At 38.5% G+C, this 144179-nt stretch overlaps 1 protein-coding gene across 1 annotated transcript; it reads left to right on the top strand.

Moving 5' to 3' along the window:
- Positions 1 to 36284: 36284 nt before the first annotated feature.
- TPPP (tubulin polymerization promoting protein) lies at positions 36285 to 93974 on the top strand. Its single transcript, XM_061346309.1, has 4 exons — positions 36285 to 36489; positions 51290 to 51604; positions 78248 to 78401; positions 85233 to 93974. Exons 2-4 carry the CDS (start codon positions 51294 to 51296, stop codon positions 85425 to 85427), a joined length of 660 nt encoding a protein of 219 aa, XP_061202293.1. The 5' UTR covers positions 36285 to 36489; positions 51290 to 51293; the 3' UTR covers positions 85428 to 93974.
- Positions 93975 to 144179: the final 50205 nt, after the last annotated feature.

The raw sequence follows: 144179 nt of genomic DNA, 5'->3' as shown, positions 1-144179 counted from the left end.
AGAGAAATGTCAGTCTTTGAATCAGTAAAAGAGGCTTCTTTTTTTTCTTTTTTTTTTTTTTTTAAATCATGAGTCTTTCAGGTATTGGAAAAATAATATGCTAGGAAGAAAGCATCTCTACATGAATTTAAAAAGTGTTTTTCCCTGTGCACACTTTCACTGACTATAGCCCAGCTAGTAGTGCAGGAAAGAAATGAACTCTAAACAGCTGTTGTGCCATTACTTGACTTCAGGTGAGATGTTGTGTTGCTCACCAAGAATCTGCAAGAAACCAGGGCAGGGTGATGTTCTTCCTCCACATACCTGATAAGGAAACTAATATACAAACCAAATCTGCAGCATCTCCATGACTACCCATCATGATTGTCCTGGTTTGGCTGGGATAGAGTTAATTTTCTTCCTAGTAGCTGGTGCAATGCTGTGTTCTGGCTTTAGTCTGAGAACAATGCTGATAACACACTGATGTTTTAGTTGTTGCTAAGTAACACGTAACTCTGATCAAGGACTTTTCAGTCTCCCATGCACTGGCAGGAGGGGGGCACAAGAAGTCAGGAGAAAGCAGAGTCAGGACACCTGACCCAAACTAGCCAAAGGGCTATTCCATACCCACAGCACATCATGCGCAGTATAGAAACTAGGGAAAGTTATTGGAAGGGACTGATGGCTGCTTGGGTTGGGCTAGTTCTGCATCACTGCTATGGTGTGTTATTTTTTTCAATCGGGTTCTCCATTCCCCCCCCCCTTTTAGTTTTATATCTCCTTGTTTCATTATCCCTTTTCATTATGATTAGTAGTATTATGTTGTACTTTAATTATTAAGCTGTTCTTACCTCAGCTCATGGATTTTCCTTTTTTTCCCCCCAGTTCCTCTCCCCGTCCTGCTGAGGAAGTGAGTGGCAGCTTGGGTTAAACCACAACATAGGTCCAGGTCTCTACTCACAGAGATCCAGGTATCCTGGGCTGCCATTATGTAATTGAAATGTATTCAGTGCTGCTTTTCAGCAGTAATATATGATACTCTTTATACTTTGGGTCACAACAAATTTGAAAAGACTGGAGACTATTTTTGCAGGGAAAAAAACCCTGGAAGCAGCCCTATGAAAAGCAGAATGACCATCTCTCTATTTGCTTATGAGGCATTCTGTCCATTACAGGATTAAACATCAGTGAATCTGTAATGGATTTATGAACTCACACTAATTTTATTTTTTAGAAGTGTCAACTTGGATAACATGAACCACCTTGTAATCTGATTGCTCGTTGTTTGGTAATCCGATACATTACAGAGCATGGCCTGAAGTTCTGCATTATGTTCAAATGAGACTCTTGTACATGGAAGAGGAAGAAAGGTTTAACAGCATAATGAGAAAGAAAACACTGATAGGCGGCGGTATTTCATCCGCTTTTTAATGTTCAAAACATAGATAGTTGCTAGGAAATGCTAGGGTGTCAATGGTGCACTCCTATGACAGCACCGTAATTCTTGTTGAAACAGAGGTTGACTAGTCAGCACAGCTGCAGGTCTTATGCCTAACTTTCTTTGCAATGTGTGTAAGGAGACAGTCTATTAATTGTGTCCCTTCTTTTTTGAAAAAGACAGAAAAGTTTAACATACACTGGAAGAAAAGCAGGATGCTGATGAATACAATGTCTTTGAGTAATTAACAGCCTTGCTGAAACTCCGATGTGCCTGCAGTCCTGTATTTTCAATCATGTGCATCCCCTGGTATTATCATTTGAGGACTTGTGCTTTAAACATGTCGTGTCCCACAACCATTTGATTAGTCGTTATGTTGGGAAGAGCCACAGTTACAATACCATGTATCAAGTAGGCTATGCTTTATAAGTTCTAGTGAAAGAAGGTGAGACCTGGACAGGCTGGAGAGTTGGGCGGGGAATAACTTGATGAAATATAACAAGGGAAAGTGTAGAGTCCTGCATCTGGGCAGGAACAACCCCAGGTTCCAGTATAGGTTGGGGAACAACCTGTTAGAGAGCAGTGTAGGGGAGAGGGACCTGGGGGTCCTGGTGGATGACAGGGTGACCATGAGCCGACACTGTGACCTTGTGGCCAAGAAGGCCAATGGCATCCTGGGGTGTATTAGAAGGGGGGTGGTTAGTTGGTCGAGAGAGGTCCTCCTTCCCCTCTACTCTGCCCTGGTGAGACCGCATCTGGAATATTGTGTCCAGTTCTGGGCCCCTCAGTTTAAGAAGGACAGGGACCTGCTGGAGAGAGTCCAGCGCAGGGCAACTAAGATGATTAAGGGAGTGGAGCATCTCCCTTATGAGGAAAGACTGAGGGAGCTGGGTCTCTATAGTTTGGAGAAGAGGAGATTAAGGGGTGACCTTATTAGTGTATATAAATATATAAAGGGGGAGTGTCACGAGGATGGAGCCAGGCTCTTCTCAGTGGCAAACAATGATAGGACAAGGGGCAATGGGTACAAACTGGAACACAAGAGGTTCCACTTAAACTTGAGAAGAAACTTCTTCTCAGTGAGGGTGACAGAACACTGGAACAGGCTGCCCAGGGAGGTTGTGGAATCTCCTTCTTTGGAGACATTCAAAACCCGCCTGGACACGTTCCTGTGTAACCTTATCTAGGTGTTCCTGTTCCTGCAGGGGGATTGGACTAGATGATCTTTTGAGGTCCCTTCCAATCTCTAACATACCCTGTGATACTGTGTGATACTGTGTGATATATTAATGTCTGCTTTGTATTGAAAATGTCAGACAAATCTATAATTACGATGGATGTGAATGACTTGGGTGTGAAACATGTTAGTACAAGTACAGTTGAATTCACAGTGCAGGAGAGATCTAGGAAAAGACGACTAAGACCTGTAAACCCAGTAGCATGCTGCATTTCTTGCTCAGGAATTCTTGAAAGAGATGGCACATAAGGTTGTCCATTCATAAGTCTTCCCATTTTGCTCTCTGTATGGAGGAGGAGATAAGTCTGAGCTAGGAAGATGAAGAATCCTACTAACTGTTGCGAAGCCTGATTTTTATGGCATTTTAAAAATACCGATTTTTACACACCAAAGCAGTAAAATGTAGTAAGAGGGTTTGATTCTAACACTAATAAAAGTATAAAAGGAAATGCAGCCAAAACAGGCATTTGTTACCTATTTGACAATGTGTTTTTATGTTCTAGATGACAAGGATTTAAAAATAAGAAATATTGAAAATCATTTTTTCTTCTTTAAATTTTTGCCTTTTTTTAAGGCAAAGTCCTAAAACTGCTGGACTTCTGCATTGTTCCTTTATGAATGAGATTTTTTTCACCAGCTTAGTTGCTGTTCTGTTTCTGATGAAGAATAACTTTGCCTAAACATAATAGGAAATAATTGCATTTGGGCACACAATGAGACTTCCTGGACTGCTGAAGAAAACACACCTTCCCATTGTCCTTTTGTTGTGTCAGCGAGCAGTCATTCTCTTCAAAGTATTGGTAATTGCTGTCATGGTAACAAAACAAAACCATGGTGTGGCAGCTATTTTCAGCATTGCACATGTGATGTCTCATCTGACTGTAAAACATGAAAGTTTTTAACCAGGATAAGAGGTGTCCTCCAGTTTAAACCTGGTATAGGTAAATAATATTTTCTGAATGATGGCCCACGTGTGGGCTTTATTTGAAGTATTTTTTGTTCCGTTGGGGTTCTTTTAGGCAGATGGGTAGCAGGTTAATTTTTAGAGGTGGGATGGGAGTGACAGCCCAACCAGTGCAAAGAAATCAACTTGCTCCTCATAGCACTAGTCCTGAACACTTCTGCAACTAACTGTGTGGGGCTGGCACTGAAATTCTGAGGGCTCTGGCAATAACCAATGTAGCCCTTGTGTTCTTCAGCACAAAACAAAGCAATAAACTAATACAGGAGTTTCATGGAAAGTGGTGGTCACACTGCAACATCTGGAAAAATGGATCCTCAGATGACTGTAACAAAACAGCCAAGAAACAGTGGGAAGGAAGATGAGATAACCTGATGTGGAGATAACTTTCTGAAGAATGGGGGCAAACTATGAATGAAGATTTGGACAACTTCTGTGTGTGATCTTTTTCTTGGGCTTCTGCAATATAAATTTAATGTTAATATGCCTTCCCTTCCCCCTCCCCCCCAAGACAATGACTGGTAAGACTTAAAACAATCACCTTGTAGCATCCAATCCTGAGGAAGGCAGTTCATATACTTACAGGCATTAGAGAATGTTTCATTGTAAATTATTGCCTTAGGATGTAATTCTACTGCGTTGGGGAAGACAGTGGAACTTGAGGTTCTTTTTAGACTAAAGATTTATTTCCTGTTCTGAGGAAGGCATGCTGACCTTGTCATGTTTGGATTTGATTCAAGGGAGGAGGCTTCAAAGAGGTGAAAGAAAGGAGATTGTAATAGGGTTTGACTAGTTCCTAATGCTTTATTAGATTTTAATTCACACCATTCTGTGGCATGCTCAGGCTACATAAGTTCTGAGGAAACACAGAGCATAATTCTATGTACCAACACAACCAAAAAGACCACAGGTTCATTCCTATCTCCAATCCTTTCTCTATTTCTCCAAAGACAAAACCAGCAAAGCTCCAATGACTGCATTTTCCACTATAGCTCTACTTGGATTTTAAAACTGTTGAGATCTAGCTTGGTTTTGTTTAAAGCTCTAGCATTACTTCACTGGACAAAGCATTCATATCTATGCTACCTTGAGGACTCAAAGGGCATAACTTCAGCACATGATTTACTGTCAGTTGTAGCTCCATGTGCATGTTGAAGTGGCTGCAGTGCCACCTCTGCAACCCTTTAACTTTGCTGCAAATACTGCAGCAACAGCAGTTTGTGTCTTTTGCAGTTATCCCAACTCTGCTTTTTACGAGAGCAAAGCATTACATGATGAAATCGCCCACTTGCAGCACTGTGTGCAGTTCTGGTGTCCTCAGCATAAAAAGGACATGGATCTGTTGGAACAAGTCCAGAGGAGGGCCACGAGAATGATCAGGGGACTGGAGCACCTCCTGTATGAAGATAGGCTGAGAAAGTTGGGGCTGTTCAGCCTGGAGAAGAGAAGGCTGCGTGGAGACCTCATAGCAGCCTTCCAGTAGCTGAAGGGGGCATATAGGGATGCTGGGGAGGGACTCTTCATTAGGGACTATAGTGACAGTACAAGAGGTGATGGGTTGAAACTGAGACAGGGGAAGTTCAGGTTAGATATAAGGAAGAAGTTCTTTCCTGTTAGGGTGGTGAGGCACTTCAATGGGTTGTCCAGGGAAGCTGTGAATGCTCCATCCCTGGCAGTGTTCAAGGCCAGGTTGGACAAAGCCTTGGGTGACATGGTTTAGTGTGAGGTGTCCCTGCCCATGGCAGGGGAGTTGGAACTTGATGATCTTAAGGTCCTTTCCAACCGTAACCACTCTGTAATATTTATCTTTCAGTCAATAATTATTAAAAAAAAATCTGAAAAAATGTTTTTTGCCTTCATAATATTGGAATACATTCTTGCCAATTGAGAGGGAAAGGTACAAAACGAACACAGGTTTTCCACAGGATGAATATTAGCTATGCTACCTGATATTTTTCCTCTTCCTTTATGATACTGAAGCTCTTACCAATAAAACAAACTTTTTAAGTCATATGATAAAAAACTGTTAGAAGAGGTACATACTCGATCACAGTTTGTTTTCCTTTGAGTGACAATTTGTTAAAATACTCGATGCCTTCTTAACTCGTTACACAAGTCACTGGTCTACTTTTTCTTCATCACCTTACTTTCTCACCTTGCTGCTACAATTGATCCAGTGATGCAAAATGTGCTAAAAAAACCTTGAATAATCCTGCTCCAGTCTTTGACAGACATAAACATATGCATGTCATCCAGGATCAACATTGTTATCTCTGAAAAGTTGATGTGTAAATCATTACATTAAGGAAACAAACAGGTTCTGGCTTTTAGGGACAGGGGTTGTGGTTTTCAGACTGTGTGTGTGTGTGTGTGTGTGTGTGTGTGTGTTTTAGTGGCTTGGCCATAGTAAGAAGAATTGCTATTTGTTGCTATGTGTACTGGCATTTACTAGAATTTATAAACTCGTTCTTTATACGAGAGACACGGTATTCTGCTTTTTAATGTTTAGATGTGAGTTTCTTAAAATAATCTTGCACTTTCAAGGAACAAAATCGATTAAAGCATGTTTTTATCAGTGTTATGCATCCTATGACCTTTAAAGTCTGCTACACTGTGTCTGAATGTGCCTTTTTCTGTTTGCCTTGAAACTTAGTCAAATTTAGTAATATTTTTGTCATACTTGTTAAACTAAAGCCATATTCCAAAGTATTACCTGCATTGAGTATATTTTTCACCTTCCTATAGTTACTAGAGAGTATCTTTGCTAACTTCCTTCCCTGTATTGTAAGGACTTAAGTGAGTGCCTGCTGCTTACTTTACCTGTTGCTACTACTTTGATTTCTGTTTGGTTTAGAATAATGTTAACTCATTGTTGGGGTTTGGAATTAACTGTTCTGAAAATCAGGTACTACATAACTGACTTTGAAGCATGAAAAAAAGTGATCTGGTGGAATTGCTTCTTTCCAGGTGGATTCTGAATTCCAAACATTGTCTTTTATCCCTGTAGTCCTTGAAATGGGAATAGGCTTTGTATTTCTAATCCAGTGTGGTTGCCTGTTTACTCTGCTGAGCAAAGCTCAGTACCTTGTGAAAACACATGGACTAGCTCAGCCCATGCTGGGTTTGCATTCCAGGAGTTCACAGTCATACTACCCGAGTCTTGTACATACCCTGTCAAGAAAGATAGTGAGGTTTACTTAACAAGGTATGAAATACATTGAACAGGTATGCGTTATGATGTACCTCATTCACTAATTGAGCATTTTTGTTGCACTACACAAATATTTGTTCTATCTTATTTTCTGGAAGATATATGAGAATATAATAATGCTAATAATACTAATATTGCTACTAATAGTCATAGTTTTGGAGGTGTGCAAATCTTCAAGTATAATTTCTTTAAATGTCTTTCGATCTTATCTTTAATATGGTTGCAGAAGAAATACCAAGTTCAAACTTCTAAGTTTAGGTAAGCCAAGGTTTGAATGGAGGTAATATAACAAAGCTGAAACTGACTGCTGGTACTTTCATGTGCATATTTGGTTTATGTAACAAAACATTTGAAAATATTCTATATTCTATTCTGTTACTGTGCATGCTATCAGATCTAAAAATTTCACATGGAACAGATGAGAGGTGATGGGCACAAGTTACTCCTGGGGAGATTCTGACTGGACACAAAAAGAAAATGTTTCACAATGAGAAAAATCAGTTACTGGAATAATCTCTCAGGGAAGTGATGAATTCCCCAACATTGGACACCGTTAACATTCAGAGGGACAGGGTTCTGGGACATCTTGTCTAGGTCATGCTTTGCCTAGAGAAGTTGGACCAGATAATCTTTTTCCAAGCTGGTAGTCTATGATTCTTATCTTCTGGTCATTGAACTGCAATGTGAAACCTGTCTCATTGAACTCGTGCAATACAGGTTAAACTGCTTTTTGACATAAAACACACGAAAACTTGTAATATCATTCCTGATGAATGAAATTACAGCATAATTTTTGGAGGATTAACATTTCATTGCTTCTTTTAAAACAAAGTTAAAATCCTCTGAGTCATGACAATGAATGAATTAATGGGCTAATTTGTATCCACTGTCTTTCTTAACCAGTAATATGTAGCTTCAGTTTTAAATTATTTGCACCTTTAGGTTGGTTTTTTTGATTTGGTTTGTGGGGGTTTTTTAAAGGGTGTTTCCTTTGTTTTAGGGCTTGGCTGATTTTAATAAAACATAAATATTTATAGTGGCCTTTGAATTGTTAACTGACTCAAACAATATCTTAGCAACTGAGATAACATAGGAGAGTATCTCTAATATACTGTTCTTACACACTGCTTTGCTTCCAGAAATGCTGGGAAAGGCTTCAGAACAAATACCTCCCTAGCCCATTCTGGTGTACAGGGCCTACAACACTGTTGAAATTTACTGCTAAACAAACTGGCTAACAGTGACCTATGATGCTTTTCAGGAATATTCCTGTTGTAATTCAGCATGGTCTTGTAACCTGATTTAAAAATTAATCACTAAAGTTATAGCATTGTGGCTGTGGTGAATACAGAAATGTCTGTTGGTATTTGTACCAAACCATAATGCTTAGACATGATTTTCCATCAGTCTAAGTTGGCATATCATCGTGTACTTCTTGTTACCTGAAGCTCTGCAGAGGTCTGTGTAGGGGTGAATCTTATGTCAGTATTTGTAACACGTCCATGTACTTCAGACAAAGAATAATGCAAATATGTTGCAATAATTCCCCATTTTAAAGTTATTCTTTTGCTTCTCTTTGTGTTTTGTTTTTTGTTTGAGGGAGGGATTGTTAGTTTGGTTGGTTGGTTTGTGGGTTTTTTTTAAGAAACGAGATATGGCTATAATTTCCATTGATGCTTTTTGAATTGATGGAAAAAATATAGCCATTCTATCTTCGCATGGTGTGGTTTAAGCCCAGTTGGCAAGTCAGCCACGCAGCCCTCGCTCACTCCCCCCACTTCCTCCCCCTGCTCCTGGAGGGATGGAAAGGAGAATCGAAAGAATGTAACTCCCACGGGTTGAGATAAGAGTAGTCCAGTAACTAAGGTATAACACAAACCACTGCTGATGCCACCAATAATAATAATAATGATAAGGGAAATAACAAGGGAAGAGAATACAACCGATCACCACCCACTGATTGATACCCAGCCTGATCGAGCAGTGCTCTATCCCTTCCCCTTCCGGGTAACTGCCCCCAGTTCTACATCCTGGGCATGCCGTGCTGTGGTATGGAATACCTCTTTGGCTAGTTTGGGTCAGGTGTCCTCTCTCTGCTTCCTCCCGGCTTCCCCTCTTCCCTGGCAGAGCGTGGGAATCAGAAAGTCCTTGGTCAGCGTAAACATCACTGAGCAGCAACTGAAAATATCAGTGTTATCAGCACTGTTCCCAGGCTGAAGGTGAAAACCACAGCACTGCACCAGCTACTAAGAAGGAAAAAACTGACTGCTACTGCTGAACCCAGAACAAATGGCTTACAGATTGACCAGATGAACACATTTTATTTTTTAATTACAAAAAACAGGAGAGCTTTTTAAAATTTTTCTAATAAAGAAACTCTTATACCCAAGAGGTATCTTGATAAGCTTGAGTTGTGTTTTCTTAGAGTATTCTCTGTGAATCACCCTTAGAAATTAAATATCATCTGCAGTAACTTAAAACAGCTTTGCACTGTTACGTACTCAGTCAATCTCTATTGCACTAAAAAAGTGCAGGAGTTGTAAAATCTTCAGCAAATGTAAAAAAAAAAAGGGCAAAAAAGCAAACAAAAAACCAAACAAGCCCAAACTATTATGGTAACACAGAGATTTCTCATTTGTAATATACAGTTCTGCTAGATAATCTGCAACATCTCTCTTTTTCTGAATGGTATGATGGATTATTGTTTTCTACAAAACAGTTGCTAGGATAATTCTGACAGTAAGCCATCAGAACAATGTTATGGCTAGTAATACAGTCGAATTGTAAGTACGGTAGAATTGTGACTAATACAATGCTTGGAGGAAAGCATTTTTTTTCCTCTCAAGGAGTGGGTTGGTTCTTTCAAAGCCAGGCTGTAGCACTAATTATGTTAGCTGCTCTACCCACTTATGAAGTGGAGTCAAGGATGGGAATACTGTGAAACATGACAAAAATTTGCTAGTGTCTGACCTTTTTGCACCTGATAGTATTTAATTATAGATCATAGAATCATAGAATAGTTAGGGTTGGAAAGGACCTTAAGATCATCAAGTTCCAACCCCCCTGCCATGGGCAGGGACACCTCGCTCTAAACCATATAACCCAAAGCCTCGTCCAACCTGGCCTTGAACACTGCCAGGGATGGAGCATTCACAACCTCCCTGGGCAACCCATTCCAGTGCCTCACCACCCTAACAGGAAGGACTTTCCTCCTTATATTCCATCTAAACTTCCCCTGTTTAAGTTTTAACCCGTTACCCCTTGTCCTATCACTACAGTCCCTAGTCTTGTCTGTCTTCCTGGGGTTTTTCTAGAGGCCCATCTTTGGGCTTTTACAACTGTTAAGCAGCTTCATGTTACTGTCCTTAGCTGGCACAGCTGGTATTCTGAACATTTGAAAGTCAAAAAGACTAGTGTGGGTTCTTAACTAGATTTCAATTCATGCACTGCAGCTCCAGTTCAGAAACTGTCAGTGTTCTGGTAAGTATAACAATTTTTTTCTCTTGTTGGCATGTTTAATATTTCTTGATCCTACAAATTTTATCAGTTAGTGTCTCTTGAGAGTATAACCACTGCAGTGCAGATCATGGTGGTTGCAGTAATGCAAATAGACAAATGTTCAGTTCTCCATCTGCAGACCAGAGCCCCTAATTCATTATTAGAAAACCAACAAAGGTTGTTGTGTCTTTCAAAGGCCTTTGCTTACCTACATGTCATAAAGTTGCTACATGTCATAAAGTTGCATTGCCTATGAAAATAGTTTAGTTATTACTAAATGGGGACCACTCCTCACTCAAAAAATAATACTATAGTGATTTCTATGTAAAAGTATTTTCCACCTAGAAATGCAAACTTCACAGTTTCACAAAAAGTGTATGTATGAAGCAGAGGAAATCCTTTGACTGGTGGGAGAAAAGTTTATAGGATATTTTGACCTCACCATTTCTTATATCTTCATTGGGAATACATAAAGAAAAAATGGAGTATGAGTTCTTGTAGAATGGCAGTTTCACTGCCAAAGAGACAAGATGAACCAGTCTGGTAAATTTCTCATGAGAGAACTTCTTGTCCTCATAGCCACTTTGTTACAGGGGGAACACTTCCCTACACTTCCCTAGTCCTGCTGGCCACATTATTTCCGATAGAAGCTCGGATGATGTTGGCCTTCTTGGCCACCTGGGCACACTGCTGGCTCATTTTGACCTGTTGACCAACACCCCCAAGTCCTTTTCCACCAAGCAACTTTCCAACCACTCTTCCTGAAGCCTGTAGCAGTTTGCCTTATTGAACCTTATACTGTCAGCCACAGCCCATCAGTCCAGCCTGTCCACATCCTCTGTAGATCCTTCCTACCCTCAAGCAAAACAACACTCCCGCCCACCTTGGTGTCTTCTGCAAATTTACTGAGGGTACACTCAATCCCATCATCCAGATTACTGATAAAGATATTAAACAGAGCTGTCCCAGCACTGAGCCCTAGGGAACACCACTTGTGACTGGCTTCTGACTGGATTTAACTCCGTTCACCACAACTCTTTGGGTCTGACCATCCACATTTTTTTACCCAGCAAGGAATATGCCAGTCCAAGTCATAAGCAGCTAGTTTCTCCAGAAGAATGCTGTGGGGAAAAGGTGTCAATGGCTTTACTAAAGTCTGGATAAACAACATTCACAGGCTTTTTCTTACCCACTAAGTGGGTTATCTGGTCATAGAAGGAAATTAAGTTAGTCAAGCATGACCTACATTTCATAAACCCTTGCTGACTGAGCCTCAACATTCCATTGTCCTGTACACACCATGTGATGGCACTCGAGATGATCTGCTACATGAGTTTTTCTGGCAGCAAGGTCAGACTGATAGCCCTGTAGTACCCTGGATGCTAATTCCAGCCATCTTTGTAGATGAGCATCACATTTGCTAACCTCGTACTGCTGGTAAATTATGGAAAGTGGCTTGGCAAGCACTTCTGCCAGCTCCCTCAGTACCTCTGGGTGGATCCCATCCAGCCCCAGAGACTTGCGTGTATCCAAGTTCCTAACGTATAGAGCTACCCCACTGTCTCCTTCCTTGCCTATCCCTTCTGAAGAGTTTCTACCCATCCATTGCAGCACTCAAACTGTGTGAATCAACCCACCATCTTTCCACGATAGCAACTCTGTCATAGTGTTCCTGCTGCACAATGGCTTCCAGCTTCCCATGGGTTTGTTGCCCATGCTGCGGGCACTGGGGTAGAAGCACTTCAGTTGGGCTATTGATCCTGACACCTTTTTTAGGGGAGAAGCCCTCATTCCTGTGTGACTGTTCTCAGACTCTTCTGTGGTTTCTAGCACATCAATAACCCTTGTGTCTTTGCTGCCCCATGGATCTCTGTCCTGTGCCTCCACTGAGATGGCAGGTACAATTTACCGTGTGCAAGGAATTGTTGCTATTTTTATGAAATAAAAAATAAAAAATTCTTTGCCATTTAACTTCTTTGCTTTTAGGAAACTTGAAAGTGTTCTCACACTGTGAGGAGGGAGAGCTAGAAATAGCATGTCCCAGCTATTTGTAGAATAAAGTTTTAGAAGGCCATGTTAAACTGGTGCATTTCTGACCTTGGTGCATTTATACTCACTCCATTAAGGCTCTTGTCAAGCTTGGATATCTGTGTTGACATGATTCCTTTGTATGCATAACATTATTTTCTTTGGAATTTAATATTCAGCATAAATTTGTTACTGCTGTTTCAAAAGAAGAAGCTGTCACAGTTACATCTTTGGACTAGGCAATATGAGATGGAGTAGCAAGTACTGTAGGAGAGATGCACTTGTATATGATACATCCTTGTATATCACATTTATTGCTAAAGTGTATTTATGGTAGCTAAACAGAAAAAAAAATACCCATTTCTCTGTCCAAAGGGTACTATATATATTGTTTTGTTATGTTGTTATGTTACGTTTCAGTAACATAAGTAATGCTGTGTCCCGTTTCAGGCTCCACAGTAAATGCGAGATATGCACTTACTGGAGCAATTCTAGCACAGGATGTCAAGTATGATGAGGGGATTGGAGCATCTCTCATAGAAGAGAGGCTGAGAGAGCTGGAACTCTTCAGCCTGGAGAAGAGGAAGCTCAGGAGTGATCTCATCTGTGTGTGCAAGTATCTGACAGGAGCGAGTTAAGAAGAGAAATAAAATTCTTCAACCTACAGATCTATATCTTGAAAACTGCAGCTGTAGGCTGTCATATATTGGCCTTCTTTCCCATGTCATTTTGCTGCTCTTCTGCCAGATCTCTTTAGTTATATTCTCAGCAATTACTCTCTTCAGAGCTTTTTTTGTTATTTTAATCTTTTCCTTGTTTACTTTTAAAACTTCTTAAAGAACTCTGAAACCCTATGGTTTTGTGTACTCCAAATGAGGAAAAAATATTCTATTGAAAAATATGCAACAAAATGTATTTTAGACAAGGTATATGGGGAAACTGAAGAACCATTGATTGTGTGTTCGCAAAATAGAGAATTTCACTGGCTATTAGATTCTAGGATTTGACATCAAGTTCTGCTTTGATAACAAACAGAATCATATTAATTGAATTTATTCAATTCCTGACCTATGAACATGAAGAAAAGCGTCAGTTTAGACCATGCTTATTTTTTTAAAGTGGGAGGTGCAGAGAGAGGATGAAGAGGAAGATATAAAATAACTTACTCAACATGAGGCTCATACATGTTGACTCTCACACACTGGTATAAAAAGTCAGCTTAGCTTTTTTTTTTCCTTTAAACTATTGCTACAGGAAAAACTCACAGAGCATGGAGAAAAAATCAATCTGTATTTTTTCTTTCCTTAAACTGATGCAGCGTTTTGAAACTAACCTAGTAGGAAACATGTGCATGATCTCATAATAACTTCATAATCATTGCACAAAACAATAAAGCAATGAATATTTTTAATAAGACTACAAACCTTAATTGCTCTGAGGTTTTGGGGTTTTTTTTTCCGTTGCTATCGTGATTCTCAGAAAACTCTGAATCAACAACTGAAGTAACTTCCTGCCATGGAAGCAATCAAAAAATCAGAACAAAAGCCTCCTACAGGCTGGACATGATGTCCTGGATTGTTAACATTCAGCATTTTTGTGTTAGTGAATTAGCAACCTTTCCTTGTTCTAGTGCCTAGATTGTTTCATCTTCTTGTCCAAGGGTGAGAGAGCAGGGGAGTGTATTTTCTGTGTTAAAAATCAGGCTTGAAACTGTCAAGCTATGCCTGTATCCTTAGTTAAATACCCTCTATAAAAGGTTAGAGGAACATTGAAAATCATCTGGGTATTAGCATAAATGTTAGAAAAACGTAAATTCATCTTCAGAGAATTTGAAGCTAGACATGTCATTCACTATTTTAAGTCACACTAGTCTGCTGGGTTTTCCCCCCCTGGTGCTGTGGTACTGCAGTGGTCTAACACAGGTGGCTGCCTTGATGCAGAACACTGGAGTTTTGTGGGCAGCAATGCTTGGGAAGATGGTTGCCTAAGTAATTGTAGAGCAGTGGCAAAAGGGCAAGATGTAAAATCTATACCAAAAAAGAAGCATTCTTGCATCCAGACAAAAGAGTGAGAAAAAACTCAGAAAAGTGTATTCATAATTCAGATTATGATTCATGTTACAGTTCATAGGGGGAAAAAAAAAAAAAAAAGAAAATAAAGAAGAGGAAGAAAAAAAAGGTATAATCTCTGGTTTTCCAGAAAGATTTCAACAGCCTTTCCATGACCCTTTCAGTCTAAAGAAATCATTTTATACCACAGAAAATCAAAGAGATGGTGTTGTTTGACCATGGCAGGCAATTGAACTGCAAAAGAATTTTCCAAAACACTGTGCTTAGAATCTGTAGTGGCTGTTTCATATGTATGTGTACCAGACAAGAGTATTCTAACAAATCAAAATCGTTCTGATTTTGATATTGCTCCTACTCAGATGCTGAGAAGACCCATCCTGTTTGGTCTTTATTCTGCTCCTAGATATGGGCAAGTGTTTGAAATTTCCTTTGTTAAAATCAAGGAATCTTTCACACTTTTCATGTTTCATTTCTCTTTTTTCTGAAAGTGAAATTGTGTGCTTTTTCTTTTTTTTCCTACCTTGTCCAGGACACACCGAATTGAACAATTATTTAAAAATGAGAAATAAATAACTGCAAAGAGTTTTCCATACACTGTCAAAATACTGGCATACCAGATGCTGAGCTCTATACTTTCTTGTTGGTATTGAAAAATGCGTATCTTTTTAACCTGTGGAATTGTAACAGGTTCTGCTGCTTCAAACACGATTGTGTTTGAAGCAGCAGGTGAATTCGCTTCTGTCAAGATCTTTGATTCAAGATTAAAATCTCTATGTGGGAAAAATTATTAATTCTGGAAACCACAGGCATAGTATTCGGTAAATGCTCTTTGATCCAGAATATGTTTTTTTAACATTGAAGCTGCAGTGGGTGCTTGTATAGGTATTTCCTGAGGAAAGATAGTTGTACCTTCCTTTCATAGCCTTCATTCCTGTTTACAGTTGTTTCGTTCACCTAGAAATTTCATGTGGCCTGTAGGGAGGGGGGCGTTGTTGCCCCTGCATGTTACAGATGCCTATGTAAAGGAGTGGCTAAACTTGTCTCTGCAACCTGGGTTGCTGCAAGAGATAAGAACTGTCTTGTCCTTCTCCATATTTGGCTGGAGGATATTGTGGTATATCGTGGGCGTGTTCATACACACACACCTAAAATGAATGCCTTTTATCCCACACTAAAATGAAAAGTATACTTCAATCATTGATTACCTAAGAGTAAGAGCTTTGAGCAGGTAATAAATACACTTTTAAATTAATGCATTTCATTAATTAACAATTTGAATACTAAGAAGGCCTGGCTGGCTAGGGAACAAGTAGTCCACTTCCCTAAAACCCTTAAGTCTGGCAGCTACTTCCTGCTCTGCTGATGAACGAGAATCATAAACTTTGCTGATCTTTAGATCACAGTCTTGAGAATAAATGAAGAGTTTAATCAGAGTAAACATAAACTACTTTGTAAGAATGTTTGTTAAAGTACTTAAAACTTGCAAATCCAAAATTCTTATGGAGGCATCAGGCAACTTTGAGAGTATCCTGTAGTTCAGTCTGCCTTTTGTCCTGCTCCTTTTTCTGCTGCATGTATTTATGGTGAAGGAACCAAGGAGATCAATTTTTTATATTATGAGAATAAAAACTGGGTTTCTCTGCTTGACTTTAAGTACCTGAAGAGCCATTTCAGCCTCACGTGAGCATCATTAAAATCTTGCATAAAACAGAGTGATCATGTGGCTCTTTATTTCCTTGATAGGAATTAGAAGGGAGACGTTCTTTTCATGGTGATGAAAAATTGGTAGGAGTAGAGGCAGATGGTTTTGTTTGCATGTTTGTAATAGGGATTTTTGTGTGATCCATTTCATCTTTAGCTTGGGAAATAACTGCTCTGGGAATAAAGAAATGGATATGCACCTAGGTCCCCCACCACATTAAAGGCTGTTGTCTGCAGACAGACTGCCACCAAATGAACAGCTGAGCTCGCTATGTTGATGTCCCTAAAATATGAGTTGTTAGTGGTCACTGTCCTTTGACTGTCCAGTTGTTTGCATGAAGTGATGTTGTTTTGAAATTTCTGTCGGGTTCTGCAACACTTTACCTGTCATCAGTCACTTTTGCCACAGACCTGGACAAAAACTGCTGGCTCAGTGGGATGGGGTGGACCAAGTAGTTACTTCAGTGACAAAGAGCTGGAGATACCTAAGAATAAGGTTCTTTTGCAGGGTCTTTCCTTTAGGTTTCATTCCTTGATGTTGAACTGCCTTTCTAAAGCTGGCAGTAAAATCTGCAAGGGGCTGGCAGCCCCGATCAGCCCTAGTGAAATACTATTTTAAGGAACAAATAGTGCAGAAGTCACTTGTACACTTTGGCACTAGTAAAGCCCAGAGAATTTGTCAGCAGGTTACAGGCAGTAAAAGACTGCTTTGAGCACTCTCAGTTCAAGCCACTTTTATTGGGTTAAGGAGGATAATTAATTTCTTCACTATTTAGATGTCTAGATATTTGCACAATTATTACATGACTAATATCTTGTAATAGCTTCAAGATTGTAAGTGTGAAATGTACTTTCTATGTTGCCCTGGTTTTTGTAGTCTTTGTATCTGTTTTGGCAGGGCTTTCTGCCAAGGTCTAAGTGGCTGGAATATTCATTGAATGGAAAATTGCTGATAATTTGTTTAATTATGCAACTGTTTTTGTAAACACCTGTGATAATTGGCTAACTGTAGCACTTCAGGTAGTATCTGCTGAGGTTCAGTCCAGTTTACACTGGAAAAACCAACCAACTGAACAAACCAGTGTAACCTTCTTTGTATCCCAATGACTTTTTCCTTTAATTACTTTTATAGGAATTCCCAATGTCTTCCTTTTCAACACTGGACAAAGAATAAAATTTTGTTTGATGAGGTTTTTTTCATTCATTTCTTTTTATTGTTTGATGTTTTTTCCCCCAGGTAATGTGTACCTCAGGGTAAACCCCTGAGTCAGATTTGTTAGTGCAAGGTGTGGATTTCTGGCAGTATTTCAAGTAAATACATCATGGAATCATCTGTTCACTGTTCAACTGATAGCACCCATATTTCCCACAAACCAAGAAGCAAATAAGCACTTTTACAGAATTTTGGTGAAAAATTCTGAGATGCAGTAGATATTGGGTTTAAAGGCTGGTTTTTGGTTTTAGCTATTCTCAGGATTCTTTTCTTGGCATGCATACTTGCCCTTCAGAAATATTGCCTGCAAACTAGATTAAAGCAGAACGGTTTCTCAAAAAATGGCACTGAAATGCGGATTTTATCATTCCAGAAGGAGTTAGTGGAGTTTAAACTACAGCTCCCCATTGAACAGCTGAGTTAAGGTGTGTTCAGCAGTGTGAAGGTATGTATCACATGGATGGCAACTGTTAGAGTTTATTTCTTATTCATAGGGAAAGGTGCTTGTCAGGTGTAGGACTGTACAGCACAATTGGCAAATTGAAGAATACAATGTTAAATAAAAAAATGAATATATGTTATTTTCAGTTGTGATCTTTATCAATACTTGTTTAGATAAAGACTCATCAGAGAAGATCCAGTTACTTGATATGAATAGTTCTCATACTCTTCAGATGGAGTCTGCAAGGAGCATTTACCTGAACATTTTTCTTAGCATTATTAAAATTAGCCTTTGCCCAGTACCCTCATAGGTATGGGCAAGGTGCTTAGAAGGAATAATTATTTATCTAGAGGATGAAGTAAAATTAGTGAGCCAGCAAATATTTCAGGAATTGTCCAAGGGAGATCAGAAAATAAAGAAACAGTTGCTTGTGGGTTTGGTTTATGCTTTGGTATTTTTTAATGAACTGTTTATTGTTGCACTGTATTGTGATCTATTGAGATCACGGTGTTTCTATACACCTGGCCTTTTTGCTTACTTAGTAGAAATGTTAATTTTCTCTTGCATACATGCATTCTGTCTCTCACAAAGCACTGCTGGCGATACTTGTACATCCAAGATACCAGTCTGACCATCTTTTATGCTGAGTGGCTAGGGTTAGCAGTGTCTGGAAGTGGATTGTTGTGGGTTGTATTTAAAGTGAACGATGATTTCTCTACTATGATTAAAAAAAAAAAAAAAAAAAGCTAACCAGCTAACCGTCTATTTGTGCTTTGTGCGTTCTCAATACAAAGCAAAGAAGAATTCTTTTTTAAAGGCCTTGTAAAAGCATTAGGCTCTCTTCTGCACCAACCCCTGAATGGCTTATCCTTCACTTACTCAATTGTTTGGGTTATGTTTACTAGTCATTATTGACCTCTTTGTTAACATGGCTACTGCTGAGATCATTCCTCATCCAACAGAGATAAGGCCTTGTGTTCTGTTGCATCGTTACAGGGCAGATCTCCAAGTCCAAATTGTTCATCTATATTTGAAATAATTTGTCTTTTGAGCTTTGTAATGAGACTTGTTTACTGGGGGGAGGGAAGGAGAGAATCCCTGTAAATGAATGCAGTCATCTCATTGTAAAAACAGTAATTCAGGGAAATAATAAGGTGAATGTGTTTTCCAGCTGCTGTTTGTAGATCCCAGTTGCTAGGGTGCTTGATATCACAGAGCATAACGATGTCACATGGTTACGGTTTGCATATCTTTGCTTTTCTTGACAACGAGGTTAAAGACTATACCCTGAGCACTTATCTGATCAGAACTGTCTCAGAAAATTAATGCAAAGAGAAAAAAAATCTTATGCAGCCCATATAACCATAAGAATGTTGGATCTCATTAAGAACTGTTATACCTGTGAATGGCTCATTTGAGGGGTAGACATGAAAATCTACCTTGCTTACATTCCTTTTATTGACTGTAATTAAGGAAACATGTCGTTCCATAAGATAACTTTCTGCTGTAGGCACAATGTCTTTGCAGGACAGAGAAGCTTTTACTCTTTAGAATAAGGCTGGCTGCTTGCTTCTTGCATTGAAAGAAACAGCCATGTAACCATGTAGTCACTGGACAACCAGATCACACATCTCATTGCCCTCATCTGTGCTTGTAGATTGTAGCAGGCTGCTCCCTTCTCAATTAAATCAAACAGCTAGTGCCCTAGGAGTTCACAAAGAAAGCAAGCAAGAGTTTATTCTTGCAAAATCCCTATGCTCTGTGCTTGAAACAAGACTAAAATAAATTAACACAACAAAAAAGAAGCTACCAAAATGCTCTTTCAGGCTTTTATTTTCCTCTACTTGGTAATTATGATCCCAAGTCTTCAGTGTTAAATCTTGTTTGTTCATGATCTGAATCAATCCTTTCCTGAACTCATCAGTCTAGCTGTTGGCTGTATTCTAAGCTATGCAGCTGCTTAGGTGCATTTGACGTGCTGTACTTTCTTTTTCTACCAGCAGTCAGGACCAGAACAGCTCACAGGGCTCTAAGTTCCCCAAGAAATTTAACTGCTGTGAATCCATTGGTTTGTTAGAACCAGTCAGTGTAGTGACCTGCACAGTACTTGAAATCTTGAAGTGACAAGATTGTGACTTTTAAAAAACTGAGAAATATACATGCAATAGAACTTTTAAAAATAAGATAGATAGGATATTTTGGTTAAAAATGCTTCAGTGTGTTTCTCAATTTTTCATTGCATTAATACATTAGCATTAAGATAAAGAATCTTCATCAATAAATTAACCTTCTTAAGAAGTTGATTCTGACAAACACCTTGCAGTTACCTTACCAAGGCTCCTCTGTTCTGGGAAGTACATTGCTCCCAGATTTCTGGTTTGTGATAAAGAAATCTCAGGATTATTTTGGTTTTTATGTGAGCAGTAAGTGTTCTAGAAATGGCTGTTAAGAAGCATTTGATTGGTACACCTCCTTTTGGCTGTGCTTTCTCTTTTCCTGCTTATGTCCGAACATGAGGGCAGGAATGAAAAATCAGGATGCAACTGGTCACTTACTTTCAGGAAGTGACTTTCTTCACTTGAGTTAAGGTACCTAAGCTGTTCCATATGGTCAGTATAAAAGGCAGCTAGTATGAAACTGTTAATAAAGTTTGTAGTTGTGAATCTCTCATACTGAGCACATTTGTTTTAGAGAGCACAACTGATCTGTATTCATTTATCTATTCCATTTGCTTAGGGAGCTGAACTATTTAAAAAGAAGAATTACAAGAATTACATACTAGAGTCATAATCTGAATGACCAAACAGCATGGTCCCCATTTCAGCAGGGACTTGAACAGAAAGCTGTTTAATGGACAAGTACAGGGTCTAACTTCCACTGCTATCAGTAAGTCTCCTGTTTTAGATACACACAAAACATCTGTAAATGAGCTTCAAACATTCATGTTGCTGTGTAACAATTATAACCATATTGCAATATGAAGGTAAACTAAAAATGTTAATGACCAGTGTAAAGGAGGCAGAATATTAGTCCAGAAGAATCATTGTCTGCTTTGACAGGAATTAATTGAAGAGTATCAAAGAACACCAAACTACCAGAGAGATGCTCTAACCACCCCTAATGTTCCAATATTCATGATTCTTTAAAATTACTCTTCTGAAAAAGTAGAGGTTGAAAGAATCACCATCAGAAACCAAGCAGTTCTGCAAGAAGGGTACTGAAGATTTAGGTTCCTACACTTTCCTTAAAATCCTTAGCCTAAAAAATGGTCCAATTCCTTATGAGCAGTCATGTCAATCATGTGGTAACAAAGGTGTTAAGTTACTAAGTTCAATTCCAAAAGAGCTCCTGTCTGTACAGATGTGGCTAAAAATACCTGATGTTACCACTGCCTAGTCTTATCACAAATTTGTTATCAGGAACTAACTAAATCCTAGATGTGAGAGAATCCATATCTGTCCCTGAAGGCTCATGGGTGCCAACATGAGAGTTCTGTGAAATTCTCCAGTTTGTCAGTCAGATTTTCTCTTCCCATGCCTGTAACTATATTTTTCTTCCTTGTTTTGTTGTTCATAACATTTTTTCTGTCTACAAAGGTTCACAGAAATGCTGGATCTCTGGAGATTAACTAGTCTGACCACCTTGGTCAGCTGGAGGTTACCAGGTTATCCTGAGATTTGAAACCTTCCAGGGGTAGAGATCCCAAACCTCTTCAGCAAACCCTTCCAGGGCTACACAACCCTCCCAAAGGGATGCTTGTCCTGATGTTTTTCCTAACTTCCAGCAAGAAAATGATAAAACAAGGACTGTGTACTTCACCTTGGAACAAATTCAGAGCTCTAAAATAGCATGTAAAAAAAGCAAGATATCGTTCTTCAAATTATATCCAAATATTTAAAGGTGAAGAAGTGGGATTTATGTCACACCAACATTTATCCAACTAAATAATGTGAGAATTTGCACCAGGTTGAAAAGTGAGTGTATCACATAAATTTTGCTGGTTTTTTTTGAGGTAAAAATCTGGCAATCCTGAAAATGGAAACTCATTTCTCCTGCCCCCTACCTGCTGCCTTTTTTTAAACGATTTTCCAGACATTCATGGCCATCCTTATAGGGCTGGTTGGGAAGAGCATGCAGACTTCTGTTAGAATTACTTTATTATTAACATCCACTGATAAAGGGATGCTCTCTAAGGAACTGTATACATCACCTGCAAGCTTCCAAAGCTCTAAAGTGCTTAACTGAAGAAATATCATGCAAAGCCATACTCATATTTTTCCACATGTGAGATACTTCTTGCCTCCCCTGCCTCCCCTTTTTACTTAAAATCTCACACTGCCTTTGACAGGAGTGTTACAAATTTGTGCCATGCTGTACATTCTTTTTCTTATAAATGACAGAAAAACTTCATTGCACTCTTGTCAAACCCCTTCAAATCATTATGTGGGAGAAAAGCGTTGCCTTCTTTTTTCCATTCATTGTCCTTGTTAATTGTTTTCAGTTGGGGGTTTGGTTGGGGATTTTTTTTAATATTTTAGTCTAAAATTGGTTCTGCAAGGAAGTACAAAATATGCATTTGTATGTTTATTCTATTCCTGAACATTAGTATGCTGAGGGCATGATGAAGCAGATTATATTGTCTGCTTTGTTGCCTTGGGAAGGACTCAGGCTGTCACAGACTGGCAGCTGAGCAGTTTGTGGAACAGCAGCTTTATAGTATGATGTAATGTGCTTTAGAATCACTTCTAAATTGAGTCAAAAGAAAAGAATTTAATTGATCACAGTGTTCCTTTGAGAGGATTTTTTTTCCTGCCTGTCAGGGTGCTGCAGTAGATAAGATGAGAAGGTGAATTTGGTCATACAAACTAGGCAGGCTTTGGCCTCATGTAAATGCAGTTCTTCCTTGTTGCTACCCAGGGGGGTTTATGCACTTAAAAGAGAAGTACATTTGAAACAGATCAAAGACATTTAGGTTCCTTGTTCAAGTTTAACTGTGAAGGTGCTGTAAGTAGTACCATGCAAGAATTGCCTGGGATTCCCCATCCGGTCCTATTCACTAGAATTGTCAGGCATGTACTCCTGGCCAGCAGGGAATTCTGTAGGCATCACTGCTGTCTTTTGATCACTGTTTAGGATTCTCCGTAGGTGAAATTTCATCCTGACCTTCATTGTGAGTTTTCCACTGTTTGACAAAGTACTAGTTGTAATTATATATAACTTTATAAGTGTCATTTTTTTATTTCACTAATCTCCTTTGGGGACCCCCAATCTGAATACAAAACTTTAAGAACATTTTAAGAATGTTTTGACTTCTTGTGTTTGTGGCTAAGTTTGTTTCAGTTCTAGGAATACGAACTTTTGCATCCCAGGTCCTGAATATAAAAATGTATAGACAACTTTCCAAATGATATGGTTTCCCAGAGAAATTAGTAAAAGTGAGAGTAGGTAAACCCTGCAAAAAGTTCCACAGGGAAGTCTGTCTTTGGAGATAGCAGAGAACTTGACTGAATGAAACACTGAGTAATGAGTTTAGCTCTGCTTTTGCTGTAAGTGTGCAATGGCATGACCTCAAGAAGTCCTTTTCAGTCAGTAAAAGTTGTTTTACAATTGATCTGAATACACCCCACAATGTTTCTCAAGGGACATTTACTTTATATGATTAGCAACAAAGCTTTTAGCAGACTTCTCAACGGACCTCTGAGAAAGTTACCATTTAAAGGTGCAAATAATTGAAATAGGCTAGTACGGATTGCAAACTGAGCCAGTGGTGAAAAATAATTTCTTTGCTCAGAAGTCTTTTTTAGTTTTCAAAACGTTTTCTGGTTTGTAAGAGAGCCAGTGATCTGATTGTATTTATTTTAAATCTTTTTAATTTTCCTACCAGTTCTAATGAGTGTGGGCATATGAAATGAAATAATGGAATTTTATATTCTTAATAATTCCATTCGGTAATTAGTAGCAGTTCTTATCAGTCTTGTACCAGTTGAGTTATATGCTCCATTTGATCTTGCACAATATCACCATGTCCTATTTTGTATCTTTTTAACATTCTGATTAAGGTGTTTATTTTAAATAGCTTTCATGGAAATGAAAGATATATTTGGGGAGATTTCCTTTTAAATATTATCCTTATTACTGTATTCCAGTGCATGTCTTCTGTTGCTTAATAAAGTTATGTATTTATTTTACTAACAAGCTTTCTGAACAAATTAGACACAGTAAGAACCCGTACCATGGGAAACACATGTTTCAGCTTTCCTGTGGCTTATTGTTAATGTTTGGGTTTCTTTTAGTCTTTAATACCACCTGAAATGCATAAGCACTTGAAAAAACTGTTTTCCATTTTTTTTTATGTTATCAATATTGTGTGTGTGAGTTGGGATTATAGCTGGAGAAGTTTAATTTATCTTCGTTGACCAGCACAGCTTTTGTTAGCGACATTCCCACAAACATGCATAGAATGTTTGGGCCTTTGTGTATGTATACTATATAATCCGAGAGGAAGAACAATTTATGACATGTAATTCTGAGAAGATACAAGTGAAAAGGCATGTATCCAAACAATTACTTAGTGGCTGGAACTATTTGACGATATTTATGATCTGTTTGTTTGCTGTTAGTGATATTCCCAAACAAAATGTAATATGTATCAAAACTGAGTACAGATTTTCAGTCCAGTACCTTTAAACAACCTATCCAAACACATTCATTCACCTTACCATTTACGCATTAGTTCTTTTCAGATTTTAAAGTCTATCTTCAAGGTACAGGTTTTGATATTCCGCAGTCTGTTCTAGATGCAGTGGTTCTTTTGCTGGCAGTATTTATAATTGTCTTGGGTTTTGGTATTTAATAAAATAAAAAAAAAGCAAGCAGAATAAATTTTAACTTTTCAAATTTAATTAGAATTCAAATATAATTATTTCCTTAATACAACTTTCCATAATTTTCGTATTTAGCCTTGTGGAAAAATTGACTGTTTAAAAAAAAGGCTGTAACAAATAATTAAAAGAACTAGATGAAGAAAGTAAAAACTCAAAGCTTTGTACCAGTTTTAATTTATACTACTCTGCTGAAGGATTTGAAGGATACCCATACAAAAATAGAAAGAGGAAAATGCAATAATTTAGTTTCTTCAAAGCAACTGAATTTCTTGGAGACTGTACAAAGTATTGCTGTTTTCTATGCTCAGAACTGGCTGATCTAGATCTGAGAATTTTTCCATAGATTTTGGCTGTTTTGAATCAGTGTTTGGTTTTAATCTGTAATGGTTAACTGAGTGGGCAGAGACATATAGGATATGCATATGAAATTCTGTGCAAAATGACCAAGAGCTTTTGAGGATCTCTCTCATAGTGGCTTATGTAAGGCAACTGCACCATCAGGTTTGTTCTAGACACATGCAAAACAGTCTCTTGCTTAGCAAATTACCAGGATTATGAGGCTAAATCTATTTTTGTCTGCTACAAATAGAATGTAATATTATTTCTCAAAATGTGCAATTTAGCCTCTAAACATTTCTTCATTTCCTCACCACCTTTTTCTTTTATGACTTCTTTATTTGCTTGTTATTCTTCATTTGCAAGAAGTTCTGTGTGCTCTTTGCTGGGTGAAGATTTTTAATTTCCTGTGTAGGGTCTTTGCTTTACAAGAATGAATTGGGTCGGAAACAGTAAGCGGCAGACTATCCCCTTTTGTCATATGCTCGCATCTAATGTCATATGTAAATATCTAATGGAAGAACCTGCATTTAATTGTGATATAAAGAAAAACATAACCTACTGCACATGTGTGGACTGCTAAAGAAATCAAAAGGAGAGAATTAGCTAATCTTGTATTATTAATTAAAAAAAAAATCTTATTTTCACGTTCTTACTCTTTCTTTTATGGGACTGTGCCCAAAAGATGTGGGCTCTATTTCCCATTCAATTTTATGATTGTGAAGAAGTTAACATGTGCTTTAGTTGTAATAAGCAGCAACCATAAACTGTACAGTGCTTTTCAGTAGCTTGTAACTGCAATAATTTGGACTGAAATCTTGCATGAGACGTATTTCAGCCACTAATAAAAATCCTTCACAGGGAGAACCTGGCAAAAGAATTTGGCTCTTCCACGTTTAAAGAAGAGAGGATCACTTGCCCATGTTACACATTTTATAGGTTTTTGCCTTTGGAAGACTGCATTCATCAGTACTTTGCTGTCTGGGAAAATGGAAAAGGGGAAGTTTCCAGATACTAGAATAATATGTTTTGTTCATGCTAGAAGGCAATGCCCAGTGATGAGGTATCTGTTTCTACATGTTCAGAAGACTTGCTAAAGCTTGAAACCTAACACTGGAAGACATTAATGTACTACAGGGGCTTAACTGGCTTCCCTCTGGTGGCTTGAAATCCTGACGTGCTAATTGCCAGCATATGGAGACTTATCAGTTACCCCTCCTCTCTTTTCATTGGCACCTTGGTGCTGTAGGACAGGGAAGTTTAATTGACTTGAATACAGAGATGAAACTAGTAGAAAGTCAATGCAACCTGGGAAGAACTTAAGGTTTCAGAGATCGCTTACAGTTTTTCTGCAGTGTGATGGGTTATGTATGTATAGACTTCTCTTTTGATTCAGGGGTCAGAACCAAACTCCTAATAGCATGAAGGAACATGAAAGTGTAGATTAGTAAATTGCTGCCAGCACAGTCCTGTAATCTTTGGTGCTGAGGTTGGGTGGTGACAGAGGCAGGGGCATTCATTTAGGGGAAGAGAAAGGGAATTCTACAAGAAAGCAAGTGTTCTCACCAATAGCTAGGTCCTAAAACTAGCCTTTGCAGATTATCAGTATTTTTTTGAATGGGCAATTTTAAACAAAGCTGTTTTGCTCTTCACCCCTTCTTGTGTCACTGTACCTACTTAATAGATGCTAGCAGAAGAACAGTAACTTAAATTCGACTGTTCAGATATTCTTGGCTACATATGGTTCCCTCCACTGAGCATGACTGTCAAGGTTTTGGTAACGGTAGGGCTGCAGGGGTGGCCCGTGTAGGAGGAGGTCAGGCATGGCTGAAATAACACACAGAGAGGAGATCCAAGGGGAGGTATGACTCAAAAGGTCCTGTGACTGCTGGAGGAGCCCACGCTGGTGCATCTAAGAAACAAGTACCAGTAAAAGAAAATGAGAATGACAGTGCACTGACCCCAGCCTCCCACTCCAATTGTCCTAAACAGTGGGACTGAATGTAACTTGCAACAAGGAGGCTAGAGACCAGATACGTGTCTGGAAGGAAGCTGAGGTGTTCTTGCTGTTTGTCTTATTTATGGACAGAATGAGCTGTGGAAGAAGTCTAATGTAAACACCTGAAGACAAGGATATTTTGAGCAGCTTCACCAAAGTTTGATAGACGATATGTCTGTGCCTTTTACTGTGAAAAGATCATTCTTCACCTCCATTGAATAGCAAAAAGGATTCTTGTATTAGCTTGCATTATTGACCAGCAAATGCTCTGATTTTACTCTAGTTGACTGTTTTCTTCATATTTTGTGATTGTTTGGATTTTGTTTGTAATAGATGAAGGCCTAAACTAAGAGCAGGATTCAGCTACTCAAATAAGCACTAGGTGGCCAAATATGACATTAGACCTAAATCAATAACACAGAATATGAGAACCCTTATTGTATTTGGCCCTTTGCTTTTTGTCATGTTGAACATATGCTCCCTAAGCAGTACAGAATAGATTCAGTTTTGCTTTCTTTTATTTGGGGGGGGGGGGGGTTAAGTGACTTTTTATGGCTTTATTTCATAACAGTACATGAGAAAGTAAGGGTATTGTAAATCAAATGCTAATTCTTTTCATGTTAGTAGTAAAACTCTTAGTTTTAGTGGAGCTAGAACTTCACATGTTGATTCTAGGCTGAATTACAGTAAGTCCACATGTGGTACCAGCATATATTCACACTGATGGGATGAGGCCTGACAAAGCTCTGTTTAACACTGCTAGAAAAGGAAGTATCACAACCAGAGACTGATGGATAGGCTTCTCGTATTGTCTACCCAAGAAAAAAGATGACATGTGGTACCTGCTTGGATAACAATCAGTTTTAACACAAACCTACATATCACTTTGTTTCCTAATCGATGAACACTTGTTAACAGTAGCCTGCTATAAATTGTTATAGTAAAAGGATTCTTACTTTTACACAAAAAAAATATTGTGGGATTTAGTGCCAGGCACAGTTTAGTGACAGGCACATTTGAGCTGAACAAATGGGTGAGGTTAAGAAATGCTTCATATATTTTCACATCTGCTGACACAAAATAACTTCAGCTAAACTGAACAAGAGTACCCAGCTTCTCAAATTGTCACAGTTAATTGCTGTGAGTACCTAAAGGGCTGCTTCTGTTTTGTGGGTAGCCTTGGTAAGTCTTTTATCTTTTATTTTGACTTTCCCAGTGCTCCCTGAAACATTTGAGAATGTAGGTCACCAGAGGCAGAACAGTGTTGAAAAAGTCTTGCACTAATGAATAATCTTGGTGTAGCCATTCCCACACAAATGACATCAGATTTGTTTACTGTCTTAACTGCAATGCTGAATCTTTGGTATTAGACTCCACAGATGCCTACCCTCTCTGCAGTTCTGAGGTTCACTTCCTGGTCATTTCTGCTCCTGCCAAAAAGAAAAGTGAGATTTATATCTCCTCCTAAGAGTATTTTAGATCTCTGAATAAATGCTGAGTGTCCTGGGTTTAGCAGTGGCAGTCATTTTTCTCTTTCTTGGTAGCTGGTGCAGGGCTGTGTTTTGACTTTCAGCTGGGAACAGAGCTGAAAAACAATGATGTTTTGGTTTGGCCAAGGACTTTGTGGGCCTCATGCTCTGCCAGGGAGGAGGGGAGCCGGGAGGAAGCAGGGACAGGACACCTGACCCAAACTGACCAAAGAGGTATTCCATACCACAGCACGTCATGCCCAGGGGGGAACTGGGAGTTAGCCGGAAGGACTGGGTGGACTGCAGGGTTGGAGGAGGTATGGGTTGGTGCTTGATTGGGCTGGGGGGGCAAGTTATCGGTCACCTGGTGATGGGGTGTTGTATTCTCTTCCCTTGTTATTTCCTTTATCATTACTATTGTTGGTGGTAGCAGTAGTGATTTGTGTTATACCTTAGTTACTAAACTGTTCTTATCTCAACCCATGGGAGTTGCATTTCTTTTTGATTCTCCTCTCCGTTCCCCCAGGAGTAGGGGGAGGGCAAGTAGGGGGGGAGTGGGTAACAAGCTGTCTGTCTGTGGGTTAAACCACGACACTGAGCTAACAAAGATAGAGTGAAGTTGGGACTATATATGGTAAATTGAATAAACTACCAAAAAGGGACAACAAAACGTTTTTCAACAATCAACTGAGGGAAAAAGAAATCAGAAAACTAGTAAAGCTGCAGCAACTATTTTAGTCTTTGTCTATTGTATGAAATCATAGAGAGCATAGGTATTTGGAAGTGTTTCAGTGCAGTTGGCTTTTGAACATGCCATATTTAACTATAAAGTAAGCGACTGTAACTACAAGGTCACTTCACATAGAGCTAAGACATTCAGTGAATGAAGGACCTGCCTTAAAAAGGTTTTTCATTTGGTTTGTTTGTGTTTTGTTTTTTTTTTTTAAAAGAACTGCCTCTTTTCATAACTTTCACATCACTGGGTTTTTTCCTTTTCAGTAATGGCTTTGTGCTACAGTATATCTACGCTTCTCATACATCCTTTAGTGCAAAATGGATTATCCTCAAATTACATCTGCAAAACAGATGCAGAGGGAGATTATGCATATTGCTAGCTACTCAAAGGAAAGCCTGTACGGAACACACTACTGATAATCTACTACAGTACTGGAAACACTACTACACTTTCCTGAATCTCGATCCAAATTATTGGATCTACTGCAAAATTGTATCCTATTCTAAAGCTGTCCTGCATTGTCCTACTTTCTGTTCTTTTTCAGTTTTTGGTAGGGGGTTGGGAAGAGAATATAATATGGATTAGAACAGCATTCCACTTGAAAGAAAGAGCATGTGATAAGGGACTTTCAAAAAGGGCTTGTGTGCAACAAAGTAGAGTGAGTGAGATAGGCTGGTTTTAACTGTATAGCTTCTCAAGCATTATGTGCTGTGATTCAGGCTCAAGTTTTCATTAACTTTCTTTTTTTTTTGGGGTGGGAGCTTTGGGAAATGAAAATAAATAATGAATTTAGTCATGGTCAGAAATTTGCCCTGTACTGTTAGTGAGATGAAATAATTTCATTGATACATGTGCACGTCTCCTGAACTCTGGCCTTCATATTTGCATTATTTTATTATTAATTTATATTTCAGTAAAATTGATGTATGGCATCAATTCCATAAAAATAATGGGATTAGTTTTTATTCAAAGTTACAGAACATCACATTGCAAAATACAGAACATCTTAAGTGAAACTTCCTGTGCATGAGAATGGCCCTTTATGCTTGTTTGTCTACTTGAAATTCTGCCACATTGTTTAGACAATTAAATATTCCTTGAAATTTTATACATGAAAAATGTATTTGTACTGCTAGTGGGGATCTGGGAGGTAGCTAGTTTTGCCCTCCTGTGTCTGAGAGTATACACATAGCTCTACAGAAATCAACTATGTGTAACATAGTATAACGTATTGACTGTTGCATGTAAATACACAAATGATAATATATTTATGACTATAATTTGGAAAATTGTGCTTGGTTTTCACCAGATGAAAGACTGGAGTAGATTTGATTGATTTTTCTTTCTATTCCAAGAAGTGGTTAAAAAAAGCAACAACAGAAAAAGCCCTATTTTTCTAAATGGAGTGACTAGATGACATTTAAAAATTATTCCATCATTTTGATGAAAGTTTCAACTAAATTAATACTCAATTCACACAAATATTCTGATTAAAACTTATCATGTATGAAAGTCACAAGTGAACTAAAGTTGGCTTTTATATTAATAATGCAGTCTTGGTGGAACATTTTCCTACCAAGGCCAGATGACTTGAAAAAATCTTTCATTTACTGTTTAATAGTTCTGTCTCAAGATATGATATAACTGCTGATTCACTGAACACCCATTGTTCATGTAATCTATCATTAAGTCAGTGTTGCATCTCATCTGTCTCAGTCTGGCAACTGATGCTGGCCAGTTTTCCACCTCTGGTGCAACTGGCCTCGTGTATTAGCAAAAGAGACGCCTAAGCAGCAAAGAGTTGCCTATCTTGTAGAGAACTAGAGAAGGAAAGAAAAAAAAATATTAAATAACAAAACCTTTGAACAGAATGAAAATGAGGATAAACATTATAGGCATAACAGGGATGGGCAGTAAGTGTAGGAACTTGAAAAGGAGCCTTATCAATTGAAGGAAGCAGATCTGCATCCCTCCCAGAAGACTTTGTCTTGAACTGAAAGACGAACTGGCATGTTAGCTGATGGGGTGAATGAAATAGGGAAATCTGTACAGTTTTATTTTGAATGGATCTATGTACTTCTCATAGTGTTAATTAAAATCAGTAACACTCTGGAATTCAGCAGGAAATCTGTTTGTGCTTTTCTTATTGTCAAGCTCTGAAAGGAAAAACCAGGGCAAGTTTTCCTAGTCTGTTGCCATCAGCCCAGAGGCAAGAAAGTTCATCCTTAGGCTTGTAGGAATTTTACATTCTGAAAGTCCCTGCAGGACTCAGGGTATGGACAATGCCTACACTCTGCTCCATTTCTGGATTCTAAGGAAACATATTTCTGCTGCAGTGGCTTGGGAATCTCTAACAAGAGTGTTTCAGAGAGAATGACATTTGATCAATCATATTTTCAAATGTTTCTCTAGAAGACCAAAAAGGCATTTAAAATGCTAGGTCACACTGACAAATCATCAGCTTCAGGTCACATGTGAACTTACACAGTGGCCTGTGCCTAGAAGAGAAGACAGTATCCTTCAGCCACAGCTACAGCCTACAAACACAGCTGTACTATCCTCCTGGGGAAATGCAGCTAATCTTAGGATAAGATAGTGAGATATTAAAGGTCATGGTCAAGGGTCTTTTCTTCCTGTGAGTAAATGGACTTCCAGAGGAGATCGAGCTAATCAAGGGTTGGACTGCTCCCTGCTCTGTTCTGTACCAGAGCACTATTATCGTATCAATGTAAAACTGAGCAGATTATTTTCTGGACTGAGAAAAAAATAATTCATTGTGCAGGGATAAAAGGAGGCTTCTGGGAGCTCTAGGGAATTAATTGTAAGAGCGTAATTGTACTATGTAAAGTAAGTGTATTGAGTGCTGCAGAAATCCACAGCATAGATGCACGTTGGTATTCACATTATTTTATTTCTCAAACAAATGTCCCAGGCACACATAGCACTCCATGATAGCATTCTTGAGTTAAAAATGAAAATAAATGCAGACAAAGAACTGCCCAATCTCCTGCCTCAAAATATGGAAGGAGCTAATTTGCACACAGGATTACAATGAACCCAAAGTTTCATTACTTTATTAATGCAGTGTGTTAATATGATGTGTTGATCTTGGCTAGCTGCCAGGTGCCCTCCAAGCCACTCTATCACTCCCTTTATTCAACAGGAGGTAAGACAAAAGGCTCAAGGTTCAAGACAAGGACAGGGAGATCACTCAGCAACAACCGTCACGGGCAAAATAGACTCAACTTGGGCAAATGAATTTATTACCATGAAACAACGTAGGGTAGTAAGAAATAAGAACAAACCTAAAAAACCCTTCCCTCCACCTCTTCTTTTTCCTGGGCTCAACTTACTTCTGACTTCTCTACCTCCTCCCCCAGTGCAGTGCAGGTGGATGGGGAACGGGGGTTCAGGTCAATTCATAATTTTTTATCTCTGCTGCTCCTTTTTCCTCACACTCTTCCCCTGCTCCAGTGTGGACTCCTTCCTATAGGAGACGGTCCTGGGTCCTTGCCATGGGCTGCAGTTCTTCATTAACTGTGCCAGCATGGGTCTTTTCCACAGGGGGCAGTCCTTCAGGAACAGACTCCTCCAGCATGGGTTCCCTGGGTCACAGGTCCTGTCAGAAAACCTACTCCAGTGTGGGCTCCTCTCCACAGGGTCGTAAGTCCTGCCAGGAGCCTGCTCCAGTGAAGGATCACAGCTTCCTTCAGAGACCATCTGCCTGCACCAGTGTGGGGTCCTCCACAGGCTACAGGGTTGATATCTGCTCCACCATGGACCTCCATGTGCTTCAGGGGGATGACATGCATCACCATGGTCTTCACAGGCTGCAGGGAAATCTCTGCTCTGGAACATGAAGCAGCTCCTCCTTCTCTTTTTTTCATAGACATGGGTGTCTGCAGAGTTGTCTGCCTCACATTTTCTCATTCTACTCTTTCTTCTGGCTGTTGCTGTTGTACACCATTCCCCCCCCTTCTTAAATATGCTGCCACAGCATGCTACCACAGGATTCAGCTTTGGCCAGTGTTGGGTCTCTCCTGGAGCCAGCTGGAACTGGCTCTGTCTGATATGGGGGCAGCTTCTGGGATCTTCTCACAGAAGATTCTGTAGACCGTCTGCTACCAAAACCTTGCCACGTAAACCCAATAACAACCCTAAAATGGGTTTTTGTGATTTTATACTACAGTTGTAGTAAAATCAGTTTGGGAGTTGTAAAATACAATAATCTTGAAAAACAAACATCAGTTGAAAAATGACATAAAGAAACTAACCTTTTTTTTCTTATCCCAACTGTTTTTTCTTATCCCCACCCTGGCCCTTGGAGGGTGAGCTACCTGGCAGACTGTGAAACCAAGGATGGAATGAAGGCCAGCAATGATTAGATTGGCAGAACACAATTGCCGTGAGTTACCCTGGATTTCTTTTTGTGACTTATTTGTGTTTACTAAAACTGGATGCTGGAATATTGTCAACAGTATTCAGGACTGGGAACTAAATTAATAAGTTTAGTTAAATTAAATTGCTAAATTAAACCTCTAAATCCCTCTCTATTTGAAGACAGGGGCTCTTAAAAGTGTGACCAGAAATAACGTGTTGCTATTTGGAAAAAAAGTCATCTCCACACACTAAATGTAGCACAGAGTAACAATGGCAAGCAGTGGAACCTCCATTCTTATGGGGAACTCAGAGAAACAGATTCTATGCCCCAGTGCCCCTCAGGACTCTCACAAAAGAGAACTTAGGGCCATTGTCTGTTCCTTTCTCTGTTTTTGGTTTGTATTTTTTTAAGGAAGACAAATTGTGAAATTTGTCTGAATTCCATCATAAAATCAAATTTGGAAAATTCCCATTCTCCATGCTTTTTTTGCTTAAATTGATCGCCTGGATTCTGGCAGAAAATTCTATTAGGGAAACAGAAAATTCCATTCTGAACTGTGTGGGGTGGCGGAAGGAATTGACAATAATATAGGACTAACTCCATAATAAATATTAGGAGAATAGTCTCCAATGGGTTATTTACCATGCCTTGTTTTATGTTAATCTATATTGCATTCATTTTTGCCTTTAAAACTACGCTCCAATTTAAAACTCCCTGTCTTAACCTAGCTTTCAGCTGTACAGTAGGGATTCTTTTTAAGATTAAGCCAGCTCAGGCTTCATAAAAGGTAGGCTTCCTGTGTGCGCATTCTGAATGAAAAAACTTTGAAACAAAATACAAGATTTTGGGTTGTGCTCTCAAGAGATATCACAAGTGCATCTGCCATACTCTACCACAAAACCTTCATCAGTAGCGCAGCCAAATTCAGCCCTAACACGCAGGGGCCTTAAAGCATTTATGACATTCTGGGGCATTTCAATAACTGCCTTAAGACAGAAGCATAGAATCATAGAACAGTTAGGGTTAGAAAGGACCTTAAGATCATCAAGTTCCCACCCCCCTGCCATGGGCAGGGACACCTCACACTAAACCATATCACCCAAGGCTCTGTCCAACCTGGCCTTGAACATTGCCAGGGATAGAGCACTCACAACCTCCCTGGGCAACCTATTCCAGTGCCTCACCACCCTCACAGGAAAGAACTTCCTCCTTATATCTTATCTAAATTTCCCCTGTTTAAGTTTGAACCCATTACCCCTTGTCCTATCACTACAGTCCCTAATGAAGAGTCCCTCCCCAGCATCTTATAGGCCCCCTTCAGATACTGGAAGGCTGCTATGAGGTCTCCATGCAGCCTTCTCTTCTCCAGGCTGAACAGCCCCAACTTTCTCAGCCTTTCTTCATATGGGAGGTGCTCCAGCCCCCTGATCATCCTCATGGCCCTCCTCTGGACTTGTTCCAACAGTTCCATGTCCTTTTTATGTTGAGGACACCAGAACTGCACACAGTACTCCAAGTGAGGTCTCACAAGAGCAGAGTAGAGGAGCAGGATCACCGCCTTCGACCTGGTGGTCAAGCTCCTTTTGGTGCAGCCCAGGATACGGTTGGCTTTCTGGGCTGCAAGCGCACACTGAAGCCAGCTCATGTTCAGTTTCTCACTGATCAACACCCCAAGTCCTTCTCACAGGGCTGCTCTGAATCTCTTCTCTGCCCAACCTGTAGCTGTGCCTGATATTGCTCCAACCCAGGTGTAGGACCTTGCACTTGTCATGGTTAAACTTCATAAGGTTGGCATCAGCCCACCTCACAAGATACTGAAATAAGAGTTTATAAAGTAGGTTTATAATAGTTTATGAACTATTGTTGTGCATCTTAAGGCAAGTATATGACTATTTAAAACAGTTAGCCATGTATCTATCTTGTATCTGGAAAATTGAGACTCCACTGCACATTAACTGGACCATTTTGCTACTCTTCCTCATCTCTGCAGGTAGATACTTTTGATTCCAGCACAGCAGCTCTCATGTTATGGTCCACCACGTTCTGCTGGTCATTAGAGACTGGTTATAAATTCATGAATAGGAATGCAAAACAGCTTGTCACATTTCTGCTGATTCCTGAAGTGTTTCTGCGCTCTCAGATTTTGAATAGCATTGCTGCAGATTAGGTTAGTGGCTGCACCTCCCCGCTGTGCCAATCCTAGGCTTGCTCCGAGACAATTGGCAAGCTCAGGGAACACGAGGCTTTATGGAACGCCTACTGCACTGCACGGCCCAGTCTTTCGCATGATTTTTATTTACTTTATGTCAACAACCACAGCCGAGCAGCAATCTGGACCCAAACCTGCCACAGCCTGAGAGGATACAGAGGACTGTCGCGCCACTTGGTCTCTGCTTCTCTCTCGGGAAGGGGCAACGGGATGCTCGACACGGCAGAAGCTGCTGGACCTGGCGCAGCGGGGGTAGGGGAGCCGCTACCCAGCCCCTCGTCGCCTCCAGCTCCTGGCGACGGGAACTATGAAGGAACCAGCGCCTCCCGGTTTCCCCTGCACCTGCCCTTGCCCACTTGCAGCCGAGCACCGGGCAGCGAGAGGGAGGAGAGGGCAGCGGCGCCGCCAGCCGTAACCAACCATTTAAGGCAGCAAAGGCAGCAGCTACCCCTGCGCTAATTCATTACCTCAGGTTCTGCGGGGGGCGGGAGCGACCGCCCGCAGACAGCCCGCCCGGCCTATGGGGGCGAGCGGCGGAAGGGCGGGCAGGCGGTGCCGGGCTCTCGCCAATGCCTGGGCAGCGGGGGCGGTGCCTGCCGGAGCCACCGCGCCGGCTTCACACGGGCAGCCGATAGCCGCGGAGCCTGGGCAAGCGTCAGGTTGGGCTGGCGGGACCTGCCACCCCTCGAGAGCCGGTGGTAAGCGGGCACCTCCTGCCGGGCGGGCAAGGGGAGACTCTCTTTTTGGGGTGTGTGTGAGGTGTATGTGCTTCTCTTGCTCTCTCTCTCCTCTTCAGCACGCTGGTTGATTGATTTCTGTTAGGTTAGCGAAGACGCAAGAGGAGGGTGCTGGCACGTTGGCGGAGCTGCCCCGAGCTGGCGGCCCCCGGTGGCGCGGCGCTACTGGCGGCTCCCTACCGTTCACCGCCTTCACAGCTCAGAGGGGCGCAGGGCGCCCTGCCCTGCTGCGCGCTGCAGTTATGTAACGTCCGCGGGGGGCTGCGGGCACGGCAGCGGCGGCAGCTTCCCCGCATCAGCCTTAACCCCCTCGCTGCCTCCTCTCATTCGTCTGCATCCCTCCCGCGGGAGACCCGGGGAAGGAATCGGCGGGGAGAAGGGCTCGGTGTGAAGCTGCAGTCCTGTGACTGCTCATCGGGATGGGCCTCGGCAGGCGCATCTCTCCGCCATCCGGGACGGGATGCGCGGCCGCGACTTCTGCGGGGCGAGAGGAGGCTGTTTGACGGGAGCTGTTCGATCCGAACGTGGATAGGCGATGCTGGTAGCTGGCAAGCCCGGTCTCTGCCTGCGGGCGGCTCCCGGAGGAGCTGCGGGAAAGATCCACCTTGCGCGCACACGTTCTGCTGTTAGCTGTTGTTGAGAGACGACAAACCCTCAACCGCTGCAGCTGCTGCTTGTCGTGCAGAGCAGGCGGTCCCCTTTTGTGGAGATTGATGGGTAAAGACGACTTGTCTTTTATTTTTTTTCACTTTTTAATGCCCAGATGTTGGCTGAAGGGGCTTTGTCTCTGCCAGCCGCTCCTCTATGGCGTTCTCCAAGGAAACCAGCATCAGATGAGGGCGATTGTTGATGGACTGCAGTGTAACATCCGCACGTAGAAAAGCCGAGTGCAATACTCCAGGGTGAAAAGCAGGATGAGACAGAATCCTGTGAATTAATCTGCGACCGCGGCTAGCTAGCCTGAAAACAAATACACACGCATACACAAATAAGCAGCGGTTGCACGTATTTCTTCAGTTCTGGGTAAAAGTACCTGGTGAAATCCTTCCACGGGTAAGGTGTTGAACACACATGTGAAGTGTGTGTCTTAAACATCAGTAGCGTTTAATCTTGCAATAGATGCTGACAGGCAATTTCCCTATTCGTGTTTGCTGGGTCCACAGGGGAAATTCTCTATTTTATAGAGAATTGCATAACGGCTTATGTTTATTTAAAAAGAAAAGGAGGGGCAAAACCAACCCCCAGCCTGAAATGAAACACGTGATAGGAGACTGTTTTCACTGACTGGGACTTCATGCTGCTTTGTCAACCAGTATCATTAAATAGCATGCTTTAGAAAGTTGGCAAGCATTAGCATGATAATGTAACATTAAAATTATTTCTTTTATTCCTCTAGTGGTGTGAAAACTTAGGGGGAAATGGAGAAATACCATACACTTTCATAGTCTCAAGCTTAAAATAGCATGACTGTTTATTGAGTGTATATAATTATTTATTTTTAAGCTGTTGATGGACATTTTTCTGATCCTTTAGTGGTGAGGCACTTCTTTTTCATATTATGTTTTTTTACAGGCCCAACTCAATCTCACCCTTCCCAAATCTAAAATAAAATGCTGTTTTGTATACTTTTTTACATCTCTGGGGCATGGCCATATTCCTTTAAATAGTCTCTATCATCTGTAACTGCTGAAGTGTATGCCCAGTATTAAATCATAGTACAGTGTAATGCTTAGACAGCATGCCATGCAAGGATCAAATTGCAGATAAAGTTCACATAGGAATCTCCTGCAGTGCTTGCACTTGACCCTCATAAATGTAAGAAAAGATGTTTATAAATGGAAATACACATCCAGCAGGTAGTTCTTTCTGTGCCAAATTTAAGCTGTGGATTGGCTGTGGTGCAGAATAATGTATTTAATTTTTATAGTAGATACATTCAGCTGTATGATAGAGGTTAATTTTTGTACCTTGAGCTTAATGGGGGGGGGGGGGAAGGCTTTAAAGGAAAAAAAGGCTCTTTAAAGGAGGGGGGCTAGGTAATTATGTCAGTTTATGTTTAGTGGATTTAGTGTATTCTGATTGTAGAGAGAGACAATTAATTACACTTCATATATCTCAGCATGCTTTAGAGAAGAAACCAAACAATGTTTAAACTTGCTCCAGATTATAAAATAAAATGTAAATTAAAATAATATCATATTTTTCTTGCTTTGCATACATTGATTATGTAAGTCTTCAGTGTGAGAGTGTGACTGTATTCACAAGCCTGTATCACTGTATGAAGAAAAACTTACAACAAGAACAGTCTTTCCTGTGGTATCATCACTCAATGATGTCATGTCGTTTCTATTTGTACATGCATACTGCTTGCAGCAATGAAATGAACTCTTTCCAGCAAGCAACAAACTGGGATTTTTTTCTTCCTCCAAAACCCATTTTTATGCCATGTGTAACTGAAATCAAACACAGATATTGAAGTTTTACCCCTAGGGTTTTCTCTGCCTTGCTGGCATGACTGGCATGGGCATAAGTGCTTCTAGGTGCCTCTGTCAGTTGAGAAGAAATATTTTGCTTACTGTTTGTATTGCCATGGTGTCTGGGAGCTGTGATCAGGGACCTTAACTAGCATGTTAGGTGCAATATAACCATGGAACAAGATTTTGGGCCTGGACCCCAAAGTGTTATGGACCAAAATAAAAAACAAGACACTGTAAATGGTACAAAAAAGAGCAAATGTAGCTGTTAGAAAGCATACAATGGTATGTGTGTGCATTATCCAGCTATGTATTTTATCTTTCTTGTATGTTAGACCAAAGGGAATTGTAGAACCTCATGTAAGACTTGCACAGTTCTCTGAGGGAAGTTCTGGTATCAAAGGATACTCTTGGGACCTGGGACCTGTGAATAATGGTTTGATTTTGGGGGATTTTGTTTAACTTGACTAAATGCTGCAAGTTGAAATAAAAAAACCCCAAACCCTACACTGACCCAATATGAAATATTTTATCTTCAGGCTACTTAGTTTTTAATATTCTTTAAATTTCAGGTATTTTTTTTAATTTTTGAGACTGAGCTTTTATTTCAAGATCAAAGTGTTGTACAGGAAAAATCACATTGTTTTGCCTTTTCCCCACTGTTTCCTATAAGCTGCTTCAGCTCTTTATTTGCTTCAACAAAAAGTACTTAGGAACAAACACACCTTCAGCAGAAAGAAAGTTTTTAGTGAGTGTTATCACCCTGCCTATCCCAAATTGCCCATACATAAAAGTACTGCAAGGATTTCCCATTGCAGTGTAGTCTGGTTATTTGAATACTTGGAAATAGTAGTGAAAGTAGCTGTGCACTGAGTGAATATTATTGGTAATATACACCAATAAAAAAATTGTCATTTAATAACAGGGCTTGTACATGTGGTACAGGACAAGTACACATAGCCTGTTTAGGTTTCAGGACACGTTTTCTGACTGGGTATTTATCTGAAGTGCTGACTGAGCAGAAAAGAATGATTTTGTGCTGGTCATTTTTCTTGGCTCACAGTGATACATCCATCAAAAACAGATGGGAAGGTTTTCTATATTGTTGTTATGTGTAGTGGGTGGGCAATTCAGTTTGCTTCTGCTAAAGGGGAATCTTAACTGTGTCAGGACTCAAAGACTGATGTGGAGATTAGGTTCTTACTCTTGCCAGTTGTCTTCAGGCTCCCTTTTTCTTTTCCTCCTTATCTTCCCCTGCCTCATATTGACCTGAGTGTGTGAGATGAACTTACCTTGTCCTGGATAGAAAACCAAGAGCTAGAAACCAAGAATATACAGAGCAAAGCTTCAGTGCATTATGTGGCAGATGAAAGGACAAAAATAAATATTAAGTTCAACTGTTTTAAATAGTGTTACGAAGTTAATTATTTCCCAGCTTGGCTAAACTCAAGAGTATGCTTGTTTGTTAGTGTTCATATAGTGGAGCAATCATCAAAATGAGCATGGGGAAAGTTTAAAAAAAAAAAAAAAAGATAATTGATAATTAAGGATGTAACAGTTTTAGCTTGGATCTCTGAGGGATGCAGTCCTAGTTCAAAGAGGTTCTTAAATGCACATTTGAGGTTCCTATTGGGAACAGTTCTATTGGGTCAGTGCTAAGGCAACTCTTGCAGTGGAAATTCAAATGCTTAGAGGTCTTGCTCACAAAAACATTTTTTTATTGTTGGTGACTCTGCTTATTTTTAAATTAAAACCAAATCTGTATCTGCCTGTCTCATCCAATTTCACTATCAGAAACCATGGCCATTACTCAAACAGTTCATCCTACAGGACCTCATAGGTGTGAAAGAATTTATTGATTTAGAAAGGGAAGGACTCTCCTATTTTGTACTGAGCTATGGATAGTTTAAAAAAAATGTACTTAAAGATGAATTTATTTTTTGAGGTTCAGACAAAACTGAAGCAGCAGACTTGTAAGTCCATAAGGGATCTTCAGACAATCTAATCTGACTCATGTACTTGTTACTTTTAACTATTTATCTGAGATGAGTAATGTACATTTGATAGAAGTCTGCTAGAGATGGCAGCGTATCTTCCGTGTTAAATGGAGCCTAATGTGCAGATGTCAGGATATGAAATATTTTCAGCTATTCTTATTAGTGTTTCCAATGGTTGATTGTCTCTCCCTAAGAAAGTCTTATTTCTAATTTATATTGGCATAGCCTGAATTTTCAGCTGTTGAGTTTTTTGATATCTTTGACAGTAAAGAGACATTTTGTATGTGATGCAGTTTCTCTGCAAAGGTATTTGGATACCTCACTGAAGTGACTTCAATCACCTGACAAATTCCACTGGTGGAATTCTGTCTTTTACAGTAAAACATCTTGTCTCATGACTTTGTAGCTGTCATACCATATGTAATTCTTTGCTTGGAGGTGATGCTGAGTAACTATTAAATCGTACAGTGCTTTCAAGACCTTGTGTATGTGATACAGTGGTATTATAGTATATTGCAGAGCTAGATAAGAGTGAGTTAGTTAGATAGTTTTTGTGTAGTTTCAAGTATTATCAGGTGAACATGCATCTTTTAAAAGAAAAAAGTTCTAACAGGTCAATTGCTGATAAATGTGTGTGTGACTGTATAGGTGCTTTGTTTATGCATATGTGAAGAAGTGATATTTTATGAAGTGGTTCTTTGGAATGGAAGAATGTAATTTACTAAGAACTAAATTTTGTATGTAAGTGATATTGTAGCGGTAACTATGTAGATGGGTAACAATTGTTTTTGGAAATAGAATGGTAACAGTCATTTGTCAGCAGTCAATTATCTCTGTGCTAGATAATGTGCTTTCTAAGGTTGTTCCTTTAAAGGCATATATAACTTCACAGTCTGACATACTGTGTTGCTAAGGAGGAACATTGGAGTACTTGAGTAACCACCTTTTTGTTACTCTGTGTGTGTGTGTCCTGCAAAAGGTCTTAATGTGGCTGTATGAAATAATCAGCCTTGTCCATAGATCCATGTATATTGTTAAGAGAACTCAAGGTTTAACGGTGCAGTTCCTCATAAAGCCTGTGAAAGGATTTAATTTTCTTTAAAGGTGGGTTTGAATGCAGATGGAGATGTGTTAGCTTTGCTTGGTCTGCAGTATTCCCTGCTCATTTTCCTTCTGTGCTATATGATAGGGAAAATGGGTGGCTCTCATTCACTTGAACATCAGATGTGCAGAAATATACCCAGAGCAGAACTCAGAAGAGAAATGCCTTAATTCTGATTCCTACAGATAGCTGTGAAGGAAGCTTAAGGGAAGCTTTAAGAGCATTGTCTAAAGCACTGCGTTTTATTAGGAGAATGTTGCATTTCTCCAGCTGTTTATCCCTTCCTTCAGCTTGGATGTTTATGTGAAAATGTGGGATAAAGATTCCATCTGCTGTACTTTGTCTCTGCTGTTTTTATTTGGCATAAATTATTACAGACAGAAAATAAATGAGAATTCATTTTAACCGTGGTTCTGTAATATTTTTAAAACAAGGGAAAGATAGATCAAGTACTAAAGTAAAACAGATGCAGTCAGAGAAATTCAAATGCCTTACACAAATTGATAATGTTATGAATCCATTTCACTCATAAAAATAGCATCTCTTGTCCTCATTGAAAATTTCTGCTGGAGGGTCTTGAGAAATTTTAGATGGCAGTTATTTGTGGTGCAGTGGATAAGTTTTACCAACTGTACATAAACAGATTCTGATAAGAATTACAGCTTAAGCACTTGTGTGATTACCAACACTTGATGTGCAGGAAGGAGTAGCAGGAGAATGGAAGGTAAGAACAGGTAACAACATAAAACTACTAGGTTATGTGACTGCGGTCAGAATTCTTTGTAGTATGCCATTTCTCTAAAAGCCAATGACCTTTTAGGTTCAAGACCCTAAGAAACATCTTTAGGAAGGCTGGAAGTTTAGCTAGGTTGAGGAGCTGAGAACATGAGTGTGGAGAGGTTGAGGCTGATAACACTTACAGGAGAATGGTGCAGAAATAGGAAGCTTATAGTGAGGTTAAACCAGAATGTTAACAACATTGTTCTTCAGATCTTTATGTGTTAACAGACTTACATTGACTTGCTGGCTGTGTTAACTGCATTGCAAAGGGTCCACTATCTTTCTACTTTCCCCCTACTTTATTTCTAGTTCTCAATAAAATCAATGGATTCCTGAATACTATTTTCTTGAGCATTCATTGAAATGTATGATGTGATCACATGCATGACAGATGCTGTCTTACTGAATGTAGAATCTTTTTCTTTTCTTGGCCAACTAAATACATGTATGGATGGTTTTGCTGATTAATCTGTTGTATTTTCCCTCTTTTGGAAGATGAGGATGTGAAGAAGACCAGTTGGATAAAATTCGTCCACAAACTAGGGATTTTTTTGGTCTGAATACCTGTTACAAAGAGCAAGAGTGTTGCAAAGCCTATATATTCATACTTGTCTTGAGGACTAGCAAAAATTGAATAGAATGCTTGAAAGATTATGTTTTTATACCTGCTGGTGACATTTTGCAGGTGTTAGAACAGTATCTTTGCTTATTAATCTAGGGTTTGTGCTGTGGATTACCTTCCCTTCTCACTTAACAGATCATGGAGACAAAACGTGCAACAGAATTGCTGGGTGGCAAGAAGGCTGCAGAAAGACTGTCTGGGGAATCTCTGTTTTGGTTTATATCTTGGTAGATATTTAGGGTACATTTAAGGGTACCATCTCCACTCTGCCTTTTGGCCAAAGCCCTATGATGTGACTGTAAGCAAAGCAGGACCTTGCACTTTACATAAAAACAGCAGCAAAAGGATTTGCAGAACAAAAGTAAATTGAGGACAGAACTTGTAGATTTTTGCGGCTTATTCGTGTGAGACATATCATCAATCTTAGCAGTTGCCTGAACTGAGGTCTGCTTGATGCTTGAATGCTTTCTGCCATTAAATAGCCTGCATTGAAAGTTTTCCTTAGTTCAGAGGACTTTTGACCTCATTTTACCCAATTCTTGGTTAGTAAATATTTTAAAGAACAAATGGTTTCAAAATAAGTTGCCTTTCCTATTAACTGGATTATATCTGATGCTGTAATAAGTAACTGGTGTTCTAGTCTTTTGTACTGTCTTAGACAAATACTCATTTCCATGGCAGTTAATGCTGCAAGACTTCCATTAAAAACTGTTTTTGTAATACTTCCTGCAAATGAAAGCAATTCAACTTATACTGGGACAGAATATTCCTAGTGTGCTAGGAGCAAGCTGGACAAAACAAATAAGAAAGTACATGGCAGAGCCCAAAAAGATAGGTAGTCACACCTTTGGTAGTTTCCTGTTGACTTATTTTGTTGTTGTGGGAAAAGCATTTTTTAGTATGGTGATCATAAACTGCGTTTATACAGTTGCAGTTAGTGAGACTATGCTTGTATTTCCTTCATAGAGTCAGAGAATGCTGGTTCTTCAGAGCATTCCATGCAATCCTCTACCTACTATCTGTGGCCTGATAATTAAAGCAGTGTAGAGTATGGGTCCTATGGTCATCATTATGGTCTGAACTCCGGCAGCAGGACAGACATTTTTCTTTATCCCTCTGCTTTGGTTCTTTGGTTCCCCTGTCTGTGACATGGCAGTGATGATAACTTCTGTTACAAATACAAGCTGTCTATACTTGCTGAGCAGATTAGCCATGCATTAGTTCTCAGGTACAGGGCAGGTGTAGTGAAGTCTGACCATCAAGGTTACATGCATATTCTGTAGAGTTGCATAAGCTTCTAAAATTGCTGGCAAAAGTACTCTTGAGTTTTAGTAAGGTTTCAGGTCTTCCTCGCTGGTGCTGAGAGATGGGTTATTTCAAAGAGCAGTTCTCCCAAATCTAAAACAAAGCCACACCAGATTTCCTGCAGTATGCTGACACCTGGAAAGGATGTGGGTAAGTGAAAGAGTGTAAATGAATATAAATCTTTAAGTAGAGCTGACAGTTGGTCAGTACTGAGTCTTTGTGCTTATTTAATGTGTTCCTGGTATTCATGCAGCTATACGAAATTGGCAACTGAAATTCACAGAAACAGTAACTGCGTATCCCCTCAGTCTTGGAAGAATCCACGTTAATACGCAACTTTATCTAGAGGAGTTCTCCCAGCTATCTGTCTGCAGATGAGTATGTATTGTAATCTCTGGCTGGAAGGAAGTTTATATGAGAAGACTTTTTCTAATGGGTTAGGCATGTGCTGAGAGCACGGATCTGCACTTTCAGTCTATTTTAGCATGAATTAGTCATGACCTCAGTTAGTTTGATCCCTAGCTTAATCTGTCTGTATAGATATCTCTGTATAATGTGCTGTATATTTACCTATTGTAGAGTGAGAGAAGGCATGAGAACTGTTGAGGTTTTTTTAATGATACCAAAGCAGTATTACATGACACGGACTATAGCAGTTCATAGCACACCACCTAGTTGTCTAAATAATCTGTTGGTTTCTGAAACGCCCTTTTTTGTGACAATTGTCTTTTCACAAAGCCTTCTGAACTCTAGCATCTGCTTATACCCTTTTCTTAATGTCTTACATGGCTGCTTTTGGTGATGTGGACCTGCTAGGTTGGAGTCAGCAGTAGATACAGAGGATGGGATTGACTGCTATATTCCTGCCTTCATTCCCTCTGCTGGCTCTGGAAAGGTAGTGTTATCTGAGTGCAAGTTAGACTTTGGGGATGGTGATGAAAGGCACTTCTTTGGTTATCTGTAACTGTTACAGTCTACATCTACACAGCCCATACTTTTGAACAGTGTCTTAATTTTGATTTAAGAATTTTAGAATTGGCATTTTAGTGTAGCCACTTTTTTGTCACTTCTGCATACCACCCTACTGTGGCCTCTCCCCAGATTACTGCTAATCTTCTAGCAGAAGCTAGCAAACATGTAATCCCTTTGTCCAGGGAAAAATGGGTGAGACTCAAAATTGCGTTTGATCTTGAATTCTTGGCAAACAAGTTATTCTTTATTTCTCTTTGAGAGATCATTTCTTCAACATGACATGATCTCCTTCCTCATCAATAATCACTAAAAAAAGTTAAAGGAGCTGACCCCATTAAACATTTTATTTCATATCCTGTGTTGTGTAATTCTTTACCTTCTAATACAGTATATTAATGTACATATTCTCTTCGGAGTGTGTTCTTTCAGTGTTAAGAAACAAATTTTAAGATGAGACTAAGTCAATATTTTCATAAACCAGATAGCTTTTTAGTAAATCCATGCTGTCAGGTGGGATTTTAAGAAGTAAATTGTAATTATGGTTCATCAAGACAAGGAGCATCCATGACAATTTTTGGCAACCAGTGTGGGTTTGAGCTCATAATTTGAAACCACAAGTTGCTTTTTACCACACATTTCTGCTGTGATGTGCATAGTTGAGTTATGGGTGACATGGAATTAGGCAAAGCAAAGTACTGACCCTGGCTAAAGAAACATTTTTCTTCAGAAGATACTTAAATTTAGGCATGTTGGTTTTTTTTAATTTCAGATGAGACAGTGGAATAGGTGTTTTTATAGTTTGTAAATTGTGCAATTGTTGATTCTTTCAAGGATATTCACACTGACTATAGCCTCTTGACAGAATTGCTGAGAGCAAGAAGGTGTTATACCTGAAAATGTCTTGGAAGGTTTATTTGGCACAAGATAAAATTGCAAAATGGTAAGAGATACTTAGCAGATCTCCACCTTCTTTTGTCTTGTTACTTGCTTACAGGTGTAACTGGTTTTTGATATTCTATACAGCTTTTTGCTGATGTGTGCCCTTCCTCATTCTCCCTCTTGCCAGTTAGAGTTATCCTAGAAAATTTCTGATTCTAGTTTCGAGCTCCAGTGAATTTGAAATGGTGTAAGCTTGGAAGAGAGTTCTGCTTTTGGAAGTCAAGCTTCCTTGAAGATGAATCATAGATCTTAATGGCTAGGGATATTAAGGATAACAGGAAGGGATTCTACAGGTACATAGCAAATAACAGACTAGGGAGAACGTAGGCCCTCTCAGGAAGCTCCTGGGTGAACTGGCTACACAGGATTTGGAGAAGGCTGAGGTTCTGAATAACTTCTTTGCCTCGGTCTTCTCTAGCAAAGGCTCTGACCGCACCACCCAAGTCTTGGAAGGCAGACGCAGGGACTGTGAGAATGAAGACCTTGGGCCCACTGTAGGAGAGGATCTGGTCTGAGACTATCTTAAAAACCTGAAAGTGCACAAGTCCATGGGACCTAATGAGATCCATCTGCGGGTCCTGAAGGAGCTGGCAAATGAAGTTGCTAAGCCACTGGCCATCATATTTGAAAAATCATGGCAGTCAGGTGAAGTTCCCGACGACTGGAAAAAGGGAAATATAACCCCCATTTTCAAGAAGGGGAAAATGGATGACCCGGGGAATTACAGACCAGTCAGTCTCACCTCTGTGCCTGGCAAAATCTTGGAGCAGATTCTCCTGGAAGGCATGTTAAGGCACATGAAAATCAACAAGGTGCTTGGTGACAGCCAGCATGGCTTCACTAAGGGGAAATCCTGCCTTGACCAATTTGGTGGCCTTTTATGATGGGGCTACAGAACTGATGGACAGAGGTAAAGCAATTGATGTCATCTACCTGGATTTGTGTAAAGCGTTTGACACTGTCCCACACGACATCCTTGTCTCTAAATTGGAGAGACATCAATTTGATGAATGGACCACTCGATGGATAAAGAACTGGCTGGATGGCCTCACACGAAGAGTTGTGGTCAATGGCTCAATGTCCAGCTGGACACCAGTAACGAGTGGTGTCCCTCAGGTATCGGTGTTGGGACTGGTCTTGTTCAACATCTTTGTCGCTGACATAGACAGTGGGATGGAGTGCGCCCTCAGCGAGTTTGCCGATGACACCAAGCTGTGTGGTTCAGTTGATATGCTGGAGGGAAGGAATGCCATCCAGAGGGACCTTGACACGCTTGTGAGGTGGGCTGATGCCAACCTCATGAAGTTTAACCATGCCAAGTACAAGGTCCTACTCCTGGGTTGGAGCAATCCCAGACACAGCTACAGGCTGGGCAGAGAAGAGATTCAGAGCAGCCCTGTGGAGAAGGATTTGGGGGGTGCTGGGCAATGAGAAAATGAACATAAGCTGGCAGTGTGCACTTGCAGCCCAGAAAGCCAACCGTATCCTGGGCTGCATCAAAAGGAGCTTGACCAGCAGGTCGAAGCAGGTGATCCTGCCCCTCTACTCTGCTCTTGTGAGACCTCACTTGGAGTATTGTGTGCAATTCTGGTGTCCTCAACATAAAAAGGACATGGATCTGTTGGAACAAGTCCAGAGGAGGGCCACGAGAATGATCAGGGGACTGGAGCACCTCCCATATGAAGATAGGCTGAGAAAGTTGGGGCTGTTCAGCCTGGAGAAGAGAAGGCTGCATGGAGACCTCATAGCAGCCTTCCAGTATCTGAAGGGGGCCTATAAGATCCTGGGGATGGACTCTTCATTAGGGACTGTAGTGATAGGACAAGCGGTAATGGGTTCAAACTTAAACCAGGGAAGTTTAGATTGGATATAAGGAGGAAATTCTTTCCTGTGAGGGTGGTGAGGCACTGGAATAGGTTTGCCTAGGGAGGTTGTGAATGCTCCATCCTTGGCAGTGTTCAAGGCCAGGTTGGACGACGCCTTGAGTGATACGGTTTAGTGTGAGGTGTCCCTGCCCATGGCAGGGGGTTTGGAACTTGATGATCTTAAGTTCCTTTCCAACCCTAACTATTCTATGATTCTATGATAATGTAATCCTCTTTTGCATAGATTGTGTCATCAGTGTTTTTGTTTTCTTCCTATTTTCTCTCACCATTGTTGTGGTAGAAAATAATGTGGGTAGCTGGATGAATTGGACAGTTTAGACCAATCTATTTTGGAAAAAAACCCTATACATCTCTAGTACTTGGACCTTACAGTTTACTGTGGGTGCTTATTGTTTTGGTGTTTGTGTTGGGTGACTTTCAGAAAAGTTTATTGAGGTAAAATTGCTGACCTTTGGAGAGCAGGCAGGCAGAAGAGGAAATAGAATTGGGAATTGAATTGATTACGTTTTTAACTTTTTAATGAACTTTACATTTTCAAGCTCTTTCTCTTCCCCTCTTTGTGCTTTTCCTTTTATTTCACAGTTGCACATATAACTCACAGGCTATGGTTACTAAATTCCTATTGTATTAATTTTAATTTAGCGTTTTGGTTTGTTGGCCAAAACTTATGCTGACAGTGTAAACAAAATAGAAGGATACCCAAGCTCAAGATGCAGCAAGGTTTTTAAGCATTTACTGGAATGTTTTCAAAATTGATAATAGAGCTTTGGCTATGCTGCATCTGTAAAGGACAAAGGACCTTCACTATAGTTTTTATTCAAAGGTTGTTTCTAATCATGAAGCTGAAAAATAGCTGCTGCATTACAGGTAGTTATGGTTAATCCAGTGTGCAGGAAAAGGTATGCCTTGGTTGTTGAAGTGACAGAGGCTAAGCAGTATTAGAAGTGGTAAAATTTTAGGATTGTTTCCATTGCTGAGGAGTTTGTATTGAATTACAGTATATAAGACAAATAATTTTTTGTCTGATGCAGAAAAAGACATTAATTAGAAATAAATACCAATCTTTGCATGTGTTAGTCATGTACATGTACAGCTGTGGCTTTAGAATAATAGATGAGGTAAGTATGGTGAACTTTCCAGCCCTTATCTATTATTTGCCAAACTTCTGATACCTGAGGCATACCTTTATGGGTTATAATTTGTAGCAGCACCACAGATGTGAGTCTGAGCAACAGCCTTCCTTTAGGTGTTGGGACAGCAACAGTGCACCCTATCCCTAGGCTTTTCAGTGCCTCTTATTTTTGCCAAGCTAAGATGTATGGGCAGAAGACAAAGGCTTCGATGACATGCTTCTGGCATGTTAGGGTTTTTTTTTTCTTTTTTGCTACACATTCAATGTATTTAATTTTTCCATTAATAATTAAAAAGCCACAATCTACAAAATAAATGGCTATTTATTACAGGCTGGATCAATGGGCCGTGGCTAGTGGTATGAGGTTCAACAAGGCAAAGTGCCAGGTTCTGCATTTGTGCCACACTCCCTTGCAGTGCTCCAGGCTTGGGGAAAAGTGGCTGGAAAGCTGTCCATGGAAAAGGACCTGGGGGTGCTGATTGATACCTGCTGAACATGAGCCAGCTTGTGCCCAGGCAGCCAAGAAGAACAATGGCATCCTGGTCTGCATCAGAAATAGTGTAGCCAGCAGGGCCAAGGAAGTGATCATCCCCTGTACTTGGCACTGGTGAGGCCATATCTCCAATACTCTGTTCAGTTCTGGACCCCTCACTACAATGTCTATAAAAGAAAGAGATGTTGAATTGGGTCCAGAGAAGGGCAATGAAGCTGATAAAGGATCTGGAGAATAAGTCTTAAGGAGCAGCTGAGGAACCTGGAGTTGTTTACTGAGAAGAGAAAGCTAGGGGGGACCTTATTGCTCTCTACAACTGTCAGAAAGGAGGTGGTAGTGAGGTGGAGGTTGGTCTCTTCTCCCAAGTGACAAGCGATAGGACAAGAGGAAATGGCCTCAAGCTACACCAGGGGACATTTAGATTGGATATTAGGAAAAAAATCTTCGCAGAGAGGGTAATCGGGTATTGCAGCAGGGAGGTGGTGGAATCACCATCCCTGGAAGTGTTCAAAAACTGTATAGATGAGGCCATCAGGAGTATGGTTTAGTGATGGTCTTGGCAGTGGTGGAGTAATGGTTGGCCTTGATGATCTTAAAGGTCTTTTCCAACTTAGTTGATTCTGTGATTCTATGATTTTACCTTCAGAAATAAAAACAGATAGCAATGCTTGCAATGCTTACAATGTAAAGGGCATATTTTCATCCACATCAGTAGAATGACTGTGGTGATTGCTATTTAAAGCCAAAGAAACAGTAAGTGTTCTCTTGTTGGCTGATGTAATGATGATGAAATTAGGTTTGTGCTCATTTTGAAATGTTCTTTCTCTGCCTTTTTTTTTTTTTTATATGTTAGCTGCTTTTTTTTTTCTGTTCTAGGTGGGCAGAGTGTTAAACGGTTCTATGTATATAGACTGTTGGTTGATGGTGGAGGGCACTGAGTTCATACTAACTTTATAGATCTCTTACTATTCATACATTGTGACATGGATTGTATCGTGTAGCTTAGAAACTAAATTACTGCAATTTAATGTGATGAGTTTACCCTCCTCTTCTTTGTAGCACAATGGCTGACAATAAAGCGAAGTCGACCAAACCTGTGAATAAGACTCCTCCAAAGTCTCCTTCAGATCCAGCAAAGGAGCGAGCAGCAAAACGATTATCATATGATTCAAACAGCTCCCATGAGGGAGCCATAGCAGGAGAATTAAGTGCTTTGGAAGAGGCCTTTAGAAAATTTGCTATCCATGGTGATACAAGAGCCACAGGAAAAGAAATGCATGGGAAGAACTGGTCAAAGCTATGTAAAGACTGTCATGTGATAGATGGGAAGAATGTGACAATCACAGATGTTGACATTGTCTTCAGTAAGATCAAGTAAGTTCATTTCTGCCAATGTTTCCTTGTCTCCCCAACATGTTTTGTAAGTATCATAAATATGTTGCTTACAGATGTTGAGACACTATTTGTCTTTGTCACAATCAATCTCTTTCTTGTTCCTTTATCAAACTGTGTTGTTTTCTCTGAAGTAAAGCTTTCAGCTTCTGTTCTGCTATCTTAAACTGACTTCAGTGTCACGGATGTTGCACTGCACAAAGACGAAATGAAGAGGACAAATGCAGGTTATTCCAAGAAATTATTTTTTTTTTTTTACCACAGTAAATGATGTGAATGTTTCCTGAAGGATATCTGAATGAAGTCAGGATGTAGTTTTACATCTTGTCAAAACTCAGCCTCAGAGGCTAAGGTGGGACATTGCTAAAACCCATTATTTTAACAACAATGCTGATGTATAGCACAATATCTACCCAAAGTGTATGGCCACATCAAACTGATGGTGGATTTGTGATGCAAATCCATGGTTATGATTAATTAGTTAGGATTATTTCAGTGATCCTAGTTTATGCTTGTAAGCAGATTAGAGCTTTAGTGAAACTTCCTCCAGAAATTGAAAACCTAGGCAGGCTTGGTCCAGGAACTTGTCAAATCCAAGGGAAGACATTCAACTGTTCTGACATATTCTGTATGAAACTCCAGATAATTTGTTGTTCTTGCTTTATGTGTAGAGTTGGATTATTTTCACCTTCCCTGTTCTCCTGGTATATGATCTGATAGCCTTGTTTATTATGGTTTTTTATTACCACAGTAACTGTTTAAATTGTCTCACACCTCTGTGTGTTGATGGACATGTTTGAAGAAGGGCCCCTTAATTGTACTTGTAGCTTGTAGTAGGCTCCTACTTGTAGTAGGAGCATTTATTTGGCTTGTGCTCCCAGCTACTGTGGTGTAATGCTGGGGAGGACATGCAAACTGAGTGGCTTACAAGGGTAGTTGGAAAAACTTCCTACAAGCACTGATCCTGTGGAGTGCATCAAAGCATAGGAAGGCAGAGAAGGCCCTTGATCTTGAAAGGTTGTCTAGTGTTAACATGCATAGTTAAAATGACATTACTTGTTTGATTTCTTTCTTTCTTTTCTCCTCGGGGATCTTACCTAGACAACTGAGAACACCATATATGCATGTTTCTATCCTTTTGTTCTTGTATCAGTCCACTTTCTCTTTGAGTCCCTAGCTGTATTTTTTGGAAGTTGTGTCGCCAGAGTTAGGTACACTATCAGTGAAGTAGCGTATTGAAATGGATGTTTATGCTGTATGGTTGTTTATTTCTTGTTATGATAGGCAGTGCTGGCATTTAATTTCAACTCTTATTTGGGTTTTATCATCTGAAATTTCTCTGTATCTGTCATCATAGGAGATAATAAGTCTTAGCCCTACTTTCTCATTACAGTGTAGAGGCAAGTTAGTGGTAGGACAACCCAATGATATGGCATAAACAATTGTGCAACATTAGCAGATATAAAGAAGTATAAGTTTTGGTGCCTGCTGGGGTGGAAGAAATTTGGACCTATTCTACAGGAATAAGTTGTGAGACAGTGAGGACCTGAAGCCTAGAAATATGTCAACATAACCCCTTGCGATTGTTCAGCAGTGTCAGCTCAGCTGTCTGTGCGGAGGTGCCTGTGCAACAGTTTCTCAGACATTCCTTCCATTACCACTGAGAAATGCTGTTGTTTCTCTTGGAAGAAGCGTACCATAGAATCATAGAATAGTTGGGGTTGGAAAGGACCTTAAGATCATTTAGTTCCCACCCCCCTGTCATGGGCAGGGACACGTCACACTAAACCATGTCACCCAAGGCTGTCCAACCTGGCCTTGAACACCATCTTTTCCTCTCTCTTGTATTTCATATTTCAGAAGATATCTGTATCAAATGAAAAAGTATTTTATCTTGTTTATTAATTACTTGCTCATTCCTCACCTGCACATGTACATATAACATGCATTTTATAAACTCTTATCTTTTAAAACTTTTATTTTTAAATTAATATTGCTTAAGTGGCAGATGGGGAAACTTAGATGAGTTTTCCTTTACTAGGAAGGTCTGTTTTTTCATGCGCATGCTTTTGATAGGTATACTTCCACATTTTGTTAAGTGTGGGGTTTTGTTTGGTTTTTTTTTTATATATATTTTTATTCTTGAGAGCATATGTCAGCAATTCTTTTTAGTCTGGATCCCATTTATTCACATATAGTATTTTAAATATTAACAAGGGAAGATGTAATGGCTGCAGTTACTCAACTGTTAGTAATACGTTCTAACTTAGGAGGCTTATGCATAGGCTGAGTACACAGGGTTTCTTGAGCATGTTTAGACAACTGATTTTCCTTGCTTTCTCTTTTGCCTCCCATCCAACCCTAAACTAGAGGATAATAATAGATTTGGTACTGCATCAAAACAGGCATACTCACAAAATAAGCCCCTACTCATTTCCATTTTACCAGCAGCTTTTTCCCAGCAGAGCACTAAGGTTTTTTGACAACCCAAATTTTTCCCCTTCTACGTTGAACTAAAAACATTAAACACTATAGAAGAATCTCTTGCTCCCCAGAAAGTGCAGAGTACTGCTTCCATGCCTCAGTAATTGAGTTATGCTTACAAGTAACAGAAGGCTCTGTACTTCACTGTTGTTTTTAGGTTTTTCAGCTAGACTGTGTTTCAAAAGATGGACTTTGGCCTGGGATTCTTGTGGTCAGCCGTAGTGGTTCAGTGGGATGGGGCTGGTGGGTCTTGGCAGTTGTAGTCTGGCCACGGAACACATGCAAAAAGATAAGAAAAAGTGTTCGGCATATCCAACTGCACCTACCATCTAACACTGTGAAACTTTCAAACAGGTTTTCTGTTGGGTATATTACTGGGGAGCCACTGTGTTTAGCAAGGTTTGTTTTCTAACCAGCTATACTTACAGTTTATGACAACAGCACATGTTGTTAAGACACTAGAAAATAATTAATCTAGCAGAATTGTTCTTTGGATTTATGAATTACTATGTATAAAGCCCATGTTTGTCATCCTCCTAACTTTCCCAGGCTACATTTATTGTTCTGCTACAGGTACCAGCAAAATAGATAGGAACTGTGTGTTGCTAATAGGGTAACAGGGAAATTAGTAACAGATATGTTTACCTAAGAGCTACTGAAAGATAGGGTTTTATTCTGTGATTGGTAGCTTTTTCTACTGCAGGACAGATTTTATCAGTTCAATGCTGAGAAGTAATGAAGACTCTTAACCCACCTCTACCAAACCAGGTGAACAAACTCCTGAAAGTCTTGAATAGTCCATAATACTTCTTCAGAGCTGGGACTATGTGCCTGTCTTTCAGAGATTAGTTCATTTGAGATTAAGTGTATGTTGTTATAAAGGCTGAGGAAATCCTGCTGAACCTTTGTTGCAAATAAGTGTAGAGTGCTGTTTTTCTTCTGGATGAAGATGTCAGGTCAGTCTGAAGTATAATTTGTCTATTTATCTTTCATAAAAGGTCCACTGAAAGCCTTCATGCGAGCAACATTTGTACTTTAGGATAAGAAGAAGGAATGGTCTAACGCAAAGAATGCAGAGTAGTAGACATGAAAGAAGAATTGCTAGAATTGCATTGTTTGGCAAGAAAAGATGTAAATTGGGTGATCTCACACACACACAACCTGCTCCCCTCCCCTACCACCTATTTTTGTTCAGCCATGATTTTTATGTTCATAAGAGTCTCACAAATCCTTCCAGTTTGGTGGATTATTGTGTAAGTTGTTGTGTGTTTAAATCTGATTTAATAGATGTCTTTTTCTGCCTTTTTTCTTTTCTATTTTAAAATCTTCCTATTGTCAGCTCAGAAATACACAAGAAATTAAGAAGCAGTGAATTGTGCAATGGAATTACTTGAAATGAAAAGCCAAAGCCCACTTCTGAGAGTAGCCACATGTATGAGTATTTATCATTTGCATCCCTAGAGATCAGAGGACAGCCACCTACATTTATGCCAAATATTTGGATTGCATTAATACACTTGGGATGGACTGTCATTTCTTTCTTTTTTCTTTTCTCTTTTTTCTATTTTTTTCTTTTCTCTTTTTTCTATTTTTTTCTTTTAGGCTATAAAAACTTGCAATAGAGACATCTCACATGATACTATCTTTCTATGCATGTTGCATCTGGAAAAGCAGAAGGAATTGTGAAAAGTGATCACAAAGCTTTACAATATCTATGGGATGAAATTGTTAAAAATGCAGCAAAACTAACAAAAGTGTGTGTATGTATAAACACAATTATGTCATTAAGTTTTCCTTGCTGTATTTTATACTTCCACAGTCAAAACTTCAGGCTCTTTTCTTCATGTGTTCTTTGGACTGCATACAACACTAACACTGTGGTTGGACGGTGGGGTCTACTGAATTTAGAGACATAAAGTGTGTGGACATGTGATAGCATTTGAAAATGGAGGCATTTTATGAGAATGGGAATTCCATGAGTATCTTTTTTAGTAGCTGAAATGATTACTTGCCTTGCAAATTTTCCTAATGAACTGTTTCTTTTATGTTACTCTTCCAGAGCTGCGAAAGTTTGTAGGCTGTGTATCTTGTGTTATGCTTGCGAGTGCAAATATAGATTTAGTGAATCTTGTTGCCTTGGAGAAAGCAAGCTCATTGGTGACACAGGAGAAGGGCTCAGAAGTGTTCTGTATTTGATATGAAAAGCAACATGTGGCTGCATTCTTCTTAATTCAGCAAGGCAGTGAGACACAACAGCATCAGAACTTCAGAGTTTTTGTGTTAAGGAAAGCAGAATACCCAAGAAGAATAGATGTTACTGATCTCTGACCAGCATTCCGGCATGTTGCCTTAGGAACTTAAATTTCTTTGTTTACGGGGGTCAACAACTGCTCTGGGAAATCTGATATGTTAGCTATGCCATACGCATACTCCACTTGTTGTATGTAGTTAATATGGTAATAGTAATAGCTCTGATATAAATACTTCTGATGTTATTTTAGAAGTGTTACCACTCAGCTCTGCAAGAATATGGTTTAAGCACTGCCATAAAACTGCTAATTCTATGACATTATTAGATAGAAAAATAAAAATATTTCTGTTTACACTGGCATGTTACTATGGTTGCAGGCAGGCTTGGGTGACGTCATGCCTTGGATCCATTGTGAGCATTTATTTAGGTAGTTGTCTCCATGGAAACATTTGTTTGTTTTGATGTTACTATGTGTTAAATTTTAAACAAATTTTTGTGGTTCTATACTGGATTGTTATTGAGGACTAGTTAATCTACAGAAGCCTTGTAAATATACATTACTCCCTGCCCTTTACAATATTTTTGGTAAAAGATCAAGTGAAAGCATAGTTGTCCTCTCAAATTCCAGTAATAGTTTCTTATGTTGCTTTGACATGTTTTCTTGTTGCTGAGGAAGCCATGTGTTCTAAAGGCCAGAAACTCTCCTCCATCTTTCTGAGAAAGAAAGGTTTTGTTCCCATGGAGAATCTTCACAACACACTTTATTGTGCCCTGACTTTTGAGCAGACCCACCCATACTCTATCCTTAGTATATCTTGCACAGTCAGCTGTTTAGCCTAGTTCCCACAGTTAAGATCAGTCAGGTCTCTACAGGAGTGCTTCCACCTGAGATCAGCTGGATTTTAATTCAGCAGTAGCTCACCAAGACTGTGAAAGAATTAAAATGGATAATGTTTGCTCTAAGCAGCTGGCAGGATAGCTCTTGGCAAGAATGAGTACATGCTTTCCCCATTTGTAAAGTATAATTATTGCCTTTTCTTTGTATTGAACAATTATATACTTCTTGTTTTCTTAATACATTTGAAAGGAGTAGTACTTTGACACCTGCACTCATTCAAAACAAGTATCTCTCCATTAGGTTTCTCTGAAGTAATTTGTATTTAAAAGATATTACTGAAGCCTCTCTTAAATTTTTTTTTTATATGTAAATAGGTATGAAGTGGTCTTTATATGAATGAAGCACATAGTAGTTTTAAGTTGTGTCTTACTCCTCTATTGGAGAGATTTTTTTAATAGTGGCACAGAATCTGATTTGAGTAGTTCTACTTTTTGCATGAAGTAGAGATACCAGGTAACTTGTGTACTTTGTCTGCATCAGGAAGCGAGTTTTAAGTGGATAGAGAATTATATGCAGCGCATAATCTGTGCTAATAAATCTCTCCCAGGCAAACTGTGAAGTAGTAGTGCAGTTACAGATAAAACTCCAGGTAAGTTACAACAGAAAGTGTTGTTTACCATGGTTTCTGTATGTTAAATGAAATTAAGATCCAATTTCATTTCTTGCCTGAGAATGCCAAATTTAATGTTGCCTTTTGCACTTTATTCTTGAAAGGCTTTTTATTTAAAAAAACAAAAGCAACTCTTTTCCTTCTTTTACCAAGAGGCATAAATTATAGAAGTAAAACGGTGATCACTTACGAGAAGATGGATGTAGATTCACTTTCAGATATGCAGGCTTGTTTTGTGCATGTAAAGTGTGTAAGTCCTGTACCCATAATGATGTATGCTTATTATGATTTAAAAAAATGTCCTTTTTTGTGTCAGGAGACATCACAGTAGACACAAAGCCTACAAATGCAGTGGTGGGTGATTCATTGCTCAGCTGATATGGAATGCTGCATGATACTATATACAGTACTATAGGGCACTACTATAGAGCAGTAGAAGTAGAACTCTGGTATGAGATCTTGTCTTGTGCCTCTTTTTTTCTGTTTTTTTTTTTCCTTTAGTCAGCCTAATTTCTTCACATTTTGCCATCATAAAAAATTGTCTTATTTTCATTTATAACAGCAGCTATGTGAAATCTATGTTAGTTTTACTGATCAGGAAGCAAGTATTTTCTAGACTGTCACACATCAAAGTAGACTTTGTCTCTCAGTTTTCATGGATTGAAGTAGAAGTCGATTAACATATAAAGGATCCAGGTCCTGTCTACAGAGTGCTTCTTCGTCTCTTTGGAGGACAGGACAGTGGTGGCCTCTCTTGTGGAATATGTGCTGTGGTCAAGGCCCTGAGGCTCCAGATTTTAAAGGGGAAGATGAAGATAACACTGGCATGGTATTTGTGGAAAACCTAAGCTACACAAGACGAGGAAGAGACAGCAGCTGGAGACCAAGTGAACAGAGACTGTCAAGCTGGAGAAGGCTGAAAGTTTGTGACTTCTGGCAACAAAGAGTCATGATCTGTTCCACCTACAGAGGGGCTTTGAACTATACAGTTTCTGTAACTTAGTGGATTCTGAAGAGGCTGCCAGGCAATCAGTATGCAAGAATTTTGGCTGCAGGAGACAGCAAGCTGCATGTGCATAATGATCTTTATCTCTTCCTGTCCATTGTGTCCTGCCTACATGTTACCCTTGCTCTGACATAATGGCACTGCTCCCAGCATACGTTAGGCCTTAGCACAAGCTGTGTGTTAGCCAAAATCTGAGCAACAGTTGAGTGAACAGTCACAGGCTCAATCCCTGATCACTGACAGATCATGGCTTTTGTCATCCAGAATATCTCAAGTGATGTTACACTTCCCTGTCACTGTCACCATATTCTGGCCACAGTGCTGTAGCAGGTGTCAGGAGCAATGGGTACCAGTCACAGATAGTTACTGGAGATTCCTCTTGTGGATGATCCAGGCATATACCTTTTGTCCCCACCATATGCCTCGGGAGTTTTGTTGTTTGGCAGGTGCAGGACCTAGGGTTGTTGCAGATGGACTGCAAAGATTTGTCCCGCCTTCTAAGACTGACCTGTTCCTTGTCTTCCTCATAGGTACCAACAGTAGTGCTCCAAAGGTAACCTGGAGTATATCAAGAGAGACTTCAGAAATCTAAGAGTGAGAGTGAAACACACTGAGCTTTGGTCACAGTCCCAGGCCTTGGTACTCATTAGTGGCATTAACCAAGCTAAAATGACTGGAAGTGATCCATGAGATTTCTAAACTGAATTTAAAAAAAATGCCTTTTGTGTATGATGCATGAGTCAAGGAGATACTCTGGACTTGTTATTCACAATCAAATAGAAGAACTGGTTAAAGATGTAAAAGTTGAGACAGCCTTGGCTGCAGCAACCAGGTGACTGTAAAGTTGTAAGATTTTGAGAGAAGTGGGCAAAATGAATAACAGAATTACAAACCTGGACTTCAGAAGGGAAGATCTCTGCCTGTTCGGTTTCCCACCAGAAACTGCCCTGGATGGCAGAGGGACCCAGGAGAACTGGTTAATCTTTAGGACAGCTATCTCTGAGCACAAGAATGGTCCATTCCCATGTGCAGGAAGTCAGCATGCCTGGCAAGAGGGCAGAAGGATAAGCATGGAGCTTCTGACTGAGCTCAGACATGAAAAAGGAGTATACAGGAGGTGGAAGCAGGGAGAGACTATGTGAGAGGAATATAGCCCATGCATGAAGGAATAGAGTGAGGAAAGCCGAAGTTCATCTGGAGTTGTAACTAACAAGGGGAGTAAAGGAGCAAAAGTGTGAGCCAGCTGCTCTGTGTGGCAGGCAATCTAGTGACAAATAGAAAAGGCAGAGATACTCAGCACCTTCTTTTGCCTCCATTTGCAACCAGTAGGGTGTGCTTTCAGGATTCCCAGGTCCCTGAGTCTGCTAGCAGAGCCTGTGGGTTTGAAGCAGTACCCACAGTAAAGGAAGATAAAGAATCACTTGAAGTTGTTAGATGTAGAGAAGGCCATGTGTGAGGTAATGGTTGCCACCTCCTACTTCATTTGATCCAGTAGTTGCTAAAAGACATAATACCTATAGCAGAAAGGGAATGTTTCTGTACTATCTGGACATTCGTAATTCAGAGGGAAACTTTACTGCAGTGTTTTGCATCAAGAGAGTAAGTTTCTGCTTAAGCTGTGGAACAGCTTTAAACCAAACCTAAATCTTTCTCAGTGATGAAAAGCAGTGGAAAATATCTTCAGGTGAGCTGTTTCAGTGGAGACAAGAATTCATTGTAAAAAACATTCACTTCATGTCTGTTTATAATGTATGATATTCCTGAAATCTAGTAGTTTTTCTTGCTGTGTTTAGTTCCCCATGATGGGTTTTGGAGATCCTTTTTGGGGATAGTGCCATGTTCTTTGCAAAGCTGCATGGCTAGTGAGAGCTTACCACAAATTATACTAGCTGCAGAAATGGATGCAACGCAGCTACAGCTGTGTGGTGCTGCACTGATGTGGTTGCCATGGGCAGGGCCACCTTCCACTAGACTAGGTTGCTCATAGCCTCATCCAACCTGGCCTTGAACACTTCCAAGGATGGGGAAGCCACAGCTTCTCTGGGCAACCTGTGCCAGGGCCTCACCACCCTTACAGGGAAGAACTTCTTCCTCAGATCTCATCTAAATCTTCCCTCTTCCAGTTTAAAGCCATTTCCCCTTGTCCTGTTACTACATGCCCTTGTAAAAAGTCCCTCTCTGTATTTTAACCCCGCTTTAGGTACTGGAAGACTGTTGTATGGTCTCCCCGGAGCCTTCTCTAGGCCGAACAAGCCCAACTCTCTTAGCCTGTCTTCATAGGAGAGGTTCTCCAGCCCTTGGAGCATCTTTGTGGCTCTCCTCTGGACACGCTCAAGCAGGTCCCAATTGTGTGGGGGCCCATAGCCCCGAATGAAGAACATGACCTAAGCACCACTGAATTGTTTTCCTTCTTTTTTTTCCCTCGACTTTATTCTGGAAGGAAGAGCCGTAAAAGTTTGGGGAACCTGTTACCCTTTTTTCACAATTGTGGCACAAGCTTCATAGGATACTTGGGCAAAAAGCTTTCTGGAGTGCTCTTTCAGCAGACAGAAAAGTACAAGACTCTAAAGAAAAGGATAAGCCACCATCTGGTGGAGTCTGTGCTGTAGACCTGTTCATCTGTTTGTCTCTGCTAATATAGCAGAGCATTGTACCGCCTAGTGCCATTTGTGATCATGGGCACCAGCAGCTGCAGAACAGTGGTGATCTTTGGCACCAGGCTGTGACTCTCATGACACATGACAGCACTTGCTTCATTGCCCAGATGTCTTGGGTCTTTATTCTGTGTCCCTTAGTTGCAAATTTTGTTTAAAAATGAAAGTAAGCTAATGAGAGGAGCAGTTGTGCTCATTGTCATTGTAAAAGATGAAACTGATAGCTTTTACATACTCAGAAAAGTGTATACAAGGATAAGTTGGTTTTCTTTCAGTTAACAGCAGATATACAGTGATACTGTAACATGATTGTAGTTCATTACACCATAACTGAAAAATCAGAACAAGAAAATAAGATAGGTTTGTGTTTATTGGTTGGAATCTAACTCAGTTATACAAGATCTCCAGACAAACTCATTGCAATTCCCAGTGCAGTATCAATTAAGCCTGAATTCATCTGCCTCATGATATTTGAGGTGTTTGTTACTCATTGTGGAGTGGTGATTGTTGAGCTTCTAAGTGGAACTGATCATGCTGAGAATGGAGAGTTTATCTGTCCCAGAGCAGTGCGGGTGAAATTCAAGAGGCTACTGACGAGATCATAGAGGAGAAGGGAGACAGCTCTTACTCATCATCACATGCAGTCTGTATTTCACCAAAAGGTGTTGTGTTTTCAGTTCTACAAGAATGAGGCTCTGTGATATGGGATAGATGAAAAATGGTGACTATACTGTTTGCCTTCCTGTCCAGTCGCTTCCCCATGTAGAGTGGCTACTGCTGCTGCATGCAAATCTGAGAGTAATGACTGTAATCTGATTCAACAGTAAATCCTAGGACTGATGTAAAATGAACAGTGAAGAGTAGTTAGTGTAGTATTACCTTGAGAGGACCAATACATTTGCCATTTGTCAGCAGCGCATCCTGTTAAGACAGCAGAACTAGCATGATTGGTTTTCTAAGCTTTTATAGTAAAAAATAAATAGAAATTGCTTCTTTTTACAGAAAAGCTGGAACTGTGGTTTCGTTTTCCAGGGAGGTTGCTTTTCTTTCATTGTTTCACCTCATATGAGAGCAATAGGAGAGCTTTATATTATTATATATTATTATGCTGAAGTGGATGGCGTAGATGGGAAAGCTGTTGGACTGAAATGCACAGAACGAACTTGATCTGTTTTGTCAAGACAACAGACTGGCCTATTCGGTCTTCTCTAGCCAGATGAAGAAAGCTATAGAAAGAGTACTCAGCAGACATTTAAAGAAGCTGTTTGGTTTTCATCCTGAGATGAACTGTGCTTCCTGATGTAGTTGTCTGATTTTGAGTTTTATTTGCTAATCCAGCTGACTGCAGCTTGCATCAGCATTGGCCATTTTTAACAGTTTGTCTGATTTAGTCGTGTGTTCTGTGACCAGCAATACAGTGTCTCCTACGTGCCTGGGAGATTGTTCCTTTTATTCCCCTTTTAGGTGCTCCACAGTGTCGCCCAGTCTTTGGCTACCTTAAGTTATAGTTCTATGTCTTCAAGTACTAATCTGTGAAAGGTGTAGTTGAGATGGACAGTGAAGTGACAGTCACCTGAGGTAAGTAGTGAAGGTGCATAAGAGCTATCAAGGCTTAAGGGTTACCCAAAAAGAACTGAATTTCTGTAATGTTAGGGACACGCACTTGATGTTATCTACCATGACAGTTGAAATTTTTGGAAGTGTTTCAACTCCCATTTGTCACGGCCTTGAGATAAAGAAGGTGAAAAGATGTACTTTCTGGAGAGAGTTATCCAAACATCTTATGCCAAGTGTTGATTAGATTCATGTACGTGCTTGCTGCAAGTGTAATCTCTTAATCTTGGAAGAAGTCACTTGCTGAACAGTACAGCTTCTCCAACATATGTGATGATACAGTAGTTAAGTATTGACTAACCTCTTAACAGTGTTGTTGAGTTAGTTGTCATATGCTGTTTTTTTGGTTTTTTTTTAATAAGCACTTGAAGTGTGCCTGATTTGCATGTATTAGGAAGAATCTGGCCAACATTTCTGCTTGTCATCTTCGTGGAGTTCCATTTGAAAATCTCTGAGGCTCTTGGAAGCTTTGAAGAATGAAAGGATTTGCCTTCTGATGGCCTCCTGGTGGGTGGACACCCTGCTTCTGCTACAGGGTAGGAAGGCACAAAGACAGTTTTTGTAGTTGTGGTCTCACAGGGCTGCTGTAAGTGTAGGATAAGGTGTTTAGCAGTGCAGAAAGCTTGCTTTGGTTGGGTTCTACCTTACCAGACTTTGTTTAGTAATTGAGGCAAAGTAGAGCATTGGCCTGAATTAGTTGCTGTTGAGCTCCTCCTGGTTTTGCTGTTCTTATTGTGAGAAGTTAACTATAAATACATGCATCAAGTACTTAAGCTAGTTTTAAATTAACTACGTGTATCAACATACCTAATATAGAGATATTGTGGTTAGAAATGGACAGCATGTAACCCTGCAAAGATGTTTGTTGCTTGTTAAGGGGGTTTCCACAGTAGACCTGCACAGGATGGTATCTGCTATACAGCACTTGGAGCTTAACAATGTATATGTACATGACATTGTCTTAATCTGTTGTTTTTATGTAATTTTGTTTTTCTGCAAGAGACAGTTTGCAGTTTTGCTTTATAAGCTATGAGGATATATTTGACTTTCTTATGAACAGCAACATACCCTATGGGCAGCAGTAGTGGCGTATGTGACACTAGCTGTTTAATTAGCTCCCATGGATATTTGTCAGCAGTCCTCATTCAGAAGATTCTATATTTCAATCAAATGGGTATATAAGAATATAGTAGGTAAGACAGTCTTCTGACATATGCACTGGAGTAAAACCACAGAATTCTAATACTAATTGCAGCATTAACTGACCACAATTTAGAAAACTTACCCTCCTACACCAAACATTGTGGGAATTAATATTGCTACATTGAATATCTTTCTTGCACCAAAATAACGTAATGTACTGTCAGCAAATGACAGTTTGGAGCAATACTTGACTTTCTTGTTTTAGCTGCTAAAATCAGTGGCTTTGAAAAAAATGTAAGCTTCAACACTAATTCAGGAAAAAAAGATGGGAAGCCTTATTTTCTAAACATAAATAACTAAGAGCTGCTAATATTGCTAATTGTAATCATTCCTGTTTGGAAATGAGACAGAAAGTACCCTTTGTACAAAGCAGAATTCAAGAGGGCAGCAGTTTGTATTCAGAAGTTAGAGTTGTGACCTGACAACGAAAGAAAGAGATGTATCAAAAGGGAGTTTGTATTTCTCTTCAAGAAGCTTTTTCAAAGGAAAAGCTTCTATGGTATTTTGTGCTTATTAAATGCTATTAACTATTTAGTGGTATTTGATCACAGCGACATTGTTCAGCTGGACTAATCTAATGGCAGCTTTAATTTCATCCTGGCAGGCTGGGGGGGTCCTGTACTTGATAGATTTTGCAGCAGATGTAAGATACGGGCTAAATTTGGCAGAAATTTCCCCTAATAGTTCAGTAATTCTAGCTGCTTCCTTAAGTTCAGTCACTGAAGTTATGTTAGACATCTCCAAAATTGTCGGAATCTTTCCCAGCGTTGGTTTGATACCTTCCTTCAGTAGCTGTTCATCTAAATGAGTCACAGATTTCCAAAAGAATGTACACTTGTTCTTTCATAGTCTCCTCTCTGCTTTCACTATTCATTCCAACATCTTGGAGGCTTCCCAATTGTTCCTTGTCATTTTGGTTTGTGGTGATGATGATGATGACGTCCACAAGATAGAAAATGATGTTAGTAAACCTCCTTTTATTGTAAACTTTTGGATCTTCTAAATACAGCTTGTGCTTTGAATTGAGAGAAGAGTGATGTAAATGAGAGAATATCTGTTTTGGTGTTAACTGTCATAATTTACTGCATTTCTTCTTGATTGGTTTCAGATGCACGTGAGTCAGCACTGTAAAGACAAACCTTTAATCCAGGGAGGGGGAGCAGCACATTTTTATCACGGTTAGAGTTTTAGCAGAGATATAAATTTCCCATACAAGTAACATACATAGTATGGAAGACTGGAGATGGTCTGCTTATTTAGAGCTTTCCTGTAACCATCCAATTTTCTCTTTCATATGTGAAGGCCATCTTCCAGAAGGGGAGGTGTGTGCAGTTTCTTCTTCATTTAGGTTATACATCTTACTTATTTGAAAGAGAAATTGTGGTATTTCTGCTGTTGTGTAACTGCAGTCCGGAGCCTCCTTTCTTGAAGGTTGTGATTTGGTCCTTGGGTGTTGGTTATGACAAACTCATATCTTGTGGGTTCTCTGCATGTGACTTCCAGATACGGACTGCCATCACAGTTATTCTTCTTTCACTTGGCATTTCATTCTTAATTTCACACCTTACTATCTCCCTCCATGGTCAGTCCCATAAACTGAGCTTGTGCTCTTAAATTAACCCCAGCTGTCTATTTTTAATGCTGCCACCTTCTCATATTGCCAGCAGAAAATTTTAAGATACACATACATTTGTGTTTTCTCCCTCTCTTCAGGATCACTAAAACAACCCCTCCCACATACACATGCTTTTTTACTTACCTGAATATATCTGACCTTTCAGGAGAGTTCACCATCATTGAGCTGTCACAAGGTTCATAAATACCTTTCATGCCTATATGTGATTTGGCATGGAAAAAATCAACCTTGTGAAATATTTTGAAAAAATGGAATTTTGCTGTTGTAAAACCATCTGATAATGATGTTTTCTTATTGGGACAATCTGATAAAAATGTGTCAAGTTTTCAATTTGATGTTATTAAACTCTAAAGGAAAGCCCCACTTTGGATTGGATGAGACTCATGCTCTGGCTTTCATAGTAGCATTTTTGGAAGCAGTGAGCTGCTATCACAGTCCTAAAATACCTCAATCCACATCATTCAATATTTAAATTATGTTTCAGGAATAGCTATAAAAAGACACTTCTTATATGTAGTCTGAAGTACTATTATACTCTTCTCTCAAAAAAAATCCCAAATCCAAACAAGTCTGTAACTGTAAATATTTACTGAGAGGGTAGGGGGAAATGTCCTGGAGCTGGAATGGGGCTGGGTACCTCCGTTACCATTTAGTGCTTTCTAAATTTCTTGGCCACAAAGTATGAGTAAGCTTGCTATATTTTGGCAGTATAGTCATTAAAAACAGCTGCAGTACCTGAATAATAGAGTGAATATGTTCTATATTCATTAATTAAAGGTTGCTTTATCCATCCCTTTCCTTTCATTTTTCTTGTCTTCAGTCAGCGACTTTTTTCTTTTATACTAAACAGTGTAACTTCTGTATCAGTATGGGAGTTTTGTCAGAGACATCAGTGGAACAGGGTGTTCCAGACATCTTTCCCTATAGAAACTATAGGAATTACTATATTTTATAGGAATAAAATGTTCAAATTGCACTTGCAATTTTACTTGAGCTTCATAGTGATTAAAAAACATGTCCTCACAATACACACCCTTTGCCTTGCCACCATCTTGCATTGTTGTTTTTGTGCTGTTCTGATGGGGATTGGCCCAACGTGGGTGAAATAGCCATTGTAGTAACTACAAATATTCTGCCTAGGAATTCAAAAACCCTAATAATATTAGAAACAATAAAGATATGGAGCTAGGCTTTTTGCTGAAACATCACAAAATCCCAGGAGAAACAAGAAAGAAATTCAAGGAAAGTTAGCACCACATAAAACGGCAAGTTTTTTTAATGTAATTTTGAGGAAAAACTGAGAGGAGAAAAACTTTTGGGTAAGATGTTGATAGAATAAAGCTTGGATCCTCACTGTTGCTATGTAATAGTGAGTTGGATTCAGTTATTATTCTGTTCCTTGAGCAGTGGTTCACTTTTAAGGTCCAATTCAGTTCTTAATGAAAGCATAATTTAAGCTCTAATATCTTGAGATCTTACCATGTCAAGTCCTATTTAATAATACCATTGTTCTTTGACCTCTTGTAGCTGCATTTTAATTTTGTCTCAATCGAGTAAGGTGTTGTATCAGATAATCATACAGTATTAGTCCTCCATGAGGTATTGAGCTTTTCTGTTCTGAGCCTCATTAGTAAAAACAGCACTGTCTTACGTAACTGTTTGATTTCTGCTGTGGAGATTTCATTTTTCTTTCCACATCCTATTCTTAACTGGTTTTATGAAAAGAGGTCACTTGTCTTCCCTGAATGTTAGCACAGTCAAAACATAGATACTGCATGCAGAGAAAAAGCTCTAAGGAAAGTACTGGCTATCAAAAGCCTGAGGGAACTGGGTGCTAGCAAGAAAGTTCATTGAGTTACATCTCCATTTCTGAGTGTCCTGTATTTAGCTAATAGCTAATTTAGCTAATAATAGTTAATAGTCTGAAAGCTGTCCTTCAGGATCTTTTGCTTTTCATACTTGCAAGCAATTTTGTAAGTTTCTATGGATTAACTGCTTGGGATCACTTTTGCTTAGAAGACGTTTAGCTGTGCAGCATTGGCCTTGCCCACAGTTGGATCTTGTGACTGTACTTAAGCTTCCTTTCAACAATGTTTGTGTTGGAAATTGTTTCATTGTATGTAGACTGGTCTCTTTTTAATCAGTTTTTTTAATACTGCGGGGAAAAGGGACTCAAAATAAACCTAGCTGCTGGGTTTTGGTTTGGGTTTTTTTTCTAGGACATGAATGGGATGTGCCAGCTCATATGGGATTCCTGGTGAGCTCTGGAAGGATGATTTATCTGTGTTTCCTACTTTTCTTTCATTGGGTTATCAAGCAGTGGGTTCATGCACACTGCTTTAACTGGCAGAGAAAGTACACGTGATGCCAGTTATTTGCCCTGTACTCTCACCTGTAATGCCTTTACCATAAGCCTCTGATCTTCAACAGCAGAAAGTGCATTTGAAATTGAGAAAATAGCTTCTTACCACTAGCTTGTGTAATAAGCTCATCACAGGCTACAGAAGACTGACAGATAAAATGATTAGCTATTGAAATTCATTAATGATCTTCAGCTATCCTTAACTGCTTTCATTTACTGATATAAGGCTAACTTAATGAGCACTATGACATCATCCTCTTGGATTTTCATGTTTTGGATGTGCTCAGCAGTGTCCCTGGCAGCTGTGAACTGTATTACATTGTTAGACTGTGGTTAACAGTTTCTGCTTCCTTCCCCTATGATATGTGTGTGTGCCCAGCCTAGTGCATATCCTTAAGATGACAAGAACCAAATAGAACAGCAAATAAATTGAGCCCTCTGGAGAAATAACCAGCGTATCTGCAGATTCCTGATTGCGAGGCACAGTTCTCTTGCTTCAGCACTAGTTTATCTCCTGCCAGTTGGGTCTAAGACCTGTCTGCAGGCTCTTTTTTTTTTGCTGTTTATTACTTACATCTGTCTGTACTCTGACTAACTTCCCTACTGCTGTCACGCACCCCTGCCACACCACAACTTCCACACCAGTTGTGCTGACAAATAGTGCTAGTCATGCATGCACTCAAAAGATAGATCTCTGTGTTACTGAAAAACATGCTCTGAAAATTTCATGTCCCTTACTGGATTCTTCCACAGAAGTAGACAGCATTGTAAGGATCAAACTAATTGTCTAAGTGACAAAAATTATCTAAGTGATAAAATTACTAACCAAACCCCAAACAAGTGGATTCTGCTACTCTTACAAGCTAATATAATCTCTTTCTTTAAGTCCTATATAATCATCAGGCCTACTTTCTGCTTGGACTTTTCCTTTCCCTCATCATCCTTAAGTACCATTAATCTCTTCAACACCTTTAACTCATTCTGGGGTTTGCTTTCCTTTGGAAGCTTTTATCCAGTACATGTTTTTGACAAGTCATTTTTCTTCTCTGGTCCCCCTTTTTATTCCCTTCCCAATACTGTTTTATCTGATAGGCTCATAACTTTTGCATTTGCCCTTTTTGTTTTTTTTTTTTTTACTGTTGTTGTTTTTAACTTCAGATTTTATTTTAATGGAAGGGAATTTTCACTCTGGGTGAAGCATACAGGAAGGAAATACTGCAGAAATAAAGTCAAGAGGAGAAAAGGGTTAACTTCAAATATAGAAGAGAGTTTTCATGAAAGATTCCTAAAATATTTAGGTTAAAATAAAGCCTGATAAGGGTGTTGGCTGCTGGTGTAGTGAGCTGCTGATGTCCTGTTGGTTCAGTTTTTCAAAGCATGGCAGTTTGGAAGCTGTCACAGTTACAGATACTTAGAATTAACTATGCGCACTGTTTTACCCTTGCTCAGTAATGAGAAAATAAAGCATCTGGAGGGAAGCTGACACTTCCAGGTTCAATTCCTGAGTGAATGATATGTGTTCTTCTGCCCTTGCTGCCTACTTCTTGACTCCAGAGAGATTTTTGCAAGACATGGCTATTGCTGTAATATACAGAGAGCATTTTGCACTGCAATTTGCACTGCTCCTCTCTTGTTGCTTTGCTCTCCTGGAATGATGAGAAACCTGATGATGGCATTGCCTTGTGGTCAATAGGGTATATAAAGCCACTTGGTTCACCTCCTTCTATCTGATTTGGCCAAGGTACTAGAAGTTACGGAGTAATTAGGAAGGTCACCTGTATGCCTCGTTTGTCAGTCCTAATCTTTCTTTCAAGGGAATACACTTCTGGTAAATAGCCATGCATGCAAAGGTGCTTGCGTTCTGGAATTGTCAGCTATTTCAGCTGAAGAATTCTGTTGCTTCTTCCTAGGATCATTTTTCTGAGGATATCTTCTGGAAGGATATCTAACAATTTCCAATTTACTCCTGCTTGCATGAACATCCAGATACCTAATTTCAGTATCCCAGTTCTGCCCATTAATAGGGCAGAAGTCTCTGATGCAAGGTGATACCTCAAGTTTTGCTTTCTTAATTGGTTCTTTTAAATCCACCTTTTTTAGAGCTGTTGGTGAAGCACAAAGAACCTGATAGAATTGTATTACAGTATCTCCCCACCCCTCTTCTTTCTTCAGCTGTATTTGTCAGATTTTTACACAAGTCTCTGCTTTGGGCTAGTCATGCATGGTTCAGTTTTATCCAAGAAACTGTTCTCTTTTTAGTTTGTCAGTTTTTTGCATTGTATGATAAATTTTGTTGTTTCATTCCTGACTGATAATATTGCAAGGAACAGATCTTCATAGGATATAATAGCAAGGACCTACACCTGGGTCGAGGCAATCCCAGGCACAGCTGCAGGTTGGGCAGAGAAGAGATTCAGAGCAGCCATGTGGAGAAGGACTTGGGGAGTGTTGGTTGATGAGGAACTTAACATGAGCCAGCTGCAGTGTGCACTCGCAGCCCAGAAAGCCAACCGTATTCTCGGCTGCGTGACCAGCAGGTCAAAAGAGGTGATCCTGCCCCACTACTCTGCTCTCGTGAGACCTCACCTGGAGTATTGTGTGCAGTTTTGGTGCCCTCAACATAAAAAGGACATGGAACTGTTGGAAGGAGTCCAGAGGAGGGCCACAAGGATGATCAGGGGACTGGAGCACCTCCCATATGAAGATAGGCTGAGAAAGTTGGGGCTGTTCAGCCTGGAGAAGAGAAGGCTACATGGAGACCTCATAGAAGCCTTCCAGTACCTGCTGAAGGGGGCCTGTAGTGATGCTGGGGAGGGACTTTTCACTAGGGACTGTAGTGGCAGGACAAGGGGTAACAGGTTCAAACTTAAACAGAAGTTTAGATAAGAAATAAGGAAGAAGTTCTTTACTGTGAGGAGGGTGAGGAATGGGTTGCCCAAGGAAGTTGTGAATGTTCCATCCCTGGCAGTGTTCAAGGCCAGGCTGGACAGAGCCTTGGAGACATGATTTAGTGTGAGGTGTCCCTGCCCATGGCAGGGGGTTTGGAACCAGATGATCTTAAGATCCTTTCCAACCCTAACCATTCTATGATTCTATGTTAAATACTTCAATAGCTTGCAAGGTTCTAGTAGCCTGCTTACCCTACCTAGGGACTTAGCTTTAATTTGGTACTGGTTTTTGGCTGTGGATTGTGGAGATGGTGGCCAGTAAAAATGCTGAGCAGAAGTGAAATGAAGCAGAAAGTGAAAGCTATAAAACACAGGGGAAAAAAAGTAAACTAGCAGCCCTGTGGCATAATTTGCTTCTTGGTTAAACAGATCAGTCTTGAACTTTGTGCTGGTAACATTGCAGCACCATTTTCTTCTTGGAAAAAAAAAGAATATATTTGTTAGATGAGTGACATAGTTTGCAGAGACCAGTACAATCCTTTTTTCCTTCAAGGAGTTTGTCTGTGGTGCCCTTTTACTGTCAATGCATACAGTACAGATACCACTAACCATTGCTATTAATGTACATTATGTCTGTAGACTTCATCAAGAAGATTTGGGGTGTTATCACAAGTAGCAAGAAAAGAATAATTTTCAGTTCTACTGAATGAACAGCAGTGAATACTTTAGGAAATACCACAGTAATATTCCAAAAGTTCCTGCTTTAAAGTGGTAAATTAGAAAAATCTATTGTAAGAAAATCAGGGAGTTTCAGCTGTACTGAATTTTTAATATGGCAGATTGCTCTTGGAAAAAAAAATGAAAAATTTTGGACAAGTTAAGCAGGATTTATCTATTATTTCTCTGAAGTTTAAGATGAAAAAAAAAGGAAACATGATTTAGAAGAAACACTTCCCATTTCACTTCTTTTGTCTGTTAAGATAATGTAGAAAGAGCTAAAGTTCAAATTCTGGTCTGAATGCCATTAGGAAATATGATTTCGGTAGGTGTGAAAAGTTAGACTTAACAGACTGTTCTCAGTGTTCTTATGACACTTAAACTTATTGTGCCGGTAAGTCAGCAACTGTGACAAATAAACCTCACAGGCATGCTGTCTCCTGGATGAATGAGACTGCCTTGGGAAGGGAATAAATATAGGGAGTACCCCAAATCCTGTTTGTTCTGATTTCCAAGATACGACGTGTTTGAAGTTTACTTAACTGCTCAGTTGACTGAGGCACCCAAGTCCATGGTGAATTTAGACTAAATAAACTCTACAAACAAAACTCCTTGTACAAAAGTTCATGCAAAAAACATTTATTGGGCTCCCACCTCTACTTATGCTATCTTCAGACCCTTGTCAGACTGTCTATACTCCTTATACCTTTCTGGATAGATGATAATTCCCACAGTGAAAGAGTACTGGCTAGTGTATCCTGCTGTAATTCCCTCTGGTAAGCTACCCAGAACACAAGTTTCTCTGAGTATTTTCACATTTTCTTTGCCTCTTCAATCTAAGGAAATTTAAAGGAAAGGTGACCTTTTGGGATGGGAGTATGGATGACTTTTGGTAGCTTGGAGATTAAGACAGAAAACTATTTGGAGACCTTGCTGTATTCACATTGAACTGTAATAGTGCTATGGAGATAAAGATTTGTATTATTGGTCAAGGATTTTGTGTATTGGGTATGTGGAGTGTACAGCTTTGTTTTTCATCTCAGCCAGAATTGTAGACAACTTAATACAAATAGTGCTCAAGTCCAAATAACATAGTAGTATTAATTTGCAGCAGTACATTTTCACACTGCATTGTTCTGGTCTTGTGTACACAGGACACTGTTAATAGTAATATTTGCAAAATAAAACTGCGTCGCTTTCTATTGCAATCTGTTTGGGCCTGTGTTTGATCTTTTATACTCTGTTCACTATGCTAGTGTTGAGGCTCAGAAATGAGGCTTTTACATATGGGAACTTGAGTTCCCAAGAGCAAACTGAGGAATTCAAGCTTTAGTTCAGAATCTTCCTGTTCATAGTGGTTGAGTGTGGAGAGACCCATCAAGGAAGCTCCCTTGATGGGAAGCAAAGCTCCCTAAATTCTTCTGAGTGTGTTCAGTCTGCTCAAATGGTATGCATAGATATAAGGAACTTTCACGGGTGTCCCATGAATACATTGTTTCCTCCACTTAACTATGGTACATTAGAGTAATTCTGTTTGTTGTAAGAAGCAGAGTTTAAAATAGAATGGCATGTAAGAATGTATCCTTCCTAAACACAAAGCTTTATTTGTGTCATAAGAAAGTGCAGGGCTCTAAGTATTTATATTATTCATGTCCTTCTTATGTATTCTTTTCATTGAGGTGGCTAATCATGTGACTTCTGTTTTTGTAAAAGTCTTCTCCCCCTAACCCTCTTCACATTTTTATTGGTCTTCTTCCATTTTGTCTCATTTTCTGGTTCAGATAGTTTTAATTTGCATTTCCGGCATCTGATTGTGTCGTATTTCTGTAGCTTTTAATTAATTTTTTTTTCCTTTTTTCCTTCCCTTCCCCCCTTTTCTTTTTTACTGTACAATATTTTATCTTCTTTCTAGGTCTCTATTAACTCTCTGGAGTGCTAAACCTAAGAGGAGACTTAATAGCTGAGAGATCACCCTTGGCATACTTAATTGTAGACAAGTTGTTTGAACTTGTAACACTTGGAAAATGAAAGTTAATATATTTGTTTTGTTATTCCCATGGAAACAAGATATTTATAATGAGCTCCTAAAAACAAGTTACAGATATACACAAGAAAGCTGTTTCTTTGTAGCAGTTGCTTAATGGAAAGAACTGGTTTGCTTGGAGGTTTTTTTGTTGCTTTTTTTTTTTTTTTTCTTTAGCTCATGACCTCTGAAAAGCTGGTGTCAGGAAGGGGCTTTCTGAATGGGAACAGAGATTAAAAATGGAAGTAAACTGAGGGTACAACTGCCTTGTGTGTCATGCAGCATTCTTAGTACTACCATTTTCCATACTTTGGGTTGGAAGGAACTTTAAGGTCATCTAGTTGACACACACACACACACAAACACACACACACACACACACCACTCAACACCCAACACCCAACACACAACATCTTTCAACTAGATCATGTTGCTCAGAGCCCCATCCAACCTGACCTTGAACGCTACCAGGGATGGGGCTTCTACCACCTCTCTGGGTAACTTGTTCTAGTGTTTTACCCCCCTTATCATAAAAAATTTCTTCCTTATATCTAGTCTGTATCTATCTTCTTTTAGTTTAAAACCATTACCACTTGTCTTATTGCTACAGTCTGTATTAAAAGGTCTGTCACCATTTTTTCTATAAGGCCATTTTAAGCACTAAAAGGTGACAGTAAAATGCCCCAGAGCCCTCTCTTATGAAGGCTGACCAAGCCCAACTGTCAGCCTTTCCTCATAGGTGTTCCATCTCTCTGATCATTTTTGTGGCCCTTCTCTGGACCCACTCCAACAGGTCCATGTCTTTCCTGTGCTGAGGACTCCAGAGCTGGATGCCGTATTCCAGGTGGGGTCTCACCAGAGCAGAGTAGAGGGGTAGAATTACTTCTTTAGACTTTCTGGCCACATTTCTCTGTTTCAGCCCAGAATATGATTAGCTTCCTGGGCTGCAAGTGCATGTTGCTGACTCATATCCAATTTTTATTCTGCCAGTACCCCCAGGTCATTCTCCACAGTGTGTTTTTGTGGACCTGGAGGGGGGCCAATCTGTGGCTGTGTAAATCAAGCTATGTAAGTTAGTAGAGTCTTTGCTTCTGTCTTTTCTATGTATTCAGTCTGTTTTCTCCTCTGCATTCAAACCAAGACACTGCAGATAGAAGAAAGGATAGGAGCATGCTGTCTTGCTGAGTAACAGTGATGACAGCAACTGCTCAGAGTTCTTTTGAACCTTCCTCTAGAGACAGGCTGAGCTGTAGCATTGCTACTTAAATAATGTGGACGCTATGGTACATGGCATACGAAAAGTACCAGAACATGTTGTAAGTTAATCAGTTTAATCAAGTTCTTCGGGGGTTCCACAAGGCTTGGCATACTTTGCAACTGCAGAATTTTTGAGTGAATTATTATGCTTTTCAAACAGGTTTGGTATTATTGTAACAGTTTGAGGGAGAGGGGGATGTTTCTGGAGTATAGAAAAATTAAAGCCGCTTTATTCAGGAAACCTGCATTATAGTTCCAAAAATGCCTTTTTAAATGTCAGTCCAATTAATTTTTTTTTGCTGGTAAAGATCTGCCATGATGCACGTTTCTTTTTCTTTTTGGTCCAGCAGCAATACTACATGGGTTGTATGTGTATCCAATTTGTGGTATGCTGGGGAAAAGGAAAACACTCATTTGCTTTCCTTTATTAGTGTAACAAGGAAAAGACCAAATGCGAGAGTTAGGAATGACTGTGTCTTAGACCAAAAAGAGATGTTCTTTTTTTCCTTTTGGCACCCTTATACACGTGCTTTTTTTTTTTTCCTCTTAATGTGGGCGGGGGAGAGGAACAGAACAAAAAACACTCAGTAGCAAAATATTTTCCACATGTTTGTAAATATAAAAGGAGTCAATGTGAACTTCAACAGATTTTGCCAAAAGTGGTCATTCCCGTTCACACTGTGATGATCCTGACTAATAAACTGTAGCAATCCTAATTGGAGACTTCCAGGTAACAAATGTGCTACAGAAAATTGCATTTGAAAGATTTGTATCTTAGACTTGGCTGTGAGTCTCTAATGAAAAAGGGCCTTAGTGCTGTGTCATGCTGAAGCTTTGCAGTGATTGCTAATGCCACCTTTTTCTAAATGAGAGGCAAAACAAAATGAAGTCCTGACCTTTAGAGCTAGTTAAAAATTCTTGGACACATTTCATCAGAAGAGGGATGTTAATCCCATTAATGAGAATCCTGGACAAATTCCAGGTAGTTAATTGCATTTTATTCCATGTGTCTTTCTGATTAATGAAATACTGGATTATATTCTTCATTTCCACAATGTTCTTTTACTAGCTAATTCCATGGGATGCTTCAGCATATGCTTCATCTAAAGCAGAAAGTAGTTGCAAAGAGCAAAGTTTGATCAAAAAAGAAAAACCAAAACAAAACCACAGATAAAGTTTATTTCTGGCTAAAGTAGGGAGTGTAAGGGATGTAGGGATTTGCTATATGTTATGCTTTGTTGGAGGAAATACAGGATACTAGGAATGAATGGTATGTGAAGGGTTGTGTTAGTGATGAATTTTATTGTAAATAACAATTTTCTCCTTGTTTTGAAAGCTTGGAATAAAATCTCATTTCCTCCTTTTACTAGTGGAGCTACCCTCCAATTGAGGGGGATTAGACATGTTAACATAGAATCATAGAATAGTTAGGGTTGGAAAGGACCTTAAGATCATCAAGTTCCAACCCCCCTGCCATAGGCATGTCTGAGAGAAGATCAGAGATGAATCAGTGCTAGATAAATGGCTGTTTGTGATGCTTGATTCAAAATTAGATTTCTATGGGTAATTTTTTCTAGCCTGAGATTTCTGTTTCTAGTGCACCTTTTCCCTATCCTTGCATCTATCATTTATTTCTTTAGAAACAGCTGTCACTGTTCAAAGGACTGGTTTAGGTTGTGTGTTGTTTTGTGTGGTTTGGTTTTGTTTGGATTTGTTCATTTATTTATTTGGAGGGGGGTATATTATTTAAGATTACATCAGCATAAGTGTCAGACTATTTTTTGAATTTTTTTCTATTTGATCTGTTAAATTTTAGCTTAAAATGTATGGCTAAATTTTGGTGCATAAAGTCTTGTTCTAAAGATCAGAAAATCTGCAATTTAATAACACAGGAAAAGGTGTGTTTTGTGTGTGATATAATTCATAGAAATAAAATTTTTTCTTTTTAAAATCATGAATAATCTCACTGATGCTGTGGTCTCATACCTGAATTTTAAAATGAGGAGCGTTAGAAATAGTTTTATATTAGGGAAAATAACTGTGTACTCCACTGCATTATCTCCTGCCTAAACTGAATCTTTCAAAATTATAAAAAACAGACTTGCATTATTCTCCTTCTGGTTAAACACATCTCTGTAGTTAACGCTGAGTTTCTTATCAACTGAACCCTTTGACCTGACGGGTGTTAAAGATCTGCAGGAGTGACTGTATAAATACATGTTTGTAAGTGTGAATTCCCCACTCTGTTGTCAGATTTTCCACTGAAAATAGCTGTAGCAAAATCCTCTCCACTAAAGTAAACTTACACAATTAATTTATTAGTGTGGAAATATGTGCTATTAGTGAAAATAACAGCAAGTCTTCAGCTCTGAATTTCTGGGGGGGTATGTGAGTGTATTGGACTGCTATACTGTGTTTTCCATGAATCTGTGAATGTTTTATGGAGTTGATCATCTAAAGGAAAATGGATAACTGAATTTACATGTATCACTTTAAAAATCCTCGTTCTTTAATGGAGGAATTTCAGGTTTTGTAGATGCTTTTCAATAGTTTGCTTTACACAACAGCATTTTTCTTAATTTACTTGTGAATACATGAAAAGTGAATAATATGACATCACCACTTATTCAAAGAGGAATAAAAAAACCCCAAACAACTAAACTCGCCCAAGATGCTTCAGTTTGTCTTTTACACATCGAGGCTGTACAAGTGATCAACCAAATGAGACCATGAGTTTGATTTGATGAGCTGCAGGCATTCTGACACAGATGAGGTCCCTTTATTTCATCTTTATTTCTGAACATTGATCAAGACAAATTTCTAAAGCACTATCCTACTGATGTACCTGAAGAAAGTGATGTTCTTGGGATATGTTTTATGTGACACCATAAACGGGCTGCATGGGTCTTCCTGTGTTGCAACTGTGTTGAAGTTTTATGTTGTTCATTGTGGTATTCTGTTATTCTTGGAATGCTTGTTGTACCCTCTTGTAATTTGTTTTAATTTCTGTGTGTTGCTGTAGGGGAAAGTCTTCCAGAACTATCACTTTTGAGCAGTTCAAGGAAGCTCTTCAAGAACTCTCAAAGAAGCGTTTCAAGGACAAGAGCGATGAGGAAGCAGTTCAAGAAATATATAAACTAATTGAAGGAAAAGCCCCAATTATATCTGGAGTAACGGTATGTTACTGATCTAATGGATGCATTATTCTAGCCATCCTTTGTTCTACTGCACTGTTGTTGAATTCACCTGCTTGCATTTACAATCCACAAATCCAAGCAGCATGCCTCCATGGGCCTGAAAGCAGCAACTGTAATAAGGTGACTGGGAGCAACAGCTAAGTATTGCACTACTGTATATTCTTCTGTGGCACTGTCATTGCTTCTGCTAGGAATTGTGGTACCACCTAGCAGCATGGTCGGGAACATTCAAGGTGAGCTGTTGTGTGTGGTTAGAACGTAGAAATGTTCATCAGGAGCATTGTACCCAAATCAAAAAGTGCAGAAGCAAATTGAATTTAGAACCACATTAAACAGATGTGTAAGAAGACAAAAAGACTAGAGTAAGGACATCCTAAGACAGATTTAATACACCATGTGAATCCCAGAACACTGGAAATCTGTGCATAATTACCATGTCTTTGGTTTTACGCTTGTTCTGAGTATGTCAGAAATACAATGCTTTTTATTTTTCTTTTTTAGATATTGGCATTAAACTGTTTATGTGAAAAGGAAGCCGTAAAGCCTAGTGTACATAAATGTGGTTGCCCTTTTAAATGCCAAAGTTAGGCAAGCTTTTACCCTCTAGTTCAGGCAATGCTAGAGTGTTTGACATCAACTTGAATAGTCCTGTCAGTTTAGTTCATCCGTTTAAAATTTGTGATCCGCCTGAATTTTGACAGTAGAGCTGTGAATAAAAATGTAATTGTAAATAATCTTTCCAGAAACGGGTTCCATACAAACGAACAGTGGAAATGTCAAATGGGGAGATTTCTTGAGTTGTACAATTTGTCATATTTTTACAAGATTTGATTTGATTTGATTTGATTTGATTTGATTTGATTACTCTGGTACTCTATTTTGAAACAAGTGACAGAGACTACAATAACGAACCTTCCTTTTTGTCTTTCACTCATTATAGTGAGTTTGAATAACTTGTTCACCTATGAAATTATTCCCTGTTTGAATTGTGCACAATCTTCTGAGGCTCACTCTTGATTCTATTTTTTGGTATTTCAGCAGTCAGATCTTGAAATAATCAGAGGCTGCTAATAAAGGGACAGCATCTTTCTGCATGGATGACAGGGTAATGAGAGAGCTTTGCAGATGCAGCATAGCATCATGTAGGTGCTTTAGAGGTATATAAATGTGCCAGCAATAGGGGGAAGGGAATGGAGGAGGAATATGAGCTGAAAGTGTGAGGCTTGCCTGTATTCCTATTGTATGTGCAGTCCTGGGGAGAGTTGGAGAGGTGAAGAAGTAACACGAGAGCAGGGGAATCACAATATTCTCTCCTGCTTGCTGGTAAAGTAAGGGGCAGGAGGCAGACCTTAAAGGGAAGGAGACTGCAGGCTGAGGGGAGAACAAAAACTTTGTTTGATTTATAATGCTAATTTAGCTTCCAGGTGATAAAAATGTCACAAACAGTTGAATATCAAAGGCATTAAAATAAATAAATACAGGGCCACTCCTGCCCCAGCATCCAGGGAATGCAAATATGAAATCTATATGCAAGCATTCTAATACCTTGTTTACTTGGGGAAGTCTGCCCTGGAAATTTTAAGTTGGACTGGTTAGGGTTATACGAAGCTTTTCTTAAAATGTTCTAGTCAACTCAGTCATGCCATGTAGTCTGTGCCATGCGCTATGTAGCTCTGTTGTAGGCCATATAGATTTGGTTCAGGTTTCAGCCAGAAAACTTCAGTATGACTACTGACGGATTAATCTAAACATATTAAGGAGGGAGTTGAAAGCATGATTATGTGAGGCTTGTGGATAAGTATACTATAGAGGCACTTGGAAATTTTTGTGTCATCTTATGTTTTGTGCTCTCTCTTTGGAGGAGGAGAAGAAGGGGAACATGGTCATATATCTGTACTGAATGGCAGCCTGTGGAAACCAAAGCTTCCATAGAACGATTGGACAGTTTACTTTGACATCAGACAATGAGGATTTTAGTGCATGTTGTGATAGAAGATTTACTTTTTGCTTTTCTGTTTGTTTTTTTTTTCTTCTCCTTCAGAATGTTGTAGAATTACAAAAATCCCTGCTTATAGTTGATGTGGTTGAGAAGGCTCGGCAGCCAAACATTGAAACCAAGTGAAATTTTGGGCTGCTTTCTAATCTGCAGCAGAAGGTGTATGGTTGCCTTGGTCACACAGGAAGAAAAACAACAGGCAAGTGTTAGGCGTTAGTTGAGACATAGCTTTGTTAGCTCATTTGATAGTCAACTGATAACAGAATGTACAGGTCATATATCTTTAGCAGTTTACAATCAGACACGTAAATGAAGTCTAAGGCCTTTTAGTTTCCCTCACTCGTATACAAAAGCTACAAAAGCAAGACTGAGGTTCTTTCTTTTCCTGTACCAAAAGCTGTGTGCTGTATGTTGACTACATTTCTACACCTCCTGTGGAGCAAATACTTGCCTTGGTCATTGCTGTCCCTTAAAATGAAAACTGTGTTCAAGAGGGTCCTTGATATAGAAATGTAGAATAATTTCAATTGGAAAGGTTCTGGGGTGATTTCATTCAACCTGTTCACAGGAGGACTAACTTTAAAGCTAGATCAGATTATACAATGCCCAGTCCAGTCAAATTTGCTGTTAAGGGTGTTGTGGGTAGCAGGGCAGTACAGCAGCGACAGAACTATGAAAGCTGGGTGATGGGTGCTCAGCATGATGGTGATGTGAGCAGGACTGTATTCTCACAAAAAAGCATCTTTTAGGGAAAGAGCAAGGGAGCCAGAGTGCAGCTCAGAGAGTGCACCAAGTGAAACATAGCAGTTGTTGCATGATGTTATCATGAGATGTTTTTTATTGTAGGAAGGCTTTAGTAATCAGCATAGCTTATGGTTACACAGAATTTCCAACAATTGGGATAGCTTTCCTATTAGCTAAAATTGCAGTTACCTGCAATTTTCAGTCATCTGGACCCTCTGCAGACTGGGTAAAATTCTTAATAATCAGTGTGCAGTACAATAATAATCTGGATGGTGACTTTAAAAAGTACATGAGTCAGTACATGAATCTCATAATAATAATTATGTCATGATATTCTAGCCCAGGGTGCTGGTGCTTCCCCTTTGCTCTTCCATCATTATGTGAGCATTCCCTGCTTAATACCGGGATGTATGAAAGCCTCAGCAGTCTGTCAGCTTATGCTGGATCAGCTTCAAAATCCTTTTGGATAAAATGATGTATTTATACCTGTCAGGTTGGGGCATTGGACTGTACAGTTTCTATAACTTAGTGGATTCTGAAGAGGCTGTCAGGCAATCAATATTTAACATTTTTTGGCTGCAGGAGACAGCAAGCTGCACGTGCATAATGATCTTTCTCTCTTCCTGTCCATTGTGTCCTGCCTACATGTTGCCCTTGCTCTGACATAATGGCACCGCTCCCAGCATACGTTAGGCCTTAGCATGAGCTGTGTGTTAGCCAAAATCTGAGCAACAGTTGAGTGAACAGTCACAGGCTCAATCCCTGATCACTGACAGATCATGGCTTTTGTCATCCAGAATATCTCAAGTGCTGTTACACTTCCCTGTCACTGTCACCATATTCTGGCCACAGTGCTGTAGCAGGTGTCAGGAGCAATGGGTACCAGTCACAGATAGTTACTGGAGATTCCTCTTGTGGATGATCCAGGCATATACCTTTTGTCCCCACCATATGCCTCAGGAGTTTTGTTGTTTGGCAGGTGCGGGACCTGGGATTGTTGCAGATGGACTGCAAAGATTTGTCCAGCCTTCTAAGACTGACCTGTTCCTTGTCTTCCTCATAGGTACCAACAGTAGTGCTCCAAAGGTAACCTGGAGCCTGGCTGTATGGCTTGTGTTGCAGAAGGGATTTGTCTTCTGTAACCAGAGGAATGAGCACTACTGAGCCAGGGATGGAATAAATCTAATGCATGGGAGTAGGAGTGTCTTTGCAATTAGGCTTGCAAATCTGCTGAGGAGAGTGTTAAACTGGGTATGAAAGGTTACCATAACCTGAAGAAGGAATGTCACATGGGGAGAGCAGGTGTGTCTATGTGACAAGCTTGACAAAGGAGGCAGCAGGACTTGGGGCCAATCTCAAATGCCTGCCCACAAAAGCAGGGGGAACAAGCAGGATAAATTAGTTGCAGAGCTGTGACTTCACTGGGATTACGGAGTTGTGGTGAGACAGCTCTTGTGGAGTTGCTGCAATGGATGGATAGAGGCTCTTCAGAAAATACAGTGAGGAAAATGAGGAATTGAAATTGTGATGTATGTAAAGGCTTAACTTGACTGCATCTGGCTTTGCCTTGGGGCAGTGGATGCGGCAGAGCATAGACCAGCAAAGATGATGATATAGAAGGCTTCTAATACAGACCTACTGGTCATGAAGAAACCGATAAAACCTTGTTTAGGCAGTTGGAATAAAAGCCTTGTAGTCTCTAAAATGAATTAAAAAAAAAAAAAAGTTCTTAATGTGTATAATGAATTACTTAAGGAGATACTCTGGGCTTATTATTCACAATCAAAAGGAAGAACTGGTTTAAGATGTAAGAGCTGAGGCAGCCTTGGCTGCAGCAACGAGGTGACTGGAATTTATATTTGGCACAGGAAGATTTAACTTACTAATTTCAGTTTGTTCCCGAAAGTGGCAACCTCTTAAAGTATTTTGGTGTAACTCTAGCCAAACTACTAGTTGGTGAAAATTTTAGGCACTATATTTTATGTTAGGACTTGCAGTGTTGTTACGGGAAACCACTCCTCTGAAAGTCATCACCCTGATTAATTAAAATGGTGTTACTTACTACTTTTTGGCTTTACTGAAGTGGGATTGCTTATTGCTTTCTTTTGTGCCTGTGTATCTCTGCATGCTTAAATGAAAAAATGTGAATGAAATCCAGTTTTTTCATTGAAGCTTGATCTTTCCTCCTGACTTTCTGCAGGTTTTCTTAATGCATGTGCACATATTCCCATTAATCATAAAATAAATTAATAAATAAAATAATTTTGGTATGGAGTCCTGGTATAATCACAGAAAAGGAAAAACTGTCCCTTTAAGAATATTTTTTCATTCCCCGTTTCATAGTCAGTTTTAAATTTTCATTCTTTACAAAGGTCCTGGATGTTGCCAGCAAAAAAAAAAAAAAAAATAAAAAATTAAAAACCTTACTAAGATGGCTAATTTTGGTGCTGATTCTGAAGGCTCCCAGAACATTTTCTTACATAAGCAAGTCTCTATGGCAACCTTTTCTAGGAAGAAATGCTATTAGATACTAAAGTTTTATGCTTGAAGGAGCAAATGCAAAAAGCCATTCGGTTTCAGTGAGGAACTGGGGAAGGATGATTACAGTTGACAGAGTGCAGCCACAAAGACCATGGCTAAAATGTATACCCTTCCGGTAAGGAGTAATATTGGCACCTTACCTACTGAGCATCCACTACCATTTTTGGCAGTGCAAGCATTCCCAGCTTCTTTTCTACACAGGAGTACTGTTCCTGAGTTACTGGTTATTTTGAAGAGCAGTGTTGTATCCTGAATAGCTAGCACCAATATTTGCAGATCTCCCATCAGGGTGTTAATATTGATGAGTTAATTTAGCATGTGAATAATTTAAATTTACAAAAGTGAAAAAACAATAGCTGAAAGCCGTTGTATGCATGATTGTCTTGGTTTCAACTGGGATAGAGTTATTTTTCTTTCTACTACATGGATTTGGTTTTAATCTGAGAACAATGCTGATAACACCCTGACGTTTTAGTTGTTGGTAAGTAGTGCTTACCCTTATCCAAGGACCTTTTCAGTCTCTCATGCTTTGCCAGTAAGGAGGGGCAGAAGAAGCTGGGAGGGAGCATAAACAGGACACCTGATCCAAACTAGCCAAGGGGGTATTCCATACCACAGCATGTCATGCCCAGTATATAAACTGGGGGGAGTTACCCAGAAGAGACTAATCACTGCTTGGGTTGGGTTGGGTATCAGTCGCTTGGTAGTGAGCAATTGAGTTGTGGATCACTGCTATTTATTGTGTTTCTTTACTTTCCCATTTTACTTTTAGATTCTCTCCTCTTGTTATTTCGCTTAGCATTTTTATTATTAGTAGTAATAATATTGTTATAGTGTACTTTACTCATTAAACCATACTTATCTCATCCTGTGAGTTTCACATTCTTTTGATTCTCCTCCCCATCCTGTCTGTGAGTGAGCAGCTTGGTGTTACTTTAGTTGCCAGCTGGGTTTAAACAATGACAGAGAGTGTGTTACTTTAAAAGCCTGAGTCTCCCTAATGAGCATTTATTTGGGCTGAGAACGGGTAGAGTGAGAATGAAGTTTGTGATGAAAAATTTGTTACCCAGAGCATTCCCATCATTGTAATGAATCCTAGAGTTTAGAATAAATTTTTCTTTCGAAGCAATGAATTCTAGCTGTATTGGTTTGCCTTTTCTACATTGTTGGAGGTGGCTTTTATGCTTTAATTGTGATGTAATGGATTTTGAATATGGCTGTTCCCCTTGACTTCTTCATATCTTTGGTGCTTAGAACTTGATTATTAATCAGAAGTATCTCATATTGAAAGTCTTTTCCAGAAGTTTTTTGACATAACTTGCCCTATTTTGTTCTTGGCTATATGGTTGTCATTGTATGTAACGGCAAGAAACAAGCACTTTTTGTGTACTTTTTGCTGGAAGTGAGTAGTTATTTACATAGTCTCCATCATTAGCCATGATTTAATTGTCAGTAGCATGTAAAAATATCTGTATTAAGAATGACTAATTTCTGATGGATTTTTTTGTTTCTTTTCTTTCTTCCAACAGAAAGCCATTTCATCTCCAACTGTATCACGCCTTACAGATACATCAAAATTCACTGGCTCTCACAAAGAGAGGTTTGATCCCAGTGGGAAAGGAAAAGGCAAAGCTGGCCGAGAAGATCTGGTGGATGATTCAGGATATGTATCTGGCTATAAGCATGCAGGCACATATGATCATAAAGTACAAGGAAGCAAGTAAGGTTGAGGGTTTACAACACAGAGAGAGAAAGAGATGGGGAAAGAGAATATATTTGTAAGAATGATGTAGATGAATCCCATATGTTTTGGTTATTGTGAATGCTTAAGACTATGTTGTCAAGAAGTTGTTTTCAGGAACTGGAACTGATTTCAACATCTGCTGAGCTACTTGCAGCACAATGCCACTTCATTACATTCCTCATGTGTATATTGGCAAAAATAAACATATAGATACAAAATTTACATAATTTTGCTGAGCTTTACACACACACACACAAAAAAAAAAAAAAACCCAAGAAAAAAACACCCACAAAATTGAAGAGCAGTTATATCCACACTTTGTCAATTTAAGCAAAAGTTTTCAAACATTCCTAAATGTCTAGTTGCCCTGAAGATGTCAAAGAGAACCTCATGAAAAGGTGGTCTTTCATAGCAGCTTTTCTGAAGAATATCCCATTATTTATGCAGTTTGATTTGACTACTGGGTTTGGGCTTTTTAAAAATGTCTTACATGGGGTATGGCACTTTCCTTAAAACATTCAACAATATGCTATTGGGGAGTAAGTGGTGGTAACATACAAGGTTCTAGCCTGTAAATGTCATATACCACTCATGAAAAACTGAAAAAAAACCTCACCCCTATTTCTAGGACAATATAGGTTCTGAAGTATTTCATGTCAACAGAAAGAGTGGAAAATGCCAGCCCTTATTTTCCTCCTGTCTATAATTTGTGCTTGTTACTGTATGTACTGTAGCATGGTTCTGACTGGATGGATTTGGATGGAGCTACTGTACTAACCTAGAAAGATGAGGAACAAGACATTACTAAGAAAGTCTATTAAAGCTTTTTGCAGTCTGTTTTCAAGTTTGCACTGCCTCACATTTGAAATGAAGGGGGCATTAAACTAATAATGCTTTAAAATAATTATTATGACTAAATACTGCCAATCAGATTGCTATTAAATGAATGCTATTATGCACATACATTGCCACATATTCCCTTTAAGGTATAACTTATTTGAAGAAAGTTTACAGCCCATTGGAATAAGGACATTTACAATTAATATCCATATAATCAGGTGCAGTTTGCCCACAAGAATATACTGTTATGACCGGAACACATTTTATGTTAGATTGTTTGAAGCCAAGGGATTTGATTCTCTGTTCACTTTTGCTGCCTAACTTGGGAGTAATAATATTGATGGGAATGGCTTTCCACTGCTATAGAAGGAGAACCAATTCCACAGGTTTAAGGTACAAGCAGCCGAGTGTGATCTGCCTGAGGCCCAGAATGCCAGAACACCTTAATATGAACAAAACTAACTCATTTTTTATATTGGGTAAAAAGGAGAGAAAAGGCCATTCTGATTTTCTGCAAGATCTGAACACGTACCCTAATATATTACTCTGCTTCTCTAAAATGATGAAAGATTTTCAGTATTAAAAATCAGCTTCTAGCACTTCTGCTTTGCTTTCTTTCAAAAAGAGCTCATGCGCTGATTTTCATGTGTAACTCTGAATAAAGGTTAATAAATTTATACCTCTCCCCCAGCATATATCAGCATCCCACTCAGAATACATAAAATTTAGTGAGCACTGTGCTGTCCTGTGCTACGCAGGTCAAGAGTCTATATTTGGTCAATGTCCAGAAACAGAGCATTGCTTTTCAGTCCTTAAACTGTTCATGTTTTGTTTTTCTGACATAGAACGGTAGCTTTTATTGTTGCTTTGCCTTCAATGACCCTTTGAGCCCATATATCAGCCTGAAACCAAAACAACAATAGCAAAGGCAAGGACTTCCTTGTGAACTTGGAGATTGTTTTTGTTTGTTTATAACTTATTTTGGGTTTTGTTTTGAGGAGGGAGGGAAGCTTGCCAAAAACTCAGCTCATGTTCCTGTAAAGATTTAAATGGCTTTCCCATAGTTGGCTCTGGTTACCTGGAAAGACAGTTTTCATGTATGTAAAGATGCTCAGGATGAGAAGCATCCAGCTTTGTGAAGCCTTTCCTAGAGTTACCCATTGTTCCTGATAAATTTCTATGGAATAAGGATTATCAGCTCCTGTGTTGCACTGGTTACCTGTCACACTCTGAGACAGAAGATTGCATGCTGTGATATCAGCAAATTATTCCAGTGTGGTAGTAAACTGCCTAAATATAGAGAACCTTCTTCCACATCACTGGTGCCTGTGCACCTGAAGAAGGCTCCAGATTAGTCCTAATTTTTATGAATAAAAAGGCTAAGCCCCTGACCTTTGATACATCCTTCAGCTAAATTACAGGCAAAACCAGTGTCCCTGTTCTTCCCATTGACTATAAGACATGACTCATAACTCACTGATAACTGAAGAAATCTGGACCCAGCCTGAATGAAGGGTGAAGTCCAGCCTACTGCAGAGCCCTTTCAGCATGCTGTTTGTTGCTAGCTTTGTGCGGCATATCAGGTGATACTTAACCTGAGCTGCACAAGCAACAGCTTTCTCAAGTACGCAAATGCTGAGTGTCAGTAATGCCAGACTGTTGCTACATAGGCGTGATTGATTGGGAAGGTTTTAAAGTATAATTAAGTTTTAAATTGCTAGTTCATAGTGTGAGGGAGACCAGTGCACTCATAGAAGGCATGCAAAGGATTGAGAGTGAGGACAGATCCAAGCTAACCCTGACAAGAAATAGAGCTACTATTTGTTTAGGAGAGGCTGGTAGAACTAGCTAGGGTTCTGCCAGAGTTTACTTGGTATTATTTGTACAGTATAAAATCCCTGCCATGCACCAAAGCACTACGTGTGGACCTGATGCAGATTTTTTTAAATACTTTCAGATGTGTAGAAACTTTGGATCAGGACCTGAGCAGATGCTTCAGATAGTAGTATTCCATTTTGAGGAACACACTTCCTTGTTTCTTCTTTATTTCTACGGTTAGATAGTTTTAAAATTCAATTGAACAGATGCATGAAAAGAGGTCAGTCTAACGTGATAGTGACAAATAGTTGTGGCTGAAAAGTACTTTGGAAAGATTTTTTCCATTTTACTACACTTTTTGTGGAAGATAAAGTCTGTGAATAAAAGCACCATATGTAGCTGTGTATGAGGGGTTCAGTCAGTTACTTCAGCTCTTACTATTGCACTAAGATCTGCAGCAAATTAGTCCCCTAAATACTAGCTTGAAGGTTAGCCGTAAGTTCTAGGCCTGCTTGGGAATGAGGCAAAGTACATTTTCTGGTTCATCTGCCATTCACTGAACTCTCAGGACAGCAAGTACAACTCAGTGATGAGGGGAAGAGAGAGATCAGGAGATAACCTGTTTTCAAGCTTAAGTATTGTAAAACATACGCTCTTCCTGTGCACCATACTTCAGACTATCTAAATGTCATGTCTGAAGTAAAGACATGGGCACCTTAATAAGGTTTACACTCTTTTTCTTTTTTTTTTTGGCATCTCAACTCATTATATCTAACTTTCCTTTCTGATTACCAGCATCCTATACTATGTGGCACTCTTCTACACATCTTCTGTAGAATGCATCCTAATTATGTTTGCTTTCATGCTTTCATTACTGCTGAACATGCTACCAAAAGAAATATAATCAGAAAGTTCAGGTAGCTTTCAGGAATAACTGCCTTAAAGAACAAATTCAAATTATGCAGTTCATTTAAAATCAAACCCTTAAATAGTATGGCAGTACATAATTGTACCTGTATCTCCACGTGAGGATTAATCTGACCATCAAAGCCTTTGGAAGACTGAGGACAAGAAGTAAAAATCCTCACTGAGGAAAAAACCTCATTGAGGATGCAGAATTCAAATGGTTTTTATTAGTAGTGCTTGCTTACCCGTTCTCTCTAGTCACTCCATGTGCTTTAGTTACTTGTTGAGAGTTTTGCAACATACTTGTCAATATGGAAATACCAGAAACAAAACTATTGTTCTGCTTTTTGTCTCTATCAAAGCCATCAAAAGAGAAGAGGCATTAAAAACCGTAATGTTTCAACAGTCCTATGTGAACAGTTATCATTAATTGTAATCAAATATTTGAACATTTGACAGTGGCCAAGATCTAGCCACTTTGGGGTTTTTTTTAGTCCTACGGTATTTCTTGTCTCCTTTTCACCTTAGGGAAGGAAAGAGAGATTTCAGAAGTACTTATGTGTCACAACTTGTGTTTTTCATCAGCATAGAGATTGTCTCTCAAAGTATTTTGGATTGGCGTGTGATATTTTCCATATATTTTACTGACTTTACCTAAATTAGAAATTTCTGACAACCTTTTGGCATTATAGAAAGCTTTGTTCATGAACTGCCATTTCAGTCACCCATATTTTCTCTCTGTTGGCTCAGGTAATATTTTTTATGGTAGCTGAAACTAGCCAGAACTAAAAGGCAAATGACTGCTATGGGTTTGGCTTGCAAGTGATAGGTATCTGTGCATCTGTAACCATCTGTAGGGAAAATCCTGATGTATCTTTCTCTAAAACCAAAACAATGGTTGTAATTGATAGGGTTTTTTTCCTTAAGGCTTGACATAGTTATAAAATATATTTTAATTCTTTGTGCCTGCATGTATGCTATTCAGAACATAACCCTGCCTTTCAGTGATGCATGTGTTCTGTGGGCATGTGCCTGTCATCCATGAATGAGAATTCTGTTTGCACTGGCCAAGAAACAAGCCTTTTACCTTCATGATAGAGCAAATGTAATGTGTTGCACTAGTACATGTCTTCTTAACTGACTGTTAGCGTGTGTGCCAAAATAATTGCACCTTTGTGTACATTGTTTGTAGTGTGACTAGTATGGTCTTGGTTCGTCTATTAGTTGGTAATAAGTAGTGTAATACACAAGACTTGTACAGGTTGGTTTGTGTGTGCACATACTCTTTGGATCCAGCTAAGTAATGAAACCACGTAGATGTTGATCCAAACCTCAAATCTTACTAGGGCCAAATTCTAGTCCTGCAGCCAATGCTGTTCAGCTTGGCCAGTTGGTAACACTGACATTCGCCCTCCATAGCATGAAGGTAAAGATCTAACGAGGCTTCTATGTTTTTACGAGTTTACCCTGTCCCTATTTCTAGGGGAAGTCCCTCTTTGGTGATTCTGACATAGACTTGATGTGGCAAGAAGTGTTTCTCCATAGTGAGAAAGTAGGAGCGAGAGTGAAGGCAAGATTTCTTCTGAGTGCTCACAAGAGACCATTTACAATTACACCTTGCATGGGCTGTATGCTTTTCTTTGCCCCAGCTTTGTGAAGCAAGTTGGCACTCACTATGTATACATGCAGTCAGTCGTTCATCATCAGTAGGTATAAAGTCATGGTGTATTGAGGTGGGAACAGGAAACACGACTGTTATACAATGCCTATGGACTTGAGTCTTACATAGACTTTTATAAAATTGAATACCTGAAGAATAATGACAGATCTCAAACTTGTACGAAATTCTCAGTCTAGAGTGCCTCAACTTGATACATATATACCTCCTGTATTTGACTGCTGTATTTGGAGTGTTTGCCCATAAAATAGCATTTAGATATTCAGTTACTTATTCTGTGCAACCCTAATTGCCCATTTGGCTTGCCTAATATAAGGTGGGAATGATGGACTGGGATGTTCTTTTTAAGTCAGAATCCTAAAACTAGTGAGAGACCTTTAGTTGCATTAATGGTTGCTCATTAAACTCAAAACCAATGCTTTGAAATATGTCCCAGCTAAGAATGGTGCTTCAGGAAGCTAAAGAAACTATCCTGCAGATAGAAGCTTCACTTCTTAATTGTCCAAGTAACTTGGTTTTGCACGGAGAAATAACTGTAATATATTGATATTTTTTCATGTTTTCAAAATCCACATGGAAAAGGTGGATTTTAAAACAAGTTTAGGATACAACTCTGTTGTCAGAAAAGATTTGAATTGGCTTGTTTTATTCAAACTGTTTGATCATCAACTCAAGGTAATCTTTGGCAACAGTGAGCCTCATAATAAATAAAAGGAAAAAAACCCAGCCTATTTGCTAGGTATTCGTGACAGACATTTGAAATACTGGTAGTCTGAAATTATTTTTGTTTGTAAATAAATTCTCTTTCATAATCATGCACATGTGCATGCACACATGCACTACTTTGGGGCATATTTATGAGTGGCAAGACTACAGAAGAGGCTTTTTTCCTTGTAATACCTTAGATTTGGAAATAGATATTGAAATGCCCAAGTGACTAACCTGATTTGGAAAAATGTTAAACACCTACCATATTCAAATAATTGCAGATAAATAGCCAACGGATCAATTTTCAAATATAGTTATACAGCATCTCTTTTTGTTACTGTAAAGCTTACAGCACTGAATGAAGTGAGTTTTGTTGTAAGCATTTTTAAAGGTCTTAAAGATGAAGTTAGTGAAAATTTACCCACCTCCAGTTTTCTTTATTCAAGATTTTTCTACTACTTGGCTCATTTTTCAAAACAGATCATGAATACAAATAAAATTACTTTCAAGTTAATTAAAAATGTATCCCTAAAAGTACACTCATTCTTCATCCATCTTTACATTTTGATCAGGAGCTATAATATTGATGAGCAACAAAATAAGAAAAAAGATGGCAATTTGTATCCCCACAATGGTGAATTATTTTAAGATCTAGTTTACATCAGATGAATTTCTGTATGCTTGCATTTGCTCGATGCATTTTTTTTTTTTAAACAAAATAATTAAATAATGTGAAATAATGCAGCCTGGGCTCTGTTAAATAAGGTTATATTAATGCAACTGAAATGCTGTATGTCTGTAATATTCATGCTAAATATGTACTAGCTCTTTACAAAGGCTTTCTATAAAGTCAGTTAACCTACAGTCTCTGATGTTCTGTATGAAATCCTGTTGGCAAACTGCTTTTGTTAGCACTGTAGTGTATGAAATGGCAAGGTTATAGACAAAACAAGTTACAGAACACAACAAAAGTGTATTTGTGTTTGTCTTTGTGCTGAATTTGGAATACAGAAGCTTTGCCAAACTACTGCAGCAGAGAAAATGTTTTGTGTAATGCTTATAATACAAAGTAATTTGTCTTATATTCTGTAAAGCAGAGAAATCATTGATGTTTGATAAGTATATTGAAGTTTTAGCAAGGTTTTATGTTTCACAGATTTAAATATTAAAGGAGAAATATATATTTATATAAAAGTATAATTTTTGAATGCTTGAGGTTGGATTTCTTAAGTCATAAACCATTTATTTATCCACATTATGCTTTATTTGTTTGCTAGCTTTTTTATCTGTCCATGCTGTTCCAACAACTATTTCTAATTTGGTTTAGATGGTTTGATTCTTTATTTGCACAAATATGAATGTGCATGCTGTCTGGACCTGATCATAAAGTGTAGAGGCAAAACTGTTATGTCCTTGATTACCCAGAGCACTAATAAACATTTAATCATTAAATAGTTGTGATGCAGAGATAGGTCTTGACATAGTCTTCCTTGGATCACTGTGCAGTATGATAAAAACTTTCAGTGGATTTTACTATTTCTTGTTACTATTTTCATTTGTCTTTCATCAACCAGGAAGCTGCTGTGTGCTAACAATTACCTGCAATATTTATAATTGCAGGCATTGCAAACATTAACATTCAGCTGTACTAGCCTACTGTGTTCACTGTGAAAGTTTCAACATGGTAAAAATTTGACATGATCATTTAACCTTACAAGTTTACTTTTTTCATCACTAATTTAACATTGAAACCTTATTTTGGGGTTTGGTGGGGGGTTTTTTTGTCATTATTGCAAATGAACTTGAGCATAGCATTGCTTAATCTTAACTATAATAGATAGACATATCCTGAGCAAAGATTTTTTAACCACTTGATGAAGGGGCCAGGCACCATCCAGTGCAAAGCACGCTGGGCAAAATCTTATCCCCACTGCAGTCAGTGCCAAAATTCTAACTGGTGTTAACAAAAACAGAACCATTGTTACCAAGGGGTTAATATGCTTAGTAACCGTGACAAGAGGTTATGGGGGAGCACAACAGTGATTCTCTATTTCCATATCTTTGTTTCTGTTAATTTAAAACTACTACTATTCAATCTTTAAAGTAAGTAAAAGAAACTTGAAGGGGGGATCATATACTACTAGTTTGTATTAGTTTTTTTCAGGAAAAGGAAACAAATTTATATATATATATATATGCTATATATTTTTACACTGTTTATTAATGCTAGAAAGTATTAAATGTATCACTTTATCAGTGTGAATGTTAAAGTAATGACAATGTTATGGATGTTTTAAACCTTTTAGAGTTGTCTTGTTAAATTCTAAACCCATATTAACAATGGAAAAGCTACTTTGTCTGCAACATTATTGGTGGTGTTTTAAGGAAAAAGTTCAAGTACAGCAGTTGTTCAATTAGCACTGTAAAAGCTTGGCTTGAAAAATCTGTAGTGAAGTCCATATTGTAAACACCATTTTTTAAAGCATAGCTTCTCATAAAGTACGTTACTGCTGTTACTGACTGTATAAGATTTTATCTTTAGTTGGTAAAGTGATCAATAAATGTGTTACTACATCAGTTCCTGGATTTTTTTGAAGTAAATGGTATTTGCTGATAAACTTTGTTACCAACAGTTATTTTATACTTCAGATGTTAAGCAGATTCTTAATGCATGTATAAATTACACAAAATACTCTCTGAACCACCCCCCTCTGGTTCTGAGTAGAATATATTTCTTCTTCACCATTTATTTAGCTAGTTGTAATAATGGGTAAAGCTGACCATTTGCGAACTCTAGTATGATCCATGATGATGATCCACTAATTGAGATCTGTCAGTGATGAAACCATTTATTCTTAACTAATTACTTAACATATATCTGTCCTCAGTCTCAAAAGCCTGAGTTTACTTTTCTTACTTTCTCAGTGGAGTTGAAAATGTTCTACTTGCAGGGAAAGTTATTTGCTACCCTGAACATTGTTTTAAGGATGTTACATTCAAAAGCAAATGTAGACCTTTTATTCATAAATAACAATATTCTTCAGCTTCCCAGTAGAAATAACACCAAGATTTTTCAAGAAGCAGAAGACTGGAGCTACTTAATTAAACTCAGAACATTATAATAACATAATAATGTGACAATAACCCAAGCACAGTGCTGCTCTAGTAATGCAGAGGTACTGGATTAGCAACTACAAGGGAACATAACTAAACAGTTTACACCTACACTGTCTCTCCTCTAGTGGTTCTAATTGGAAATGCTGTTCTCTCTGCTAGCACACTAGACAACCTTCTTTAGAAATGCTTTTTAAGTGAAATTTAATAGAGTTGTGTACTGAAATAGCTTTTCTTCTTGCATGGAGACCATATACTGTTTGTTGTATGGCTGCCAGACAAAGCCCCCTTTATTTCTGAGCATGTATGGTTGCTGAAACTAAAAAAAAACTAATGAAACAGAATGTTCAGGGATTACTAAAGGAAAAGTCAGGTTTTTCTTCCCTTCAAAAACCTTTAAAGGGAGATAGTACCCCTTCTGTCCCAAGAGAATATAAGACACTAAAATCTGTATTTTCAAAAGAGTTGAGGTTTTATTATCTTCCTGTAGAGCCTTTAGAAATGCCCGCTCAACCCTAAATGCCACTTATGCATCATGACTTTAAAATAAAAAGTAAAAAAAAATCTGCCAGGATGTATTCTGTTTACTCCAGGAATAAGATTATTTGGGCTCACCTTTGCCTATGTGTAGTTACTGCGCACCGTAGATTGTGCATGTAGAGATAGCCCTACTGTGATGGGTCTGACAGAGTGCCACCTAACCATTGCTGCGTTTCTGTTCTAAGCTTCTAGGACTGACTACTCGAATCAGCATCAGTTAGTTCTGCTACTCTCATGTCCATGCCAAATGCATTGATCTCTTCCAGTTCTACCAGGTATCTACCACAGCCAGCACTGCATGGAGAAAGGCAGAGAGGGGAAAGGTGGGGAGAAAAAAAGCTATCTCTGCCAAATGAAAGCCTTACGGGGACTCAAAACCTAGTTTTCTAGTTAGAATTTTTTCATTTCCTCAACTTCCCATTTAACTCACTGCACTGCTTTATTAATAATGTAAACTAACCCAGGTTCATTGAAATTTACTGCTTTGGTTCACATTCCAACATGAAGTTTATCCAAGGTCTACATCACTTTATTTCCAAAACTGAGAACTCCAGAGATTACACAACCATCCATGGGTCACTTGAGGGCTGCAGGGGTTTTCAGGAATGAATACAGGAATATAAGGAGTGGCAGGGATAGTAGGAAAGAATAGCCATCTGGGTTGCTGGAATGAATCTTGCTTCCAGCTAGTGCAAGTGTGCCTTTCCTTTTCAGTGGAGATAAGGTACTCAACTGGAGCATCAGTTTTAGCCCCTCATTGGAATGAAAACAAAAAGCTGTTATAATCTGTTGTATCATTACTGTGGCAACAAGACTTCTTTTTTTTTCTATAACAATCCCTGGTACTACATGATACTATAGAAAATAAAATGCAGGCTTTAATCCCATTTTTACTTGAGTTCCGTGACCACTGTAATAGCAAGAATAATTTTGTATGTGGAACAGAAATTGGCTAGCATGGAATATTTTATCTGAGTCAGCCATCTAAACAGCTTGTGTACCTGGGGTCATCTAATTATATGCTTTTATTGGAATGGATAAGACTGGATACTCTTGTATACATACATGCATATGGAGGTCTAATTGCCATCAGCTGAAGTCAGACCATGGGTCACCATAGCCAGTGATACCTCTGGTGCCAGCAACTGAGAGTGAGGCGCTGTACCAGAAAGTGGATCAAGTGAGGGGATGTATACTACCATGTAACTGCTACCAAATACCAAGCTGAACCTACCTACTTGCTGAGTAGGTTAAGAGGCTTTAGCCTCAGTTACCAAAGCAGCCATAAAACTGGGCTGGGTATGTGTACATCTCTGAGATAGCTCGAAGAGCATGCTAGAGGGATCAGGCAGCCCTGGCCAGCTACTGGGAAGACCACAAGGTCTGAAGGTGCATGTCTGTAAGCAGGAGGCAACTGGAGATGTTTGAATCCAGGGGCAAGTTACTGAGCTGGTTGCACATCTAAACCCAGTTACTCAAGTGATTCACACTGTGTGCTGGTATGTGTAAGGGTGAGGGAGAAGTGTACCAGCAGCTGAAGTATAGCTGTGGTCCTCCTAGGCTTGCATATATGGGTGCCAGCAGCAAGGGAAAAGAGGAATCCAGGTGATAGCTGTTTGATAAACTGTCTGGAGGGAACCACACTGAATATATGCATGTTTCCTACTAACAGGTCTTCATCCCGATCGGCCAGAGACAGGCTAATTTTGGTTTTGTTGGTGGTGCTGGCTTTGGTTTTGTAACTGCTGAGTGTTTCTGGCTATGTAGACCAACACTACTGGCATGAAACTTTGCTGCCTTTGCAGTGTTACCAACATCTGTTGTTGCTATATTGTTATGAAAAAGCTGATTCATTGTATTTCTTAACTGATAATAACTCCAGTTAAACTGCGCAAATTGAGTCTTGTGGCAAGTGCATGTCTGTTAAGTCTTGGTAGAAATTTAAGTTCTATAAATTAAAGAAAATCAGGCAACCAATTTTGTTCATTTCCACAGCTAAATTAAATGATCTTTTGAAAGTTTCCTTTCAGTAGTATTTTGATCAGTTTAGTGTAGTTTATTACTAATAAGTTGAAATTCTACTTCAAAGCAAACTTTTTAAAGGAACATTTCTTATAAATTACTCAGTCATACATTGATATCTATCCAGTAAGAATAGCTTCCACTTGTTGAAGTCACTAAACCAAATGCAGTATAAAATATGAAAAATACAAATATAAAATTTATATTTAATGTTTACATTTAAATATAGTGTATATTTAACTATAATTATATGTATTAGTATGTATAAATATATATTATTTAAAATGTATGGTTTCTATACTTTAAAATTCTGGCTTTACTCCAAGGCACTGTCACCAGCATGAAGTGATTGCTAGTTGTCTTGCTCCTCCCTACAAAGGGAGTATTGAAGAAATAGCAAAGGAACTTGAACTTCGGACATAAATTAGTCTCAGATCTGCAGAGGACTTATGACTGTGAATGCTACACCCTTCTGAATGCTACATGAGCATCACAGATCTCAGTAGGTACCTGTCAAAGCCTGTAGCTGACTGAACAACAGCCTTGCCATTAAAAGTTGAACAAATCATTACTCCTGCAGGAGATACTGACTGCAAGCCTTTGCACTGAAGATAAGCCTGGAGCTCCTGGTTTATAAGTGTCTAGAAAGGAGTATGACCAGAGGGTAACTGCCTTTAAGAGGTAAGATAGAAAGTGATGTTGGTGATGTCAGATAGTAGTATTTTGCATTAATAAATACTGCACTGATGCAGAAAATCTGTATGGCTTAATGCTTGGATGGATTAACTGACGTAGGTTTTGGGTGTATTTTAACCCCATAAGCTCAAAGGCAAGTAGTCAGTCACCTGGCTTAAAGTAGATTCTGTGAATAGCCATCAATGAGAGAGAACGTCAGATGCATTCTCTGGAGTTTTGCTAAAGCCTCATTCAAACCTATTACAACGTAAAGCTGTGATTTTTATTGACTTCAGTGGGCCATTCATTCATTCAGTCATCGCATTTTTGCTCCCTGTGAGACTGAGGCAGATGCCAAAAGCTAATGCGATATTTCTATTGGGCTTTACTCCTGGATTAGCAAATATAATATGCTTATAGAAAGTTGAGATTAATTTTAATGGAGGAAATAAGGGATGGGAGGGCAACAACAAAACAAAAATAAGCAAAATAGTGGAAACTTCAGATAAAAGAGTAGCAGAGAAAGCTGGTCACAGCAAAGTTAGAGAAAGCACACAAGAACCAGCCTGAGGACTATGCATTTAATAGAAGGGCCATCTGTACATGCCTGAAGCTGACTTTTTGATGGAATAAAGTGAGATGTTTCAATAAGCACTTAGAAATTTGTCACAAAGTGTCTGTTATTGGTTTGAATCAGCATAAAGTTCAAAAGCTAAAAAGCCTTAAGAGGTTTAAAAGCTTATCTGTAACAAAAAAACACAGGAGTCTTTCTGAAAAGACAGAACTGCACCACCAGAACTGGCTAATTTGCAACTACTGCTGAATGCATCAGTGAAAAAGCAAATGTGTATACAGGTACATAGTTAAGGGGTTAGGTTTTTTAATTGCAAGGACAGATATGCTGACACCTGGAAAGAATGGTATTCACTTTATCAAATGAGCTGCTCAGTCTTGTGAGACGGTTGCCCTGTTGACCATCACCAGATGGATAGAAAAGAAGAACCTATTTCTAGCAGAAATATAAAACTAAGCAAGAATTCATGCTTGTTTGCTTTGTAAAACACTTGATCTACAGTTTTCTTGACAGAAGACTCTATTAGTAAAACCCTGCAATATCACTTCAAATTAAGATAGATGTACCCACATTCCATGGAAAAATCCCATCTGTTTAGATCTGATTTTTTTTCAGAACTACAGGAATGACACTTGACCTTAAAATCCTGAATTTACACAGGTTTAAATCCAGAAACAGAGCTACAGTAAACAAGGATATTTTCTCCTCTGATTGTTATGGCTCATTGTATTCCAGCCTTCTCACCCTAAGGAATTTTCTGCCCTCCTGTCCCTTCTTCTTATCCAGCCTACCTGAGCAGAGGATGCTTTCACCATGGGCAACTGACAGCAGAACAGTGAAAGACAGATGCTGAGTAAGATCCCAACGAGATGGTGGATCTTTCCGTATAGGACTGGCATACTATCACCACAGTCTTCTGACTGCTTACCAAATGCATGAAAACATTAGAGAGCCCTAAGCCTGGCATTACAGAGAACAGAGTTCAGCAGGTCTTATTTTTGCAAGCCAAAAAGGTAGTGAGTGAGTAATAGAACGATATTAATTTCTGAAAAGCAATCCAAGAAAAGGGAATCTTCATTAAAGGTCCGTTTTAACATTTGAGATATATAATACACAATAATCAGATCTTACCAGATCTTCTTTCTAGTGCTTGCCTGTCCATCAGTTTTATTGTTTGTTCTTCACATACAATTTCCATAGAGGCAACAAATAATTTCTGCTTACGCATTGATATTCCAAGCATTAGATTGTTCATTATGTTTTTGCATAGCTATGAAGTTTTTTGTTCCTCAGCAGGTCAGTTTGTTTTATTGCACAATTTTCTATTGCTCAGCAATTCAGATGCTGAGAGTATGTTAGAATTCTGAGCTTGCATGTGCTGCTCTGAAGAAGTGTATAATTCAGCTATTTTAATGAGTCTGGAAAAAAAGACACTGTCATGTTAACAGAATATCCTCATTTTAAAATTACTTTCAAGGATAAAGTCTATATTGTTGGGTTTGGGGGTTTTTATTATGAAAATCCACTTAGTTTTTGAAATTAGGTCTGAGGATGATAAAAATACTTTCAGCCAGTTCTCAGGTTAATTTTTATTTTGGAAAAAGCTTAATACTTCCAGTAAAATTTTGCTCACTTTGGAGTGCTTTATATATTCTTCACAATTGCAAAAAGTTCCATCGATATGTGTACAAGTTACTAAATGTAAGTGATTTTTTGCTTAAGGAAAAATAATGCATGTATGAACTCATGGAATAATTTAGATTTCCAGAAGTGAAAAGACACTAGCTAAATACAGTTGTATCCACAATTGTCCTGGTTTCATCTGGGAGAGGGTTACATTTCTTCCTACTAGGTGGTACAGTGCCGTGATTTGGCTTTAGCTGGAGAACAGTGCTGATAACACACCGATGTTTTAGTTGTTGCTAAGTAGCGCTTACCCAGATCCAGGATTCTTCAATCCCCCAGTAACGAGGGGGATTCTTCAGATCCAGGATTCTTCAATCCCCCAGTAACATCCCTGCCAGTAATGAGGGGCACAAGAAGCTGGGATAGAGGAGAGACAGGACACCTGACCAGAGCTAGCCAAAAGGGTATTCCATATCACGGCAGACCACGCCCAGTGTAGAAATGGGGGTGATTTACACAGAAGGGACCGATCCCTGCTCGGGTCAGACTGAGTATTGGTGAGCAGGTGGTAATTGCATTGTGCATCGTTTGTGTTTTCTGAGGTTGTTGCTGCCTATTATAATCAGTATTGTTACAGCTAGTATTATTTCTATTATCATTATATTTTACTTAATTATTAAACTGCTCTTATCTCAACCTGCAGGATATAGATCCTTCTGATTCTTGTTCCCATCCCACATGGGGGTTTAAACCACAACAGTCCTTTTTTGGCACCCAGTTTGTGACCCAGATGGGTGAGATAACAATGGATCTGACCAAAGCGTGTTAAAACAAATTTGTTGTAAGCATTCATTGTATTGTAATAGTCATTGGTCACAATGTTGCCTCATTCATTCTCAGGGTTCATGCATGTGTGCTCCCTGGTAATATTGTTCTTGTCTTACATGCTCCCTGTGGTGGTGTTTATCCATGGGGCTTGGGCTAAGTTTATAATTTTGTTGTACTTTATAGTGCTGGCCTATGATAGTACTGAGAATCATTCGTTTGTCATGAGACTATCTGGTATGTACACTTGGTATTGTAGTCACTTTTGTCTTTCGGGAGCCATCTGTTGGGAGCTATTAACAATTACAACTTTGGCCTTTTCTCCTTGGAGTGCCAACCGGTAACAGAAACATTTTCCTATAGCTTCCTTTTGGCTTTGTTCTGTCCTTCTTTTCCCCCTTCCTTCCTTCCAATATCCTTCTCCTCCAGGATAATTGCAGTAGCATCTGTGAATTTTAAATATTTGAATATCCTTTGAATACCCATGAAACCATCCTGGTTCTTTTGCTAGGAGTGAGCATGCTGTTAAACATGGTTCAGACCTTGCTTAGGGTTAATCAGCTACCTGTGGCTCCTCCAGCCCCCAGTGATGAGTACTGTGGCTCAAAGAAGAAGAAGGGGGACTCAAACTCTAATGACAGTCACTGTAGCTACTCAAACTCCAGCAACAGGGATTTCAGGCACTTCAGCCCCCACAACAAGCACTGTATGACCAACTGATGACCAACCCCAGGAGCTGGCAGAACTGTACTGGGAGTTCCAGCAATTTAGAGAGGATATATACTGCTCCCCACACGTACAGGCTCACATCTCAGATATTAACAGTAAGCACATGTTATTGTGAGGGAGAATGTAGAAGGCCACAGGGTGTGGTTTTATCTACAGGATCATGGAGGAAGTGGGATGAAAACCTACCTTAATTCTAGAGGGATGGGTACATGAATTTTTAAATTGGTGAAAGCTAAATCTAAACTAGATTGCCACCAATGATTATTGATACCATACGTTAAAGTAAGAACTCTTAATGATGTTCATATAAAGTAAGAACTCTTTATGAATTGCCAAAACCAACTGGAAGTTAAACAGAAAGGTATGAAATAAGACATGTTTTGTTACTAGGCAAAGTAACTGGAGTGTGAGTTATCTGTTCAGAAGCAAGAGAATACTGTGTTCCATGGACCTATGGACCGACCTGTGAGAAGCTGAATCTTTGAAGGGATTGTTAAAGAGTCCACTAGGTGGTGCACAAGGCACAGAGGAAAAAAAGAATCCGCCAAATAGACAAAAGGATTTTTCTTCTAAAGGAGCGCAGGGAGCGTGTAAACTACCAAATATCTAATGTATGCCATTGAGCTGAAACCCAAAGGTCACATCCATTTCTCCTATCACACAGGAGGAAGGAAGCACAGGGGCTTGTTCTGTGACATTTCCCCCCCAAGATGCGTGTCCATTATGTCTCTGAGGATTGGGGAGTAGAAGAGATTTAGCAATCTTAACTGAACTGTGAATCAATATCTAGCAGTCTGTATGACCACTTATACCTACAGATTTGTTATATGTTCTTTTATTCATGCCTTCAATACAGTATTAGCTCAATATCCTTTTTCATGCAGCCCATGTACATCTCTTCCCAACACTACCTCCTGTTATTAGCCAAATTACCTGATGTTCACCTAATCCATTACCTCCCTATGCTGCTGAAGTACTTTCCATGCACAACACCTGCTAAGCAAGAAGCACTTTTTGGCCAGTCTGTGTGCAGCTCAGAGCCAGCCACAACAACTATATGTAATGGCTAAAGACAGCAATGTATTCTTCAGTAAAGACACCAATTGGAAAGCTCAAAAAATCATTCTACTAGAGAACTGAATTTGATTCCATTTAGTTACAGAGATTAGATACCTCCTAAAGATACTGACAATCACAGAATAATAAATGAAGCAGAAAACTACTATAAACAGCCATAAACACATACTTCTTATACAGAAGATAGAAGAATAATTTGTACCATGGTAATCAACACCTTAAACAAAATAAGCAAAAAAACTAAAGTGCTAAAATTGATACCTGTATGGGTTGTAAAGTTAGCTTGGACAGAAATTTTATTATAAGTTTCATCTTCATGTTGAAGTTTTAGGTTTGGAATTTTTTTTAGACAAATACTTAGTCTTACTTTCTGAAAACATAAATTTGCTACTTCTTTTTCAGGTCCTTGTTTACTGTTGAGAAGTTTAGCTGATGAAACATTAGACAAATACTTATACTGTAGCAAAGGGAAAAAAACAAAGATATGTTTGCTATCAAATAACTACAGATCATTTAATATATGGATATACACGAGAATAAGCAAGAGACAAGAATGCTAAATCACACAATGTGCATTTTCCAAGCATGGCAAAATAAAATGTGGTATATTTTTGAACAGGACTGAAATACAGCTTTTCAGACTTGAGACACTGACCAAGTATTCCATGCTTATTAATTGTTCAGGATTATAAGAAAACTAGGTGATAACAGACTGATAAATTTCTAATTTTATACTATACTTTTTCCATTTCTCCATAGACTGTCAACACAGTGTGCTGCATTATTTCCTTACAGCATGTAGTGTTAGCACTGTTGTTAAAAATGCTTTTTGTTGATTCAGAGCATAATGATACTAAACTCATGGCAAAACACTAATATAATTTTTAGCAGTTTCTATTATACTGAAATATCATACTCTAGGGCATAAGGATGCTAAATTCCAAACAAGTTCCAAATACAGGTGATTAAATAAAATGCTAATGTCATGCCATCTGTGGGTTTTATTTGTTAAGCACCAAGACCTAATTCTGAGATACTACATATATCATTCTAATCAATGGAAGTTAAAAACTTGCATTCTTTAAGGAATCAAGATCCTAGTATTTATACTTGCATAGGAAAGTGTTATGAAAGGTAACCTTTTCCTAGCATTAGCTGAAATTCCTATTGCAAACATAGAGATATATCTAACAAACTGTTCAGAAACATGCTAGTTAAAATTATTATTCTTTCTATCCCCCCCTCCATTTTTTTTTCTTCCCCCAAAGGAGAATTATTGAATTCTGAAGATTTTTTGCTGAGTTTTTGCCGCATTTCGTCTTAGATACTGTAACTATCAGGTTGTGTTCAGTAAGCTAAACTGTATATCCTTTTGCTGATAAAGTGGTACAAAAATGCTAGGAAAATCTATGAGAAAGTTTTTCAAAACCACATGTCTTTTTGCTGTTATCTTTGATATTTATCATGGACTAATAACAACCTCTAAGTGTTCTTGCAACCTCTTCTTTCAGACTTTGGCTTTGAACTGTAATTCTCCAAAGCCAGTATACAAACTTACTTATCTCTGCTCGAAGAAGCGCAGACAGCAACACAGTCTCCATGCAAGTCTATCACCTCTTGCAATGAAACCCCAATCTCTCTCCTTACAGAGATACGATGACTTCAAGTATCAGGAAAAAAACCCATGGGGATTGCTAAAAATTCAGGACCCAACCATCTTGAACTTACAGTTCTTCCCAGAGAAGCTGTGGCTGCCCCATCCCTAGCAGTGTTCAAGGCCAGGTTGGACAGGGCTTTGAGCAAGCTGGTCTAGTGGAAGGTGTCCCTGCCTGTGGCAGGGGGTTGGAACTGGATGAGCTTTGAAGTCCCTTCCAACCCAAACTGTTCTATGTTTCTATGATTAACTGGCAAGGCAGATATGTAAGAAGATCATGATATAAGAAGACCGTGCTATGCCAACTGTGAAGCACTGTCTGCACTGGTCCCTTTTCTGTGCAATTCTACTTCGCTTATTAGCAATGGAAATGTCAGTCCTACTGTCTAAAATATTAAAGAAAAAGCTGGTGGTAGAAACACTGTGATCCCAAATAGTATGAAGCTGCTGACCTCCAAGCAATACAAAAAAGCCTTGAACATGTTTGACAAGTAAAAGAGAGGTTCACCTGGAAATAAGTGTTTGAAAGAAGTGCCTAGTTTGGATTTTTAGTTCTGGCAAAGCAGGTAGTGTCAGCCTGCTCTGTTCGAGTGTGTCCTAAGTTACAAGCTAAACTTACAGAAGTTATGAGATAGATGTCATCAGTTCAGCTGATCCCAGCTTTGTAAATACCATTGTAGCTACCATTAGCAGTGGGAAAAAAACTTTATGACTCCACATCAAAAATAAGATGAAAGCATTAAGGAAACAGATAAGAAAGGTATAGACAAGGCCAAACTAATAACACAAGGCAAGATTATTCCAACAATAGCACAATGTACCTCAGCTGTAACCTGAAATGCTCCCAGTTCTGAGCAAATAGCAGGCTGACAACATTAAGAATGTGAATATTGAAGCAAGAAGTTCAGACATTTAAGATAATTTCATCTGTATCCAAAAGAAAGGTCATTTCTATAAGCCTATACTTATACAGGTGCAGGGGGGGGTTATGAAATCTCTAGCTCCAAAAAGCCAATGGCAATACAAACTTATTTATACCATGTTGCTACCATACTTGACAGGTGGGCCCAGCCTCAGAATTCTTGTTCTTTAACATTTATGCTATCAGTTTTGTAAATACTAAGGAAATAACATTTGAAAATTTAAAAACATAAAAAGAAATCGACTGTAGGTACCAAACACGCACATCTTTCTTAAAGTTATCTCTCAAACAACTGTATAATCAGCAGCTGCCTTCGTCACTAAAGTCAAATCATAAAAATAGCAAACTTAACACACAGGTTAACCCAAATGCAGAACTTTAACATGTTATTATTATTGTTGTTGCTGTTGTTATCATCATCATCATTATTATTATTAGGAACTTTAAGATTTAAGGTGTCACTGCCCATGACAGGTGGATCGGAACTAGGTCCCTTCCAATCCAAACCATTCTGTGATTCTGTGATCTGCATGAACCTCAGTCTCACCAAAGCCAGAGAAATTATACTATCTTCCCCTTATCCACAGCTTTATTTACTGAGCTTTTCGGGGTTTTCCTGAAGATTTCACAAAACATATATATCTAAGATTACCTAATTATATTGTTTTGTGTTATTAGTTTGGCCTTCTTTACACCTTTTATATATCTTTCCTTATGCATCGGTTTTGGTTTTGATGCGTAGTCGTACAATTATATTTCCCCTTCCTGAGTGCAAAGATCACAACAGTGCTAGATTGAAAAACTCACGGTAAGTTAACAATTGCATTATGCCTGTGTTTATAGGAGTGTACATATAAAAAAGGTACGGTTGTAAAAATAAGTTTCACATAAATATATAAAGACAAAATACTAAAACTGTTATACTTGTAATTGCTATAATCTACTCCTGTATCTTGATATTGCAAAACAATAGTACCAAAGTTGACATTCAAAATGATACAAAATTGTTATCATTGCCAGCGGAGTGCTTAAAGGTACAATACACAGTTACATAAATACAAAGAAACAACAGAAATTTAAATGCAACTGAACTACACTCAAACCAAGTATTTCAAAACAACAAAACCAGTCTCGATACACCAGAAATCCTTTCTTCCCTTTGGTAACCAGCACCTACAAACAAAAGGTAACCAAAATGCTTACAAACAATGCCAGGTTTAGAAACAAGCTAGAAGGCACATAGGATGCTGGTGTTGAATGTTTTAATGAGTTCACCAATGAAAAATAAGTATCAGGAAACTACCTGAAAATACATGATGCCAACAGAAAAGGTATCCACCCCCAAAAGTAACACAAGAAACTGACAAGGCTTATTAGATGCATCTAAGTTCCTGTCTATGCTGCTGAGCATACAAGACACATATTTTTAAATGAGACATGTAATGTACCAGAAACATTCTAGCCACCGAAGCATGCGTCTGTGTGTATACCAGTTCCCCCTACTGAGAGGCAGCAGTACCATAGTTATGTGTCATTATCTTTCAAAAATACTTGAGGAAAATTCAGTTGGTGACTGAAGTCTTGTAGATTTTCTAAGTGTTTCCAGACTTCACTGTGAATTTTTCTGACCTCACTTAACTACTCTATTCTCTTTTGAATGACGCTCTAACTACTGGGACAGCATTTCAACTGTTTCATGTAATGCATTTGTACCTTTTAACATCATCTATTTAATTCTGTTGCTCAGAAAGACTTAATTTAAATGTATGCTGTCTAGTAAAATGCAATAAAGATGCATTTCATTCCCTAACAGTGACTGGATGATCATGTAATGTTTCAAAAATTGATTGCATTGTTAAGATTTTCACAAGTGTTTGAGTCAGCAGCACCACTAAATCTTTATGATTATTGAATTAAAAGACAGTTTATCAATCTAATGTGATGTGTCAATACTGAGGTAGGTAAGAAATGTTAATGGAAAAAATAAGTGCACCCAAGATAGCATTGTACGACACAAAATCCATACAAACATCGCAACTGTACACAAAATCTTGACAAATCTTGTAAATCAAGCCATTCTACGTAGGAAAAGGGATTATTTTAATTTTTTTTTAACTCAGATGTCAGGAAAAGGTTGCTTCCTGACTGTCATTTTATCCATTATATTACATCAATTGCTGAAATTCATCTCCCACTGATAGCACGTGTTAGAGGTATAACAGAAGCATTAGAAACAAACTTGCCGATTTTATGTGAATGATTCTTTCCACCTAGGAATATAAAGGCGAAACATTGGCAACACTTGGGCATGTAGAAAATTTTGGCTGGCATTGTACAATGAGAATTTTTGGCGATAGAATCAGTGGCTGAAAGTGGTAACTGTCAGTAGCACTGGAACTTCATCTGGAAATGGAAAGCTTCTGAAAACTTCACTTGAGCATGATTATTCTTTAACTTAATCTAACACCTGGAACAGTGTGATTTTATTAATACTAAGATAAATGTGCAAACTGTCCGCTATGAAACTCTTGAAATTTGGCAGGAGGGAAAAGTTGAACAAATAGCATTTACATGAAAAAAAAAGTAAAGAAATTATTCTAAACAGTCACAGAAAACATAGGAAGGCCTCACAGTTAACAACCACTTAAAAATATACACTTGCTATAGTGTTTAGTCAGTCAGTAGTACAGTTCTACTAATAACTTCTAATAGTAGCTATCTTCACTTTCTGTGACCTTTGATATCAATGACAAAGCAATAAACGACAATGTGGATGGAAGATCAAAGTTCACAAAGCAATAATATAGCCATTTGTTTCGTAGCTCCACAAAAAAGTAAAATCAGCACAGCTCCCCAGAGGAAACAGAATCTAGTTTTCTTCCCTTGTAGTACAAGATAAGCCTATTATCAAGACATTTCAAAGGAACAAATGCAAACAAAAAGGAAATAAGCAATCTTATCAAAACATTCGTGTATACAGTTAATCTGCAAATGAGGTGTGCACATACCTGTGAATTTAATCAAGTCATATCCTTATAGGATGGTAATATATAAGCTAAAGTGAAAAATATAGTATTGTTTCATATTCTCCGAGTTTTACCTTGATCCCTACTTCAAAACAACTTTATTCTGAACTTATTTTGTGTCTATCTCCAAGATACAGTTCAAACTGATAGAATTAATGGAGTCTGATGTTTGACAGAAGCCAGTTTAGTCTCCCAAAACTATGAATGGGATTTATGCCAAAGCTGAACACACTTATAATCTAGCCCAGAAAGTCTACATCCTTGCAACTTCAAGGTCATGTTGATGGATTTTTTGAACAATCTTGCATCATTTAAATGTGGTAGCAAGTACTTAAAATAATCAGATTAAGAGAGTTTGTTTCTTGTTTTCTTCAGCCTTCATTATTTACATTTCCACTATTTAAGTAGAGGATAAAAAAGTGGTACGACTGCATTACAGAGGTTACATCATGACACATATAAAAAACATAAAACACGTGAAAAGAGTTTCTACACAAGGTTTTTTAGCAAACTCTCAACCCCAAGCCCTTAAAATTGCCTGTCATAAAAACAAAGAAATGCATTTATGCAGTAAAAATGCATTGTCTACTTACATAATTCTCTAAGGCCTGGAAGCATAGTACTATAAAAAGGCAATAGTCATATTTTTTTTACATACTAATTCAAATGCAGATCCAGACCTTAGAGTGCAGTAAGCTATGAAGTCTAAACCCTTCTGATTGATAGATACAAAATGCGGTTGTAAGTAAAGACTGAGTTTTTCTAAAGAACTTAGGTGCTGAATACCCACTTAATACACAGAAAACAAACCAAGTTAACATTTGGACATCACTTCAATAAACCAGGAAGATAAAAACTGAAAGTTTCTGTTGCATGGCATGAATCAGTAGCATCATCTTGGTAAAATCAATGCTAATGTTGTCTACCTTCTAACGTACACACTGAGTTAAACCTCCTCTTACAAAACCTATAAACAAAATCGCAAGTTATATAACACCTGTTAGGCTGTATTGAAAGACAGAGCCAACATGCTCAATCTTCCTTTCATACAAGGTTTAGGTCTTCACATAAAATGGCTTGGGAGTGGCAGGAGGGTGTTGTGTCTTTAGGGGCTGAGGAGAGGTGTGAGAAGACAAACAGACATGATTGTGTATCTGTTGTCCATACAAAGATATTTGGTGAATAAAGCCTGCCTTTACATACTTACCAAACCAAGAATATTTTACTTTAGATGAGCATACAGTTGAAAGAAAAGCAAGAATGAATTATGAACTCAGTCCTCCTCTGACATTGGCATTTGTCAGTCTGGGACTGTGGCAACATGAGATGACCTCATCTAACAGCTCACAGCCTTTGTGACAGAGCTAACAATACTTTCCCCTTAATTTTCATTCCCCATGCTTCCAACAAGAAGTTGTCAATGATCACACTTTTTACCTTGCACAAACTCCTGTGTTCTCTGGATTCCTCTGTGAGCTCATGCAACATGTCAGCTTGCTGGGAAACAGATCTATGAGGAGAAAGAAGACTGTGTTCTCTGCTAGGTTAATGGACTGAACTGAGTCACAGAGTTATCTCATGAGTGCCAGAGAGAAGGCAAGGGAATGGCCAGGAGCCATGGATGACGAAAGAAGGACCTGAAGTCTTAGAAGGACCGGAGAAGGAACATACAGGAACAAAAATTCTTCCTTGCTGTGGCAGCAACCCATCCATTTCACTGTTTTTCTTGAAAATAATCTGTTACAAGCCAGGAAAAAAAAAAAAAATAAATTGTGTTACCATTGCATAAAGCTATTAAAAGTAGACTTAAAATCAGCAAAATTTTTTTATAATTACAGAAAGATATCTAAGGGTAAAGAGTGAGAAACAGCTTTTGAAACAGCATGTGAAAACTAAGTGCTTACTATTTCTTCTTTACCACTTCCGGTCACTCTTTCAAGTTCACAGCACTTTCTGCATTAAATCTCGTTATCATATCAGGTGTTACACTGCTAGAATAAGCCAAACTGTAGAGCTGATCCAGTTGAAAGTTAACCAACTGGGGTATATGTTGGTGTTGTAACATCTTTTTTATTATTATTTTTTCCTTTTTTTTCTTTTTCAGCACTCAAACATACAGAGGTCTCTTAATGCTTATGGTAAGGTCAGGAAGCAGTAAATACATTTATTTCAGCAACAACTGTTCAGCATCAATTCACAGACTTAACTACCATCTCATGTGAGTCAGAAAAACTTCAGAAGCAATAATCACGGAATATATTGGTGACATTTTTCAATAAAAATACGTAACTCCAAACCACAAGAAACTACTTAAGATCCCCATGGTAATCACCTGGGTCACCCATCACCCATGATGTTGCTGAGAGTTCCACGATTTGTTATGTTTGAGTTTTTGTGAAATCATAGCTGCTATCAAAGTTTCTCCAGGTGTTGTCAGTTTCACATGCAGAGGCATGTTCTTCTGCATACTCACCCCCTAGAGCAATATAATCTTCGTGAAAGACAAACTTTGAAGTTTGAAATACTTATCTAAACTCAACATCTACTTCATTCAAGCAACTGCCAAATGTTTGCTTCCTATGGCTGCTCATTTTAAAATAAACTAAATCCAGACATGCTTTCTAAAGCATACTTTGAATAGCTACAAGAAAACATGCTTCACCTGAAGATTATCAAGTGCAGAAAGAAAGTTACTACCTCAGCATGAAACCTACCTTTTTTTGCCTATCTCTTAGGACACATCTCAGTAATCAGCATCTTCATTACAAATGTAATGGTATGTTGGAACTGGAATTAGGCACTGAGACTCCCTCAGTTCACAAATGCTGATTTTCAGTTTTATTGGAAAAGAAACTGCCCCCTCATACTTCACCTTTATTTTTCACAGAAAACAGAGGTGAACAAAGCACACATGTAACTATTGCAATGTTGCTCCCGACAGCTAACACTTTCTTAGGTTTGTCTTCCATATGGTTTCAAGATGCAGTGTGTGTAGATTACATCTTTTTTAAGCTAGCTGTGAAAAAACAACCAACCGAACATACAAAGTCCTTACCTCCAAACTAACTAACTAATGTATTGTGGAAGAGATCTAGGAATTTCAGATAAGTAAATTTTTTCAGAGAATTTCATAAATGAGTAATTTTCTTTTGATGTTTTCCAGAAATGAACAAGGAATGAACATCACCTACAGCAGGACGAAAGGGCAGGCAGGATGGGGGCATGGGTGGGAGCACGCATATAACACCTCAGCATATTAGTAAGAAAGGCAGGTAAAATTTTCCACACATTTTATTACTTGATACAGTTAATGCAAAACACCGGATGAAGCTATTCTGCAGTATGTTAAGAACTAGGACAACATTTTTAACACTAAAAAAAACAGGAAACGCATGGATAACTTTTTGCTGCTTACAGGGGTTTTTATTGTTTGGGTTTCGTTTTGTTTGTTGGTTGGTTTGGGGGTTTTGTTTGGTTGGTTTTGGAATTTTTCTGTGGTAGAAGTAGTAATAATAACTATTTGGTAACCATTGCAAAAGGATGTTTGAAAGAAGCCAGCACCAGCTCAAAATTCTGCATGAGTGCTCTCCAGGAGAAAACAACCTCTATATTTCCAACTTTTCCTTGAAAACAAGTATTTATAACAGGTACATATTATGCAGATTAAATCTTTATCATCTTGTGTACAGGGAGAACACACCTCAGTTACACAGATCTGCCTATCACCTTCCTTAGGAAAGAAGCTATGGAATAATAAAAACTCAGTTTCTAAATAAACAAGGATTTTGACCACAACCAACCTTTTAGAAGTGATGCATGATCCTGCAATAATCAACTGTTTGGGTGGGTTTGTTTTAAAAAAAAAGGTAATCGATGGCAGAGAAAACAGGTTGTACATTCTCTGGTAGCATTGAGCCTGTATCTGCTGAACTCTATCATATTATTTCTGTAGGAGCAATTAATGTACTTTATACAGTGAAGGAGACATCCAAGGAAAGATCTATCCAGGACACAAGAAACAAGGTATGTATTTCTAAATTTGGAGCTCCTACTTTCTCTCCCTGTACCCACCACTCCCTCTACTTCTCCCATGATTTAGCCCAACATGTAATAGCCTTTTTTATGAAGAATTTATAGCCTTAATGGGCTTAGTTTCCATATATAGGAATGATGTTCCCAAGTACGCAGGGGTGTTTGAGCATTGCATCCCTCTAAAAAAACTTTAGGTTTTCAGGCACTGAATTATGAAAAAATAAATAAATAAATAAATAAAATTTAGTTTGCATTTCACGTTACTCAAAGTTCAAAAAACAATTATATAGAACATTTAAACAGTGAGCTAAGTCAGTGGCACATCTAAATGATGTTAACTCTTACCGGGACTAGTACTGAAGAGAAGCCAAATTTCTGCTTTCTTTCACATCCACACTAAGAATGTTGGTAATTTCAAACAGCTTAAAGAAAAACAAATTGCCACGAATGAGAAAACTACATTTGTCAGATAATACACTGTCAATATCAGCTACAGTTTTTTACCCAAGAAGCAGAAAAACACTCTCCTGTCAATCACATAAGAATAAAAAGCTTAAAAACTCAGAAACCTGTGCAGACCTGTGCAGATCTACTTAACAATTCATATGAACCTATCTAGATGATTCCATGTTTAGGTCATTACATTAGATGCCCAAAACCTGCATTTTAGTTTGAGTTTACCATTACATAGTTACGCAATAGTTGGGTTAACATAGTATGGGTTAACAACTCCTTTATCTGAAAGCACTAGGCAAGATGAACAGATATTCCTTTGTCTTTTTTTCTTTTAATTGCTGTGCATCCACAATAGAGGAAAAGGGTTACGAATGTTACCTCAGTCAAAACAGAAAAGATAACAGCTGCTGGTGCTTCATTATTACCTGGGAACAGATGAAAAAGGGATGGGAAATAATGGAAATTCTTATGCAGGAATTCCAGGCCTTCTGACTTACTTAAGGGAGAAGATAAGACAATGTGAGGGTTGTTTTTTTAGGTTGTTAACCTTAGCCTAAGGTTAAGAAACCTTTAAGTCCTGCTTCTCCCACATCGACTTTACTTCCAGCCATGTCTTCCAGTTGCTTTATTCTGCATTGACTCTGGCAGTGATTTAATCAACTTTGATGGAATAATGGACATCAAAACTAGAATTACGCAATAGCTTTTTGTTGGGTTAGCAAGTTGGATTGGTGTACTGCATGAGCTGATAACTGCTGGATATGGTGCAAAGTAGGAAGATACAGCACTGGAAGTGGGGAAAAGAGAAGAGCAGAGAGCAAAGATGAAAACAAAGGCAAGACTGACATACATCAACTATCAATCTTAAATATATTAAGAAATCACATATTTAAGAGGCTCTCACTTGCAGAAGCTCTATTTAATATACATATATCTGAACAATGAGCTACACATACTGATTTTGTGGAGATTTGCATCCCTTGAGCATACAGATTAACTACTACTTAAAGTACAAGATGACAAGAGACTCGGCCAATTAGCAAACTATAGATATTGTAGGGTACATAGCAGTTGAAAAATCACACAGCATGTTCTTGTGGTGTGGTTGTTTTTTTTCTCTGGACCAACAGAACAGTATCTGCATTTTCTTCTGCTTGAGAGTTTTTTATAACTTTTTGCTAACTGTTTAAGTATGTGGAAAGAACTGTTATCTATGGTGCAAAAACTCCCCCAAAACCAGAGTTAAATAGTCTTCTGACATAAGGAACTTTGAAGTAATTTTTTAATGTATGAATTGTTGATCAGTGGAAAAGCGACACCAGTTAAACTTCTTTATTACAGTAATGCTTGTCCCTCAAATTTGCAGGGAGCAAGAATCAAGGAAGTGCTAAGGTAGTACAAAGTTATTTGTAACTTTCTCCCCTGTGAATGAGGATACAGGAAATTTTCGCATAGTAGCTTCAGAAAATACTGGGTCAGGACTTAAAACCAGCATCAGTGTAACACACCATGCCCACAGATTCACAGTCAAGCAACAGCGATAAAGGTCTAAGCTTCAACCACAAGAGGCGCAGGGGACGCCAGCGCACGCAGGCCTCGTAGAGTGTATCCTCCTCCCAGACAGAGAACAGAACCGTCAGCAAGGGAGGCAGAACCACCACCCCTGCGTCTACCAGCCTTTCCTCTCTTCGCCCCCTCCCGCACGGCAACAAGGCAGTTACCAAGATACGGCAAATTGATCCTCCCCCTCTTCCTCTTCTTCCTCCTCTTCTTCTCCTTCCTTCTCTTCCTTCTTTCTCTTCTTTCTTTCCCCTCCTTCTCCTCCTTTCTCCTCCCCATCTTTCTTCTTGTTATTTGATATTCATGTCTTGTTTAATACTCATGTCTTGTCCTTTTTGTGGTTTTGAGCAGGTGAGTAAGTAAAGTGTTCAGTATTCTAAATGGTCAATATTGTTACTAATCAAAATGGAAGGACTGGCTTTTGCTGCATGAAGAAAAATGAGAGGAAAATGCTTGGGGGTTTTTCCCACCTGCAGATTCTTACAGATCAATGACTTTGAAGCATATCACTAATAATGACACACATGGTAAGAAGTATGGTGGCCAGACAGGAACTAGCAGAATATATCAACAACAATCACATTCTTGTGCAGTTTTTCAGCATTTGTACTTGTGATGATAACATCTAGTAAACTACTGAAATTAATGTAAAATGTGTTTGAATTCTGAGGAAGCATTAAAAATGAGTAAATCGGTTACATTAATATTCACTACTAATCTGCTTTTTACAATCTCTTCTTCAAGTAGTGGCAGCTAATATATCATCCATTTTGTACACTGGAACTGTTGGAGTTGGCTTGCCTTTAATCTCATTATAGGTACCTGGATGACGTACCATTTTATTTGTAATAATTCTTTTTATGTTGGATCATTATTGTTTGTGTATTTCCAGCTTATCTCTATGATAAATTTCCCACATTTTCCCATGTTTTTCATTCATAGTTAGAAGATTGACCTTTTCTTTGTTCAGAAACTCACCATTACACTTTCTTTGACACGCATAGTGACTGTCACTTCTGCTTTTCAGGGTTTCTTTAAGCTGTTGCTCCAGATTCCTGGTTCTTGAAGCCAAATAAGGAAGCCCCTCTAATAACCTCAGTAGATTTCAGGGTAAGTTTTCATTTATGAATCTCATAAATTTAATATGAAGGTGGACAAACTTCCTAACCTTAGAGAGTTACCTAAGACATTTATATGACAGAGAACTGCAACATTCTCGTCATGTACTTGCAACAAGTAATTCTAGAAACTCTGGAAGTAACTAATTTCCAGAAGAAGGCAGTGGCTCAAGGGTAAGTCCATGCTGGAGAAGGCACACCTCAAAGCATCTGTGGCTGTGGATAAGTTCATACTGCAATAGAAGAAGCCTTTACTCCAGTCTTTTTGCTGAGAGAATTGAAGATGATGTTCACTGAATTAATTACTAAGGCAAACAAAAATAAAATTCAACTTATCTTCTAGAACATCTGTAATAGACATAAAATTAGAGTTCTATTATTTTGATACAGTCTGGGAAAGTCAGTATAGAAACTGACTTTCAAATACTTCAATTTGATTTTTTATGTACTACTTCTTACTCTTTAGAGAAAGTGCTGATAAGCAAAGTAGTTAAGCACAGATGTGGTATACTGCTGTGTATATATGTATATGCAAAAAACAGAATATGTTTTAAAACCTGTTCATGTAATACTGCATAACTTTCTGGGCTATTAAATTATTTTGTAGAGCTATTAACCTTTCCTTGAATTTACCTATTAATATTTATCATGTAATATTTCTGCCCTAAAATGATTACTTGTGAAAGAATTATGTCCATTTTCAACCTTGTGAAAACAAAAAATTACACTCCACCTTCATTATACTTACTAAACAAAAGGGGGGAAACTAATCTGCTTTTTACTATAACGTCCCTTGAACTGGCACTCATATGAAATATAAACTGGCATTAAATGTGTAATTTGAACACTAAGAGGCATGCTGTGTTTAGTGTCCTTTGTTTTGTAAATGAAATTACATGAAATAATTTCATATGATTGCATTTTACCTTATGGTGTTTCTGCTTTTTATTAGGATAATGAAGAAAGTTCAGTCAGGATTGGAACTTGTGAGGAAATCTCAAAATATCCTTAAATGTTTTAGCAGGGAGTGATGGTTCTCAGTGGATGATGCTCTTTTCTTTCAGCTGTCATTCCATCAGTGCCACAACAGGACACTTAGTTGTTTTCTTCTCAAACAAAACCAAAGCCCTGGTTAAACCTGATCAGAAAATGGAAAGTGCATTCTGGGAAAAAAACCAACTAGATTCCTATGTGTAAGGTTGACAACTGAAAACTTTTCACTCATAGCCAAAAAGAAATGGATTTATGAGTGTCATGAAGCTAGTAAAAGAAGTGTTTTATTTCCCTGGGATACTGTGCACTTGAGATACTGCAGTATTTCAGTGTATAGATTTACCTTATGGCTATTATTTTCCCAGTTTCTGATGATAATCTTATTGACTTACAGAGAATGATGTTAAGAACCATGTGTTTGCAGTATAATTTTCATACAGGTCCTTTAATGGACATATTTGGATTAAAATTTTGAAGTAAAATCATATCCAACTTGGAAGTGTTATATGTCTGTACGTTACAGACTTAAAAACTGAGAATAAATGGAATTTAACAACTAAGCCACTTTATACAGGTGTTTAGGTTGTAGAAACTGATGTTTAGCCATGTAAGGATATTTATAGTGCAAAAGATAGGTGTTTTAGAGGAGGATAAGAGCACACATATTCAGTTACCATAATTTATCTGGTGAGTGGTCACTGGCAATGATCTAGTACCTCAGCAGCTTAAAGTAAGTCGTCCATACCCTCAGCCTCTGCACTGGCAGGAAGAACAGTTTCTAAGGTTGGCTGCTGTAAATTTCTTTTTTATTGTCCCTGGGAACAAGTTTCAATTAGAAAAAAACATGACAGAAAACAGAACTGCACTTTGTTAAAAGATACCTGCAACAGGTGCTGTTGCTATAAAGAGCTGTCACATGTCAAGTGGAAGAGTTCAGATGATAGGCAGCACAGTAGTAAGTACTGCTCTGTAGAGTGCATATATGAAATTAAAACAGAACGATAGAATCATAGAATAATTAGGGTTGGGAAGGACCTTAAGATCATCTAGTTCCAACCCCCTGCCATGGGGAGGGACACCTCACACTAAACCATTTCACCCAAGGCCTCGTCCAACCTGGCCTTGAACATTGCCAGGGATGGAGCATTCACAACCTCCCTGGGCAACCTATTCCAGTGCCTCACCACCCTAACAGTAAAAACTTCTTTATATCCAATCTAAACTTCCCCTGTTTAAGTTTTAACCCATTACCCCTTGTCCTATCACTACAGTCCCTAATGAAGAGTCCCTCCCCAGCATCCTTATAAGCCCCCTTCAGATACTGGAAGGCTGCTATGAGGTCTCCACGCAGCCTTCTCTTCTCCAGGCTGAACAGCCCCAACTTTCTCAGCCTATCTTCATACAGGAAGTGCTCCAGTCCCCTGATCATCCTCTGGAGAAAACTCCAACAGTTCCATGTCCTTTTTATGTTGAGGACACCAGAACTGCACACAATACTCCCAAGTGAGGTCTCACAAGAGCGAGTAGTGAGGCAGGATCACCTCCTTTGACCTGCTGGTCAAGCTCCTTTTGATGCAGCCCAGGATACGGTTGGCTTTCTGGGCTGCAAGCGCACACTGAAGCCAGCTCATGTTCATTTTCTCATCGACCAGCACCCCCAAGTCCTTCTCCACAGGGCTGCTCTGAACCTCTTCTCTGCCCAGCCTGTAGCTGTGCCTGGGATTGCTCCGACCCAGGTGTAGGACCTTGCACTTGGCATGGTTAAACTTCATGAGGTTGGCATCAGCCCACCTCACAAGCGTGTCAAGGTCCCTCTGGATGGCATTCCTTCCCTCCAGCGTATCAACCAAACCACACAGCTTGGTGTCATCGACAAACTTGCTGAGGGCGCACTCAATGTCCATGTCAGCGATGAAGATGTTGAACAAGACTGGTCCCACCACCGATACCTGAGGGACACCACTCGTTACTGGTCTCTATCTGGATGTTGAGCCATTGACCACAACTCTTTGTGTGTGGCCATCGAGCCAGTTCTTTATCCACTGAGTGGTCCATATATCAAACTGATCTCTCTCCAATTTAGAGACAAGGATGTAATGCGGGACAGTGTCGAACGCTTTGCACAAGTCCAGGTAGATGGCATCAACTGCTCTACCCCTGTCCATCAGTTCTGTAGCCCCATCATAAAAGGCCACCAAATTGGTCAGGCAGGATTTCCCCTTAGTGAAGCCATGCTGGCTGTCACCAAGCACCTTGTTGTTTTTCACGTGCCTTAGCATGCCTTCCAGGAGAATCTGCTCCAAGATTTTGCCAGGCACAGAGGTGAGACTGACTGGTCTGTAATTCCCCGGGTCATCCATTTTCCCCTTCTTGAAAATGGGGGTTATATTTCCCTTTTTACAGTTGGCGGGCACTTCACCTGACTGCCATGATTTTTCAAATATGATGGACAGGGGCTTAGCAACTTCATTTGCCAGCTCCTTCAGGACCCGCGGATGGATTTCATCAGGCCCCATGGACTTGTGCACATTCAGGTTCTTAAGATGATCTCGAACCAGTTCCTCTCCTACAGTGGGCCTAGGGTCTTCATTCTCACAATCCCTGCGTCTGCCTTCCAAGACTTGGGTGGTGTGATCAGAGCATTTGCCAGTGAAGACTGAGACAAAGAAGTCTTTAAGAACCTCAGCCTTCTCCAAATCCTGTGTAGCCAGTTCTCCTGATAGCTTCCGGAGAAGACCCACGTTGTCCCTACTCTGTCTTTTATTTGCAATGTAATTGTAGAATCCTTTCCTGTTATCTTTCACATCCCTATCCAAGTTTAATTCTAGCTGGGCCTTAGCTTTCCTAACCTGGTTCCTACCTTCCTGGACAACATCCCTGTATTCTTCCCAGGCCGCCTGTCCTTGCTTCCACTTTTTATAAGCCTCTTTTTTCCTTCAGAGTTTCTTCAGCAGCTCCTTATCCATTCAAGGAGGTCTCGTGGCCCTCCTGCTATACTTCCTTCTAGTTGGGATGCAACACTCCTGAGCTTGTAAATTGGTTACAATTACTTGCTATCTTAGAAGTAAGATTAATGACAGTTCTGAAATGGAGCTGAAGCAGATTTGTTTGGTTTATACTTCCTTACCCATTGTCTATCTATATCTAAGCTAGTGTCCCTTGATAATACTCTTATAACAGTTTTTATATGTGATAAAATATTCAGCATTTATTTCCACAAAGGGTGCTGTATTTCAGATCCCTTGCAAGCAGTATAATGTAATTTCTGTACTTCAACAGTTTTTTCCAACAGATGGCAGTAGCTGCTTATCAGTTGATAAACACCATTCGTACTCCTTTATATAAACATAAAGCAGCAAAATACAAATATGTTCATACATAGGTGCTTAACACGCAACTGACCCATAGTTATTTATGTTATAAGTGCGTCACCTGTTTTCTATATTTGAACATGAAAACCTTTCTGTATATTTTCCTGTTGAGTCTGTTGGTTTGCTCAGAATTACGTGGTATTATAAAACTAATCAAAATATTATAGGGCTACTGAAGGTTAAGGACATGTATCTCAGAGCATGCTTAGTTCTGAGGTCATTAGGGTTTGTCTATATTTGAAATCTGTTGTGAAACATGTCATGTTGCAAGATTGTCAAAACCTGTCACACATTTTCTACCATGTTTGCTCCTTCTAGGCTTTGTGTTCATCCATGTTTCCTCTACAGTCTGTAAGGCATGGTAAAGAGATGGTTACTGTGCTGTTTAAACACTGATCTGAAAAATTTTACATCATCATGCTAATTCATAAGGAGCCCACACACCCTTGGTGCTTCATCTGCCATATGTGATGTTGGCTGGGGTCATCTACTAAGAAGCTAGGAGTGAGGATATCTTTTTCATCAGAACAACATGCATTACTTTAACTGATCGGCAGTTACATAAACATCCATCATTATGCAGATGAAGGAATACATGGGTGCCTTTCCTACCACCTTGCTTGCACCCTGATTGCTATTCAGCTTTCCTGCACATTCCCCTGTTTCTGTAAGTACACGCAAACAAAAACAGCATCCCACTCTGTGTCCCTAATCATGATGCTTAATCTCTTCACTTCTGCCTAGTCAACTCTTAATTCCCTGAAAAGGGTGATAATCCAGGTGACTGTTTTAAGGAAAGACGTTTTAAAGAAAGGATGGTGAGGATGAAAAGGTACACATAACTCTCAGCTTTTCACAAATACACTGTCATTTGGTGGCTTTAAAATATTCACAGGAAATATTCACAAACTGCCAGTTTGTCAGTGGTCATTCATTTCTCCAAGTTGGCAAGGCAACCAGTTTTTGCTGTGATGCTTCATATCCCACCTGGGGAGTAGCAATGCATATGAGGAAGATAACCTTTTCTACTTTTGGCCTTATAGCTCTAATGCCATGGAAGAGAAATGGTGGGGAGAGGAAAGGATAGCGAATGTTGCTGCAAAGGCAGTTTTCTTGAAATACATAGCAAGGTAGTCCTTTGAATGTATATACTGCTTTGAAAGCCTAAGTCCATATTTTTGTAAGACCAGTATTAATATTTCAGTATTGCTATGTGTTGAATAAAAAAAGAGTTAACTTTTTCTTCTCACTGATTTGGGTCATGGATCCCCCTTTTATATCATCATCATAACATATTCAAAGACGATGAAATAAGATGGATCTTTAACCTCATTACAAGTACTCTGTTGCAAACTATGCACGAATGTGCAACAAAAATAACACTGAATGTGATAACACTTATCAAATCTGGTTTCACCGGGGTATCAGTTCAATGGGCCAAGAAGACATACCGCATTCCTAAAACATGTCCTATATGAAAAAAATATGTACTGATGAAAAGCTGAACTTAGTGTATGAGTACAATACGTGCCTCATTTTTTGAATTTGTATCATTCCACTGAGTTCTCCTTTCTGACTTACTAAGCTTGTTTTTCTTCTGCACTCTTGTGTAAGATTCTCTCTTAGTTGCTCTCCTGGGCTTCTGCAAAACACATCAAGAAGCAATCAAAAGAAACATGTTTTCTTCCTCTGGAATCTCCTTTTTTCCTTCCATCTTTTAGATGTCACTGTATTATGTCTTGTTCTTTTCTATACATCTCATTACTGCAGGTGAACTTCCCATACAAAGACCAAAACATTGACATATTGTGGAGAAACATTTTTGTCTGTTTAAGAACCTTGGCATATAATCAACAAAACACAAACATATTTACAATCAATAGCCTTCTTTAATTTAGAGAATACCAGCTATGTAAATAAAATCAGTTATAACAATCAATATAGATAAAAGATACAGCTTAGGTTGTTGTACTATTCGTGGATATAGCCACATGTCTATATTATGCTACACCTAATGTCTGAGCTATTTATATGCCAGTGTGGTAAAATAAACACTGTCGCATTTGTTTCTGTCTTGAGGTTGTTCTCATGTATGGGAGATGATAGTGTCTGCAGCTACAGGACAGACTAAACAGCAAGTTCTAAGAAAGCGGGTTTTAGATCCGACAGGTCTGCTATGTCATGTGTGTCTTTTAGCCCACTACTGAGTAGTATTTGACTGAGCCCAAAAACACTGTCTTCCTTGGCAGGTGATCCCAATTCACAAGTTACTCTCTATGTACATTGGCAACAACTACCTGGGTTTACCACAATTTGCTCCAGACTGCCTGACTTCACTTTGAAAAAGAAATGTTTCTGAAACCAAGACAGTAATAAGCCTAACAGAAGAGAAACTTTTCTCATGACAGAGGAGCTTCAAGGTTCTAGCAGTCTACAAAGTTTTTAGTTTTCCTCTAATATTTTTTCACACGAGGAAAAGACATACATGTACCAGAGTGCTATAAGGCATAACCAACAAATAATTCCACCAAAAGAGCAAAAGCTTATTTTACTGAAAAGAGGAAATGTTGACATAGTAGAGTGATTCACTTAGTCTGTGAAATCAAAAAGCAGCCAAGGACTTCTGCTTCATTACTAAACTAGTAATTTTAAGTCTGACATATTTACAGTGCTGTAACACAGATTAGAACTATATTAAATTTTAAAGATTTAGTCTCTTAACATCTCTGTGAGGATGTGAAATGTACAGTTTTGGGTTTTGCTTAATTGTAAGCAAGATAGTAATCAAAAAAACTGCACAAGCTCAACAAGGTTGATCAAACCCAGTATCAGTTTTTGGTTTTCTCCGTGAGAACTTCTGAAGTTTTGACCTTTATTTTTCCATCCTTCAACAAGAGGTAAAATCTTTTGCATATTTCTCTGCATAAAATGTCTGCTTTTGAATCAGAACTTCTTGATTATGTACTCTCTATGCAGAAGAGATCCATCAGTCAAGACATCTCACCTAAGAAGAAACTTGGGATCCTAATGAAAACGTTTCACCTGCAATGGGACTTGATGAAATGTCAGTTGGCTGCATCTGGAAGGCATGAGATTTGGGGAAGGAGGAACTGGTAAATTAGGTATAAACCATTCTTTGATAAATAAGGTTCCTCCCTACTGTGCTGTCTTATCAAAAAATCATGTATATCAGGAAGTTCTGATTCCTAAATAATAATAGGACTCATAAAACATACAAATTAGTTCAATTTTAACATATGTGTTTAACTAGCTTAAAAAGTAATGCATTTTAAAACTTTCTCATGATCTACATTTCATCACTGCCAAGGCTGCACAGACTAGCTTCTGCTGACTGACAATCTTTCCTGAGGGCTTCAATGCAAGCTGTATGAATTGTTACAGGGTACAGCCTTGAGACTATCTGTCTCAAGTATCTGTTAATTAAAATACTAAATTGGTTATGTTCTTACATTCTAGTATCAGGAATATAATTTGCTGGTAATCAGTAAGACCGTTGGTAACGCATCCAGTGATTCAGATGGCAGGTAAAATCAAGACTGTCCCTGCTGCAGTTTAATACTTACAAAAAGAAAATACATAAATACGAGCAGCAGGAAACTGCTGTTGTGCAAACACTGTTATATCCTCTGCAGTAATTAAGAGATAGGAAATAGTTATGATTTTACTCACATGAAAGACATACAGACACAGACATCCCCTTGTATGAGAGTTTAAACGTCCCTAGAATTCTTGCATTTTTGGCTCAGTTTGATTCAGTTACAAGCTTTGAATACCCCACCTAACTTGTGGGAAATCCTTTCTCTGTGTTTACAGACACAGTGGATTTTTGTGTGTGTTTACTTCATGCAAACTGAGAACAATGGTAGCTTGTTTTTAATGCTTTTTATCTTTTGGAATTGTTAGAGGTCCCACAGTTCTGCTGTCACTAGGTCACTTAACAGATAGTTTAGCTTTTCCCAGTTGTGTGTACTGTAACAGCCCAACTCTGCTTTGATACTTAAAGTCAGGCATCAAAGGCATTTAATTTTTAAAGCTGGCTCAGTGGTTTTTTTTTAGAAAAGGTAAAAATTCATTTTCTTTCTTAGGCACAGCTTTTCAGCTGGTGTAACTTTACCAAAACACCTTAGCTAGCTTTCCCAAGGTGCACAGTAATAGCAGAGGGATCTGGTTTCAGTCCTTGCACCTGGTCACAAGGTGTCCTGTCATGTGTCCTGCATTAAGTTAAATGCTGGGATGTGCTTCTGCATTGGCAGCACATAACTGCACAACACAGACACACCCCTATTGCAGCCATCCCTCCTTAGGGCCTGTAGTTTGATAACCAATGACTGGGACAGGAAGCCGGGCTGGTCCAGTCTCAGCTCAGTTTTTGACGTCAGTGATTTTAGGCAATCCTATTGTATCTTGATTTTCAAATTATAATAATTAAGACCTCTTTCCGTAACACATTAAAAAATTCCACATAAGAGCTGAATAAGAGTATTGCTCAGCTTCTTATTTTGTCAAAACGCAGGGTCTAAGTATCCCCATTTAATCTGGCAATCATAGAATCATAGAACAGTTAGGGTTGGAAAGGACTTTAAGATCATAAAGTTCCAACCCCCCTGCCACAGGCAGGGACACCTCGCTCTAAACCATATTACCCAAGGCCTTGTCCAACCTGGCCTTGAACACTGCCAGGGATGGAGCATTCACAACCTCCCTGGGCAACCCATTCCAGTGCCTCACCACCCTAACAGGAAAGAATTTCCTCCTTATATCCAATCTAAACTTCCCCTGTTTAAGTTTTAACCCATTACCCCTTGTCCTATCACTACAGTCCCTAATGAAGAGTCCCTCCCCAGAATCCCTGTAGGCCCCCTTCAGATACTGGAATCACAGATGCTCTTTATCCCAGGCACTGTGCTAAATAAAATATAGGCATAGGTATAGACAGAAACATATCACTCAGACACCTAAATTGTTTATAGATCACTTTTTTTTTTAATCATGATTTTTAATTGGACTGTAAATTCCAATGTATTCTAATGTGAATTTGGCTAGGAGCTGATGATGTGATGTGTACAGATGATGAATGGGGAAATGTTTCTATTCAGAAGAGCTTAACATTAATAAAAGGATGCTTACAAGTTGTGATACAACCTTGCAAGAAATAATTTGTTTGATTTTCGATTTTTAAAAGATTATTGCCTGTAGTCATACGTATAGTTCGTGAAACAGACCTTTAAATTCTTTTTCATTCAGGTGTTGCTCACTAGTACTGTGCAATTTGCCTAGGAAGATGAAAGGTCATCTTAAAGATTTTCTAAACTGTTAGTTCTTCATTAGAAGGTAACTCATGTACCTTCTAGCAAAATCTAAACAAATAGCTGGATGACTAATGTGTAAGGGTGACCCACCTGTTGCTTGTAGTCCAGTTTAAATATGAGAGAAAAGCATCCTTCTGAGAGATATGTTATTTAAAGTACAATACAATATAATGAGTGTAAAAGACATCATTTTTACTGCATTAAAAAAACCCCAAACAACTCTGTCAGTGCTGCTAGCGGGTTTCCTAAAACCTCATGTGTAACCTACTTCAGTTATGTCTTTGGTTGTGTGATAGTAGCTGGGGAACCTTTGTTGATGCATTTCCCATTAGACCTGATATTACAGAGTTTTAAGAATGTCTTAACTGATTTTGAATCTGGTCTGTTATTTCTGTCAGGTCATTTTTCCTTGTTTGTAGCATATTAGAAGTGTGCTCAGTAGACTCAAATTCTAGGTCTTGTGTGGTTTTGCACATATGTACTCTGCTGGCATTTCCGTTATCTGTTCAATTCCTCATTACCAATTCTGCAGCAATGCCAAACAGTAGTGAAGAGATGTAATCCTGTACCAACCTACTTATTTCCACATGGAAATATACTGTTATCTGGTGGTTGAATCCTACAGGTCACTTTACACATCTAACATAATGATATTGGTAGCCAAACTGGAATTCTATAGAGCTGAAAGCCCATGCTGTAGGACTGTGTTGGGTTAGCTTATTGCTCTGTGCATAAATCTTTGAATGTTCATAGTGTAAATACATCCTAATATGCGGTATGTTTAATATGCAACAAAAAGTATATCCCTATTTTCAGCTTTCTGTGAGCTTTGCATGCTGTACATGATGCTTTTACATCATGCAGAAGGAGGCTGTCTGTGCAACAGGGATCATCAAGATTTCTCTCCAGTTGTACTCGGTTAAATATCCTTTACCAGATATTTTATCAAAGGTTCCAAGTTTCTTTCAGTGAGCAATGAGACCCTTTCTCAGGTTTTCCTCAAACTTCAGTCAATTTTACTGGTAGGGAGACTGCTTTAAAATCCCTGTTCCTCCTTTTGTCCCTCTGTTCATCAGTTTCTTGACTAGAGTCTGTATTTCTCATATTTCCATTGGCATTTTCATGTATTTCACCAAAATCAAGTAATGTGCTGGGTTAGCAGACTGTGAGAATCCTTCCGGAATGCTGTGCCCATCCAGTTAACTGCTCTACCCTAATTATGAGTAAGTTGACGCTGACTGAATGACTGGATATTCCCACACACATGTGCAATCTGACCTCTCTCACACCCAGTGAGTCCCTGATGCCTTCAAGACTGTTTTAAGGGTTATACTGCTTAAAACAGCAAGCAGAGATGAACTTGTAACATGATGCTTTCCATGGGAAGCTTAACAAAAGGTTCATTACTTCAGATAGACTCACCCAGATAATGGTGCAATACAGTGGAATCTGACTTTGACTGTAATGCATATCCTTCTGTCCAAAGCCTGAAACTTTGGATGTATCTCCACCACAGAACGCAGTTTTACATAGCAAAGCTGGAGCTAGTTCTCATTAAGCTGGTGTGTCTACAGAGGGCATCTCAGTGCCATACAGAGATGTTAGCCATGACTCCAGTAAGCTCAGATTTCTCTCAATAACATACCCTAGTTCCCAGTAAGAGTAATTACACAGCAAAAGAGCTCTACCCTGAAGTGACCACAATGCTAACCTCTTAGCTTGTTAGCTCTGAATTAGCGTAAGTATCTTGATAACTCTGTGCCCTGTGCTGCAGTACAGATATTGCATGCTACAATGCTAATATATTGTATCATCTTGGTTTGTTGGGTTTATATGACAGAAGGATATGGGATAAAAAACTAAAACTTCACATTTCAGACTTGAATTTCAAATTTTCCTGGAATGTATCTAAAAAAAAGAAAAACATGCTGCCTCATTTCACTCCTGATAAATCAGTAGTTATTCTTTTTTCTCATAAACAACATTGAGTCGACTATCACAAGCCCACCTTAATTTTATTAAGGGTGCAATCTGCTATCTCCTCAGTGTTCAGCACAGGTCTGCTCTCTGCTCTTTGCCCTGAAAACAGAATGGTAGCTGTCCTCTAGTTAGGCTAAATATAGCACTTTAGAGATACCAAGGATTGACCTTGACCTCAAGCCCTTACAGATACTTAAGCTTTAATGAGTCACCTGATGGAAGGTAACACTGGCGGTTTAGCCCATTTGCTTCTTTCTGAAGTTTATTATCAGTGCTTGAGGACACACACTTACTGAGTATCTTCCTAATTGTTGTATTTCACATGCGTTTATTTAAAAGGCTAGTGGAGACAATGAGCGCTTTGATGGTTATGTTTAACTGTGTTTCTGTAAATTGAATATTTATTTTGACAGTGATCCCCCATTAACAATAAAACCTCCTTCCCTTTGATTCTCCTCACCTAAGCTTTTTATATAACGGCCACAAATAATTGCAATTTTTTTTCCCCATTTTTTTAGGAGAAAGCACCAATACAGTCCTAGACTACCTGAAGTAAATTACAAAATAAACTGCCAAGGATTAACTTGCCTGCTATGGGTATTTGTTGTAAAAATAAAACAAGAAACAAAAAAAAACCAAAACAACACACCAAACAACAACAACAACAAAAAAAAAAAAAGTAAAGTTTATGCTATTCCAATTCTACACGACTTTTCACTGCAAAAATTATTTAGCCATGATGTGTGATAGTAAAATCAGTAACAACACAGTGCTTTACTGAAGTAATAAGCTTTTCCTACAATAGTAAATTCAATAATAATAAGCTTTCACTGAGACTGCATGCGTGTATAAATTGGTGTCACACTGCAGCTGACACTTCTGTCTCTGTCTCCCTGCTCTTAGCTGTGTAGTTCCATCTCCCCAGATTTTGTCAATACTGTTGGATCCCATTATAAATTGACTCAATTCACTAGCCAAGCAAACACGTGTGTTTAGCTTGAGTAAGCTCATACTGCAGTTAGACAAGTGCCAGAGCTAAAGAAGTTGAAGACAGTGTTTGGTTAGAAAACTTTAACTTGCATCTTGAGAATTTATAAAATATAGTCATTTGCAGAACGGCTTACAGTCATTAAGCAGAACAGGCACAGTTTGAATGTAGCTTTTCTGGAGGAAAGTTATATATATCTGTTGAAATATTTTGGTTATAATCCTGTATTATCATCTACATCTAATATATGCAACATTGTAAATATCACATTCACACAAACACCAATTGCTGGTGAAAAACTTATGAGCTAAATGACTCATTAGGCTATTTATTGCTAAACTGTGTTTCTAAAGAAACTTGAAGTAAGTGCAAAAATTGTTAGATAAATTTAAGATGACAAATTCTTTGCTCTCAAAAAATTTCAGTTCAGAATTTAGTCAAACTAGTACAGAATGTGTGTGATTATGTGAAAGAGTAAGTACGGTTTGTCAGAAAAGAGGTAGAGCATCTGCTGAAGTTCCATTTCTAAAAATTATCTCCAGAACTTTTATTTTTTAAATGTTGCTGTTCATGAATCATTTGCAGGTCTGAAGTACAAAAGGATGTAGCCAGTCTAAAATGAAAAATGGTATTTATAGTTTTATAAATCTTTTTTCTCTCCATGTTCTAACCTCTTCTTAAGTCAAACAAAGCCTTTTTTTATAGTGTAAGATAAGTATGTATCTATATGTATACTTTCCCAAAGCACTGCATTCTGTTAATTCAAACACTCAATGTTGAATTTTACTTATTATTCAAAAGCTCATACTTCAGGTATCAAAATTACAAACAAACAAACAAACAAACAAAAAAAAAAAAAAAAGAAAACCAAAAAACCCCCAAACAGACAACCCACCAATTAAAAAAAAACTCTAAAACCCAAAACCAAGTAGAGTAATTATTGTCTGACAATACGTTTTTCCTTATACACTTCTGAAAGAGAGAAACATTAAAGCACTACATTACTAAGTTGGATTTTGAAGTCTGCTCATCTCAAGATGACCAATGCCATCTTTTTGGAGTTTGAACAGTGACCTGATGATTTACCTAATGGAAGAATCTTGTTTTTAAGGTTACCAATCTGATCAGAGGGCTGAAGAGAGCCAAGAGAGCTGTGGCTGTTCAGCCTGGAGGAGAAAAGGCTCTGAGGAGACCTCATAGCAGCCTCCCAGTACCTAAAGAGGGCTACAAGAAGGCTCAAGAGGGACTTTTTACAAGGGCATGTGTTAATGGGACAAGGGGGAATGGCTTTGAACTGAAAGAAGGCAGATTTTAGAATAGACGTAAGGGCAAAGTTCTTCCCTGTGAGGGTGATGAGGCAATGGTACATGTTGCCCAGAGAAGCTGTGGCTGCCCCATCACTGGCAGTGTTTAAGGCCAGATTGGATGGCGCTTTGAGCAATCTAGTCTAGTGGAAGGTGTCCCTGCCCATGGCAGGGGGTTGGAACTGGATGATCTTCAAGGTTCCTTCCAGCCCAAACCCTGCTATGATTCTGTATTGGACATGAATAACAATGGTAATGTATTATGTACATTTTGCATTCAGAAAAGGATCACATCCCAGAGTTTTACTTTAGAAATTCAGAACTTTCAAAACTGGTTTGACTGAAGGTACCTTTGAATGGTCCCACCCAGGAATGCCCAAGCTTATAAATTCTCCTACTTCAGCTGAGTTTGTAAGTCCTTGAAAATAAGTAACAAAAGGTGTTACTCCTCAGTCTTTGTCAATGAAGATCAATAGTCTATGGAAAAATGAAACAATATTCAAATGTTCTAATTTACCTGATGAAAAAGCCTGGCCACACCTATTGGCTGTACACTTTCTTAACTATCTCAAAGCCATAATAATACTGGTTATCCAGTTGCCATGAAGGCTGTATGACAGATAAGACAGCGGTTTCAATCAGTCTAAAATATATTTTGTATTGGTACCATATATACATATGTATATATATAAAACGAAACACTGCTTGCTTTTATTCATACTACTTAGTTCCTTTTGCTATTCCTTTTACAGGCTTAGAAAGAAATTAAAATATCAGGTCAAGTATTTTTCTATCTATTGTTAGGTCAAAACTTTAACACACCCTGCCACGTTGTACTTCAGATTTCATGCCTGCACTTCGTAATTCAGCTCATCAGCTATTTTCAAGCATCAAAGGACAGTGTAAGATAAGAAAAAGAACAAAAAATCAGTAAAAAGGAGGGCCTAAAGCCCCTATGTACAACTGTAATATTGAATCAACACCTTGCATCTGGAAAGGAGCTACACCTGGATGGGATGAGATTAGTATTCAAAAATTTCAGAAACTAGTTGTGCTTTAAACATGTTCCTTAGATATAATCAATACTGGGGCAAATCCTAGAAGCAATGAGAATTTTGGATCGCATTTTGTTTGAACCAGATTTTCTTCAGGAATACATTCTGCAAGTCTATGAAGGAACTGAAAGCAGAATTAGTACAGAGGACAGTTCAGGAGAATAAGAAAGTCTTAAACTAGTGGCAAATGTTGAGTGCCAACAAAACTTGCTGTAACAGGAGCAAGCCATATAAGCTAGCTATTTAGCTTAGTTTGATCCTGTCCGTCAGCAAAAATGTGATAGAGAAGGAGCTTAAAATCAGATTTTTCTTCAAGGAAATAGGAAATAGTTGTTTACCTGTAAGGTTTATGGCCCTAAAACTTAATTTTTGATTCTGGAGGACAGTACAGAAATCATAGTTCTGCTTTCACTCCTTCAAATGAATTTAGTCCTTTACTTTGAAGATAGCAGTGCATGTGGACCATTCCAAATTAAGAAATACAGTGAAGGCAAAGTACTGATAGAAGAAGAACGTGAACCCCATATACTGTCTTCTTGGTAAAACTGAAACAATTTTTTCTTCATTGAATTCTTTGCTCAGGAGAACTTTTACTTGTTGGTTACTTTCAAAAGTGGAAACCAAGCAAGGAAGGGAACAAACAAAAAATATAGGGAAAACAAATTTCTAAGTGCTTTGTCTAAGTTGGGGGGGGGGAATCTAAGTTAAAGCAAGACTTCTGCTTGAACCTGCAACCTTTTATACTATTTCCCTGTTATTTTTCAATAATTATATTTTCCTAGGATTTTACAAACCATTTAAACTATTTTATGTATAATTAAAATTAAGTCCAGCATATGAAGTGTTGCTTTTATTTGTATGAAAAAATTGAAATGAGCAGAATAAATGAATATATATGCTTTTCTTCCCCCCGACCTTATTTGTTCACTCTTTTCTGTCACTAAATACTACCTTTGATTTGTTTGCCCACAACTACATAAAAAAATAATTAGGAAGAAACAATAAATCTAATTCATATACAAAATATGAACCAAGCACCAAAAGGAAAGTGCCAGATCTTGTGGAGGCCAGAATTTCTACGTAAACTCAACCAGAGATCCAGTTCTCCAATGACTTATCTGGACTAGGAACTTAGAGGAGGAATTGTGGAAGAAAGATCCTCTTATATATACACTTTCTTCACTTTTTCTGTGCAGGCTACCTATCATGTCAACATCCACAAGCATCTCAGGCCATGGAGGCAGACAGAAACATGGAGGAGAAACATTCTAAGCCTTATATCAGACATGCCCCAAGATGATGGCCAACACTGAGTTGTAAATTATTGAGTAGTAAATTGAGTAGTAAATTATTACCCCCTTGAAGCAATGAGGAAATGATGTATAGGTTTTGCCCCTGAGGTGTGTCTCTGCAACACAGTGCCTCCCACTCCCATACTGAAGGTTAAACGCCAACCTTTGCTTAGGGCTGTGCCCAAAGGCATATTCTACCTTTCAGAAGCAGATTCAGGCTTTCATTTCTGGCTTTAGCTGCACACAGTCAGTCAAGATATTAAGTGGGGAAGAGTGGACACCCTGTTCTCTGTTTCATTTGTGCAAGGCAAAGGCTGACCAGTATTCAGATATAAAATAAGGTTTTCATTATTGTACTTGGTTGTGAATGAAATGTTGAGGCTTCTGGGGCTCTGCATATTTTTGTTGCTGCTTTTGCTTTCCCAGAGGTGAGCTGAGCTTTGAATCTCAATGAGGTAGATAAGCAATGCAAAATAGTAGTGAGTGAAATGGGTTGCTGAAAACTTCCAGTTTGTATGACTTATTCTCTAAGGGATTGTATATTCATTAAAGCATTCATGATTTGGACAATGGTCTTTCCATCCTGCTCTACTTCCTGCAGGTATGCAGTTGTGGAGGCTAAATGTATTTTTGCATCTAATCTTTTCTAATATTCTCTCATATCTAGACTTTTCCAATATTCTTTGAGTTTGAACTTGGCTGCTAATGTGCATGTAGTATATGCATGTAGTACTATATCTCAGGATCATTATAAAGTGCTGTTACTTACTATATCTGTATGTGCAGAATGCTTCTAGGAGTGTTTGATTAACTCTGTATGTGGCCAAATGAAGCTCTAAAATAATGTGAATGCATTCTACCAGTACTATTTGTTTCTTAGGGTATTCAGTAAATATTACTTGCCTGACACAATTTTCTACAATACTTCTGTGCTGCATTTCTATACTATATGTATTTTATGGTGCAAAATACGTTTGCCTTTAACTAGGAAGCATGTATAGGCTTCTCACTTGCTTCAGCACTCATTTCATCCTGATAATTCTGTATTTCAAGGCTACTGCATGGCTTAGGGCAGTCATTTGGAAGTCCTGCATCTTATTATCTGCAGTATCACTAGCAATTTGCTGGATGTCCTGAGTTGGTGTTCACTGAGAGGCAGCAGTGTGAAGGCCAACACCTGATGGAATACGCTGTATTTTCAGTTTGCATATCTCCAACAGGCTAAGTTGTTAAACTCTGGGACACTGTAAATCCTTTTCTTAAGGAAGTAGGGTGGAGAGGATTTCAGGTAACATCATAGCTTCTTGTATTAATAATTCAGGAATTTACAGGATACAAATAGATGTGATTAACACTGAAATGAACAGCCCAGAGCTTCCTGAAAATTGTTATTAAGTTCTTAATGTTTATTAGTGCTCTTTAATTTCTGTTGTAGCAGACTTTGTATGGACCCTTCTTTCTTCAGTGGCAGTAATTTCTTTATATACTTTTATGGTTCAAAATTCTGGCTTAATTATGCCCTAAGATGAGTAGGAGGGTATCAGAGTTTCAGGAGCAACAAAGCTTGCCTCAGGGGAAGCAAAAACATACTACAACCTTTGCTTTAGGAATTTTTTTTTAATTGTTTAAAAAGTTTTAAATCGAAAAGCCACTAGAATGAAATGTACTAACATGACTAACATGTATCTGGACTCAGCATTGTTTATTCTGTGAGACCCCTTTTTGTTTAATCAATGAGTAATAAAACAAATGATAATAATAATCGTATAATGTTCTTTTCATTGCAATTTTCAGTTTTAAAAATTTTAATGATCATGTAAAATTCTTCCTTTTGTTGCCTTGCTCCTATCATTATTGATGATGTCCTTTTCAGGAAAACAGGAACGTTCTTGTCTAGAAATGCTGTACTCGTTATTTTTTCTGTTCAAAAATGTCTATTTGACAAAATCAAGTTGTTGGACTGCTGTGATACTCAGGCTTGCAATTTGAAATATTCTGGGAGTGGCAGCTAAAAGAAGTTTGAACAACCAAGTCTGTTAGAGACAGCTCCTCATGGCTATGACTGAACCAGCTGAGAAACCCAAAATAAAAGTAAACTCTTCCTAAGTGTGCTAACGGGGCAGTTGAATTATATTGTTTCATTAACAGCTGGTTTTAACGGATCCCTGAGCCACCCTATATGTGCACAACAGCTGTAGAAGACTTAGTCAGGAGAGCCTTATTGCCTAATACAAACAAAAGCAATTCAATTCCAGTTTCTGACACAGATGCAAATTCCTTTTAATTGTATATCATGGGGGAAGTAGAAGTTTTGCAGTGTCACCCCAGAACTGTAAGAGGATGTAAAAGGGAGGAGAAAGACAGACTAGCAGTGGTATAATAGCTGATATGAAATCAAAGGTTGGAAAATTCAGAAAGAAGCCATTTTCCTATAGCATACAAGAGCATGAAGAACCACTATCTTGAAACTTACAGAATTACGGTAAGCTGAAATTAATATAAAAAAGAATCAAAGCTGTATGTACTGACTTTTGAAGCATTTTCTTTGCAGTAGAATACTAGCAGTAGTATACTAATTTTCCTACTAGTAGAATACCAGTGTATCTTAATGAATCTCGCCTTCACCTTAAAAAAGAGGTATGATTTATTGTGTCCTAAGAGGGTTTCCTGAGATGGCATAATTCATCAAATTTTCAGAGATATGCACCTCCACTTTTATGTGCCTTAGAAAGTAAAAATCCAACAAAAGAGAGAATTTTAGTTATTTCCCCCATCAAAGTCTAATAATATTATATGCTCCTTCAGCTGTAGGACTGTAATAACTGAATAATCCTACAGTAAAAGGGAAAGAATTGAGAAAAATAAAAACACACAAACAAAAAAAAATAGATTTCTTCCTGTTGGACCCACCTCTGTTCTTAGCTTAAGCCTCTAACATTACAGAATTACAGTAATTACCATCACTGACCTGCTGTGAGACGAAAGTCATTCCAGATATAAGAATCAATGTAGATCTGAGAAAGAAGAGCACTGGTTTCCAGTAAGATGAAGTTATGAAGAGGCGTCAAGACTTGAAGTATGTGCCAGAACCATGTCCTACGCCCAGTTTTCTACACACAGCTCTTCTATTCCAGGGCATTTCCTTGCTGTTCTACATAAAAAATAACTCCTTCAGAGTCTCACTGTGCTCTTCTTTTGCTGTGCTCACCATGTCCCTGTTTTTCATCTCAGATGCTTCCACTCACACTGTTTATACCATGGCTTCCCTTATTACCTAAAAAGTCTCTTATATCTTCTCTCATTATCAGAAGTTCTGTAAATGAACATCCTGTGGTTACAGTTTGACAGAGAAAACTGGGGCCATTCATTCTAAGGACTTACCCTAAAACTTAGGGAGTGAGAAAGTAAGAATAATTATATTTAATTAGTCACATATATCCTGGCTAACAAAGCCTGAAATGCCAGCAGGACTTCAGAATGGCTCACCAGCTCTTATACATACTGTGTAATTATTTCGTTGTTAAATTATGACATTATGATCATTTCTGCATCCCTATCTCAGAGAGATGGACTGTTCATAGGTGATGCCCTATGGTTGTTCAGTGTTCAAGGAGATGCAAACAAATAAGCTTATCCCTGCTAGCATCCTTATTAGAGAGGACCATGCAGTGTTCTCTTTTCCATAGCAGCAGATAAGCATGCTTGCATAGCATGCATTTGCTGGGATCTGTCAGGGAAATTTCACAGACGTTTCTCACTTCCTGGTACATCCTCTTCACACTATAGTTAGTAAAAACCTTTCAGCAAAACAAATATTTGACAGAAAACATTGATTTCTTGATCCAGAATATCAATATGTTTTTGTTTATTTGCCACTGAAAGTCCTGGAATTCTAATCTCCCTCTCCACAATGAGGATCCTGAAGAATTAGCATAGATTCCAGGAGCCTGTGGCTTCTGGGCAGCCTTGGTCTACCCCAGAACAGGAGTTGATTCCCACTTGGGTTGCTGCAGTTGCCCCGAGAAATTGTCATTCCTGTCAATTTGGATTAATAATTTCTTAGAAGAATACTGATAGCTACACGAACTTTAAATTCCCTGAGCAGCTGGAGGGCACCTGGGGCACTTTCCTTAGAATTTCAGGTTCTGAAAATACAACTGACTAAATAAAAAGTCAGACCTCTTCAGCCCAAATGTAAACAAGAGTAAGCAAACCCTGCTTTTCACCAAATTTGACAACTCCTTGTACTTCACACCTCCTTCAGCACAGACTACATTTTGGTAGACATAGTCTAGACACCAATATTTTGAAATAAAGTCAGTCTCTGATACTCTAAACCTTTGCTCACTTCTTTCCTCATATGTTACCGTACCAGAATAACGAGTTGTACTTGAACAGAGATGTATTGTAAACTGGAAGAATTACTGGATGTGTGATAGGGGATTAACAGTCTGAATTAATACAGTATAAGTTTGTTTTCCAAATATTTCTGTTCCTATTGATCAGTGTTATTTCATTTATCGTCCTGTGTATTACAATTAATAATGGGAAAACACTGTTTTCTACTATACCCCTTGGAACAATGCTGCAACACTTCAATATTTAATCAATTATGATTGATAAATATGAATGCAGTACAGAGCAATCAGCATCAGATGAATTTGTCCCATTCACCCAGTGTTTACAAACAAAGTAGTGAAAAAAGAAATGGAACCTGGGTCCCATTCAGGTATTACTTTGTATTGGAACCACCTTTAAACAGATCAGTACTGAAAAGCCAACACTCATGACAATTAAAAAAAAAATAAATAAATAAAGTTGTGCTTTCAAATTCTTTTTGGGGGCAAATTATTTCATCATTAATAACAAACTCAGTAAAGACAATGATTCTTTCGCATATTATGAGCATTCCTATCTTTGTTATTTACAGTTGAATACATGAATTATTTTTAAAGCAAATTCAATTATAATCCTAATTCCAAGAGGACTTAACTGCTTACTAGATTGGTGAGTATATAAAATACATAAAATATTAAAATGTCTGACCTACTGATTTTGAACATTTCAGAACTGAATTATTTGTTTTGAACAGTAATTTTCATTTTACACTTGTATGCTAAAAGGTGAGGCTAAGTAACTTGGAAAATAAATTTTGAAGGTTTGTTGGTTTTTTTCCCAGGTTGAACAATTAAATTACAGAAATTACTGTGGTTTTCTTTTTAAAAATTTCATATGATCTTTTATTTTATTTATCCCAAAGAGTTCCTGTAACTTACACTCATTCCTTCATGTATGAATTAAAAATTTTGGATATTTCCCTTTTCAGTTGTTTTGTGTGGGGTTTTGGTTGGAGGTTTTTTGGTTTTGTGTTTGTTTGCTTGTTTATTTAGCTATTGGAGCTAAATAACTGAAAGCAAAAGCAAATATTTCTTAACAGATGGATTAAAATAATTCTTTTTTTCCCCATTTTCAATTTCTTGTATGTCAGTATTTCATTTGTTCTGTAGTCCTTATAGAATCTTCCCATATAAAGCTATGCTTCATATTAAAGGAAAAGAAGCACAGAAAAGCCCTCTCTGTAGTGTACCTTCATGATCCCAGGCAAAATATTACCTAATTCCCCAGGCAAAAATGCTGATACCTGCATTCCCAGAATCCCAGGTGCAGAATAACTGTTTTTTTGCCATGAGCTATCAATCTGCTTTAAAAACATATTCTCTGTAGAAAGTATTTTAATGATCATGTTGGAATGTACATATATTTGTAATACAAAATCAAGTACAATACAGCAAGTTTTCTGGTGCAAAAGGCACCAGAATAAAGTCAAGGTTTGTAGTAGTTTTTTCTTTTGAGTGGAATCTTGTGGCTTCTGCTAAAATGCTTCAACTATGCCAGAAAACAATTTGACTTTTAAATGATAACATGCAGAAGGAAAAAAAAAACACCAAAAAACAACCCAAACAAAAAAAAAAACCTTCCTACAAGGAAACAGATCTTTTTGCTGACTGTATTATCTTCAGTGGGGTATTCAGTATATTCGATTTCCTAAAGCAATACACTTTACAAAGACCCTCAAGAGGGAGAAGAATGACCAAGATTATATTAAGCTTTGTGCTTGATATATGGGAAGTTACTCCTAGCTGTGAGGAAGAACAACATGTATTTGCTTTGTTGTTGTTTCATTTGTTACATTGCCAAGATTAGAGTTTACTGAGGACTATAGTTCAGTTTGCAAACTAAAGTAATGTCTTATTTGATCTAAAATAAGATCATACTCTGATCAGTTCAAAAGAAAATACAAGTCATTTTTATATAACTGTGGAATTGCAAAGAGATTTTAGCCTTCGCAAAGAGTGCTGCTGAAAACAAGTTTCTGCTGGTACTGTTTTCTTAGTAGCAATTGACTGAAACATTTTTGAATCAGTCTCCTTAAGAAAAGTAAGTTTGTATACTACTCCTTGTTTCAAGATGCTTGGATTTTGACTGTACTTAAATTGTAATAACTTCCAAATTAATGCACCTAAAATATGCGTATAATTAAATATACTAGTCAGTGAAAGATGAAGCTGCGAGGAACTTCAGAGGAACTGACTTAGCAATGATGAAAGTAAATGTTGATAAGAGCAAAGTATTTGACTGGGGAGGGGGAGATATGAAATGACACTCATAAAATTCTAAGTAAATCTTATCATCTTCAGGACAGGTTATTTGTAAATAATTTTTGTTAAATCAAAACCAATCAACCAACAAAGGAAACAACTCTGGCAAGTATATAGAAGTAATAAGAATGTTAAAAATAAAAAAATAATACATATATAAATAAATAAATAAAGTAAAAAGATATGACATATGGCAAAGAATGAGAAAATTCCGCAAGTTGAAATTACAGTTTTATTTAGAGTATCTTATTCGCTGTCTGCAACTTCAATCCATATTCTTCTCACTTAATTGTAAATATCACTGAGGTGGCTAAATTATGAAAGTAGGCCCCCTTGACTCTACAAAGCATAACCAGGCATGTGCAGAAGGTAATTAACTTTTATTTTTAAATGTTCTGAGTTTCCCTATGGAGAGCCTGTGTCTTTCCATTGAATATGAATGCTGAAGTGAATATGGTCCTAAGTTTAGTGAGGTACATAATATAAAGTTATATTAACCTGTATCCAAATCTGAAATACCAAAGCAGTATCTCGGAATGAGCCAACTCCATGAGGAAGCTGGGAAGCATGGGGAAAAAACCTTGCACCTAAAGAACAAGTGAAAATAATTACATGATTAAAGAGGAAAGTGAGTAAGAGCGTATATGGTAGCTGTACAAGGTAAAATAACACAGGAAATAAGGCAGAACCTTTTGTTCTTCATATTACATAACAGGAACAAGGAAATATTCTGTGTAATTGTAGAATAATAAATTCAAAACTCATTAACAGAAAAAAACCCAACCCACTAATTCCATAATTACAGTCCTAGAAATTAGAGGTGAGAACAAAACAGAGCTTTCTCAACGCTTATGGATGCCACATTATTTTGAGTAAATATTAATATCACTGAACTCTCTGTACTGTAAATCTAAATCCTGTCCTTTTACATTTTAAGAACTCTCCAGGTTTAAATGCTTACTTAATTTAAGAAAACATCTTTTGCTCATATAGAGCCTAATCATTCCAAATATGTGTAACAACCCCTGCTGATTATTTCAGAATTTCTTTTTTAAACCATATTGTTCACACACTACTGCATTCTATTTCAGAAACTTTCTGACCTTTCAGAAACTTTCCTTATGATGAGAAACTGACATTGTCTATCTTCTTTTTCCTTTGTTAGATATTTTCTGGATCATGAATTTTCACATTAAACGTTACTGATGAGCACCACTGCTAGAGCTAAATATGATATGGTCATAAGAATATAAGAAAGGCCACCTTGATTCAAACCAATCACCTAGTTCCATGACAGTGGTAAGTACCTGATGTATAGTAAGGAGTTCTAGAACAGGATAAGTATGCCGCTGGTATTTTTTTTCTGGGAAAGAAACTGTATATCTATTTCTGGAATTTTATTTGAATTTTGGTTTTCAATTCCTATTACAATTTTGAGCAGCTTGCAGGTTTTGAAGGTGCCCTAGAAGTAGCTAACTGGGATTGATGACTTCTTTCTCCTTAGATTATAGTCTATAAAATAATCATTTCAGTACTTACTTCCACTGAAATAGTTTTGAGTCTCTTCTTTCTTCTCCCTCACAGCCTACGAACCATTATAAACATTCTCTCATTGATATAACTGAAAATCAAATATGATTTTATGAATAATATATTAATAACATCAGCTAAATTATTATACACCTATTTACACGTAAAGAACAAATTTAATCTAACATAATTTATTATGAGAGAAAGAATTATCCAGCAGTTCCCAAAGATGTGGTGCACCCTTGTGTCATCATGTTGAACAGTTAGCTAATAGCAGTCAAAACTTAGAAAGGTTTTCCAAATTACTTGTTTATTGTGTGGATTCTTATTATTATATAGCAGACAAAATTAATAACCCTTCTCTGCAACTGGGCACCTTATTTTTCAATATTTCCAAAAGTATGACTTTGTAAGAAGCGGAGTTTAAAGTAATTACTCTGACAAAACTTGTATCCACTGCATTATTTCATTTGTACGGTTTCATGACAGAAATGTTCCAGTCAGTTTCTTTCTTTTTTCACTTTAAAGTTATCATGAAGTTACTTTTTTCAATGTATTATTTGCCTCTAAAGAAAGTTCCTGAAAATTCAGTAGTAACAACTCTTGAGAAATTTGTCAAATCCAATTGATGCAGTTAATTCTTATATACAATAGTGCCAAATTCTTTTGCATGTTTAGAAAATATCATTCTTCCTGTTTACACAGTTATTTACCGATCTCAGTTTATGGCTGCAGTTTTGTGCAATGTGGAAGTGCATGCCGTATATATGCTGCACCTCATGGCCTTTGAAACTTCATTGAGATATGAAGCAAACTAGCTCAGATTCCCGCAATTCAAAGTAGAGAGCCCTTCTATTTCAAAGAATCTCTATCACTTTTTACACTAGCAGCAAAAGATCATCTTTCCCCATTCCACTAGATTCCCATTCCCATTTTACTGCTGTCCAATGGACTATGAAATACGTATTGCATTCCTTTTAAATTGACATTTGAAATACCACAATTCTTATATTGATTATGACAACTATCACAGTTAGTAAAAAGACCTAATAATCTAATAGGTATTTTTTAAACCAGTTTTCAATTTCTCAAGAACTGAAGTTTCAACAATCATTTTTAGAGTCATAGAATCATAGTTACAATTGGAAAGGACCTTAAGATCATCTAGTTCCAACTCCCCTGCCATGAGTAGGGACACCTCACACTAAACCATGTCACCCAAGGCTCTGGCCAACCTGGCCTAAAATTAAATCAAGACCATCTTAATTTCTTCTAAGTCATGATCAGGGCATTCACCTGAAATATATGAAATTCAAGATTATGTCTTTGCACTGAATTAGGCAGATTACTGATACCATCATCAGCTCTGAAGTTTTCCCTTTCTCTGTGGCTTTGACCAGGAATATCATTTTGATCATGTGAAAACTTCCTAAAAAAAAATCACAAAAATATGTATGTTTTGCCTAAATGAGTTTTTCTTCTGTTTGTTTGGGTTTGTTTTGTTTTTTTCTTTTTTTAATAAACTGGAACTATCCAATAAAACTCTACACTCCTCAAATGCATCATTCTTAAATACGTGCAGATTTTAAAGTATGCATAAAGAAAAATAACTATTGATTGTTATTTACGTCTTTTTTTCTTATCAAATTGCCATAATCAAGACATTAAGCCATAAATTGTGTTGGCAGATTTTGTTTGTATCATAATTAATTATTTGACTCTTTGTTTTGCCTGATATAAGTTCAAAGCAGTTCCTAATTAGTACATGATTACTGTTGCACATCAACCAAGGTTCACTATTTTCTTTATCATAATTTAAATTAAAAAAGGGGGGGGGGAGAAAAAAAGACAAAATTTTGCTCTCACAAAATCGCATCTGCCTTCTAAAAAAATATTTCAAAGGAAAGCTTCTTTATGTGCAATAACAGAGGAGAAGCTTAGATTAGGCGTTTTGACGTTAGGAGGCATCCTGAAGGTGGGAGCTGCTGCTCTAAGCAAGCATCAGATCGAAGAAGCAGCCGGAAGCCCACTCCCCAAAGGTTACTGGGTGCACTCAAGGGCGAGCAGACTGAGGGGTTACTCCCTCTGCTGGAATAAGCTTGGGATTGCAACAGGTAAGTGAATGGACTTCCATATGCTGGTTATATCATCCACGTCCACCCCATGGCCTACCGATAGAAACAAGTGTTTAATCCATTCACGACAGTGGTTGCTGCCATCTATGCGAACTTCAGCGTGTAATTTATGAAGGGCAGGGAGAACAGGAGACACTCTTGTTCACATTGTTTTCAGCTGTTTGTTTAGCTTTCCCTCTCAGGTTAAGGTACAGAAAGTTTAAATACATGGGGAAAAAAATGAGAGCAGTGCACTTCTGTTGTTTTGTGGTTTTTTTTGTACTTGATCTCTGAAATTTGTAGTTATGGTTTCTGGCACAGTCTTCCCCTAACCTTTATAACATAGAACAAAATGTCAATTAAACTGATAGTGACTTGTATCTTGAGTCACACAATTTGTATTGTTCAGGCTGGTGTGAATAACTGGGCAAAGGATATGTGGTTAAAAATGAAATACCTGAATTTGAAGGGGTAGAGAGTTATGTGAGAGCTTAAATACTGGAAAGAACCATCGTACACAAGTAGCATTCTGAGTGTTCCTTGTGTCTCAGTATTTGTGATTTTTTGTGAGTATTGACAAAAGACACATATGAAAAGGAAGGACAGGTAGAGACCAGGAGAATAGAGAAATAGAATAAAAGTGGAATGCCAAAAGCATAGAAATGTGAACACTACACCCAGAGGGAAAGTCATGGAAGATGTAGGCTGTCACAGATTAAAATCTCTGAGGTCATCTTTGTCTAGTAGCAAACCCAGAGGAGTCCTAATATAGAATAGAAGACTTTTGATTGAAATTTGAACTTAAAGAAGGAGGACTTTTCATGTACATGCCATTTTATAGAAGTTCATTGGTTTCTGAACACAATATGATAAAAAGTACTAGGTATCTGGTGCTACCTAAGAACTTTCTCTGTCCCATTCCCTTTTCACTGCTCGTTACACTGAGAGTTCACTGATACAATCCCACATGGAGGGAGTCATCCTTGACTGACATATTAGATGGGGCTAATGTTTGCCACTTGTACCCTCCCACTCCTACAAGATTAGTTGCTAATCTAATATAAATGGGGGGTGTCATTTAAAATGATAGTAGAAACAACAACAAAACAGAAAAATCTCACAACATGAAATGTCTGCAATTTTAAAAAAGATGTGAGACCAAAAATGAAAAAACCTTTCTACTTACTCTCCTTATATTCAGACACATATTGAAATGAATAATGAAAATACAGCTAATTTCCTCTGCCACCTACTTCCCAGCCAAATCCATTTTCACCTGCCTCTCTGATTCATTTGTCCTCACCCTGGTATTCGTTTCATTCACTTAAACTGGTAGTAATGTGTGTGAGCTGAATAATAGAATCATAGAATCAACTAGGTTGGAACAGACCTTTAAGATCATTAAGTCCAACCATTACCCCAGGACTGCCAAGACCACCAGTAAACCATGTGACTGAGGGGGCTTCACCTACGTGTTTTCTGAACACTTGCAGGGATGGTGACTCCACCACTTCCCTTGACAGCCTGTTCCAGTGCCTGATCACCCTCCCTGTGAAGAACTTTTTTCCTAATAGCCAAACTAAATCTCCCCTGGTACAACTTGAGGCCATTACTTCTTGTCCTATTGCTTGTTATTTGGAAGAAGAGACCAACCCCCACCTCACCACAACCTCCTTTCAGCAGCTGTAGACATCAATAAGGTCCTCCCTGAGCCTTTTCTTCTCCAGACTAAATAAGCCTAGTTCCCTCACCCATTCCTCATAAGACTCATTCCTCGGACCCTTCACCAGCTTTATTGCCCTTTTCTGGACCTGTTCCAGCACCTCAATGTCTTTGAAGTGAGGTGTCTTTACAATGTCTTGTAGTGAGGGTCCCAGAACTGAACACAGTATTCAGGATGTGGCCTCACCAGCAACAAGTACAGAGGGATGATCACTTCCCTGGCCCTGCTCACCACACTACTTCTGATGAAGGCCAGGATGCTGTTGGCCTTCTTGGCTGCCTGAGCAAAAGCATGCTAATGTTCAGCTGTCAATCAGCACCCCCAGGTCCTTTTCTGCTAAGCAACTTTCTAGCCACCCTTTCCCAAATCAGGAGCTTTGAATGAGGTTGTTGTGGCCCAAATGCAGGACCTGGCACTTTGCCTTGTTTAACCTGAATTAATTAATTACATTGATTTAATATATTGCTTCTCAACAATTTCAGAGTTCATCAAG

Source organism: Neopsephotus bourkii, unplaced genomic scaffold, assembly GCF_033783945.1.
Source record: "Neopsephotus bourkii isolate Nb327-2 ecotype Australia unplaced genomic scaffold, CSIRO-AGI_Nbou_v1 NB_272, whole genome shotgun sequence".
Taxonomy (NCBI): Eukaryota; Metazoa; Chordata; class Aves; order Psittaciformes; family Psittacidae; genus Neopsephotus; species Neopsephotus bourkii.
Note: the sequence above shows the minus strand (reverse complement) of the source record. Positions and strands in the feature narration are given on the sequence as shown.

Coding starts and splice junctions, on each gene's coding strand:
- TPPP (XM_061346309.1), top strand. CDS start 51,294: ATGGCTGACAATAAAGCGAAGTCGACCAAACCTGTGAATAAGACTCCT. Junction 51,605..78,247: donor ATTGTCTTCAGTAAGATCAA/GTAAGTTCATTT, acceptor GTGTTGCTGTAG/GGGAAAGTCTTCCAGAACTA. Junction 78,402..85,232: donor CAATTATATCTGGAGTAACG/GTATGTTACTGA, acceptor TTCTTCCAACAG/AAAGCCATTTCATCTCCAAC.